At 40.3% G+C, this 139902-nt stretch overlaps 16 protein-coding genes, 1 long non-coding RNA gene and 3 pseudogenes across 32 annotated transcripts in view; 7 read left to right on the top strand and 13 right to left on the bottom strand.

Moving 5' to 3' along the window:
• The first annotated feature begins 2613 nt into the window (after positions 1-2613).
• Positions 2614-4804, top strand: LOC115664706 (uncharacterized). The gene is made up of 2 exons (XM_030586598.2): positions 2614-3007; positions 4295-4804. Exons 1-2 carry the CDS (start codon positions 2758-2760, stop codon positions 4606-4608), a joined length of 564 nt encoding a protein of 187 aa, XP_030442458.1. The 5' UTR covers positions 2614-2757; the 3' UTR covers positions 4609-4804.
• Positions 4805-7424: 2620 nt separating this feature from the next.
• Positions 7425-11033, bottom strand: LOC115669531 (disease resistance protein At4g27190-like). The gene is made up of 2 exons (XM_056311351.1): positions 10955-11033; positions 7425-9972 (listed from the first exon to the last, which is right to left on the bottom strand). The coding sequence occupies exon 2, from the start codon at positions 9962-9964 to the stop codon at positions 7829-7831; it is 2136 nt and encodes a 711-aa protein (XP_056167326.1). The 5' UTR covers positions 9965-9972; positions 10955-11033; the 3' UTR covers positions 7425-7828.
• Positions 11034-14356: 3323 nt separating this feature from the next.
• Positions 14357-18464, bottom strand: LOC115668126 (probable disease resistance protein At4g27220). The gene is made up of 2 exons (XM_056311349.1): positions 18252-18464; positions 14357-17489 (listed from the first exon to the last, which is right to left on the bottom strand). Exon 2 carries the CDS (start codon positions 17478-17480, stop codon positions 14484-14486), a length of 2997 nt encoding a protein of 998 aa, XP_056167324.1. The 5' UTR covers positions 17481-17489; positions 18252-18464; the 3' UTR covers positions 14357-14483.
• A 7797-nt stretch (positions 18465-26261) lies between these two features.
• On the bottom strand, positions 26262-28758 carry LOC130138164 (probable disease resistance protein At5g43740). Its single transcript, XM_056311352.1, has 2 exons — positions 28632-28758; positions 26262-27648 (listed from the first exon to the last, which is right to left on the bottom strand). Exon 2 carries the CDS (start codon positions 27638-27640, stop codon positions 27002-27004), a length of 639 nt encoding a protein of 212 aa, XP_056167327.1. The 5' UTR covers positions 27641-27648; positions 28632-28758; the 3' UTR covers positions 26262-27001.
• A 3277-nt stretch (positions 28759-32035) lies between these two features.
• LOC115667883 (probable disease resistance protein At4g27220) lies at positions 32036-36067 on the bottom strand. Its single transcript, XM_030589416.2, has 2 exons — positions 35896-36067; positions 32036-35316 (listed from the first exon to the last, which is right to left on the bottom strand). The coding sequence occupies exon 2, from the start codon at positions 35305-35307 to the stop codon at positions 32299-32301; it is 3009 nt and encodes a 1002-aa protein (XP_030445276.2). The 5' UTR covers positions 35308-35316; positions 35896-36067; the 3' UTR covers positions 32036-32298.
• Positions 36068-39919: 3852 nt separating this feature from the next.
• LOC130138229 (disease resistance protein At4g27190-like) lies at positions 39920-42145 on the bottom strand. The gene has a single exon (XM_056311669.1). The coding sequence runs from the start codon at positions 42143-42145 to the stop codon at positions 39920-39922; it is 2226 nt and encodes a 741-aa protein (XP_056167644.1).
• A 4306-nt stretch (positions 42146-46451) lies between these two features.
• On the bottom strand, positions 46452-83654 carry LOC115664680 (probable disease resistance protein At4g27220). Of its 6 annotated transcripts, none has more exons than XM_056311345.1 (3): positions 83521-83652; positions 49993-50482; positions 46452-49560 (listed from the first exon to the last, which is right to left on the bottom strand). In XM_056311345.1, exons 2-3 carry the CDS (start codon positions 50445-50447, stop codon positions 46584-46586), a joined length of 3432 nt encoding a protein of 1143 aa, XP_056167320.1. In that variant the 5' UTR covers positions 50448-50482; positions 83521-83652; the 3' UTR covers positions 46452-46583. The 6 variants fall into 6 exon arrangements, with proteins under 6 accessions (XP_056167320.1, XP_056167319.1, XP_030442435.2 ...); XM_056311344.1 differs by having other exon boundaries at positions 49993-50492; XM_030586575.2 differs by lacking the exon at positions 83521-83652 and adding an exon at positions 51363-51489 and having other exon boundaries at positions 49993-50492.
• On the bottom strand, positions 55430-59187 carry LOC115663995 (probable disease resistance protein At4g27220). Its single transcript, XM_056311350.1, has 2 exons — positions 58997-59187; positions 55430-58700 (listed from the first exon to the last, which is right to left on the bottom strand). The coding sequence occupies exon 2, from the start codon at positions 58696-58698 to the stop codon at positions 55744-55746; it is 2955 nt and encodes a 984-aa protein (XP_056167325.1). The 5' UTR covers positions 58699-58700; positions 58997-59187; the 3' UTR covers positions 55430-55743.
• LOC115668737 (pentatricopeptide repeat-containing protein At4g21705, mitochondrial-like) lies at positions 61425-64435 on the top strand (annotated as a pseudogene).
• Positions 69131-71850, bottom strand: LOC130138150 (probable disease resistance protein At1g15890; annotated as a pseudogene).
• Positions 83655-87822: 4168 nt separating the features above from the next.
• Positions 87823-99879, bottom strand: LOC115664693 (probable disease resistance protein At4g27220; annotated as a pseudogene).
• LOC130138165 (uncharacterized) lies at positions 96801-97584 on the bottom strand. Its single transcript, XR_008816576.1, has 2 exons — positions 97214-97584; positions 96801-97064 (listed from the first exon to the last, which is right to left on the bottom strand). It is a non-coding gene; the product is annotated as an uncharacterized LOC130138165 (long non-coding RNA).
• A 2315-nt stretch (positions 99880-102194) lies between the features above and the next one.
• On the top strand, positions 102195-105437 carry LOC130134507 (pentatricopeptide repeat-containing protein At4g21705, mitochondrial-like). Of its 4 annotated transcripts, XR_008816507.1 has the most exons (4): positions 102195-102499; positions 103454-104773; positions 104848-104972; positions 105077-105437. XR_008816507.1 is itself a non-coding variant. In XM_056311123.1 (2 exons), exons 1-2 carry the CDS (start codon positions 102233-102235, stop codon positions 104624-104626), a joined length of 1440 nt encoding a protein of 479 aa, XP_056167098.1. In that variant the 5' UTR covers positions 102195-102232; the 3' UTR covers positions 104627-105437. The 4 variants fall into 4 exon arrangements, 1 of the variants encoding a protein (XP_056167098.1); XR_008816506.1 differs by having other exon boundaries at positions 103454-104972; XR_008816505.1 differs by having other exon boundaries at positions 104848-105437.
• Positions 105438-105905: 468 nt separating this feature from the next.
• LOC115668605 (vicilin-like seed storage protein At2g18540) lies at positions 105906-110357 on the top strand. Its single transcript, XM_030590040.2, has 8 exons — positions 105906-106607; positions 107952-107997; positions 108630-108679; positions 108786-108827; positions 109015-109128; positions 109728-109806; positions 109919-109990; positions 110070-110357. Exons 1-8 carry the CDS (start codon positions 105982-105984, stop codon positions 110115-110117), a joined length of 1077 nt encoding a protein of 358 aa, XP_030445900.2. The 5' UTR covers positions 105906-105981; the 3' UTR covers positions 110118-110357.
• A 3648-nt stretch (positions 110358-114005) lies between these two features.
• LOC115667334 (ethylene-responsive transcription factor ERF069-like) lies at positions 114006-114972 on the bottom strand. Its single transcript, XM_030588931.2, has one exon. It carries the CDS (start codon positions 114892-114894, stop codon positions 114202-114204), a length of 693 nt encoding a protein of 230 aa, XP_030444791.1. The 5' UTR covers positions 114895-114972; the 3' UTR covers positions 114006-114201.
• A 2990-nt stretch (positions 114973-117962) lies between these two features.
• LOC115667343 (diphthamide biosynthesis protein 3-like) lies at positions 117963-120772 on the top strand. Its single transcript, XM_056311913.1, has one exon. It carries the CDS (start codon positions 118116-118118, stop codon positions 118362-118364), a length of 249 nt encoding a protein of 82 aa, XP_056167888.1. The 5' UTR covers positions 117963-118115; the 3' UTR covers positions 118365-120772.
• Positions 120773-121691: 919 nt separating this feature from the next.
• LOC115663253 (uncharacterized) lies at positions 121692-125492 on the bottom strand. Of its 4 annotated transcripts, none has more exons than XR_008816690.1 (5): positions 123438-123643; positions 123238-123346; positions 122977-123038; positions 122330-122622; positions 121692-122227 (listed from the first exon to the last, which is right to left on the bottom strand). XR_008816690.1 is itself a non-coding variant. In XM_030585282.2 (5 exons), the coding sequence occupies exons 2-5, from the start codon at positions 123582-123584 to the stop codon at positions 122515-122517; spliced, it is 426 nt and encodes a 141-aa protein (XP_030441142.2). In that variant the 5' UTR covers positions 123585-123631; positions 125383-125492; the 3' UTR covers positions 121692-122514. The 4 variants fall into 4 exon arrangements, 3 of the variants coding, with proteins under 3 accessions (XP_030441142.2, XP_056167887.1, XP_056167886.1); XM_030585282.2 differs by adding an exon at positions 125383-125492 and having other exon boundaries at positions 121692-122622; positions 123438-123631; XM_056311912.1 differs by lacking the exon at positions 122330-122622.
• A 687-nt stretch (positions 125493-126179) lies between these two features.
• On the top strand, positions 126180-130280 carry LOC115663283 (uncharacterized). Of its 2 annotated transcripts, none has more exons than XM_030585312.2 (3): positions 126180-126329; positions 129654-129735; positions 129924-130280. In XM_030585312.2, exons 2-3 carry the CDS (start codon positions 129660-129662, stop codon positions 130028-130030), a joined length of 183 nt encoding a protein of 60 aa, XP_030441172.1. In that variant the 5' UTR covers positions 126180-126329; positions 129654-129659; the 3' UTR covers positions 130031-130280. The 2 variants fall into 2 exon arrangements, with proteins under 2 accessions (XP_030441172.1, XP_030441166.1); XM_030585306.2 differs by having other exon boundaries at positions 126197-126329; positions 129603-129735.
• A 480-nt stretch (positions 130281-130760) lies between these two features.
• On the top strand, positions 130761-132689 carry LOC130138183 (cell wall protein IFF6-like). Of its 2 annotated transcripts, none has more exons than XM_056311436.1 (2): positions 130761-131586; positions 131798-132689. In XM_056311436.1, the coding sequence occupies exons 1-2, from the start codon at positions 130869-130871 to the stop codon at positions 131824-131826; spliced, it is 747 nt and encodes a 248-aa protein (XP_056167411.1). In that variant the 5' UTR covers positions 130761-130868; the 3' UTR covers positions 131827-132689. The 2 variants fall into 2 exon arrangements, with proteins under 2 accessions (XP_056167411.1, XP_056167412.1); XM_056311437.1 differs by having other exon boundaries at positions 130761-130974; positions 131089-132689.
• Positions 132690-133134: 445 nt separating this feature from the next.
• LOC115663230 (MLO-like protein 11) overlaps positions 133135-139902 on the bottom strand; it is an 8372-nt gene continuing 1604 nt past the window's right edge. For all 3 annotated transcript variants that reach the window (XM_056311435.1, XM_056311434.1, XM_030585251.2), the window contains exons 3-16: positions 139150-139207; positions 138780-139015; positions 138502-138618; positions 137990-138050; positions 137367-137461; positions 136923-136997; positions 135950-136035; positions 135395-135444; positions 135220-135260; positions 134794-134964; positions 134626-134661; positions 134354-134421; positions 134204-134264; positions 133135-133770 (exon numbers count right to left, since the gene is read on the bottom strand). In XM_056311435.1, coding sequence (XP_056167410.1) covers positions 133381-133770; positions 134204-134264; positions 134354-134421; positions 134626-134661; positions 134794-134964; positions 135220-135260; positions 135395-135444; positions 135950-136035; positions 136923-136997; positions 137367-137461; positions 137990-138050; positions 138502-138618; positions 138780-139015; positions 139150-139207 — 1545 coding nt within the window. In that variant the 3' untranslated portion in view covers positions 133135-133380. The remainder of the gene's footprint in view (positions 133771-134203; positions 134265-134353; positions 134422-134625; positions 134662-134793; positions 134965-135219; positions 135261-135394; positions 135445-135949; positions 136036-136922; positions 136998-137366; positions 137462-137989; positions 138051-138501; positions 138619-138779; positions 139016-139149; positions 139208-139902) is intronic.

Below are 139902 nucleotides of genomic sequence, written 5' to 3' on the forward strand. Positions count from 1 at the left end.
AATGAAAAAAAAAACATAAATCTTCTTTACACTAATAAATAAGAAATTTGATCCATGTCAAAATTTAGGAAATTTCCCCGGACCGCCTAAAAGTATATAGGAAAGTCATTAGGATTTAAAATAGGGAAAAAAAAAGTTTTTTCATGTATTTGAAAATGACAAGCTTAGATCGAAAAAAAAACGACTTCTTCTTCTAATAATAAGAAAATGACTTACCCTGAATCACCAAACAAATAAAAGCTAATTTCTTTGAAAATAATTTTCATTGAAAATATTTTTCTTTATCATAAAGTTTTCAGTGAAACAAACGTGCCTTTAAAGTATGTTTGTTTCGCGAAAATGAATAATTTAGAAAATATCTTTCTAAAAAGGATCATTGGTATATTTTATTATAATATTTTTCAAGTTATTCATTTTTCGCTGAAACAAACCTAACCTTAGTATTAGTCATTTTGTGTTTAGTGCTATATTTGGGGAGTGAGAGAATTTGGGTGAGAAAATTAGGTAAAATCTTGAACTTTAAGGTAGAGGAGGGACAAAAGTTAAAATTTTTGGCAATTCTCTTCTCAATTCTGGTCACCCTCTTACTCCCAAACAGTGCCCGAAAGATCAACACTTCAGTTTTACCATTTTTTCCCGACAAAATAAATATATTTGCTAAAAGTTGTTGTATTCCTCAATTCACATAAACAAAAAACTGGTAAGGCTATTTTCGAGGAAAGGAGAAAGATTTTACTAGCAACAATTTCAGCATAGAAATGAAAAAAAAAACATATATCTTCTTTACACTAATAAATAAGAAATTTGATCCATGTCAAAATTTAGGAAATTTCCCCGGACCGCCTAAAAGTATATAGGAAAGTCATTAAGATTTAAAATATTTTACGATTTTATAATTTCAAAACTAGATCTCAATCGTGTGGAAATACTGAATCGATAGAACCATAGAAATTATGAAATCGTTGCCATCTTTTCATTTTTCCAAGACTATGGTGGATTTAGTGCAAAAAGGGAGAATACTCGACCCAAATGGAGTAAGAAAATGATATGGTTGGGAACGGATAACGAAGTGGGTGAAACAATGAAAATAGTAAGTTTTGTGGGCTTTGTTTGTTTCGTGAAAAATTCGATATTTTTGGAAAATATTTTTTGAGAAATCATTTTCCAAGAAAATGACAATATTCTTCGGTATTTGGCTGAGACCTGAAAATGAATTGAAAAATATTTTTCCGTCATTTGGTAAGAAAGATCTCATTTGATCTTCTTAAATAGACATACACTATTCGTATGCTAGTGATTTGTGTATGGGTAACCAAAGAACCCGGCACAGGTATCGGGGTCTCAAGCACAGATTCTCAACTCCCGGACATGAGCACGGGTACTGATCTTGGGCCTGTTGAAACCGAGCCTAAGAACTTGGTGTCTGTGCTTAGCTTCCTTCCTAGCGTTGCGGCCCAAGTCCACGGAGGGTGGGCCTAGGTCCCCAGTGCTCGAGCTTGGGTCCATTGAGGCTGAGCCTTGGACCCAGTGCCCGCAATTGGGATCCTGGCGCTAGGGCCTAGGTCAATTGAGGTCGGGCCACAAACCCAGTGTTCGAGACTTGGTCCCCTACGCCCGGACTTGGGTCCATTGAGGTCGGGGCTAGGACCTTGGTGCCCTTGCTCAAGTCCATCGAGGCTAGGATCCGGTTCTTGGCACCCAAGCTCAAATCCATCGAGGCTGGGCCACAGTCCCCAGCACTCGAGCCCGGATCGGATGAGGCTGCGCCCTGGTTCTCAACGCCTATGCCCATTGAGGTTGGGCCCGGGACCCCGACGCTTGGGATAATGTCTCTAGCACTCGTACCCAGATCCATTAAGGCCCAGCCAGGATTCGTCAAGGCTGGGCTTGGGTCCCTAGTGTTCGAGCCTAGGTCCTCAACAAACAAGTCTAGATACGGATGTTAGAATCCCAAGCCTGGCTACTATGGACTTGGACTTGGGCTTGGGCTTGGGCTTGGGCTTGGGCGCTGTCGAGGTCCCCCAAGCACCGAGGACCCAAGCTTGGCCTCAATGGACATGGAGCCCGGGCATAGGCATCAGGGTCTTAGATCCGGCCTCGATGGACTTGAACGCGGGCATTGGGACCTGGGCATGGTTGTCGAGGTCCCAACCACAGCCTTAATGGACTTAGGTTGGTCGTAGAGGACTTGGACGCGGGCATCGAGGTTCAAGCCCGGCCTCGATGGATCTGGGTGCGGGCACCTAGGTATATGGCCCAACCTTGTTAGATACGAGCCCCGACTCGATGTTACCGACCGGTGTCTCGGGCCCAGGCACTGGGTACTTGGCCCTGCTGCTAAGGGCCTAAAAACGAGCATTGGTTTCTCGTACCAAAGCATAGAGTTTCTGGTCCAAGTGTTTATATCTAGTCATATTTTGTAAAATGATTTCTAATTTTTTAAAGAGCAAAACATTTTCTTAAAATTTAAGGTTTGGTAGTAAAACATTTTCTGTTCATTTTCCGTTAATCGCTGATTTTTCCAATGTCCAAAATGACTTGTCCGAAATGACAAAATTGACCCTCATCCACTGCCGATCTCATCATCCACTCCGACGCTACCCTCCAAACAAACACCAGCCAAACACCTCCGCCCCTCTCTCTCTCTCTCTAGAAAAAAAAATCTCTCCAGCCTCTCCCCTTCTTCTTCTTCGTGTTCTTCGCAGTGACATCTCTTCGCTTCGCTGCTCACGCCCTTCCAGTCCCCCCCGTCTCCCCATGGCCACCGTGCTCGAGTCCCTCGCCGTGCCCCGCTCCTCCGGCGTGCCTTCTCCCGCCTCTTTCTCTCCGGTCGCCTCCGCCTCCTCCCTCGCCCCCGCCGCCGGTCGCCGGAGGTCGGCCCGGTTCCCGCAGGCTAGCGGGTTGAGGATCAGGCCGGTTTCGATCGCTCGGTCGCTGAGATCTCCGAGCCAGGGCCCGAGGCGTGCTCCATCCGTTGTCTGCGAGGCTCAGGATACTGCCGTTCAAGGTTGGATTCCTGAAGCTCACGCCTTTTTTAGTTTTTTAACGCTAACATCAATATTTCTCTGATTTTTCTCTCGTTTGTGGAGTTACCTGAACTTTTTTTTTGTCGGATTCATTCGTCGTCGGTGTATTCGTAGATATAGTTCGATTTGATTGCTTGGCGAGTTAGCGTCTGACGTCCTAGTTCAATGATGCGGAACCGAAGGCCGACGATTGGGTCGCACTGAGTTACTGAAATCGTGGGCGAACTATCTTGTGCTATGAAAGATTACAGGAAATAATTTTGTTGGCGTAAAAGTTGTCGCCAAGTTCTCTGTTGATGTGTAGCGGAGCTCTTTGCTAGACCTGCCTTTAGTAATGTTTACGCCGGAAAAAGGATGCCTTAGCTGTGTACTTGAGGCCGACGAGCCTAATTGTTATTGTTTGCTTATAAGAAGGCTCCAATTCTCAACTTTCTACCAAATGAGTGACGTTATGCAAAAGAAATTGCACAAGAAAAGTTGGTTTATCTTGGATACAGTCCTCTCTTGTTAGAGGAATGGAAATTGTGGCGTCGCAATATAGATATATATCATCATAAAATTGTGTCCTCTCGCTAATCTACGTCATTAATGAGCTTGTGATAGGGTTTTAAGGAAATGAAAATTCTTGAACTGTATGTCAATTTCAATAAAGTTTCGGGACTTGTCATGTTATCATGTTGTGGACTTATCATGTCGTTTGGTTGCTCAAGGTGGTCTAGAAGAGCTTTGCATTAGATTAATGGTAACAAGCTTTATTATAAGCAGTCATTGGCTTTGAGATTAGTTTGTCTACTGATAACGCAGCTTAAAATCTTAGGGCAATCCTTGCCAACAAACTCATTCATAACCAGCATTCACTAAACAAGAACTCATCGAATGGTTTAGCTTGAGCTTGGCATAAACACATTGCAAATCTCTATAGTGCTGGATTATAGGTACAACTTGACTAGAAAGCGCTTCATGGGCACATTCTGAAAATGGAAAAAATTGCAACCATAACTTGGGATCTGTCATACACTGATGCAACCATTATTTGGGTTCTCTTATATACTGTTAATGTGCCAAGTATATGCACATGTTGGCTGTAGAAAACAAGAAATCCTGGTTTTATAGGCAAATTTCGAAAGGTTAAGGCCATATCTTCCTTTCTGGATCGGCATTTTGTTATGGATTAGAGGAATTGAGATGGTCACCACTCTAAAACCGAAAAAGCGATGCAGAAAAAGATATATTCAAGCATTAACAGTCATTTCTTGTTTTTGATGTAGTGGCTGCTGTGACTGATGCGACCTGGCAATCACTTGTCTTGGAGTCTGAATTTCCGGTACTGGTTGAGTTTTGGGCTCCATGGTGTGGTCCCTGCAGAATGATCCACCCTGTCATTGATGAATTGGCAAAGCAGTATGCAGGGAAATTGAAGTGCTACAAAGTTAACACTGATGAGAGCCCTTCAATTGCCACTCGATATGGCATCCGAAGCATACCGACTGTCATGATATTTAAGAGTGGTGAGAAGAAAGATGCTGTTATTGGTGCCGTTCCCAAGTCCACATTGACCACTAGCATTGAGAAATTCTTGTAAAGGTAGTAAGCATGAGGTGCTCCTGCAGCAATAAAGTTAAGCATAACTTTTGTCAAATCTGCCTTTTCTTTGTCTGATGGCTGCTTTGTTCGACTTCTGTATAGTGAAGTGGGACTGTATTATCTACTTGCTTAATGTCAATATCAGCTGTATAACATCATCAGGTGAATTTGGTATCCATCTCTTCCGTTGCTCATACGTGTGCATTACCTTTATGTGTGCAATTTGGTGCCGAATGCACGTCTGAGCTTCAGTGTTAGGAAATCTTACCTGTTTTAAGAGTGGTAGAGTCTTGATTCTTGAGCTGGTAACCACAATCTCCATATTCAGCAGAACAGTCTTTAGGAGTTTAGTACATATTCTGAGGATGGTCTTCCTGTTCGCATCACGGTAGTTCTGGATCTACTGGAGGAAGTTCTGATGTGTCTACACGAGATTATTCCTTTGCCTGTGGGTTTTTGAGAGTTCTAGCAGACTGGTTTTGTGATAATCACCTCGGATGTTAGATTATATATTCTGTATTTTAAACATGGAGGAACCTTGCTGCTTGAGCGGGTTATTCTTTGGATCATAGGTCTCTGGACTTCAGTTGGTTTAATGCCTGAATGGGATGCATGACTCAGCTTTTCTTAATTATCATCATTTCTGCATCTTTTCTAATGGCAGATAACTCCATTTTCGGGGCTAACTTTGCATTCTTCAAGTTTTCAGCCATTTGACGCAAGAATATTTATTTGACATTTTCTTTTGATGAGGAGGGTAGAATTAACAGAAGCTCCGGAATGGGATGTAAACCAATGCAGTTATTTTGAATCTTCAGCCGGAGAAATTGCGAAAGATTTGAGTGCTTAAAATGCATCGTTCTGTAGCATGGTCAAGAGAGGTTTCTTCTTTACGAATTAATAGCAATCTCATTGCTTGCTTCTACTGTGATTTTGAGTGATATCATTTTAGTTTATTCTATGTTTGGCGGATGATATGGTAACGTGGGTTGGAACTTGGAATTAGCTGCACAGAGAGCAAATGTTGTCGATAGGTGTGGTAAAATGCGGTTGTCCTAATGAACATCTCAAAGGACAAGTAGACAAACATCAATGGTACAAAACATGAAAAAGGCGGCACAATTTATAGTCAGGATTAGTGAAACGTTGGATGTACCAGGGTAGGAATTGACAGATGAAGAGTAACTCAGGATTCAGTTTCATCTTACTCATTTGCTTTTCGGCACTACTTGACGGTTTTAGTTGAGAAAATTATCAAAATTACGCTGATGTTGAAGCAGTTTGCGTCAGTCAAAAGTAAACCTCTAAATCTGTCTACACGCTTCACCCTCCGAAACACCACCTGCTACCGAGTACACCAGCTTCAAAGGCACAAATCGCACCTCTAAACCTGTCTACACGCTTCACCCTCCGAAACAACACCCGCTACCGAGTACACCACCTTCAAAGGCACAAATCGCACGTAGGAGTCCCGACAAAGAGAGCTTCCTTTTTCATCTAAAAGAAAGTTCAGTAAACCGTCCTAGCGATGAAGTCTTAAATCACTCTTCGCTCGATGGCAGAGCTTCCATTTTGTAGCTCCTCTGCAGATGGTGAAGACGCTCTTGACCAAAACCTTTCACACCTACTCTCACAAATCCAAAGATATCATTGTCTCACATTGTGACCACGTTAGGAATTCTAATCCAACTTGAAAATTGATTGAGTAGGATTTTTAACAGAGTAGAACTTATCTAACCAGATTCCTTCGATCCCAGATGATATCTTGATTCATCAGTATGAAACATATTTATTCAGAACATGTTCAGGATCTAACGCCGATATTGTGTGATAATATCAACTAAAAAGTTGACAGATATTCCTTTATCTGGCTTTTGTACCGCTGTTGCTTTAGAGTCATCAACTTAAAGCGAAGCATGAAGAAATGCAGCTATTCCGAGCTAATGGAGCTCGAATTCAATACAAATGAACAAGGAAAAAGAGGAAGCTCTAGACGACGTGATGCCATAGCCAAAAGAACACATAGTTGTACAAAGCATGACTGACTCCAACTCCCACTTCTCAATGTCACAGCTGCAAAGCAACAATCTGTAATGTCACTCATTCAATCAAATATTCTTGTTTACTGTGATTTGAATACATCCTGAAAATGATCTATCTATTGAACAAGTGACACAACGTGTACATATACCATGGGGCATAAATGTTGGATGTAATACTTTCTCCCTGCCAACTGACTGCAAACATCCTGGAGTCCTCTAGAAGTGGAAAAGGAAAGCATAAAATATGAATAGCAGAGCCTAGCAAACCGGACTCCAGTATGTGGCTTCGGTAGGTGGTGGAGAAACAATATGGCTGAGCAACCAAGGTCTCATCAGTAAGCCCAGTACTGGACATAAGGCTTAAGGAGGGACTTGTCCCTGATATGGTCCCACTCCACCTGTTTCCACCATCCCATGTCATTGTACTTAATCTCTATCCGTTGGAGAGTATGAGAGCCAGCGGAAGAGTGATAAGAAGAAGGTGGTTCCGCCTCCTGAGGGAGGCATACACGCAGCGGTATCCTTTTCAGCTTGCAACACCCTTTGAGTGTTATGTACTCAAGAGAATCACAAATTATTGTGCTGCTACATATGCTTTCCAGCGCGTGTAAATCCCTTAACACTAAAGTCCTTAACTTTGGGAGAGCTAAAGCAGACGTTGTTTCGTCTCCTGTCACTTTTATGAGCACCTCGACTTCGTTGCAGCATTGGATAGAAAGCACCTCCAAGTTTGCGAGGAGGGGCAGCAGCGTGTGCGTCATCAGCTTCTTCATTTTGCAGCATTTACTGATTTCGAGCTTTTTCAGACCCCAGAAGGTATTACCTTTGGATAGCACCCGCAGGAATGCACTCGCAGCGGCAAAGTTCTCTTCTACCTCCACTAGGACGCGGAGGTCCTTAAGTGAATCTAGTCTTAGAAACTCAAGGCTTCGAAGATGGGTGTATCTGTGTGAGAGGAAATCCATGGACAGCGGAACCACACACTCCATGGATTTAACTTTCCCAATCATGCAGGCCTTCATGTTGGTTACCTGGTGAAATGATGGGATGTTCATTAGGCTTCTCAGGCCATCCTCCACAAACCTTTCAATTATCAGCAATTCAACTTCTCTTGGGAGCAGAAGCCGCTCTTCCCATTGCCATCCTTGAGCGATGCAACTTAATCTCACGATTTTGTTATAATCTTCCATGAGCCTCATCATAATCAACACATCCCAGTCTCAAGTCCCACTTCTTTGGACCTTTTCCATCATTCAGATATGCTGTGTACAGATTAAATTCATTTTCATCAGTGAAATTGCATTTTAAATCTTCCAAGTTCCTCATACTCATTATCTCCCTTCCTTCTGCATATAATTTACTGCCAAGGTTGAGGTATTGCAGATGAGCAAGTTTCGGCAGAACTCCAAGAGGCAGTTTCCTTAGTTCTGAACCATTCAAATCAAAACTTCTTAGATTTACCAATCTCTCTAACCCTTCAGGTGCATCCCGGATTCCACTTTCACACAGATCTAAAGTTCTTAACTCCTCCATCTTTGCCACAGACGGGACTAATTCTAATTCCCTGCACCCCCGGAGCAACAATGCAATGAGGTTCTTCAAGTTGGATGTTGAACATGGCAGAAACTTGATATTTGTCCAAGATAGATCGAGAACTTGGAGAGCAGGCATGTTTTCCAAAAACGCATTGGGTAATGCCTTCAAGGAAGTGTTATTGCTCAAGCAAAGGAACTTGAGTCTAGGACACTTGGGCGCCATCCCTTCTGGGATTCCCTCAATGAGATTTCCCATTAAGGAAACTACCTCAAGATTCTGTGTCCATTTTTCCTCTTCAGGTATCTCTCTCAAATGCAACCCTGCTTTCACCATATATCTAGATCTCATCATGTTGATTGCCATGTCCCTGAGCAAGTCATGCATCTTCAATTCCTCTGTTTCTTGTCCAGAGATGTTCGTGCGTTTAACACTTTCCAACAAGCAGACGTTAAGTAATTTATTCACCAACGTATGTCCCCTATCGTACTCCACTTCCCGACTTCTGCTGCATATCAATCGGATATCCATGAAGTATCGAATGAGCTCACTTCTTTCAATCATGTAATCCTCAGGATATAATGCCATATGCAGGAAACACCGCTGCGCCATCACATCATTCAGTCGAGTATAGCTAATTCTCAAAACACCAAACACCTTCTCTTCCATGCATTCTTCCGTGAAGTTTGCTTCTTTCAATGCTTCTGATGCATTTCTCCACTCATGGATGTCCTCCGTCCCTCTCATGCTTCCAGAAACCACCACAATTGCAAGAGGCAAACCTCCACATTCCTGTGCGACAGACCTTGCTATATTTTCTACTTCAGGTGGGAAGGCTTTTGTGCGCCCCAGATTCTTCATGAACAAGTGCCAAGCTTCATTCTCGAGGAGAGTCTCTACTTTGACAGAAACTTGGCATTCCATCTGGTTACACACATCCAGCTTCCTGGTTGTCAGGATCAGTTTACACCCGTTCTCGTCTACCGGAAGTCCCAGCTCTTTTAGATCATACGTATTCCACGTATCATCCAAGATGAGGACAAATTTTTTTCCCCTCAGGAAGTTTGATAATCTTCCAGCTCGATTAATCCTATCATCCATATTTGACAGATCAAGATTCAGACATTTTGCAATCTTGTATTGCAGCTCGTCAGGGCTACATTTTTGGGATACGACCACCAAACTGACCTTCTGATCAGTGTTATGCGCCTTCAAAAGCTTATTGTAGATATGTGTTATCAGAGTGGTCTTCCCAACACCTCCCATACCAAAAACTCCAATTCTCCACACGTCATCATTCATCAAGTAAGATAATATCTTTCGCAGATTTTGTCTAAAAGTGTCGCCAACTAATTCCTTTGTCAGCAGTTCATATCCCCTGATATAATTTTGTGCGAGTCCGCCACCAAATTCACCTTGCTTTCTGAGTTCCTTCACCTCTTCGATCAATTGATTCATACGATTTGCCAAGTTGATCGATGAAGTGATTCTTGAGAGAAGTCCCGCATTTGCAACTTCTTGATCTAAGCTTGAGAATTCATCCTTTTTTCTTCGTACATTGCTTAGCCAATTCTCAACTTCTTTCTTTCTTTTTCTTCCAAGAGTTGACTCCGCGTGTTCTACTTCCACAATTATGTCTCCTTCTCTACTAATAAGACTCTCGAGCTGGCTTTTTAGGATTTGCATCTTCCCACCGGTATCACCATAATTGTTGATGCAACCCCAGACGATTTGAAAATTACGACCAAATTCTGCTAGTGCATTGATGTAGTATTGCATCTTATTACCTGAAAAGGACAAGTTTAGCAGTCCGACGTGGAAGAGAAATTCTATCTATGTTTGATTTTAATGCCATTCTATTGTTGCAATCAACACTAAACCTTTTACTAAGCCAAAAAACAACTGATATTGATTGGGATAAAATTCCCATTCTCCTGAAGAGTTAACTTGAAGCTGATGTACATGCTAAACCTCCATTTTATCTGTTCTAGATATGCAATGAGATATTATTTTAACCGCCAAGAGAACATAAAACAAGCCATTGTCTACGTCACTAATGGTGCACCTTATTGGGAAGACATCAATTAGAACAACAGATGAATCGAGTCACAATCAAATTTAATGTGCGGTTTGACACTAAGGAGATCATTTTGGACGAGTCTAATTAACTAAGCACTCAGAAGCCTTTTGAGAGTGAAAAATATTAGTTAAAACCACTTAGCTGGATCATACACAGTGAACAGAAGTCTTAAACTCAAACCAGATTCGTAGAATCGGGATTTCTTTCCTTTGAGCATCATAAAAGGTTGGGACTATAAACGCCATTCGATAGCGGCGTTGGATTCAGTTTGGATTCTGACCCAATTTGAAACTATGGAAAAGATACCAACGGAAAGCAGATCATATCCATACAGTTAAACCTTCCACACAGACTGCAGGTTTATGTTTCGGATTTCTACTGATGTTTCTGGGCTGAGGCACATGAAGGATCACCATCCAAACATGCATTAGTCTCGTGTAGACAAATATTGCTATTCAGTAGGTCTATATTTTCAAGATTCTCTATGACTGGATGATCGGCAGAATGAACTTTTTCTTTTTCAATATGTCAGATATAGGGGAGCCAAACTCAGGCAGGCCTGATTGCATCAAACACTATAAGAACTACCCTCTTCTTTAGCTCAAGGAATCATCACGACTGGACATATTACGTCAAGTAATGAACAAATTCGGATGATGAACTTTTGCACATAGATTCAACAAGTGTACCTCGACTCGGGCTTGCTGATTCCAGAGAAGGAAGGGCCTGTACGCTGTGGAGAAGTGGGCAAAAGCGTCTGTGGAAATAAAGAAAAATGGCATTTTCTTTTCTTTTTGTTTTGACCCCCCCAAATATCTACAGATAAGGAAGTTCCGGGAAATTACATAGACCTGTCTCTCCAGAATTTTTTCTTCGGTTCTTCCCATTCTCTGCTTTCCTTTCCTTTCTTGAATTGACCCCGTGACTCATCAGAAGAGCGTATGTCCTCACTGAATTCTTTCCTTCCTAATCTCTTCTACCTGCAGAGTCTCACAGTGCAAATCCAGAGCCGGTTGCTTTAGTTTTCATGGACAGACATCCAGGCACTTTAGACGGAGGGGTCCAACGGAATTCGCCAATTTTCATACGATATATGCACTCAAGTGAAAATTCCAAATAAAGATTTGAAGTAACCTTATTTTCTTAAATAAGGACATGAAGTGAACCTAATTTTTGAAGTGGCCATTTCAATTTCAAAGGAGGGCTGACCTCATCAGCTGATCAAGTGCATTTTCTTCTTTTAATTTTTTTTTGATTTTTTTCTTACTTTTATCCTTTTTCTGTATTTTTCTTTCCATAAAAAAAGAAAAAAAAAGACTGGTTTTCCTGTTTTTTTTCTTCAGGAGTTTGATACATACTCTGAGGATGGTCTTCCTGTTTGCACCACAGTAGTTCTGCATCTAATGGAGGAAGTTCTGATGTGTCTAAACGAGATTATTCCTATGCTTGTAGGCCTTTTGAGAGTTCTAGCAGACTGGTTTTGTGATAATCACCTCGGATGTTAGATTATAATTTCTTACATAAAATATTTTAAAACATGGAGGGAGCTCGCTTCTCGGGCGGGTTTTTATTCTTTGGATCTTAGGTCTCAGGTCTTCAGTTAGTTTAATGCCTGAATGGGATGCATGACTCATCTTTTCTTAATAACTCATCATTTCTGGATCTTTTCTAATGGCAGATAACTCCATTTTCGGGACTACCTTTGCCCTCTTTAAGTTTTCAACCATTTGACGCCTCAGTCGTCGAGAATCTTAATATTTGATATTTCTTTTCGTTGAGGAGGGTACGATAAACCAAAACGCCGAAATGGGATTTAAAATTATGCAGTTATTTTGAATCTTTAGTCAGAGAAATTGCAAAAGATTGAGTGCTTAAAATACATCGTTCTGTAGAATGGTCAATAGAGATTTCTTCTTTACGAAGTAACAGCGATCTCTCATTGCTTGCTTCTACTGTGATTTTGAGTAATTTTATTTTATTTTCATTCTATGTTTGGCAGATGATATTGAGAGGTAGCGTGGGTTGGAACTTGGAATTAGGAGCATAGAGAGCAACTATTGTCGATAGCGTTTTCCGTTAGTAAATTTGACGGTATTAACTTGATAAATTTTAGGACTTGATTATACTTTTTACAAGTTTTAGGACTCAATTACACTTTCGTGATAAGCTTTAAAATTTTTAGTGAAATATATATATATTCTTTTAGGAGTTTAGTACATACATACTTTGAGGATGGTTTTCCTGTTCGCACCACAGTAGTTCTGGATCTACCAGAGGAAGTTCTGATGTGTCTACACGAGATTATTCCAGTGCCTGTGGGCCTTTTGAGAGTTCTAGCAGACTGGTTTTGTGATAATCACCTCGGATGTTAGATTATAATTTCTTACAGAAAATATTTTAAAACATGGAGGGACCTCGCTTCTTGGGCGGGTTTTTATTCTTTGGATCATAGGTCTCATGTCTTCAGTTGGTTTAATGCCTGAATGGGATGCATGACTCAGCTTTTCTTAATAACTCATCATTTCTGCATCTTTTCTAATGGCAGATCACTCCACTTTCGGGGCTAACTTTGCCTTCTTCAAGTTTTCAACCATTTGACGTGTCAGTCGTCAAGAATCTTAATATTTGACATTTTTTTTCGTTGAGGAGGGTACAATAAACCAAAACGCCGCAATGGGATGTAAAATTATGCAGTTATTTTGAATCTTTAGTCAGAGAAATTGGAAAAGATTGAGTGCTTAAAATGCATCCTTTTGTTGCATGATCAAGAGAGATTTCTTCTTTATGAAGTAACAGCAACCTCTCATTGCTTGCTCCTACTGTGATTTTGAGTAATTTTATTTTATTTTCATTCTACGTTTGGCGGATGATATTGAGAGGTAACGTGAGTTGGAACTTGGAATTAGCCGCATAGAGAGCAACTATTGTCGATAGGGGTGGTAAAATGCGGTTGTCCTAATGAACATCTCAAGGTACAAGGAGACGAAGCATTATGGAAGACAAGTCTCTGCATGGGGATGGCTTTAGTCCAGTTTTAAATTGCCGTTCTCATTTATTTTCTCCGAAACCTCTCTCACCAGAATAGAAGCTCTTGCACGAGCTTAACAACTATTGATCACGTATGAGATCCTTTTTGAGTGCGTAACATTCTTGTGGAACCCAAGTCCTGATAGAACCAGTCAGATCGACAGGCCACTTACGTTAGGAAACCCCAGAAACTCGAATTTCAAAGAAAGCTGAGAATTTGGGAGACATTGGCGACAAGCTAATGCCTTCGAATCATGTTACCTCTCAATTTCATGCATGTCGCGGCATTGTACCACGAGGCCCACAGAATTGAGAGGAGGAGATGAGGTTGATAAGAAACTTCAAGATGTTACAATGCGGAGCCGAATTTTCTCAAAGTTTTCTGTCCATTCTTTCTGCTTTGATATCGTCCATTCCAACCTGCTTTAGAGACTGCAACCTAGAATTTACAATCCAAAATGACATGAGAAAGGCAGCTAAGTTTATGGTCAGAATTAGCGAAACATTCGAGGTACTAGGATGGGAATTGACAATTGAACAGTAATTCAGGATTTCAATTTCATTTTACTCATTTGCTTCTTGGCACGACGTCACGACTTTAGCATTGAGATATGGTTCATACTCTCAATTGACAAGAAGGCACGAGGGTCCCGTTCTATTCTTTTGGTAGTTTGGGCTTGTACGTAAGATAACTAGCGTCTACGTCAGTGATTTCCGGTCAAAATTGGCCAGATGAACTCAATTGCCAAAACGTAAAAAAGTTTAAAACTCAATTGGCAAAATTAAAAAATTTATGACTAAATTGGCAATATTACAATAGAAGAGATTTAATAGCTTAAGCGAGGACATAAATTATGGCACGGTAAAGTAATTGGTACATAACCTAGTCCATTAGGTTAGTGACCCATTTTTTTGGCAAAAAAAAAAACGTTATTCGTGAACTTTTGAGAAAGATCAAAGTGAGGAATCACTTTGATTAATATATACAAATACGGACAAGATATATATATATATATATATATATATATATGACTAGCGTATCATATGTGCCATACACAAGTTTGGACATTATCACATCCCTTGGATCATGCGTGTCCTACATGATCCGCACAATTTAACAATCCAACAGTTGCAGTGAAGTGCGTGCATAATGTACCCACATCACCGAAGAAAAACACAATTCTGTCACTACTAGAGGTATTTAACATACGGGTCAAGAAAGGACTTGGAAAGGGAATCGTTCCACACCACCGATTTCCACCATTCGTCCTCATCTCTTCGAATCTCAATCGCTTGTAGACAATCGGAATGAGGTTCCCCATCTCGAGGGAGTTGCACAAGGAGGGATATGCATTCTAGCTTCGGACATGCCCATAGGGATATTCTTCGGAGAGAATGACAGCTTATCGCCGCCCCACATATCCTTTTTAGTGCAGGAAGATTACGTAACTTTAAAGTCTTCAACTTAGGGAGGGATAGAGCGGAAGCGAGATGAACATGATTGGCTTCACTCCTCGTATAGCTCCCTCTGGTGTCCCCCTCTTCCTGACACTCCTTATCTACTTCCGTCATTGCTATGACCTCCTCCATTTGATCACAATAACCGATAGAAAGCCTCTCCAGGTTTGCAAGGAGAGGTAGCAACACAAGCGTCAGGAGCCTCTTCATTTTCTTACAACTAATGATATCGAGTTCCTTGAGACCCCAAAACTTGTCACCTTCATATAGCACTCCTGGGACTGCAGTCGCAACAGCACAGGGTTCTTCCTCAGCTAGCGCACGTAGATCCATAATGGATGTAAGTTTGAGAGACTCTATGCTTGGAAGAGGAGAAGATGAGGATTGTGACACCACATACTTCATGCCGTGTATCCTCCTCAGTGTGCACATCCTCAGCTTTGAGTTTGTTATGATTGGAATGTCCGTCAAGCTCTTAGGCTCATCAACTGCATTTGTGATCACCAAGAGCTGAACATCTTTTGGGAGCAGAGGGGGGGATTTAAGTCCATCTCCTCCGACATGACACCCATGCAGCCTCACTGTTCTAATGGGAACATCCCCAAAGTGGTGATTACTATTCCAAGTACCTTCAATTAACTCAATTTCCCACTCCTTGGGACCGCCAGCCTGTAAATGTTTCACATACAAGTCATAGCTTTGGACATCGCCAAACTTGCAACTCAGCTTCTCCAACTTGCTCAAACTCATTATTTCCTGAGCCTGTACTGTCAAGCTGTCGCACATACCATTAAGATTTAGGGTTTGCATGTTAGAGAGCTTGGGCAGAATTCCAGGAGGCAATTTCTTTAGTCTTGACTCATCAAAATCCAGGCATCTTAAATTCACCAATTCGTGCAGCCCTTCAGGGACTTCTTCAATTCCACTGCCAAAGAAATCCAACGTTCTTAATGCCCTCATATTTGCTAATGAAGGCACGCACCGTAAGCATCCGCAATGACGCAGTAACAAATGCGTGAGGTTCACCAGGTTAGAGATTGATCTGGGCAACATCTCAATCTCCGTCATGGACAGGTCCAGAACTTGAACAGCGGGCATGCAATCAAAGAATGAACCATCTATCCTTGTCAAGATATTATCACTCATATAAAGTTCCAAAAGTCGAGGCAGAGCCCAGCTTTGCTGTCTCACTGCTGGTATTTCTTCTATTGAATTTCCAATCAAGGATACTTTCTCCAAGTCCTTGGCCCATTCTTCCTGCGCTGGAATTGTGCACAAACCTAGCCTGGCTTTCACCATGCATTGAGAGCCCATCATATTGATCGCCATGTCCCTGACTAAATCGTGCATCTTCAAACTCTCATAATAGGAATCCCGTGATTTTTCCAGCAAGCAGACGTTGACTAATTTATTCACAATGGTGTGACCCCTATCATACTGTGCTTCTCGACTTTTCAAGTCACTAAAGAAATCGAGATAAACAAGATTTCGCAGCAAGTTTTTGATCCGGATGACAAAATCCTCAGGGTACAGTGCCAGATGCAGGAAACACTGTTGCACAACCGGATCATTCAAGCGAATAAAACTGAACTTTAATACTCTGAATACCTTATCTTCCATGCCTTTACCTTCAAACCTTGCTTCTTTTAACTCTTTCAGGGCACTTCTCCACTCGTGAATGTCCGCCTCCTTCCCTCGCATACTTCCAGAAACCACCACTATACCAAGAGGCAATCCTGCACATTCCTTTGCAACAGACTTCGCAACACTTTCTACTTCAGGAGCGAAAACAACTCCTCGTCTGAGATTTTTTACAAACAGTTGCCAGGCTTCATTTTCAGGAAGGGACTTTAACTCGATCAGTTCATCGCACTCCATCTGCCGACATATGTCCAGGGACCGAGTTGTTAGAATTAACTTGCATCCATTCCCACCAAGTGGAATTCCAACCTCCTGCAGATCATAAGCATGCCATAGATCATCTAAAATAATGACAGTGCTTTCTCTCTTCAGTAAGCGTGACAATTCAGCAGCCCGTTTGATTCTATCTTCCTCCTCTCTCAGGGCATGGTTAAAACATTTCGATATCCTTCGTTGCAATGTGGGAACATCACATTCTTGGGACACTGTTACCCAGCATACTTTCCTCCAGGTGCTTGCCTTTAGGAGATGGTTATGGACATGGGTGACAAGGGTTGTTTTTCCAACTCCACCCATACCACAAATGCCGACGGTCAACACGTCATCTTCCATCAAACGAGACAGCACTCTATTTTGATTTTGTGTGAAAGCCTCACCAACTAACTCCACAGTCAACAACTCATATGCCCTGGTATCTTCTTCAACGTGCGTGAGCCCTCTAGAAAATTCACCTTGCTGTATGAGTTCCTCCATCTCCGTGGTCAATCGGTTTATTTGATTCACCAAGCTTACCTGTGGACAAACTCCCCTGTCTACAACTTGTGATTCTATTCCCGAGAAGTCACCCTTTACTCTCTGGACATTTCTCAGCCAGTTCTCGACTTCTCTCTTCCGTTTATTTCCGAGCCTTGATTCTGCATATTCAACTTCCGTAAGGATGTCGGATCCCCTGCTAGTCAGTCTCTCCAGCTTTCGACGAAGGCTATCCATCTTCCCACCAGCATCAGTGTAAGAACCGACCATTCGAGCAAGACCAATGCTTGTGCCCACCATTTCTACCGTTTCCTTAACTATGTTCAGCTTGTCCATGTCTGCAGCCTGAAAGGACAAATTTACCCACGACCTTTAAAAGAGATATTCTCGATCAGATTGCTTTGGAACGAAATCTTTCTATTAAGATCATCTCTGCCGCAAGCAACCCGGACATGTCTTTTGTTCACCAAACTACAGTTCGCATACCAAAAATTTCTCTTTTTTTTTTTTTTTTTTATGACCCAGGGGACCCCGCACGGCCGACAGCGGGAGGTAAACCCCGGGCGACACGTCTTGCTAGCCACCACACACGTGCCCGGTTAGTCCCTGCGCACCGGGATTCGAACACTCAACCTTTTGCGAGAGGAAGAGTGCGCGCTCCAGCAGCGCCACCCAGGCGGGTGGTAATTCTCTCTTTTCTTTGTTTTTTGCATTTTCCAATTTTTGTGTTCACCAAACTATAGTAGATGTCCAATACCTTCGTCTCGGCAGAATCGGACTTCTATTGCCGATCTCCCCCGATCATCGGTATCGGACTTCTCTAGTAGAGTTAACTAAGATATACTAATTTCTCCATACCATATCAATTCTTCAACGAGAGACTTCTCTAAGATAACTCCCAAGATAGATCTCAACAATAATGTCATACATCAAAAAACTCGGACGACTCTGGTAGATCAAAGAGTATAAAAATGGATTGACTCTGTCTAAAAGTTTATAACACCACTGGAAGGCAAACGCACCCAACCTTCGCTCCTTGTTTCACAATTCATGCGTGCAAAAGAAAACTGGGCTTTAGATATGTAAGGAAAGAAACGACGAGTGTACCCGGAGCCAACCGCACCGATCCTTGTGGAAGAACTTCCGACGAACAAGATGCAAAGAGAGAAGACCGGACGATGATACTGCTACCCAAATTCAACAGAGAGAGCAACTGGTTTAGGTTTGTAGAGAAGCGACGACTTCTTTGTGGCCTTACAGGACTTTATTACACAGAGCATTGACTTTAAGTCAACTAGTACAGTTGTCCCTGATTTTTTTCTTGTGGTCGAAAGTTATCCCTGATTTAAATAACTCACCAGGAAAACACCAGGAAGGACCGAAGGAGAGACAGTGGGGCCTAAAAAAGTATAAAGTAGCAGTCAGAGACACGACAATTTCTCTTTAATGAAAATGATGTTAACTAAACACAAAATTAGGCGTACAGAAACATTAATTTCAATTAAGAAAAGTTTACATTAATTAGAAATCCCTAAGTTGTCGCTTGAAAAAAATGACACAGATAATATTTGAATTTTGATATAATCTACAGTATTTTTCTTAAAATTTTAAATTATTCAATGTAACCCCTAAACTATTGACAAATGTTCAATGTTGTTCTTCCGTTTACTCAAATGACAAATCATATGTTATTTAATGACATGGATTATTTTATGTCGAGTTAGATTTTTTTAAAATGATGAGTCAACATGTCCATCTTTTTTATCCATCTACTTTAGAAAAAGAAAATAAAACTTAGGGCATTAACGTGTCCATCGTAATGTAACGAGGTGGATCATTTTGTGTTGAGTTAGATTTTTCAAAATGATGAGTTAACATATCCATCTTTTTTATCCATCTACTTTAGAAAAAGAAAACAAAAATTAGGACATTAATATATCCATCGTTATGTAATGACGTGGATTATTATATCATGATTTGATATGGATATCTTACTTGAACAATACATGTGTAGTTTTTGTTTGTTTACTTATCCACCGTTCAAAATTAATAAATTGGAACACATCAGCATATTCCGTTACTTGAATTAACGAAAGGACATTATTGATCTAAGGACTAGATTGAATCTTTATCAATAATTCATGGACCACATTGAATAAATTAAATATCCAAGGACGATATTGCACATTGGATCATAGTTTAGAGATCATTTGTGTCATTTTCCCTTTATAAATAAAAACAAAAACAAAGTAACCAAACTACCTCTAAGCAAATATAATCTCTATAGATATATATCTAGTGTTTCGTGCGTGAAAACACGAACCCCTATTCCGGGCAGATAATTCTCTAATAGCGTTGGTAATTCTTATAATCAGTTGGTAACTAGAAATTGATAAACAACTTATTTAGTCCATGACATACTAGGACGTTACCTACAGTTTAACGGATGTACCAACGATTATTTAGCCTGTAATGTGTGAGTAAGTAACCAATAGTTTTGTGGAAGTACCAATAGTTATCTGAATGTTTTATTTACTAACAGTTTTTATAAATTACGAATATTTACTCGAGTAGTTTATCAAGCTATCGGCATGTTAAAGTTACTAAGCTTTTATAAAAAAAAAATAATATTAACTCTTATTCGAGTCTATTTACCAACTTTTATTTGATTTTTTCAAAATTATCAATTGTTCTAAAAATTTACCAACATTTATTTGTTAAAGTTACTATTGTATTAACAATATTGATTTGAGTGATTTACCAAATCTTCCGGATTAAGGTACCATTTAACTTTAGCTTTACTTGCTCTTATGTTAGCGAGTAACCAATGTTTATTTAAATGTCTCGAGATTACCACCTGTTATGATAATTTATCGACTCCTTGTTTGCGATTGTTATCAACATTTGAAAACTACAAGCTCTTATAACCAATTACCGATTTTTATTTGAGTTCATATATGAATGTTTATTAAGATTGTAACTTTAACACGTTGGAAAGCTCCCCTAATAATGTGGATAAATTATTGAAACAATTGGTATTTTTGAAATAGTCGAATCAAAGTTGATAAATGACTCAAATAAGAGTTGATAATTTTACGTAAGAGATGATAACTTAAGCTCCCAAATAAATGTCCGTAAAAGAGAAGTGACTTTAACTTGTAGGTAACCTCTAAATTAACATTGGTAAATTATTGAAATAGTTGGTACTTTTGAAACAATCAAATAAACATCGATAATTAACTCACTAAGAGTTGATAATTTCGGATGGTAGTTATTAAACTCTTTTCCAGTTGGTAAGTTGCCATAAATGTTGGAAATTATTAGAACACGTGGTAGTTTTAAAACAGTCAATTTGACATTAGTAACTAACTGAAATATCAGTTGGTAGTTTCATTTAAGAGTTGGTAATTCTGGAACAACGTTATGGGCTTTAAGATGTTGGTAACTTTAGAAAGCAAAGGGAAAATGACATAAATGATCTTTGAACTTTGACCCAATGTGCAGTGTGGTCCTTGAACTTTTAACTTATTCAATGTGGTCCATGAATTTGAGCCCAATGTGTAATATAGTCCATAAACTTTTAATTTATTCAATATGATCCCTAAATTTTTTGTACATGTTCAAACTAATCCCTGGACTATATAAAAATGTTCAATATTGTCCTTGAACTTAAATTAATGAAAGGATAGCATTAAATATTTTCATATAGTCTAGAAACTAATTTGAATGTTTATCAAAAGTTCAAGGATTACATTGCACATTGGGCTAAAGTTCATGGACCACATTATACATTAAGCCAAAGTTTGGGTACTATTTGCTTTATTATCCTAAAAGCAAATATACTTATAATTCAGTTGATATTTTTCAAAACAATCTTATAAGATTTGACGAGGGACTTAAATAACAATTGGTAATTTCCAAGAACAGTTAGTAACTCGTACAAGTTGGAAAATTATGCAAATAACTGCCGGTAAATTAATAGAATAGTTGGTAATATCAAAACAATCAAATAAAGTTAGTACTGACTCAAATAAAAAATGATGATTTCCTATGAAAGTTAGTAAATCTAGCATCTTAGTAAATTTAATAAATATATATTGGTAAAGTATTGGACAGCGGTAATTCCAAAAAATCAAATAATATTGGTGAAAATGACACAAACGGTCATTTTTTATATAAGTGTGTTTTAAATTATTCAGTTTTCGTAAAACACGCTCTCTTTATATCAATCTAACTTGTGATTCGTTACGCCATTGCTTTCATTCTTCGTATGTGATCACCGCGGACATATTCTTGGTCTTTGGTTGGGATCCCCTGTTTTCATAGGGTGGGAAACCTTTAGTTTCGAGGTAGTTACCTTGCCACGTCACGTGGTGAAAGAGTAGCATCATCACACGCTTCTGATTCACTCACTCTCGTCGAAAGGGCGGAAATTCAAAACCGACCGTCCACAAAGTTTGACCCGACGAAGCGAGAATGCGATCACAGAAAACAAAACTAGTCGCCCACCAAGTTTGACGCAACGAAAGGGAGAATACTGGTAAAGGGCAACTGCATCCTGTCTTTGGATTTTTTTTTTTTGGGAAATATCCTTCGGATTCATGGGAAATTTCCCATAGATTAGACGATTGTTTTACTTGGCAAAGCCCGCATCATATCTCCAGACTAAAATGCAAACAGACTGGGTGTGGTCGGTTCTTTCCTCTATAATTTGATGACAAACTAAAACATGCAAATGAAATTGGAATTTAGAAATCTTAAAAGGAAATTGCCAGTGCACCTTGAGCCAAGCGCACCGGTACTTGTCGCAGCCCTCGCCGCCATGTGTTTGTTGACCTCGCACGCGGCGGCGAGGGCCGTGGACCATTGTCTCTTTCTATTGTCTTTTAAAATCCTCTCAATAATCTCTTCATTCTTTTATTCGGTTCGTGAGTTCTTCTAATCTATCAATCCCTCTATCTTCACACACACACAGACAGACGTCTCTCTCTCTCTCTCTTTAATAGCTATTTATCAATATCTGCAAAGTAATTTTGTACCATGTTCACACTAAAAAATAATCTGAGTCATAATGGACCGCATGATACGTTGTCGACGTGACAGGAGACCACTATTACAACTCGGCAACTAAGACGGGTAGTCGTAGTCGATGGAAGGGATTCGGTAAAGGCCAAAAATCGACACACAAGAACATATATCTCATTGGACATGCTCGATTATTTGGATAATTTTCCCCTCCAACTCACGCTCTCAAGGTCACAGCTGCAAAGCAACACTACTTACCTTATAATGTCACTCCTTCAATCAAACTTGCTCGATTATTTGTGATTTTCACACACACCATGAAAATGATCTATCTCATTGAACAAGCGACGCAACGTGAACATATATCACGGGGTATTAATGTTTGACGTAGTACTTTCTCGCATGGAACCCCGCTAACTATCTGCAAATATGCTGGAGTCCACCAAGTGTGTAAAAGAAAAGCACAAAACTGAACAATTATGAATAGCAGAGACTAGCAAACCTAACTCCTGTATGTGGCTTCGGTAGGTGGGGGAGAAACAATATGACCGAGCAACCAAAGTTTCATCAGCAAGCCCAATACTGCACATAAGGCTTAAGGAGGGACTTGTTCCTGATATGGTCCCACTCCGCCACCTGTTTCCACCATCCCATTTCATTGTACTTGGTCTCTGTCCATCGGAGATTATGAGAGCCAGCAGAAGAATGATAAGAAAGATGGTGGTTCCCCATCTCGAGGGAGGCAGACACCAAGCGGAATCCTTTCCATTTTGCAACACACTTTTGGGTGTAATACACCCAAGAGAATCGCAGACTATTGTGCTGCTATGGGACAGTTAAACCAGAAGTTGTTTCGTCTCCTGTCACTTCTATGAGCTCCTCAACTTCGCTGCAGCATCGGATAGAAAGCATCTCCAAGTTTGCGAGGAGGGGCAGCAGCATGTGCGTCAGCAGTTTCTTCATTTTGCAGCATTTACTGATTTCGAGCTTTTTCAGACCCCAAAAGGTATAACCTTTGGGTAGCGCCCGCGGGAATGCACTCGCAGCAGCAAAGTTCTCTTCTACCTCCACTAGGACGCGGAGGTCCTCAAGTGAATCTAGTCTTAGAAACTCAAGGCTTCGAAGAGCGGTGTATCTGTGTGAGGGGAAATCCATGGGCAGCGGAACCACACACTCCATGGATTTAACTTTCCCAATCATGCAGGCCTTCATGTTGGTTGCCTGGTGAAATGATGGGATGTTCATTAGGCTTCTCAGGTCATCATCCTCCACCAACCTTTCAATTATCAGCAATTCAACTTCTCTTGGGAGCAGAAGCTGCTCTTCCCATTGCCATCCTTGAGCGATGCAACTTAATCTCAAGATTTTACTGTAATCTTCCATGCCTCCTTTTAGAGCCTCATCATAATCAACACATCCCAGTGTCAAGTCCCACTTCTTTGGACCTTTTTCATCATTCAGATATGCCGTGTACAGATTAAATTCATTTTCGTCAGTGAAATTGCATTTTAAAGCTTCCAAGTTTCTCATACTCACCATCTCCCTTCCTTCCGCATATAATTTACTGCTAAGGTTGAGGTATTGCAGATGTGCAAGTTTTGGCAGAACTCCAAGAGGCAGTTTCCTTAGTTCTAAACCATTTGAATCAGAACTTCTTAGATTTACAGATCTCTTTAACCCTTCAGGTGCATCCCAGATTCCACTTTCACACTGTAATATTCGGGTATTTACAAAAAAAAAAAAAAAAAAAGAGGTTCAAAAAGTCAGAAAGTCAAAAGTTGCTACAGTGATACTCTCTTTTTCTCATTCAAGCCGAGAGCTGGCTCGGCCGAGACAAAGAGAAAGGAGAAGAAAGAAAAAGAGAGAAAGGAAAAGAAAAAGAAGAAGAAGAAAAAGGAAAGGCTCACGTCACCGGAGCCTCGCCAGCTCGGATCAACTTCGTATTGCAACGTTCGGTAAGCACTCGCGTCCCTCGTTCATCTGATCGGAGAAATTTTTCGATTTAGGGCTTGAAATTCGGAATTTTGGGAAATTCGAGCGGCGAAGTCCGATTTTTGAGTCGTAGAGCTGCGTATTTTATAGAATTGATAGTTTGTGATGTTGTGGAGCCGTGAGATTTTACGGATCTTGATTTGGACCTACGGTTTGCCTAATATGAATTTTTGAAGTTGGCCGCGCAAGGTGAACAGTGCGCGACCAGCGGCTTTTAAGCTGATTTTCGTCGGTTTTTGGCTCGATTTTGGGACGGCCAAATTAGGGTTCTTGTAGTGCTCTGAGTGGGCTTTCTATTGATTATAAGTTCGCTTGAAATGGGGTTCGGTAGAGGAATTTATGGTGCGATCAAGTTTCGCGTTCAAACTCCGCGTTGCGAACGGTTTGGATAATCGCTTTGGAGAAGCGATTTATGGGCGCCTTTGAGTTGTCTTGTTAGCGTTTAAGTGTCGTTTAGTTGTTTCGTAGTTTTTTTACTTGGTTTTGATGTCGATTCTCGTTTAATTGTTAGGATTACAAGATAGTCGGTTCGAGTGAGCGTGGTTGTTTGATTTTTTGGGGATTCCAGGTGAGTGGTGCTATCTCTTCTTTGGTTTTATAAAAATCATATCTCGAAGGAATTATGATTCGACATAAATATATATGTTGAACTTAAAAGAGCATTTTGTTGCATAAATCGGAATCGAGCATTTACTACTTTTTAGTATTTGAGTATGATTTGGGAATCGTTTTTGGAAATGTATTATGTAAGGATACATATGTATATCGCGTTACGAACTAGTTTATGAAATGACTTCGGAAATGATTCAAGAAATGCCGAAATGTATTTCTGGAGGTTGAGCTGTGTTGCGAAAAAGTTATTTGTTTGGTTTGTGAAATGTATTCTGGATTGGATTTCTGATATTGGATGATGATTGTTTGATGCTCAATATGACTGTGAACCCATTGAGGGGTTTTGGGGTATGCATACCGGGTTTAGGATATCCTTCTGGGCCGAGCCACTGGCTTTGTAGGTGGAGACCTTGCCAAGGGGGGAATCTTGGTAGCCTTGTAACAAGGTTTTGTGTCGTGACCATGGTTAGATATTGAACAATAGATTGATCGATGGAATGGACCATCAACGTTTGATATGATATGAGATTCATCAATGGAATAAGACCATTGATGTGTGATTTGAGATTAGTCAATGGAATGGACCATTGACGTGGTTTGTATAGAAATTGATCAATGGACTTGACCATTGATAGTTTGAATTGTGATGGTGGATTTAAATGTGTATTTGTGACTTGTACAAAGTTTTGATGAAATGAAATAATTCTTATGTGATTCTATATGTATTTTAAACCTTGGGTTTGGCTTCTAAAGTTCTGGTATTGTTTTGTACACATGCATAGTGATTGCTCGATCTACTTAGAAGAGATGATCTATTCACTAAGCTGTGGTTGCTCATCCCTCTCTTTTCCAATCTTTTCAGGTTCCTCGGCTAGCCGCCGTTAGTACGAGAGCGCTATTGCGGGGACGTTTGGGAGTTAGATTTTTGGGTATGATTTTTTTGGAGTTGTTTGTAAGGTTGTTGATAGTTGGTCGGGTTGGCTGAGTTCTTGATGTACATGTTCTTTTGGTGGATTATAGAAACTCTGATGTTGTAACCAACCTATTGGTTTATCTGATATATATATGTTGATAACATGTTGTTGGTTATTGTTGAGGCTGCGTCCTTCGTGTGGAAGGACGGCCGTGTCATCCCTTTTCTAGTTGTTTTTGGGGTGTGACACACACAGATCTAAAGTTCTTAACTCCTCCATCTTTGCCACAGACCGGACTAATCCTAATTCCCTGCACCCCCGGTGCAACAATGCAATGAGGTTCTTCAAGCTGGATGTTGAACATGGCAGAAACTTGATATTTGTCCAAGATAGATCGAGAACTTGGAGAGCAGGCACGTTTTCCAAAAACGCATTGGGTAATGCCTTCAAGGAAGCGTTATTGCTCAAGCAAAGGAACTTGAGTCTAGGACAATTGGGCGCTATCCCTTCTGGGATTCCCTCAATGAGATTTCCCATTAAGGAAACTCCCTCAACATGCATCTTCAATTCCTCTGTTTCTTGTCCAGAGATGTTCGTGCGTTTAACACTTCCGAACAAGCAGACGTTAAGTAATTTATTCACCAATGTATGTCCCCGATCGTACTCTACTTCCCGACTTCTGCTGCATATCAATCGGATATCCATGAAATATCAAATGAGCTCACTTCTTTCAATCATGTAATCCTCAGGATATAATGCCATATGCCGGAAACACCGTTACGCCATCGCATCATTCAGTCGAGTATAGCTAATTCTCAAAACACCAAATACCTTCTCTTCCATGCATTCTTCCGTGAAGTTTGCTTCTTTCAATGCTTCTAATGCATTTCTCCACTCATGGATGTCCTCCGTCCCCCTCATGCTTCCAGAAACCACCACAATCCCAAGAGGCAAACCTCTGCATTCCTGTGCGACAGACCTTGCTATATTTTCTACTTCAGGTGGGAAGGCTTTTGTGCGCCCCAGATTCTTCATGAACGAGTGCCAAGCTTCATTCTCGAGGAGAGTCTCTACTTTGAAAGAAACTTGGCATTCCATCTGGTTACACACATCCAGCTTCCTGGTTGTCAGGATCAGTTTACACCCGTTCTCGTCTACCGGGAGTCCCAGCTCTTTTAGATCATACGTATTCCATATATCATCCCAGATGAGGACAAATTTTTTTCCCCGCAGGAAGTTTGATAATCTTCCAACTCGATTAATCCTATCATCCATATTTGACAGATGAAGATTCAGACATTTTGCAATCTTGCATTACAGCTCGTCAGGGCTACATTTTTGGGATACGACCACCAAACTGACCTTCTGATTAGTGTTATGCGCCTTCAAAAGCTTATTGTAGATATGTGCTATCAGAGTGGTCTTCCCAACACCTTCCATACCAAAAACTCCAATTCTCCACGCGTCATCATTCATCAAGTAAGATAATATCTTTTGCAGATTTTGTCTAAAAGTGTCGCCGTCTAATTCCTTTGTCAGCAGTTCATATCCCCTGATATAATTTTGTGTGAGTCTGCCACCAAATTCACCTTGCTTTCTGAGTTCCTTCACCTCTTCGATCAATTGATTCGTACGATTGACCAAGTTGATCAATGAAGTGATTCTTGAGAGAAGTCTCGCATTTGCAACTTCTTGTTCTAAGCTTGAGATTTCATCCTTTTTTCTTCGTACATTGCTCAGCCAATTCTCAACTTCTCTCTTTCTTTTTCTTCCAAGAGTTGACTCCGCGTGTTCTACTTCCACAATTATGTCTCCTTCTCTACTAATAAGACTCTCGAGCTCGCTTCTTAGGATGTGCATCTTCCCACCGGTATCACCATAATTGTTGATGCAACCCCAGACGATTTGAAAATTACGACCAAATTCTGCTAGTGCATTGTTGCAGTATTGCATCTTATTACCTGAAAAGGACAAGTTTAGCAGTCCGATGTGGAAGAGAAATTCTATCTAGGTTTGATTTTAATGCCATTCTATTGTTGCAATCAACACTAAACCTTTTACTAAGCCAAAAAACAACTGATATTGATTGGGATAAAATTCCCATTGTCCGGAAGAGTTAACTTGAAGCTGATGTACATGCTAAACCTCCATTTTATCTGTTCTTGATATGCAATGAGATATTATTTTAACCGCCAAGAGAACATAAAACAAGCCATAGTCTACGTCACTAGTAGTGCACCTTATCGGGAAGACATTAGTTAGAACAACAGATGAATCGAGTCACAATCAAATTTAATGTGCTGTTTGACACTAAGGAGATCATTTTGGACGGGTCTAATTAACTAAGCACTCAGAAGCCTTTTGAGAGTGAAAAATATCAGTTAAAACCACTTAGTTGAATCAGACACAGTGAACAGAAGTCTTAAACTCAAACTAGATTCGTAGAATCGGGATTTCTTTCCTTTGAGCATCATAATAGGTTGGGACTATAAACGCCATTTGATAGCGGCATTGGATTCAGTTTGGATTCTGACCCAATTTGAAACTATGGACAAGATACCAACGGAAAACAGATCATATCCATACAGTTAAACCTTCCACACAGACTTCTTTTTTTATGTTTCGGATTTCTACTGATGTTTCTGGGCTGAGGCACATGAAGGATCACCATTCAAACATGCATTAGTCTCGTGTAGACAAATATTGCTATTCAGTAGGTCTATATTTTCAAGATTCTCTATGACTGGATGATCGGCAGAATGAACTTTTTCTTTTTCAATATGTCAGATATAGGGGAGCCAAACTCAGGCAGGCCTGATTGCATCAAATACTATAAAAACTACCCTCTTCTTTAGCTCAAGGAATCATCACGACTGGACATATTACGTCAAGTAATGAACAAATTCGGATGATGCACTTCTGCACATAGATTCAACAAGTGTACCTCGACTCGGGCTTGCTGATTCCAGAGAAGGAAGGGCCTGTACGCTGTGGAGAATCAGGCAAAAGCTTCTGTGGAAATAAAGAAAATGGAATTTTCTTTTGTTTTTGTTTTGACCCCCCAAGACATCTATAGATCAGGAAACCTCATCATGTCGAAAGTGTCAAGTTCTAGGAAAGAGAGAAATGAAGAAAGTCGGTCAATCCCTTTTCTTCAAGAATGTGGTTTGACTTGCCGGCCTTGCAAGACAGAGTCAAATGATCCTTTGGCTCTTCATATATATATCACCTACACTTGATGTGGCTAACTCCGGATTTTTTCTTCAATTCTTCCCGTCCTCTCCCTTCCTTTTTCTTTCTTGAATTGACCCGCGACTCATCAGAGCGTATGACCTCTCTAAATTCTTTCCTTCCTAATCTCTTCTACCTGCAGAGTCTCACTGTGCAAATCCAGAGCCGGTTGCTTTAGTTTTCATGGACAGATATCCAGGCACTTTAGACGGAGGGGTCCAGCGTCGCCCACCCCAGGCAAGGGCCGGTGACCCTCGCTCAGATCTGGGGCGAGGGTCGCGCCCTCCCCCGGACTGGGGCTTGCAGGCCCTCGCCGGGGCCTCGCCCGGGGCCAGCGAGGGTTGCCGAGCTTTGGGAAGGCCCAAGCGACCACCGCAGGCCCTTCCCGGCGGCTGTGGTGGCGGCCACCGGCGACGGCAAAGGCTTGGCCACAGCCGCCACGGGTCTTCTCCTTCTTTTTATTATTTATTTATTTATTATTATTTAGTTTATTTTTTAAATTTAATTTAAATAAAATTTGAAAATTAAAATAAGTCATCTTAAAAAGAGAAAATATTAAAATAAGTCACGTCGGCGCCATGTCAGCGTTTTCCGTTAGTAAGTTTGACGGTGTTAACTTTAGAATTCAATTGGATCAATTTAATAAATTTTAGGATTTAATTGTACTTTTTATAATTTTTAGAACTCAATTGCATTTTCGTGATAAATTTTAAGACTTTTAGTGAACATAACCCTTTACTCTAAGGATGGTCTTCCTGTTCGCACCACAGTAGTTCTCAATCTACTGGAGGATGTTCTGGTGTGTCTACGCGAGATTATTCTTATGCATGTGGGCCTTTTGAGAATTCTAGCATACTGGTTTTGTGATAATAACCTTGGATTTTAGATTATAATTTCTTACAGAAAGTATTTTAAAACATGGAGGGACCTCGCTTCTTGGGCGGGTTTTTATTCTTTGGATCTTAAGTCTCAGGTCTTCAGTTGGTTTAATACCTGAATGGGATGCGTGACTCAGCTTTTCTTAATAACTCATCATTTCTGAATCTTTTCTAATGGCAGATAACTCCCTAACTTTGCCTTCTTCAAGTTTTCAACCATTTGACGTGTCAGTCGTCAAGAATCTTAATATTTGATATTTTTTTTCGTTGAGGAGGGTACAATAAACCAAAAAGCCGCAATGGGATGTAAAATTATGCAATTATTTGGGAGAAAAACAGCATAAGTGTCAAAATTTATGTACAAACTTACTTTAGTGCTAAAAGTTTCGGTAGAATCACTTAAGTGCCAAACTTTTTGAAAAACGATCACTTAAGTGCCAACTCCGGTTAGTTTGACCGGAAATCCGATGCGACATTTTTTTATTAATTTTTGAAGTCGATATGGCTTGCCCAGATCCGGTGAGGGCCGGCCTCAACCATGGTTGGCGAGGGGTGGCCTCGCCTGTTGCCAACAAGGGTGGCCCTCGCCAGATCGGGCGAGGGCGATCCTCGCCCAACCCTTCCCGGGCCTCGACATTGGCCAGGCCAGCCACCAGCGAAACAAAGAGAAGAAGATTAGAAAAGGAAAAAAAGAAAAGAAAGGAAAAAGGAAAAAACAGAAAGGAAAGGAAAAAAGAAAAAAATCAGAAAAAATATTTAAAAAATCGAAATATACACATGGAAATGCTACGTAGACTTATTTTTTTAAAAAAAAAAACCCAACTCAGATTAAAATTTTAATTATAAAAGTCACGTATTAATTTAATTGGAATTTCTTGCTGTTGGCACTTAAGTGATCGTTTTTTCTCCGATTTGGCACTTAAGTGATCCGGCGAAAATTTTGGCACTAAAGTGAATGCCGTACACAATTATTTTGAATCTTTAGTAAGAGAAATTGCAAAAGATTGAGTGCTTAAAATGTATCGTTCTGTAGCATGGTCAAGAGAGGTTTCTTCTTTACAAAATAATAGCAACCTCTCATTGCTTGCATCTACTGTGATTTTGAGTTATTTTATTTTATTTTCATTCTATGTTTGGCGGATGATATTGAGAGGTAACGTGGATTGGAACTTGGAATTAGCTGATAGAGAGCAAATATTGTCGATAGGGGTGGTAAAATGCGGTTGTCCTAATGACATTTCAAAGGACAAGTAGAGGAAGCATTATGGAAGACAAGTCTCTTCATGGGGATGGCTTTAGTCCAGTTTTAAATTGCCGGTCTTCTTTATTTTCTCCGAAATCTCTCTCACCTGAATAGAGGCTCTTGCACTAGCTTAACAACCATTGATCAGGTATGAGATCCTTTTTGAGTGCGCAACATTCTTGTAGAACCCGAGTCCCGATAGAACCAATCAGATCGACCGGCCATTTACGTTAGGAAACCCCAGAGACTCGAATTTCGGAAAAAGCTGAGAATTCGGGAGACATTGGTGATAAGTTGAGGCCTTCAAACCGTGTTACCTCTCAATTTCGTGCATGTCGCAGCATTGTACCACGAGGCCTACGGAATTGAGAGGAGGAGATGAGGTTGATAAGAAACATCAAGATGTTATAGTGCGGAGCCGAATTTTCTCGAAGTTTACTGTCCATTCTTTTTGCTCTGATATCGTCCATTCCAACCTGCTTCAGAGACTGCAACCTAGAATTTACAATCCAAAATGACATGAAAAAGACAGCTCAGTTTATAGTTAGGATTAGCGAAACATTCGAGGTACTAGGATGGGAATTGACAATTGAATAGTAATTCAGGATTTCAGTTTCATTTTACTCATTTGCTTCTTGGCACGACGTCACGATCTTAGCGTTGGGGTGTGGTTCATACTCCCAATTAACAGGAAAGCACGAGGGTCCCGTTCTATTCTATTGGTAGTTTGGGCTTGGGCGTAGGACAACTAGCGTCCATGTCAGCGATTTCCGGTCAAAATTGGCCGGATGGAGTCAATTGCCAAAACGTAAAAAAATTTCAAACTCAATAGAAAAAACTAAAAGATTTAGGACTGAATTGACAAAATTGCAATAGGTCTAAGACTTTTTGCACAATTTTCTTAAATTGAGTTGAAGAGATTTAATAGCTTAAGCGAGAACATAAATCATGGCACGGTAAAGTAATTGGTACATGACCTAATCCATTAGGTTAGTGACCCATTTTTATGGCAAAAAAAAAAATGTTATTCGTGAATTTTTTGAGAGAGATCAAAGTGAGGAATCGCTTTGATTAATATATACAAATACGGACAAGATACATATAGACTAGCGTATGGTCTGCGCCATACACAAGTTGGACATTATCACATCCCTTGGATCATGCGTGTCCTACATGAGCCGCACAATTTAACAATCCAACAGTTGCGGTGAAGTGCGTGCATAATGTTACCCACATCACCGAAGAAAAACACAGTTCTGTCAGAACCAGAAGTATTTAACATACGGGTCAAGAAAGGACTTGGAAAGGGAATCGTTCCACACCACCGATTCCCACCATTCCTCCTCATCTCTTTCAATCTCAATTTCTTGTAGACAATCAGAACGAGGTTCCCCATCTCGAGGGAGCCGCACAAGGAGAGAGATGCATTCTAGCTTCGGACATCCCGTTAGGGAAATTCTTTGGAGAGAATGACAGCTTATCGCCGCCCCACATATGCTTTTTAGTGCACGAAGAACCCGTAACCCTAAAGTCTTCAACTTAGGGAGGGATAGAGCGGAAGCGAGATGAACATGATTGGCCTCACTCCTCGTATAGCTCCCTCCGGTGTCCCCCTCTTCCTTACACCCCATATCTACTTCCGTCATTGCTATGACCACCTCCATTTGATCACAATAACTGATAGAAAGCTTCTCCAGGTTTGCAAGGAGGGGTAGCAACACATGCGTCAGGAGCCTCTTCATTTTATTACAACCAACGATATCGAGTTCCTTGAGACCCCAAAACTTGTCACCTACATATAGCACTCCTGGGACTGCAGTCGCAACAGCACAGGGTTCTTCCTCAGCTAGCGCACGTAGATCCATCATGGATATAAGTACGAGAGACTCTATGCTTGGAAGAGGAGAAGATGAGGATTGTGACACCGCATACTTCATGCCGTGTATCCTCCTCAGTATGCACATCGTCAGCTTTGAGTTTGTTATGCTTGGAATGTCCGTCGAGCTCTTAGGCTCATCAACTGCATCTCTGATGTCCAAGTGCTGAACATCTTTTGGGAGCACACGGGGGGATTTAGGTCCATCTCCTCCAACATGACACCCAAGTAACCTCACTGTTCTACTGTAAATGGAAACATCCACATCGCAGAAATTATCATCCCTAGTACCTTCAATTAACTCAATTTCCCACTCCTTGGGACCGCCAGCCTGTAAATGTTTCACATACAAGTCATAGCTTTGGACATCGCCAAACTTGCAACTCAGCTTCTCCAACTTGCTCAAACTCATTATTTCCTGAGCCTGTACTGTCAAGCTGTTGCATTGACTCATAAGATTTAGGGTTTGCATGTTAGAGAGCTTGGGCAGAATTCCAGGAGGCAATTTCTCTAGATTTGACTGGCCAAAATCCAGGCATCTTAAATTCACCAATTCGTGCAGCCCTTCAGGGACTTCTTCAATTCCACTGCCATAGAAATCCAACGTTCTTAATGCCCTCATATTTGCTAATGAAGGCACGCACCGTAAGCATTCACAATGACGCAGTAACAAATGCTTGAGGTTCACCAGGTTAGAGATTGAACGGGGCAACTTACGAATCTCCGTGAAGGAAAGGTCTAGAACTTGAAGAGCGGGCATGCAACAAAAGAATGAACCATCTATCCCATTCAAGATATTATAACTCATATGAAGTTCCAAAAGTCGAGGCAGAGCCCAGCTTTGCCGTCTCACTGCTGGTATTTCTTCTATTGAATTTCGAATCAAGGATACTTTCTTTAAGACCTTGGCCCATTCTTCCTGCGCTGGAATTGTGTGCAAACCTAGCCCGGCTTTCACCGTGCATTGAGAGCCCATCATATTGATTGCCATGTCCCTGACTAAATCGTGCATCTTCAAATGTTCATTAGAGGGAGGCCCTGATTTTTCCAGCAAGCAGACGTTGACTAATTTATTCACAATGGTGTGACCCCTATCATACTGTGCTTCTCGACTTTTCAAGTCACTAAAGACATCGAGATAAACAAGATTTCGCAGCAAGTCTTCGATCAGGATGACAAAATCCTCAGGGTACAGTGCCAGATGTAGGAAACACTGTTGCACAACCGGATCGTGCAGGCGATCAAAACTGAACTTTAATACTCTGAATACCTTATCTTCCATGCCTTTACCTTCAAACCTTGCTTCTTTTAACTCTTTCAGGGCACTTCTCCACTCGTGAATGTCCTCCACCTTCCCTCGCATACTTCCAGAAACCACCACTATACCCAGAGGCAATCTTGCACATTCCTTTGCAACAGACTTCGCAACACTTTCTACTTCAGGAGCGAAAACGACTCCTCGTCCAAGATTTTTCACAAACAGTTGCCAGGCTTCATTTTCAGGAAGCGGCTTTAACTCGATCAGTTCATCGCATTCCATCTGCCGACATATGTCCAAGGACCGAGTTGTTAGAATTACCTTACATCCATTCACACCTAGTGGAATTCCAACCTCCTGCAGATCATAAGCGTGCCATAGATCATCTAAAATAATGACGGTGCTTTCTCTCTTCAGTAAGTGTGACAATTCGGCAGCCCGTTTGATTCTATCTTCCTCCTCTCTCAGGGCATGGTTAAAACATTTCGATATCCTTTGTTGCAATGTGGGAACATCACATTCTTGGGACACTGTTACCCAGCATACTTTCCTCAAAGGGCTTGCCTTTAGGAGATGGTTATGGATATGGGTGACGAGGGTTGTTTTTCCAACTCCACCCATACCCCATATGCCGACGGTCAACATGTCATCTTCCATCAAACGAGACAGCACTCTATCTTGATTTCGTCCGAAAGCCTCACCAACCAAATCCACAGTCAACAACTCATATGCCCTGGTATCTTCTTCAACGTGTGTAAGCCCTCTAGGAAATTCACCTTGCTCTGTGAGTTCCTCCACCTCCGTGGTCAATCGGTTTATTTGATTCACCAAGCTTCCCTGTGTCCAAACTCGCCCCTCTGCAACTTGTGGTTCTATTCCCGAGATGTCGCCCTTTACTCTTTGGACATTTTTCAGCCAGTTCTCAATTTCTCTCTTCCTTTTATTTCCGAACCTTGATTCTGCATATTCAACTTCCGTGAGGACGTCGGATTCCCTGCTAGTTAGTCTCTCCAGCTTTCGACGAAGTTTATCCATCTTCTCACCAGCATTAGTGTAAGAACCGACCATTCGAGCAAGACCAATGCTTGTGCCCACCATTTCTACCGTTTCCTTAACCATGTTCAGCTTGTCCATGCCTGCAGCCTGAAAGGACAAATTTACCCACAACCATTAAAAAGAGATATTCTCGATCAGATTGCTTTGGAACGAAATCTTTCTATTAAGATCATATCTGTCGCAAACAACCCGGACATGTCTTTTGTTCACCAAACTACAGTTTGCATACCAAAAATTTCTCTTTTTTTTTTTTTTTGCATTTTCCAATTTTTGTGTTCACCAAACTATAGTAGATGTCCGATACCTTCGTCTCGGCAGGATTGGACTTCTATTGCCGATCTCCCCTGATCATCGGTATCGGACTTCTCTCAATAAATGATAATAGAGCCAATTAAGATATATTAATTTCTCCGCGCTATATCAATTTTTCGACGTGAGACTTTTTAACACAACTCACACGTGGATGTCAACAAAAATGTCGTACATGAAAAAAAAACTCGGACGACTCCGGTAGATCAAACAGTATAAGGATGGATCGACTCTGTCTGAAAGTTTATAACACCACTAGAAGGCAAACGCACCCAACCTTCGCTCAATGATTCACAATTCATGCGTGCAAAAGAAAACTGGGCTTTAGATATGTAAAGAAAGGAACGACGAGTGTACCTGGAGCCAACCGCACCGATACTTGCGGAAGAACTTCCGACGAACAAGATGCAAAGAGAGAAGACCGGACGGTGATACTGCTACCCAAATTCAACAGAGAGCAACTGGTTTAGGTTTGCAGAGAAGCGAAGACTTCTTTGTGGCCTTACAGGACTTTATTACACAGAGCATTGAGTTTAAAAAGTCAACTAGTACAATTTCTAGAAAAAAAAAAAAAAAAGTCAACTAGTACAGTTGTCCCTGATTTTTCTTTTTTGGGTCGAAAGTTATCCCTGATTTAAATAACTCACCAGGAAAACACCAGGAAGGACCGAAGGAGAGAGAGTGGGGCGTAAAAAACGTATAAAGTAGCAGTCAGAGACACGACAGATTCTCTTTAATGAAAATGATGTTAACTAAACACAAAATTAGGCGCACAGAAACATTACTTTCAATTAAGAAAAGTTTAAATTAATTAGAAACCCCTAATTTGTCGTTTGAAAAAAATAACACAAATGATACCTGAATTTTAATTCAATATGTAATATTTTCTCTAAATTTTTAAATTGTTCAACGTAACCCCTAAATTATTGGCAAATGTTGAATGTTGTTCTTTCGTTTGCTCAGATGACAAATCATACGTTATTTAATGACGTGGATTATTATATGTCAAGTTAGATTTTTTTAAAATGATGAGTCAACATGTCCATCTTTTTTATTCATATATTTTAGAAAAAGAAAATAAAACTTAGGGCATTAACATGTCCATCGTTATGTAACGACGTGAATCATTTTATGTTGAGTTAGATTTTTCAAAATGATGAGTTGACATATCCATCTTTTTTATCCATCTACTTTAGAAAAAGAAAACAAAAATTAGGACATTAATATATCCATCGTTATGTAATGACGTGGATTATTATATCATGATTTGATATGGATATCTTACTTGAATAATACACGTGTAGTTTTTTTTTTTTACTTATCCACCATTCAAAATTAATAAATTGGAACACATCAGCATATTCCGTTACTTGAATTAACGAAAGGACATTATTGATCTAGGGACTAGATTGAATATTTATCAATAGTTCAGGGACCACATTGAATAAATTAAATGTCCAAGGACGATATTGCACATTGGATCATAGTTTAGAGACCATTTGTGTCATTTTCTCTTTATAAATAAAAATAAAAACAAAGTAACCAAACTACCACTAAGCAAATATAATCTCTGTAGATATCTAGTGTTTCGTGCATGAAAACACGAACCCTATTCCTGGCAGATAATTCTCTAATAGCGTTGGTAATTCTTATAATCGGTTGGTAACTAGAAATTGATAAACAACTTATTTAGTCTATGACATACTAGGACGTTACCTACAGTTTAACGGATGTACCAACGATTATTTAACCTGTAATGTGTGAGTAAGTAACCAATAGTTTTGTGGAAGTACCAATAGTTATTTAATTTTTTTATTTACTAACAGTTTTTATAAATTATGAATATTTACTCAAGTAGTTTATCAGGCTATCGGCATGTTAAAGTTACTAAGCTTTTATAAAAAAAAATAATATTAACTCTTATTCAAGTCTATTTACCAACTTTTATTTGATTTTTTCAAAATTATCAATTGTTCTAAAAACTTACCAACATTTATTTGTTAAAGTTACTATTGTATTAACAATATTGATTTGAGTGATTTACCAAATCTTCAGGGATTAAGGTACCATTTAACTTTAGCTTTACTTGCTCTTATGTTAGCGAGTAACCAATGTTTATTTAAATGTCTCCAGATTACCACCTGTTATGATAATTTATCTACTCCTTGTTTGCGATTGTTATCAACATTTTAAAAGTACAAGCTCTTATAACCAATTACCGATTTTTATTTGAGTTCACATATGAATGTTTATTAAGATTGTAACTTTAACACGTTGGAAAGCTCCCTTAATAATGTGGATAAATTATTGAAACAATTGGTATTTTTGAAATAATCGAATCAAAGTTGATAAATGACTCAAATAAGAGTTGGTAATTTTACGTAAGAGATGATAACTTAAGCTCCGCAAATAAATGTCCGTAAAAGATTGGAATGTATTTCGTAATTTTGAAAAAAGTTAGTGATTTCGTGTAAGAGAAGTGACTTTAACTTGCAGGTAACCTCTAAATTAACATTGGTAAATTATTGAAATAGTTGGCACTTTTGAAACAATCAAATAAACATTGATAATTAACTCACTAAGAGTTGACAATTTCGGATAGTAGTTATTAAACTCTTTTCCAGTTGGTAAGGTGCCATAAATATTGGAAATGATTAGAACACGTGGTAGTATTAAAACAGTCAATTTGACATTAGTAACTAACTGAAATATCAGTGGGTAGTTTCATTTAAGAGTTGGTAAATTATTAGAATTGTAGATAATTTTGAAAATAGTTGGTAATTCTGTAACAACGTTATGGGCTTTAACATGTTGGTAACTTTAAAAAGCAAAGGGAAAATGACACAAATGATCTTTGAACTTTGACCCAATGTGCAGTGTGGTCCCTGAACTTTCAACTTATTCAATATGGTCCATGAATTTTAGCCCAATGTGCAATATAGTCCCTGAACTTTCAACTTGTTCAATATGGTCCCTAAACTTTTGGTACATATTCAAACTAGTCCATGGACTATATGAAAATGTTCAATGTTGTTCCTGAACTTAAATTAATGAAAGGATAGCATTGGATATTTTCATATAGTCTAGGGACTAGTTTGAATATTTATCAAAAGTTCAGGGACTACATTGAACAAATTAAAAGTTCAAGGGTTACATTACACATTGGGCTAAAGTTCATAGACCACATTGTACATTGAGCCAAAGTTTGAGTACTATTTGCGTCATTATCCCAAAAGCAAATATACTTATAGTTCAGTCGATATTTTTCAAAACAATCTTATAAGCTTTGATGAGGGACTCAAATAACAATTGGTAATTTCCAAGAACAGTTAGTAACTTGTACAAGTTGGTAAAATTATGCAAATAAATGTCGGTAAATTAATAGAATAGTTGGTAATATGAAAACAATCAAATAAAGTGAGTAGTGACTCAAATAAAAAATTGATGATTTCCTACGAAAGTTAGTAAATCTAACATCTTAGTAAATTTAATAAATATATGTTGGTAAAGTATTGGACATCGATAATTGCAAAAAATCAAATAATATTGGTGAAAATGACACAAACGATCATTTTTTAGATAAGTGTTTTTTAAATTATTCAGTTTTCGCAAAACACACTCTCTTTATATCAATCTAACTTGTGATTCGTTACGCCATTGTTTTTATTCTTCGTATGTGATCACCGCGGACATATTCTTGGTCTTTGGTTGGGATCCCCTGTTTTCATAGGGTGGGAAACCTTTAGTTTCGAGGTATTTACCTTGCCACGTCACGTGGTGAAAGAGTAGCGTCATCACGCGCTTCCGATTCACGCGCTTTCGTCGAAAGGGCGGAAATTAAAAAACGACCGCCCACAAAGTTTGACCCGACGAAGCGAGAATGCGATCACAGAAAACAAAACTGGTCGCCCACCAAGTTTGACGCAACGAAAGGGAGAATACTGGTAAAAGAACAACTGCATCCTGTCTTACTTGGCAAAGCCCGCATCATATCTCCAATGAAATTGGAATTTAGAAATCTTAAAAGGAAATTGCCAGTGCACCTTGAGCCAAGCGCACTGGTACTTGTCGCAGCCCTCGCCGCCATGTGTTGGTCGACCTCACACACGGCCGCGAGGGCCGTGGACCATTGTCTCTTTCTATTGTCCTTTAAAATCCTCTCAATAATTTTTTCATTCTTTTATTCGGTTCATGAGTTCTTCCAATCTATCAATCCCTCTATCTTCACACATATACAGAGACGGAGGTCTCTCTCTCTTTAATAGCTATTTATCAATATCTGCAAAGTAATTTTGTACCATGTTCACACTCAAAAATAATCTGAGTTATAATGGACCGGTGAGACTTCATGGTACATTGTCGACGTGATAGCAGACCACTATTACAAATCGGCAACTAAGATAGGTAGCCATCGTCGATGGAAGAGATTCGGTAAAGGCCAGAAATCGACACACGAGAACATATATCTCATTGAACATCCCATGTCATTGTACGTAATCTCTATCCGTTGGAGAGTACGAGAGCCAGCAGAAGAAAGATAAGAAGAAGGTGGTTCCGCCTCCTGAGGGAGGCATACACGGAGCGGTATCCTTCTCAGCTTGCAACATCCTTCGAGTGTAATATACTCAAGAGAATTACAGACTATTGTGCTGCTACATATGCTTTCCAGCGCGTGTAAATCCCTTAACACTAAAGTCCTTAACTTTGGGAGAGTTAAAGCAGAAGTTGTTTGGTCTCCTGTCACTTTTATGAGCTCCTCGACTTCGCTGCAGCATTGGATAGAAAGCACCTCCAAGTTTGCGAGGAGGGGCAGCAGCGAGTGGGTCAGCAGCTTCTTCATTTTGCAGCATTTACTGATTTCGAGCTTTTTCAGACCCCAGAAGGTATTATTTTTGGATAGCACCCGCAGGAATGCACTCGCAGCAGCAAAGTTCTCTTCTACCTCCACTAGGACGCGGAGGTCCTCAAGTGTATCTAGTCTTAGAAACTCAAGGCTTCGAAGATGGCTGTATCTGTGTGAGAGGAAATCCATGGACAGCAGAACCACACACTCCATGGATTTAACTTTCCCAATCATGCAGGCCTTCATGTTGGTTACCTGTTGAAATGATGGGATGTTCATTAGGCTTCTCAGGTCATCCTCCACCAACCTTTCAATTATCAGCAATTCAACTTCTCTTGGGAGCAGAAGCCGCTCTTCCCATTGCCATCCTTGAGCGATGCAACTTAATCTCACGATTTTGTTATAATCTTCCATGCTTCCTATTAGAGCCTCATCATAATCGACACATCCCAGTCTCAAGTCCCACTTCTTTGGACCTTTTCCATCATTCAGATATGCCGTGTACAGATTAAATTCATTTTCATCAGCGAAATTGCATTTTAAATCTTCCAAGTTTCTCATACTCATTATCTCCCTTCCTGCCGCATAAAATTTACTGCCAAGGTTGAGGTATTGCAGATGAGCAAGTTTCGGCAGAACTCCAAGAGGCAGTTTCCTTGGGTCTGAACCATTCAAATCAAAACTTCTTAGATTTACCAATCTCTCTAACCCTTCAGGTGCATCCCGGATTCCACTTTCACACAGATCTAAAGTTCTTAACTCCTCCATCTTTTCCACAGATGGGACTAATTCTAATCCCCTGCACCCCCCGAGCAACAATGCAATGAGGTTCTTCAAGTTGGATGTTGAACATGGCAGAAACTTGATATTTGTCCGAGATAGATCGAGAACTTGGAGAGCAGGCATGTTTTCGAAAAACGCATTGGGTAATGCCTTCAAGGAAGTGTTATTGCTCAAGCGAAGGAACTTAAGTCTAGGACACTTGGTCGCTATCCCTTCCGGGATTCCCTCAATGAGATTTCCCATTAAGGAAACTCCCTCAAGATTCTCTGTCCATTTTGCCTCTTCAGGTATCTCTCTCAAATGCAACCCTGCTTTCACCATATATCTAGATCTCATCATGTGGATTGCCATGTCCCTGAGCAAGTCATGCATCTTCAATTCCTCAGTTTCTTGTCCAGAGATGTTCGTGCGTTTAACACTTTCCAACAAGCAGACGTTAAGTAATTTATTCACCAACGTATGTCCCCTATGGTACTCCACTTCCCGACTTCTGCTGCATATCAATCGGATATCCATGAAATATCGAATGAGCTCACTTCTTTCAGTCATGTAATCCTCAGGATATAATGCCATATGCAGGAAACACCGTTGCGCCATCGCATCATTCAGTCGAGTATAGCTAATTCTCAAAACACCAAATACCTTCTCTTTCATGCATTCTTCCGTGAAGTTTGCTTCTTTCAATGCTTCTAATGCATTTCTCCACTCATGGATGTCCTCCGTCCCCCTCATGCTTCCAGAAACCACCACAATCCCAAGAGGCAAACCTCTGCATTCCTGTGCGACAGACCTTGCTATATTTTCTACTTCAGGTGGGAAGGCTTTTGTGCGCCCCAGATTCTTCATGAACGAGTGCCAAGCTTCATTCTCGAGGAGAGTCTCTACTTTGACAGAAACTTGGCATTCCATCTGGTTACACACATCCAGCTTCCTGGTTGTCAGGATCAGTTTACACCCGTTCTCGTCTACCGGGAGTCCCATCTCTTTTAGATCATACGTATTCCATATATCATCCCAGATGAGGACAAATTTTTTTCCCCGCGGGAAGTTTGATAATCTTCCAACTCGATTAATCCTATCATCCATATTTGACAGATCAAGATTCAGACATTTTGCAATCTTGTATTACAGCTCGTCAGGGCTACATTTTTGGGATACGACCACCAAACTGACCTTCTGATTAGTGTTATGCGCCTTCAAAAGCTTATTGTAGATATGTGTTATCAGAGTGGTCTTCCCAACACCTCCCAAACCAAAAACCCCAATTCTCCACGCGTCATCATTCATCAAGTAAGATAATATCTTTTGCAGATTTTGTCTAAAAGTGTCGCTGACTAATTCCTTTGTCAGCAGTTCATATCCCCTGATATAATTTTGTGCGAGTCTGCCACCAAATTCACCTTGCTTTCTAAGTTCCTTCACCTCTTCGATCAATTGATTCGTACGATTTACCAAGTTGATCAATGAAGTGATTCTTGAGAGAAGTCTCGCATTTGCAACTTCTTGTTCTAAGCTTGAGATTCATCCTTTTTTCTTCGTACATTGCTCAGCCAATTCTCAACTTCTCTCTTTCTTTTTCTTCCAAGAGTTGACTCCGCGTGTTCTACTTTCACAATTATGTCTCCTCCGCTACTAATAAGACTCTTGAGCTCGCTTTTTAGGATGTGCATCTTCCCACTGGTATCACCATAATTGTTGATGCAACCCCAGATGATTTGAAAATTACGACCAAATTCTGCTAGTGCATTGATGCAGTATTGCATCTTATTACCTGAAAAGGACAAGTTTGGCAGTCCGATGTGGAAGAGAAATTCTATCTATGTTTGATTTTAATGCCATTCTATTGTTGCAATCAACACTAAACCTTTTACTAGCCAAAAAACAACTGATATTGATTGGGATAAAATTCCCATTGTCCGGAAGAGTTAACTTGAAGCTGATGTACATGCTAAACCTCCATTTTATCTGTTCTTGATATGCAATGAGATATTATTTTAACCGCCAAGAGAACATAAAACAAGCCATAGTCTACGTCACTAATAGTGCACCTTATCGGGAAGACATCAGTTAGAACAACAGATGAATCGAGTCACAATCAAATTTAATGTGCTGTTTGACACTAAGGAGATCATTTTGGACGGGTCTAATTAACTAAGCACTCAGAAGCCTTTTGAGAGTGAAAAATATCAGTTAAAACCACTTAGCTGAATCAGACACAGTGAACAGAAGTCTTAAACTCAAACCAGATTCGTAGAATCGGGATTTCTTTCCTTTGAGCATCATAATAGGTTGGAACTATAAATGCCATTTGATAGCGGCATTGGATTCAGTTTGGATTCTGACCCAATTTGAAACTATGGAAAAGATACCAACGGAAAACAGATCATATCCATACAGTTAAACCTTCCACACAGACTGCAGGTTTATGTTTCGGATTTCTGCTGATGTTTCTGGGCTGAGGCACGTGAAGGATCACCATCCAAACATGCATTAGTCTCGTGTAGACAAATATTGCTATTCAGTAAGTCTATATTTTCAAGATTCTCTATGACTGGATGATCGGTAGAATGAACTTTTTCTTTTTCAATATGTCAGATATAGGGGAGCCAAACTCAGGCCGGCCTGATTGCATCAAACACTATAAAAACTACCCTCTTCTTTAGCTCAACGAATCATCACGACTGGACATATTACGTCAAGTAATGAACAAATTCGGATGATGAACTTCTGCACATAGATTCAACAAGTGTACCTCGACTCGTGCTTGCAGATTCCAGAGAAGGAAGGACCTGTACGCTGTGGAGAAGCAGGCAAAAGCTTCTGTGGAAATTAAAAAAAAATGGCATTTTCTTTTGTTTTTGTTTTGACCCCCCAAAATATCTACAGATAAGGAAGTTCCGGGAAATTACATAGACCTGTCTCTCCAGAATTTTTTCTTCTGTTCTTCCCATTCTCTCCTTTCCTTTCCTTTCTTGAATCGACCCCGTGACTCATCAGAAAAGCGTATGACCTCTCTGAATTCTTTCCTTCCAGGCACTTTAGACGGAGGGGTCCAACGGAATTCGCCAATTTTCATACGATATATGCACTTAAGAAAATTCCAAATAAAAATTTGAAGTGACTTTATTTTATCAAATAAGGACATGAAGTAAACTTGATTTTTGAAGTGGCCATTTCAATTTCAAAGAAGGGGTGATCTCACCAGCTGATCAAGTGCATTTTCTTCTTTTAATTTTTTTTGATTTTTTTCTTACTTTTATCCTTTTTTTGTATTTTTCTTTCCATAAAAAAAGAAAAAAAGAAAAAAAAAGACTGGTTTTCCTGTTTTTTTTCTTCAGGAGTTTGGTACATACTCTGAGGATGGTCTTCCTATTTGCACCACAGTAGTTCTAGATCTAATGGAGGAAGTTCTGTTCGGTAGTTTCGCGACGTCGATCCGAATTTATCCGGATAAAGCCGGAATAGAATGATGGATAACTTATCCGGGTCTTGGAATTGAGGAATTGAGTAATGGGTCCTCCCTACCTAGCGAAATCACCATCGATGCCCATCTCATGCAAGCTTGTGCTTGTGGGCTTTTTGAGAGTTCTAGCAAACTGGTTTTGTGATAATCACCTCGGATGTTAGATTATAATTTCTTACATAAAATATTTTAAAACATGGAGGGACCTCACTTCTCAGGCGGGTTTTTATTCTTTGGATCTTAGGTCTCAGGTCTTCAGTTAGTTTAATGCCTGAATGGGATGCATGGCTCATCTTTTCTTGATAACTCATCATTTCTGAATCTTTTCTAATGGCAGATAACTCCATTTTCGGGACCACCTTTGCCTTCTTCAAGTTTTCAACCATTTGACGTCTCCGTCGTCAAGAATCTTAATATTTGACATTTATTTTCGTTGAGGAGGGTACAATAAACCAAAACGCCGAAATGGGATGTAAAATTATGCATTTATTTTGAATCTTTAGTCACAGAAATTGCAAAAGATTGAGTGCTTAAAATGCATCGTTCTATAGCATGGTCAAGAGAGGTTTCTTCTTTATGAAGTAACAGCAACCTCTCATTGCTTGCTTCCACTGTGATTTTGAGTTATTTTATTTTCATTCTATGTTTGGCGGATGATATTGAGAGGTAACGTGGGTTGGAACTTGGAATTAGCTGTGCATAGAGAGCAACTATTGTCGATAGGGGTGGTAAAATGCGGTTGTCCTAATGAACATCTCAAGGGACAAGGAGACGAAGCATTATAGAAAGACAAGTCTCTTCATGGGGATGGCTTTAGTCCAGTTTTAAATTGCCGGTCTTCTTTATTTTCTCCGAAATCTCTCTCACCTGAGCAGAGGCTCTTGCACAAGCTTAACAACCATTGATCAGGTATGAGATCCTTTCTGAGTGCGCAACATTCTTGTGGAACTCGAGTCTTAGTAGAACCAGTCAAATCGACGGGCCACTTACGTTAGGAAACCCTAGAAACTCGAATTTCAGAGAAAGCTGAGAATTTAGGAGACATTTACGACAAGCTGAGGCCTTCGAATCGTGTTACCTCTCAATTTCGTGCATGTCGTGGCATTGTACCACGAGGCCTACGAAATTGAGAGGAGGAGGTGAGGTTGATAAGAAACTTCAAGATGTTATAGTGCGCAGCCAAATTTTCTCAAAGTTTTCTGTCCATTCTTTATGCTCTGATATCGTCCATTCCAATTTGCTTCAAAGACCGCAACCTAGAATTTACAATCCAAAATGACATGAGAGAGGCAGCTCAGTTTATGGTCAGGATTAGCAAAACATTCGAGGTACTAGGATGGGAATTGACAATCGAATAGTAATTCAGGATTTGCTTCTTGGCACGACGTTACGGTCTTAGCGTTGGGGTGTAGTTCATACTCCCAATCGACAGAAAGGCATGAGAATCCCGTTCTATTCTATTGGTAGTTTGGGCTTGGGCGTAAGACGTCTAGTGTTCACTTCAGCGATTTCCGATTAAAATTAATTGGATGGACTCAATTGGCAAAATTAAAAAATTTAAAACTGAATTGAAAAAATTGCAATATGTCTCAAACTTTTTGCACAATTTTCTCAAATTGAGTAGAAGGGATTTAATAGCTTAAGCGAGCACATAAATTATGGCACAGTAAAGTAATTGGTACATAACCTAATCCATTAGGTTAGTGACCCATTTTTATGGCAAAAAAATAAAACGTTATTCGTGAATTTTTTGAGAGAGATCAAAGTGAGGAATCACTTTGATTAATATATACAAATACGGACAAGATATATATAGACTGCCATACACAAGTTGGACATTGTCACATCCCTTGGATCATGCGTGTCCTACATGACCCGCACAATTTAACAATTCAACAGTTGGGGTGAAGTGCGTGCATAATGTTACCCACATCACCGAAGAAAAACACAATTCCGTCACCAGTATTTAACGTACGGGTCAAGAAAGGACTTGGAAAGGGAATCGTTCCACACCACCGATTTCCACCATTCCTCCTCACCACTTGGAAGCCAAATTCTTTGTAGACAACCAGAAGGAGGTTCCCCATCTCGAGGGAGTTGCACAAGGAGAGAAATGCATTCTAGCTTCGGACATCCCCGTAAGTATATTTTTTGGAGAGAATGACAGCTTATCGTCGCCCCACATATGCTTTTTAGTGCAGGAAGACTCCCTAACTTTAAGGTCTTCAACTTAGGGAGGGATAGAGCGGAAGCGAGATGAACATGATTGGCCTCACTCCTCGTATAGCTCCCTCTGGTGTCTCCCTCTTCCTTACACCCCATATCTACTTCCGTCATTGCTATGACCTCCTCCATTTGATCACACCCATTGATAAAAAGCTCCTCCAGGTTTGAAAGGAGGGGTAGCAACACATGCGTCAGGAGCCTCTTCATTTTTTGACATTCAAAGATAGTGAGTTCCTTGAGACCCCAAAACTTGTCACCTTCATATAGCACTCCTGGGACTGCAGGCGCAACAGCACAGGGTTCTTCCTCAGCTAGCGCACGTAGATCCGTCATGCCTCCAAGTTCGAGAGATTCTAGGCTTGGAAGAGGAGAAGATGAGGATTGTGACACCACATACTTCATGCCGCGTATCCCACTCAGTGTCAACATCGTCAGCTTTGAGTTTGTTATGATTGGAATGTCCGTCAAGCTCTTAGGCTCATCAACTGCACCTGTGATCTCCAAGAGCTGAACATCTTTTGGGAGCAGACGGGGGGTTTTAGGTCCATCTCCTCCGACATGACACCCAAGCAGCCTCACTGTTCTAGTGGGAACATCCCCAACGAAGTAATTATCATCCCAAGGACCTTCAATTAACTCAATTTCCCACTCCTTGGGACCGCCAGCCTGTAAATGTTTCACATACAAGTCATAGTTTTGGACATCGCCAAACTTGCAACTCAGCTTCTCCAACTTGCTCAAACTCATTATTTCCTGAGCCTGTACTCTCAAGCTGTTGCATTGACTCTTAAGATTTAGGGTTTGCATGTTAGAGAGCTTGGGCAGAATTCCAGGAGGCAATTTCTCTAGATTTGACTTGCCAAAATCCAGGCATCTTAAATTCACCAATTTGTGCAGTCCTGCAGGGACTTTTTCAATAGCACTGCCAGAGAAATCCAACGTTCTCAATGCCCTCAGTTTTGCCAATGAAGGCACGCGCCATAAGCATTTACAACGACGCAGTAACAAATGCGTGAGGTTCACCAGGTTAGAGATTGAACTGGGCAACATCTCAATACTCGTCATAGACAGGTCCAGAACTTGAAGAGCGGGCATGCAACAAAAGAATGAACCATCTATCCTTTTCAAGATATTATAACTCATATAAAGCTCCAAAAGTTGAGGCAGATCCCAGCTTCGCCGTCTCACTGCTGGTATTTCGATTAATGAATTTTTAATCAAGGATACTTTCTCTAAGTCCTTAAACCATTCTTCCTGCGCTGGAATTGTGCACAAACCTAGCCCGGCTTTCACCATGCATTGAGAGCCCATCATATTGATTGCCATGTCCCTGACTAAATCGTGCATCTTTAAACGTTCATAAGAGGGAAGCCCTGATTTTTCCAGCAAGCAGACGTTGACTAATTTATTCACAATGGTGTGACCCCTATCGTACTGTGCTTCTCGACTTTTCAAGTCACTAAAGAAATCGAGATAATCAAGATTTCGCAGCAAGTCTTTGATCTGGATGACAAAATCCTCAGGGTACAGTGCCAGATGCAGGAAACACTGTTGCACAACCTGATCATTCAGGCGAATAAAACTGAACTTTAGTACTCTGAATACCTTATCTTCCATGCCTTTACCTTCAAACCTTGCTTCTTTTAACTCATTCAGGGCACTTCTCCACTCGTGAATGTCCTCCTCCTTCCCTCGCATACTTCCAGAAACCACCACTATACCAAGAGGCAATCCCGCACATTCCTTTGCAACAGACTTCGCAACACTTTCTACTTCAGGAGCGAAAACAACTCCTCGTCCAAGATTTTTTACAAACAGTTGCCAGGCTTCATTTTCAGGAAGCGACTTTAGCTCAACCAGTTCATCGCAATTCATCTGCCGACATATGTCCAAGGACCGAGTTGTTAGAATTAACTTGCATCCATTCACACCAAGTGGAATTCCAACCTCCTGCAGATCATAAGCGTGCCATAGATCATCTAAAATAATGATGGTGCTTTCTCTCTTCAGTAAGTGTGATAATTCGGCAGCCTGTTTGATTTTATCTTCCTTCTTTATCAGGTCATGTTTAAAACATTCCCATATCCTTTGTTGCAATGTAGGAACATCACATTCTTGGGACACTGTTACCCAGCATACTTTCCTCAAAGGGCTTGCCTTTAGGAGATGGTTATGGACATGGGTGACGAGGGTTGTTTTTCCAACTCCACCCATACCATAAATGCCGACGGTCAACACGTCATCTTCCATCAAACGAGACAGCACTCTATCTTGATTTCGTCTGAAAGCCTCACCAACCAATTCCACAGTCAACAACTCGTATGTCCTGGTATCTTCTTCAACGTGCGTGAGCCCTCTAGAAAATTCACCTTGCTCTATGAGCTCCTCCACCTCCGTGGTCAATCGGTTTATTTGATTCACCAAGCTTACCTGTGGACGAACTCCCCTGTCTGCAACTTGTGGATCTATTCCCAAGATGTCGTCCTTTACTCTCTGGACATTTCTCAGCCAGTTCTCGACTTCTCTCTTCCTTCTATTTCCGAGCCTTGATTCTGCATATCCAACTTCCGTGAGGACGTCAGATTCCCTGCCACTTAGTCTCTCCAGCTTTCGACGAAGGCTATCCATCTTCCCATCAGCATTAGTGTTAAGAACTGACCCTTTCAGCACATCGTCAACGATTTTCCTGATAAACTCCCCTTCATGCCTGTAATGTTAAAACTTATTATAGGATTGACGCACAAACTGCATAGGAATGTAATAGATCATTGAGAAATTTATCAAAATCTCTCCAGCCATTACTTTTGACAACAAAAGCATAAAAATGCCTAAAGTGAGTTTCTAAGGAATTCGGAAAATCTAGATTTCATGTACCGTGCTTTCTTTGATCTTGGTCTGAAGATATCAAAGCTAATTATGCCAAATCAAGGACTGCCATATTCCCAAGTTCAACATTATGCCTTTGAAAGTTTTGTCAAATTCACATTAATTGATGATTACAAAAATGTATTGGATTGTACTTTCTTGATGTCATATAAGAATCAATTCTAATCTTAAAATGTAGTCGAATTCTTAGATGATTGATAGACTAGGATATAATATTCTTGAACCCCAATTTACAAAGGTCAAATAGAATTACCCATCTGCAACATTTCTGAGAACCCAGCCTGATAAATTTCCCACTTGTGTGAGAGCCGCCTTCCACTGAACAACTTTGTCCTTCTCTCCCTTGAATCGTTCTTCGAGATTAGCAAATGCCTCTGCAAAACTGCCCGTCTGTTTCCGCACATCCGAAGGATCGATGTCATAGAACACGGGAAGAACCAATTGCCCCAGGTCTTGCCTGCACTCCATTATTTTCACGAGCTCCTCGAGACACCATCTTGAATGAGCATAGTTCCTCGAGAAAACAATCACTGATATCCTTGACCCTTGTATGGCTTTTCCAAGTTCAGATGAAATTACTTTTCCTCGGGGAAGCGCATCATTGTCTCTGAAAGTGTTGACTCCGGCATCTTTAAGGGCGTGATAAAGGTGGTCGGTGAAGTTTCTCCTGGTGTCTTCGCCTCTAAAGCTCAAGAACACATCGTACATCCATGGACGACAAGTGGAGAGACCGGAAGATGAACCTTCCATCGACTAAAAGATGAAATTACAGATTGCTCTTTAGTCGAGAAAGAAGACACTGGAGATGTAGAATGCGTGCATCGGAGAAGATGATCACTAGGCAAAGAGATGAAACTCCTATTCAAACCCGGCCGGCTCTCAGTGTTTTGTTTTAATGGAACCTTCTCCACCTGTTTCTTACTCGAGGAGACTTTGTTGCACTTTGTGTCCTCTTGTTTAGAATATAATATTGTGATCTGTGACCTGTTTTCGTAGTTCTAATCCAATTTAACATAGGGTAAATTTATCATAAGTATATTAATTTGGTATTTTTTGTGATCAAAAACTTAGTTCGGAGTAAATTTATCACAGGTGTATCAGTTTGGGATTTTTGGTGAGCAAAAAATTAATTCGGGGTAAATTTATCACAAGTGTACTGGTTTGAGGTTTTTTATGATAAAAAATTAATTTAGAGTAAAATTATCACAGATATACCAGTTTGAGGTTTTTGTAGTATTAACCATTTTTTATTTTCCTATTCTTTTGTCCCTTTCTTTTTTCTCGCCTCTTAGTCAGCTCTCCATATAATAGGTATCGGAGTTCTACTACGCGCTTGCAACAAATGGTATTAGAGCCAATTAAAATATATTAATTACTTCACACCACATTAATTTTTCGATCTCTAACATAACTCGCATGTGCATCTCAATATTAACCTCATACATCAAAAAACTCGGACCACTCCGGTAGATCAAGAGTGTAAGGATGGATCGACTCTGTCTAAAAGTTTATAACACTACTAGAAGGCAAACGCACCTGACCTTTGCTCATTGATTCACACAATTCATGCGTGCAAAAGAAAACGGGGCTTTAGATATGTAAAGAAAGGAACGACGAGTGTACCTGGAGCTAACCGCACCGATACTTGTGGAAGAACTTCCGACGAACAAGATGCAAAGAGAGAAGACCGACGGTGATACTGCTGCTCAAATTCGACAGAGAGAGAGAGAGAGAGAGAGCAACTGGTGTGGGTTTGTGACGGCCCAAGCCAAGTGGAGGAGTGCGGGGAGGAGAGATGGCGGTGTGTCCGCGCCACTACTCCGGACGTGCGCAAGGAAGTGGGGTACCTCTCTTATCCCACATCGCCTAGGGGGAAAGTTCTGGGCTAGCTTTTAAGGCTTGGGGTTCTATATCTGTGTAACGCGTTTTACACAAGTTTCTGCTGCTTTGAGAACAAAGCCTTGAGGGAAGCCCGTAGCTGGGATGGCGATGCGTTCGCGCCAGTGCAGGAGGCCCAAAGAGGATAATATTGGGCCGGGATGAGGGATGGTAGTGCCGTTGCGTCTTAGTTTTAAAATCGTGAGGGTTAGTGGGCCCAAAGCGGATGATATTATGCAGCGGGAAACTTCTTTATGGACTTACAGGACTTGAGCATTGAATTTAAGTCAATTGGTACAGTTGTCCCGATCTATTTTTTTGTGGTCGAAAGTTATCCCTGATTTAAATTACTCACCAGGAAGGAATAAAAACACTAGAGAGGACTGAAGGAAAGACAATGGGACCTAAAAAAATATAGGGTTAATACCACAAAAAATTTTAAATTGATATATTTGTAATAAATTTATTTTAAATTAATTTTTTGACCACGAAAAATACTAAATTGATACACCTGTGACAAATTTACCCTCTATTAGTTTCCGTTAAATTTTACCATCAAATTATTGAGTTTGATGACATGTAACAGTTGAAGGGTGTTTCTTTACCAAAAAAAAAAAACAGTTGAAGGGTGTACCAATTTGGGATTTTACCCCTCCGTATGTCACAGGTTTATCAATTTGTGGTTGTTCGTGGTATTAATCCAATTAATAGACGGTAAATTAGTCACAAGTGTACCGGTTTGGGATTTTTTATGATCAAAAAATTAGTTCGGAGGTAAATTTGTCATAAGTGTACAAGTTTGGGATTTTTCGTGGTATTAACCCAAAAGTATAAAGTAGCAGTCAGACACGACAAATTCTCTTTAATGAAAATGATGTTAAATAAACACATTATTGGGAGCAACTTAACATTACTTTCAATTAAGAAATGTTTGAATTAATTAGAAACCCCTAATTTGTCGTTTGAAAAAATGACACGGATAGTCTATGAATTTTGGTCCAATGTGTAATGTCATTATTAAACTTTTAACTTGTTCAATGTAGTCCCTAAACTATTGACAAATGTTCAATGTTGTCCTTCCGTTTGCTCAGATGACAAATCATATGTTATTTGACGACGTGAATTATTATACGTTGAGTTAGATTTTTAAAATGACGAGTCAACATACTCATCTTTTTTATCCATCTACTTTAGAAAAGAAAAAAAAAACTTAGAGCATTAACATGTCCATCGTTATGTAATGACGTAGATTATTATATCCTAATTTGAAATGAATATCTTACTTAAATAATACACGCGTAACTTTTTTTTTTAACTTATCCACCGTTCAAACTTAACAAATTGAAAATCACATCAGCAGATTCCATTACTTGAGTTAACGAAAGGATAACATTGAACATTTTCATATGATTCAGGGACTAAATTGAACATTTACCAATAATTTAGAGACCACATTGAATAAATTAAAAATCCAAGGATGACATTGTACATTGGATCAAAGTTTAGAGATCATTTTTGTCATTTTCACTTTATAAATGAAAACAAAAGCAAAGTAACCAAACTACCTCTAAGCAAACATAATCTCTGTAGATATCTAATGTTTCGTGCGTGAAAACACGAAATATTGTTCCGTGTAGATAATTCTCTAATAGCGTTGGTAATTTTTATAATCTGTTTTACCAACAGTTTTGTGGAAGTGCCAATAGTTATTTGATTGTTTTATTTACTCACTGTTTCTATAATTTACCAATATTTACTTGGTAGTTTATTAGCATGTTAAAGTTACTGAGATTTGATATAAAAAAAAATATTAACTCCTATTTGAGTCTATCTACCAACCTTTAATTGATTGTTTCCAAATTACCAATTGTTAAAAGAGCTTACCTATATTTTTTTGTTAAAGTTACTACTGTATTAAAGTTACCAAGTCTTACAGTAAATTAGCAGTATCGAATTGAGTGATTTAGCAAATCTTCAAGATTAAGTTAACGTTTAACTTTAGCTTTACTTGCTCTTATTTTAGTGAGTAACCAATGTTTATTTAATTGTCTCGAGATTAACACCTGTTATAATAATTTACCATATGTTGTTTGCGATTGTTATCAACATTTTAAAAGTACGAGCTCTTATACATAGTATGTATACCAAACTAGAATTTCTTTAAACTCCGTCCAATAAGCTTTATTCGAATAGCAAAATAAATCCTAAGCCACCCCCATCACACTCGTTGTGAACACATAGAGTGAGCCAAAACCAACCTGTCGAAATCACACTTAGGCTAGCATGCAATACCACTTCTCACTAGTCATTTTAATATTGTAAATGATTAGATATATCCAACCCATCGCTTACGGTAGAACATTAGAGTCACGCTTCGCCAAGTGACAAGGCCTCGAAACTACATCAGCTGTAGCCTATAGTTAAGCCCCAATATTAACATCGATCGTAATCAAGCCCCAAAACAGAACCGGTCCCTAAGCGTATGCCATTTCTCGATACGCAGGTCGATCATGAACATCAATCCAATGTCCATATGTCATGATATATATGGTTTTCCTTTCGGTGCATTTCTTAACTCTGTCACTGCATTTCTCCATGCGCGAATGTCCTCCTTTCCTCGCGTGCTTCCCGAATTCACCACGATCCCAAGAGGCAGAACCGCGCACGCCTTAGCAACTGACCTTGCAACCCGTTCTCTACTTCAGCAGAGGACAGACCATCACGTCCCACATTCCCCGCGAATAAGAATTAGTAACTTGAACGTTGAGCTAAATCACACAAATAAGAATTAATAACCGGGAAAAATGCAGTAAAACGCGCAAATAATTTTCTACATGAATTAGTAACTTTGGTGAACTACCAAACTTAACACCGATACTCTGACCAAAACAAAAAAAAATTAACACTGATTCATTATTGAAATAGTTAATATTTTAAAACTATCCAATAATCGTGGGTATTTTTTCTGAAAGTGTTGTCGATTTAACAAGTTGTTCGTCAAAATTTCGTTAGCAATGGGTCTTGACAATTGCAAGCTCTTTCCATACTCTACGGTGTTTCGATTTTTGTCCTGTTCAACGGTAGAACTGTCCAATAATCTTTGTATTGCTTTGACTTTGTGTCTCGTTAAACCATTGCTTTTATTCTCCATCTGTGATCGTTACGCGCATGTTTGAGGGACTCTTGATAACAAATAGTCATCTTTTTTATGGAGAAGGGAAACGTTGGTTTTGTGGGTATTAATAGTCGCTACGCCATCATGTGGTGAAAGAGTTAGCCTCATCACACGCTATGGCTTCTGATTCGCTTTCGTTGAAAGGTCGGTCAAACTTGGTGGGCGTTTAAATTTTTGTTCTTTATCCTCCACAGAAGCTTTCTCCACCATTCATTCAGTCATGACTAAAATGACTACACCAAACAAACAGAATTGCTGGTTTCTTTGGAGGTTTCTGTACGTGAAGAGGTGCTTCACCAGTCGACGTCCCTAACAGCGACATCATAACCCGTGACCAACTTTCCATGGCATCACCTGGATCTCTCCAGCTGCTAGTCTTACTCTTTTCATTCTTTTAGTTGTTTTTCTGTACTTTCTTTGTATAAAAACATTTCTGCAACTTAAGGATACGATATGGTTTGCTCAGCGAATTTGCGTATCGAGTAGAAATTTGAGCCGATAATCCTCAGTGACCTCCAAAGCTTAGCTGTGATGGATATCCAAATGTGATATGAGTTCGCACAACGAATGCGGTGAAACAGTTGAACAAATGTGCTCGCCACTTGGTGAAGGAAAGTGTAGACAAGCACGAAATGGGTAAGCTGTAGATGATTCTAGCTGTGATGGATCAGGAAGTAGAGCTCAAAAGACAGACGAAGAGTCAAAGGTGAACAGATCATCCTCCTCTACCATGAACCATACATCTTACATTAGATACAAAACTGGAGAACCTACAGGGAAACAATCATGTGTCTATATATATAAATTCACATCTGAGCAGCACCACCCTTTGAGAGTTGAGAACAGCAAGCAGAGGAACCGATAGCTTGCAGCAACGGAGAACACACGACACACAGCATCACGTCCTCCGGAGCCAAGTTACTGCGGTAGCACGCTTCCAATTCACAAATGTCATCTGTATCGCACATAAGGCCGAAGGAAGGACTTGTCCAGGGGACTGTCCCACCTCACCGACTCCCACCATTCCTTCTCATCTTTCCCAACATGAATTGCCTGAAGAGAATTAACCTTGCCACCAGGTAGTTCACCGTGATGAGGGAGGCGCACATGAAGCGCTATCCTTTCTAGCTTCTTGCATTGTTTCAGTGTTACATTTTGGAGAGACTTACACATTATCGTCCTCCTACATATGCTTTTCAGTGCCTGAAGATCCCTTAAACATAAGGTCCTTAACTTAGGGAGGCTTAAAGTGGAAGTAAGATCATCTACTTCCGTCACTGCTATGACCTCCTCCATCACTTCACATTCTTGAATGTGAAGATTTTCTAGGTTTGAAAGGAGGAGCAACAGTGTGTGGGTCAGGAGGTTCTTCATTTTGCAGCACTTGTAGATGTAGACTGTTTTGAGACCCCAAAAGGCGTAACCTTCAGAGATCCACCCTGGCAAAGGCCTTGCAGCAGCAGCAACTGTCTCGACCAGAGCATGCAGGTCATCTAACGCATCCAATTTCAGATACTCAAGGCTTCGCAGTGGAGCGTAATAATCTGAAGGAGAACTCGAGGACAATAGCACCAGATGCTCCATCCCGCGGATTCTCTTTAGCCCGCATACCCTCAACTTAAAGTCTCTGATACTCGGAATGTCCATCAAGCTTCTCATGCCATCCAGAGGATCTTTGATGCTTAAACACTCGATGCCTTTCGGGAACAGAGGAAGCTCTTCACCTCCTCCTTCCTTGACACAACAAGCGCCCAGCCTCACAGTTTTACTGCAGATAGGAGGACCAAAGACCCTGGAGGCATTCTCCTCTTTGTATATAATTGGCAGTATTAGTTCCCACTGCTTGGGACCGCCATCCCCGTCCCGTAGCTTTAGATATTCCACATATGCATTATATTCTCTGATATCCTTAAACCTGCACCTCACTTTCTCCAACCTTTTCAGACTGATTAATTCCCTCGCATTCTTCACTGTCAAGCTCCTGTCCGCACTCTTAAGGTCGAGCTGTTTCAGATGAGAGAGTTTGGGCAGAATTCCATCAGGCATTTCTTTTAGTTTTGAATAGCCAGCATCCAGGGTTCTGAGATTCACCAGTCCCTCTAGTCCCGCAGGAGCTTTCGTAATACCACTCCAAGATAGGTCCAATGTTCTTAACGCCCTCAGTTTCACCAATGAAGGCGCGTACCTTAGTTTCTCGCATTTATGCAGCAATAGTGCGCTGAGGTTATGCAAGTCAGAGATCGACTCAGGCAACATCTCAATCCCCGTATAAGACAGGTTCAGAACCTTTAGAGCAGGCATGCGGCTAAAGAACGAATGATGGATCTTTTTCAAGAAGTAATTATTATTCATGAGGACTGCCAACAGCCGAGGACAACTTGGTGATACCCCTGCCGGTATCTCCTTTATGAAATTATGCATTAGAGATACTCTCTCTAAGTCCTCTGTCCATTCTTCCTCACTCGGCAGTTCCCGCAAACCCAACCCAGATTTTATCATTGATTGGGAGCGCACCATACTTATAGCCATGTCCCTAACTAAATCATGAATCTTCAAATAGTCGCATTTATAATAAGCATTCGATATTTTAATTCTTTCTAGCAGGCACACGTTGACTAACTTATTGATGATGGTGTAGGCCCTATCGTACTCCGCTTCCCAACTTTTGGAGTCGCTTAGCAATCCGACCATGAAAAAATCTCGTATCAAGTTCTCTCTCGATATTCGGTGATCCTCAGGGTATAGTGCAAGATGTAGGAAACACCGCCGCAGCATCAGATCACTCAGACGTGTATAACTGAACTTTAAAACTCTAAATACCTTCTCCTCCATACAGTCTTCATTAAATCTCGCTTCTCTTAACTCATTTAGCGCATTTCTCCACTCCTGGATGTCTGTCGTTCCTCTCATGCTTCCTGAAACCACCACGATCCCCAGAGGCAATCCCCCGCATTCCTCTATGACAGATCGTGCGACACTTTCCACTCCCGGAGAGAAGACAATTGGGTGTCCAAGATTCCTCATGAACAAGTTCCAGGCTTCATCCTCAGGAAGAGGCTCCAATTTGATCACGTCACTGCATGCCATTTGCTTACACAAGTTTAAGGATCGACTTGTCAGAATTAACTTGCATCCATTGAAGCCAAGCTGAATTCCCACCTCTTCTAGACTATACGAGCACCATACGTCATCCAGAATAAGGACATGTCTCTCTCTCTTCAGAAAGTGTGACAATTCTGCTGCCCGTTGAATATGGTCATCGACGTTCAACAGGGTATGGTCTAGACATTTGGCTATCTTATCCTGCAACATATGAACACTGCACTCTTGGGAAACCGTAACCCAAAGGACCTTCCCATTGGTGCTTTCCTTTAGTAGATGATTGTGGATGTGGGTGACAAGGGCCGTTTTCCCAACACCGCCCATTCCACAAATGCCGATCTTCAACACTTTGTCATCTCTCAGGCGAGATAATACCTTATTCAGATTCTTCTGAAAAGCGTCCCCTGATAATTCCACTGTCGGAAGCTCATATCCAATGTTCTCCTCCGCAATTAATGTGAGTCCACAAGTGAATTCACCTTGCTTTTGAAGTTCATCCACCTGTTTGATCAACTCCTTCACACTATTTACTAAGTTCACGTGTGAATACCATCTTCTATCTGCGACTTCTCGCTCTAAGCATGATACTTTGGCTTTTGTCCTTTTCACGTCTCGTAGCCAGTCATCAACTTCTCTCTTCCTCTTCCTTCCGAGCTTAGATTCTTCGTTTTTTACTTGTGAAACTACATCATCTTCCTTACCGGTTAACTTGTCCCGTTCGCAGAGAAGTGTTTGCATCTTCTGGTCAAGACCAGTGTAATTCTTTATGAGCTCAAAAATGCCAAGTATCGTCGACGGTTCCATTCCTAAGACAGGGAAAGAACAGCTTGTAAGTCAACCTCTTCCATTTTCCTTCCACCCCCCACCCACAATCACTTTGGCCTATATGATATTGCTAAACAAAGATCTGAAGATCATATATACAAAATAATACGTGCCCACACACACAAACACATATTCCACACACACAAACTTATCGTTTCTGCTAAATTTTAAGGGCAAAGGCACCTCAATGATCATCATCTCTGCGGACAAGTTTATTACTAAACATGCAACGAAATTGGACACTTTCAGAAAAACTGGAGAGTACGAACAAGAGTACCTTGAGCCAAGTCAAAGTGGGCTAAACAAGTTGCTGCACTGCAAGAAAATTTCTAGAGAGAGAAGCTTTGAGCTATGGCGGAGAAAACACCCCCATTCTGTGGTGACATCATATGATTCAAACGAAGCAGATGCAAGAGTTTCAGTGCACGAGGGTAGGAAAAAAGGATGGAGGAAGACCGAGGACTACTTAAGTCAGTCCACTCGACAGTAACACTAGAACTCAAGTCGACCCATCGCTTGAGGACTTAAGTCATTCCAGTCGCTCCATTGAGCAACAAAGTCTTCAATGGAAAATGCTTGGGTAACCGTCCTCCGTCATCAAACCAAATAACGGGCTACTATTCACCGTTCATTAACCTCCTTTGCCGGTTTGTTTCACATGATTTCCTCCTCGGATAAATGTACTGCGCTTTCCACCACTTGATGGTCTTACTCATACAGGAAATTAGTTATGTAATAGTGATAAACATAAACACAGTGTATTGAGTTACTTTTAAATAAATGACATATACTAATATTTCGAAACGATAATACCGGAAACGTATCATCTAGTTTACTTGATTTAAATATTATATATAAAGAAGTTAGGATATGTAAATTGATGTCGCGTAAAAATAATAAATTTAAATCATTTGGCGTCAGATGTCTCATTGATTTTACACCAACTAGTATGATGCGTTTTAAAGTCGTGTAGGTACAAATATCGTGCTGGCAGAGGTCGATTGGGGCTGCCTACTTTGTTAAATAAGGGCACTAATATTGGAAGATGTCGCAATATTGCAATGATAGGTGACTCTTTTACCATCTCAAACTAGCATGGTCCATTTCAATGCCACACATGCACGCATGAATCGATTATAAATATATATATATTAGTGTAATATCTTCAAGGTCGTAATTTTAACATAAAACCCACAAGTAAATTGACTAGTCAGCATTAAACGAATAAATTGAAGAACTTATCCCGTATATTTCTTTCATTTTACAAAGTAGTCTTTAACTTACATTAGAATAATTGTCTAACGTAAATAATAGTTATGTAACATGATTTGAGAACTGATTGTCTAACGTAAATAATAGTTATGTAACATGATTTGAGAACTGATTATGTAAAGAATAAATAACACCGATAATGTTTTTTTTTTTGATCGAAGTATTGGTGCTTTTTAAATAAGTCCAATTTTGTAAGTTCATAGACTTTAATTTTTTGTCAATTCCTATCGCGAAAATATATATCTATTGGTGGAACTATTAGACAAAAAGGTCGGTTTAATGGTCATGGTTATTTTTAGGTTAATGGTATTTTTGAGGATATGAAATGACAGAAACGGATGAGAAGAAAACTATTTTAAAAAAAAAGGTATGAAATGAAGAGCGACTGATTTGCTTGGTTTCCGGTCTTACAGTTGGAAAACTTGTGGTCACTATTGCTCCGTCATTCCTAAAACTGACGGAGCGGTCATTGTAGCAGGATCCTTATTCAATTGCTGTGCTTTGTTTCGGTTCGGAAATTGCATGCATCATTCCTTGGACCAAGTAAAGCCATTTTCTCCTTGTAACATTAAAATGCGGATCCGTGCATGACTTGAAAATTTGAGACTTGAATCCGATACGGAAAATGACAAACAGTTTTTAAACTTTGACCCAATATGTAATTTGATTCATGAATTTTTAATTTATTTAATATAGTCCATAAACTTTAGCCTAATATTCAATTTGGTCACTGAACTTTTAATTTGTTCAATAAGGTCCATGAACTTTTAGCACATGTTCAATTTAATCTCTAAACTATTTGAAAATGTTCAATGTAGTTCTTCCATTAATTCAAGTTCAAGGACTACATTGAACATTTTCATATTGTTTAGGGACTAAATTGAACATGTACTAAAAGTCCAGAAACCACATTGAACAGATTAAAAATTCATGGACCAAATTGAACATTAGGTTAAAGTTCAGGGACTACATTGAACAAATTAAAAGTTCATGGATCAAATTGCACATTAGATCAAAATTCATGGACTGTTTGTGTCATTATCACCGATAAAATTGGTCCGAAAAATGACGATGTTTCGCCCATGTTGTGCCGGATCAATCCTCTCTTAGTTCACCCGGCATGCCATCTACTAAATTTTAGTGGGGGGAAATACATCTTGTTCTTTTGGATGTTTTCATTTTGGTCCCCATGCTTTCATTTGTTTCCGATTTGGACTCTACAAAATTTACAAAAAAGACCTACCAAAATGGTTTGTGGAATCTGGGGGACGAATCGGAAGCAAAATACCTGGATCAAGGACTAAAATGAAGAAAGCGGAAGTAAATATGGATGGGAATGAAGAACTGCCCACAGTACAAGGTCAAAAGCATAATTTTTGTCCCTTCTTGTCGAACCTCTTCTGGTCAAAGCTTAAACCCTTCACCACAGCGAAGCTCCGGTCTCGTGAAAGCCCCTACCAGTCCGGCGGTCCCCCAGCTCTCGCAGCGATGGCCCTAAGATACTTCATCAATGTCCTGAAAAGTCGTCGGAACCCCTCGAGGATCAACACGTTCTTGATGAGATCCTACTCCGCCTACGGAAGGTTCGTCAAGAAGGACCTCTTCTCAAGAATCAGCCCCATCGGCGACCCGAACCAGAGCGTCGCGCCGGTTCTTGATAAGTGGGTCGAGGAGGGCAACAAAGTCAAGGGCTTTGACCTCAAGAGCATCATTCGCGACCTCCGATCTCGTAGACGATATACCCATGCCCTTCAGGTGACTTCTCTCTCTCTCTCTCTTCTTGTTTGTAGTTTTTCCCTTGTGTCATTTTCCATTGATAAAGCGATGGGTAGCTCTTGCTCGCGAGAAGGTGCAGGAAAGTAATGGTTGATACTTGCTGATCAAGGGACTGTCTGGGCTTTGATTCTTTTGTTCGAAAAGCTTAAAACTTTCTGTAACATGTAAATTTTGACAGGGAAATGCACACACTTTTTTTGTTTTATAATTCTTTTAAGATTTATGTAATGGAGTACTAAAGAGTTCATTCTCATGCTCTGCTTTCTAGCGGGCACCTGTTTTGATATTTCCATGATTGTCGAGAAATGTTTAGATGCTGGCGGAGCGACGATCGTTCCGTGTTCGCCCAAGCCCATCTTACTTGCGAAATGTTGTCACTTTGAAAGGGAAAAACGAAATCCGTAAATTGTAATGTGTGCCGTGTGGTGATTGGCTTGATTGGACGGGAATGCCATGTTTCAAGAGTACATCGAACTTGTCTCATGTCCAAGGATAACAGAATTTAGATAAGAGGCTAGAGCTTATGAACTGCCTCTCACTTTCTAGTAAGACCAACGTTTGGACTCTAGGACAAATGAGCAGATGAAGCTAGTAATGACGTTTGTTGTTGCTTCCTAGAATAGATTGAGCACTAATCAGCTATCCGAATTAGCATCGTTTTCTGAGGACACCACTGTGATTTACAGAGAATTATTTTCATGTCCTCTTTGTTTCGTTTTTTGTAAAAATATTGTCTACTTAACGTCATCCACGGTGGACTTTGCTCTCCCTATGAGTAGACCCACAAAGTGAAGCAAACTCAAGATTCATACATTCGCCTTGCATATGCAGAAGTTTTTGGAATATTGCAGCTTTTATGAGTCTTAGATGCTGAGTTTTGGTTCGGCCATAAAAAATTTCTTCTGTACATGATTTTTCTTTCTCCCCACACAGGTTCCTGAGTGGATGAGCAGCAAGACAGAAGGGTTCTTAACGCCAGCGGACCATGCTCTGAAGCTAGATCTAATTGGTAAAGTTCAAGGGGTGGATGTTTCAGAAAATTATTTTAATAGCTTAAGGGATCAAGACAAAGTTGAGAAAACATATGGTGCTCTTCTGAATTGTTATGTCAGGGATTGCGCTGCTGATAAATCTCTTTCCCTTCTGCAAAAAATGAAGGAGACGGGTTATGCTTTGACTGCTCTGACGTACAATTGTGAAATGTGTCTCTACACAAACATTGGCCAGCTCAAAAAGGTTCCCGACGTGCTTTCAGAAATGAAGGAAGCCAATATTTCTCCCGATAACTTCAGCTACAGAATTTGCTTGAGTTCTTACGGTGCGAGATCTGATCTGGACAATATGGAGGATCTTCTGAAAGAAATGGAGCACCTACAGCATGTGTCCGTGGACTGGTCCACTTATGCAGTTGTGGCTAATCATTTCATAAAAGCTGGCATCAAAGAAAAAGCTCTGATTTATCTGAGAAAATGTGAAGAGAATGTGTAAAGAGACTCACCTGGATATAACCATTTAATTTCACTCTACGCAAGTCTTGGGAACTGCAAGGAAGTGAAGAGGTTGTGGGCCCTTAGAAAAGCCAATCGCAAGAGGCAGTCTAACAAAGATTACATTACAATGCTAGGTTCCTTAGTGAAGCTTGGGGAGATCGAAGATGCTGAGAAATTGCTTCGCGAATGGGAAGCGTCTTGTGAATTCTACGATTTCCGCGTGCCAAATACTCTCCTTATTGGATACTGTCGGAAGGGATGGCCTGAAAAGGCCGAGCAAATGCTACGTGGCATTGTCAAGCAAAGGAAAACTGCCATACCAAATAGTTGGTCCATTGTTGTGGCAGGTTACGTAGACAAGGATAACATGGAGAAGGCATTTGAGTGCATGAAAGAAGCCCCGGCTTTACAGTCCCAAAGCAAAGCATGGCAACCAAAAACCCAGGTGGTCTCAATCATACTGAATTGGGTTAAAGTGAACAGAGCCAGTGAAGCAGAATCGTTCCTAAGTTCATTGAACACTGTACCGAGCTTCGATCAAAAGACCATCAATCTGTGGGAGATGGTCAGTGCTGATGGCTCCAGCCTCCAATGAGGATATTATGCAAGAGGAGAACCTTTAAAAGGAAAAAGGTTGGATTTAACAAACAAAATGGTTGCGTTCAGGATTGAGAAAACCGGTCGGTATATCTTTCAATCTGCTTGTTGACGTTCCACATTTCGGTGTCCCGTTGTGAACCGAGAAGAAGAGTGCCTACTCCTGGAAAATATCCGGGCTTTCTCTTTCTCTCTAGTATATTTTTTAATGTTCCACAATAGCACTTTCATTTTTGCTTTTGCCAGGGATGTTGTTGCCGTGTCTCCTCCCGTACAAAGCATTGCTGCCATTTCCTTTGCTGCCGCTTCGTCACTGACCTCACAACACTCGCAGTTACTTTACATTCACCGCCTTTTAGGAGTTGTAATTGGTGAGTTACAATGCAGGAAAGCATTCCTTCCCCATTCTCGGATGGAAGTGTGGAAGTGAAGTGACAATCGGTATTTCCTTTCGATTTTATGTATCCGATGCAGCAGTCTGTGACACGACTTTGTAAACATGCGCCATGAAATGCCAAGACAAAGGGTGGACAATGGCCAGGGTTTCGACGCACGGAAGGAAAAGGAGAACGCATCGGCGAACGCACTGGCCATCGAAGAAGAGAATGCAAGACCCAGGATTCATGGAAGAACAATGGGGAAAACACTGTTGTGTCGATCACTTTCCTATTTTCCTTGTTTTTCTCTTTGTTGTAAGTGAATAGGGCGGTGGTTTATAGAATGAACAATATAGTCTGGGTGCATTTGTTTTGCAGTAAATGAATAATTTAGAAAATAATTTTTAAAAAATATTCGCTTGTATCACTTACAAAAAAGAATGAACCAAAAGTATATTCATTGTCCACAAAAATGTTTAGGCATAAATTGTTGTCGATAGTGAATATATTTTTTATCAATTAATTATTTCAAACGATACAAGCGATTATTTTTAGAAAAATATTTTTTAAATTATTTTTTTTTTCCGTAAAACAAAATCACTCTTTGTATCAATGACTAATATTCCGTTACGCCACTGCTTTCATTCTTCATATGTGATCACTATGCACATATTCCTGGTCTTTGGTAGGAATACCCTTTTCATAGAGTGGGAAACCTTTAGTTTAGAGGTATTTACCTTGCCACGTCACGTGGTGAAAGAGTAGCATCGGCTTCTCATTCTCGCTTCATTGGGTGGTGATCCCAATTCTCGCTTCGTTGGGTCAAACTTTGTGGGCGATTAATTTTGTTTTATGCGAGAATAGTGATCACCACCTCCAGAAAATAGAAAACAAAACTAATCGCTTTTGTTTACCAAGTTATACTTTGCATACCATATTTGATCAAGAGATACAACTTAGTCCATTTTTGGCTCTTTTTTTTCTTTTTGCGAGACTAGAGGAGAATACGGATCGTCCAGGTCTAGAATTTTCTAGTACTGGTAAAGAGCAACTGCATCCTATTTTTGAATTTTTTTTTGGGAAACATCCTTCGGATTCATGGGAAATTTCCCATAGATTAGACGATTTTTTTACTTCTTATTATTCGCAAAGGCCACATGCAAAACCATATCTCCACACTAAAATGCAAACAAACTTGGTGCGGTTCTTTCCTCTACAATTCGATGACAAACTAATTGAGAATAATAATGAGGAAAAGAGAAATGTGGAATTTGTATATATTTCGATGTATACAATGGAGAGTACATCAGCTTATTTATAGGTTTTATGAGATGACTATTGAATATAACATATATCAATTAAGATATGCACAAGCAAAGGGAGATATAGGGAAAATTTCAATTAAGGACCCTAAGTGGGGTCAAATTCTCAAAAGAGGGCCCAAAGTGAATATAGTGTCAAATAAGGGCCTGAAGTGCCCAATCAGTCTCAAATAAGGACCCGAAGTGCCCAAAAAGTCTCAAATAAGGGCCTGGGTCGCCTGCCGGTCAAAATGCCCGCCGGCCGGAGAGAATGTTACTATTCCGGCACCGGAATAGTAATTTTTTAATTATTTTTTCTTTTCTGTTTTTCCTTTTCTGTTTTTTTTCTTTTCCTTTTCCTTTTCGTTTTTTTTTCTTCTCTTCCTCTGCCGGCCATAGCCGGAGCCGGCGGAGGTTGCCGGCCTAAGGTGAGGCCGCCCTCGCCGGCGTCGGGCGAAGGCCGCCCTCACCTGGGCTGGGCAAGGTCGGCCTCGCCAGATCTGGCGAGGGCTTGGCCCCTCCGGCCGCTGGCAAGGCTCGACCTCGCCGGCCTCGAGCGAGGCCGGTCTCGCCTACAACGGCAAGGCTGGCCTCGCCCGACGCCGGCGAGGTCAAGCCCTCGCCAGATTTGGCGAGGCTCGACCTCGCCCAGCAATGGCGAGGTCAGTCTCGCCTGCAACAGCAAGGCCGGCCTCGCCAGCGGCCGGCGGGGCCGAGCCCTCGCCAGAACTAGCGAGGCTCGACCTCGCTGTTGCTGGGCGAGGTCGAGCCTCGCCAGCGATCGGCGGGGCCGAGCCCTCACCAGATCTGGCGAGGCTCGACCTCGCCGTCAACTGGCGAGGCCGACCTTGCCTAGCCCAGGCGAGGGTGGCCCTCGCCCGACGCCGGCAACCTCCACCAGCCCCGGCTTTGGCCGGCGGAGGAAGAGAAGAAACAAAAAAGAAAAAGAAAAGGAAAAGAAAAAAAACAGAAAAGGAATAAATAAAAAATTTACTGTTCCGATGCCGGAATAGTAACATTCTCGCCGGCCGGCGGGTATTTTGGCCGGCCGGCGACCCAGGCCCTTATTTGAGACTTTTTGAGCATTTCGAGTCCTTATTTGAGACTGATTGGGCACTTCATGCCCTTATTTGACACTATGTTCACTTTGGACCCTCTTTTGAGAATTTGATCCCACTTGAGGTCCTTAATTGAAATTTTCCCGGAGATATACATGCAATCTTGATAGATTCATAGAATCGATAGAATTATTAAATTAAATCCTTAATTTTCACTAACAAAACTAAAACATGTAAAAAAAATTGGACTTTAGAAATCTAAAAAGGAAATTACCAGTGCACCTTGAGCCAAGCGCATCGCTACCTGTCGTAGGCTTGCAGCCCTCCTTGCCGTGCGTGAGTCGGCCTTGCACGCGGCGGCCGTGGACCATTTTCTCTTTCTATTTCCCTTTGAAATCCTCTCAACATTCTCTTCATTCTTTTATTAACTTCATGAGTTCTTCCAATCTATCAATCCCTCTATCTTCACACACGGCTGCAAAGCAACAGTCGACTTACCTTATAATATCACTCGTTCAATCAAACATGCTCGATTATTTGTGATTTTCACACACCCTGAAAATGATCTATCTCATTGAACAAGTGACGCAACGCAAACATAAATCACGAGGTGTTAATGTTTGACGTAGTACTTTCTCGCATGGAACCCCGCCAACTATCTGCAAATACGCTGGAGTCCACTAAATGTGTAAAAGAAAAGCACAAAACTGAACAATTATGAATGGCAGAGGCTAGCAAACCTAACTCCTGTATATGGCTTCGGTAGGTAGTGGAGAAACAAGATGACCGAGCAACCAAAGTCTCATCAGCAAGCCCAATACTGCACAAGTGCACATAAGGCTTAAGGAGGGACTTCTCCCTGATATGGTCCCACTCCTCCTGTTTCCACCATCCCATGTCATTGTAATTGATCTCTATCCGTCGGAGATTATGAGACCAGCGGAAGAATGATAAGAAGATGGTGGTTCCCCATCTCGAGGGAGGCATACACCGAGTGGAATCCTTTCCATTTTGAAACGCCCTTTTGAGTGTTGTATACCCAAGAGGAGCACAGACTATTGTGCTGCTACATATGCTTTCCAGCGCGTGTAAATCCCTTGACACTAAAGTCCTTAACTATGGGAGAGTTAAACCAGAAGCTGTTTCGTCTCCTGTCACTTCTATGAGCTCCTCAACTTCGCTGCAGCATTGGATAGAAAGCAAAGCACCTCCAAGTTTGCGAGGAGGGGCAGCAGCATGTGCGTCAGCAGCTTCTTCATTTTGCAGCATTTACTGATTTCCAGCTTTTTCAGACCCCAGAAGGTATTACCTTTGGATAGCGCCTGCAGGAATGCACCCGCAGCAGCAAAGTTCTCTTCTACCTCCACTAGGACGCAGAGGTCCTCAAGTGAATGTAGTCTTAGAAACTCAAGGCTTCGAAGAGCGGTGTATCTGTGTGAGGGGAAATCCATGGGCAGCGGAACCACACACTCCATGGATTTAACTCTCCCAATCATGCAGGCCTTCATGTTGGTTCCCTGGTGAAATGATGGGATGTCCATTAGGCTTCTCAGGCCATCCTCCACAAACCTTTCAATTATCAGCAATTCAACGTTTCTTTGGAGCAGAAGCTGCTCTTCCCATTGCCATCCTTGAGCAATGCAGCTTAATCTCATGATTTTACTCTAATCTTCCATGCCTCCTTTTAGAGCCTCATCATAATCAACACATCCCAGTCTCAAGTCCCACTTCTTTGGACCTTTTTCATCATTCAGATATGCTGTGTACAGATTAAATTCATTTTCATCAGCGAAATTGCATTTTAAAGCTTCCAAGTTTCTCATACTCACGATCTCCCTTCATTCCACATATAATTTACTGCTAAGGTTGAGGTATTGCAGATGTGCAAGTTTCAGCAGAACTCCAAGAGGCAGTTTCCTTAGTTCTGATCCATTTGAATCAAAACTTCTTAGATTTACAGATCTCTTTAACCCTTCAGGTGCATCCCAGATTCCACTTTCACACAGATCTAAAGTTCTTAACTCCTCCATCTTTTCCGCAGACGGGACTAATCCTAATTCCCCGCGCCCCCGGAGCAACAATGCAATGAGGTTCTTCAAGTTGGATGTTGAACATGGCAGAAACTTGATATTTGTCCAAGATAGATCGAGAACTTGGAGAGCAGGCATGTTTTTGAAAAACGCATTGGGTAATGCCTTCAAGGAAGTGTTATTGCTCAAGCAAAGGAACTTGAGTCTAGGACACTTGGGCGCTATCCCTTCTGGGATTTCCTCAACGAGATTTCTCATTAAGGAAACTCCCTCAAGATTCTCTGTCCATTTTGCCTCTTCAGGTATCTCTCTCAAATGCAACCCTGCTTTCGCCATATATCTAGATCTCATCATGTTGATTGCCATGTCCCTGAGCAAGTCATGCATCTTCAATTCCTCTGTTTCTTGTCCTGAGATGTTGGTGCGTTTAACACTTTCCAACAAGCAGACTTTAAGTAATTTATTCACCAACGTATGTCCCCTATCGTACTCCACTTCCCGACTTCTGCTTCATATCAATCGGATATCCATGAAATATCGAATGAGCTCACTTCTTTCAATCATGTAATCCTCAGGATATAATGCCATATGCAGGAAACACCGTTGCGCCATCACATCATTCAGTCGAGTATAGATAAATCTCAAAACACCAAACACCTTCTCTTCCATGCATTCTTCCGTGAAGTGTGCTTCTTTCAATGCTTCTAATGCATTTCTCGACTCATGGATGTCCTCCATCCATCATGCTTCCAGAAACCACCACAATCCCAAGAGCCAAACCTCCACATTCCTGTGCGACAGACCTTGCTATATTTTCTACTTCAGGTGGGAAGACTTTTGTGCGCCCCAGATTCTTCATGAACAAGTGCCAAGCTTCATTCTCGAGGAGAGTCTCTACTCCGACAGAAACTTGGCATTCCATCTGGTTACACACATCCAGCTTCCTGGTTGTCAGGATCAGTTTACACCCGTTCTCGTCTACCGGAAGCCCCAGCTCTTTTAGATCATAAGTATTCCATATATCATCCAAGACAGGACAAATTTTTTTCCCCTCAGGAAGTTTGATAATCTTCCAGTTCGATTAATCCTATCATCCACATTTGACAGATCAAGATTCAGACATTTTGCAATCTTGTATTGCAGCTCGTCAGGGCTACATTTTTGGGATACAACCACTAAACTGACCTTCTGGTTAGTGTTACCCGCCTTCAAAAGCTTATTGTAGATATGTGTTATCAGAGCGGTCTTCCCAACACCTCCCATACCAAAAACTCCAATTCTCCACACGTCATCATTCATCAGGTAAGATAATATCTTTTGCAGATTCTGTCTAAAAGAATCGCCAACTAATTCCTTTGTCAGCAGTTCATATCCCCTGATATAATTTTGTGCGAGTCCGCCACCAAATTCACCTTACTTTCTGAGTTCCTTCACCTCTTCGATCAATTGATTCATACGATTTACCAAGTTGATCGATGAAGTGATTCTTGAGAGAAGTCTCGCATTTGCAACTTCTTGTTCTAAGCTTGAGATTTCATCCTTTTTTCTTCGTACATTGCTCAGCCAATTCTCAACTTCTCTCTTTCTTTTTCTTCCAAGAGTTGACTCCGCGTGTTCTACTTCCACAATTATGTCTCCTTCTCTACTAATAAGACTCTCGAGCTCGCTTTTTAGGATGTGCATCTTCCCACCGGTATCACCATAATTGTTGATGCAACCCCAGACGATTTGAAAATTACGACCAAATTCTGCTAGTGCATTGATTTAGTATTGCATCTTATTACCTGAAAAGGACAAGTTTAGCAGTCCGACGTGGAAGAGAAATTCTATCTATTTTTTATTTTAATGCCATTCTATTGTTGCAATCAACACTAAACCTTTTACTAAGCCAAAAAACAACTGATATTGATTGGGATAAAATTCCCATTCTCCTGAAGAGTTAAACTTGAAGCTGATGTACATACTAATCCTCCATTTTATCTGTTCTCGATATGCAACGAGATATTATTTTAACCGCCAAGAAAACATAAAACAAGTGATAGTCTACGTCACTAATAGTGCACGTCATTGGGAAGATATCAGTTAGAACAACAGCTGAATCGAGTCACAATCAAATTTAATGTGCTGTTTGGCACTAAGGAGATCATTTTGGACGAGTCTAATTAACTAAGCACTTGGAAGCCTTTTGAGAGTGAAAAATATCAGTTAAAACCACTTAGCTGAATCAGACACAATGAACAGAAGTCTTAAACTCAAACCAGATTTGTAGAATCGGGATTTCTTTCCTATGAGCATTATAAAAGGTCGGGACTTTAAACGCCATTCGATAGCAGCGTTGGATTCAGTTTGGATTTCTGACCCAATTTGAAACTATGGAAAAGATACCAACGGAAAACAGGTCATATCCATACAGTTAAAACTTCCACACAGACTGCAAGTTTATGTTTCGGATTTCTACTGAAGTTTCTGGGCTGAGGCACATGAAGGATCACCATCCAAACATGCATTAGTCTCGTGTAGACAAATATTGCTATTCAGCAGGTCTATATTTTCAAGATTCTTCATGACTGGATGATCGGGAGAATGAACTTTTTTCCTTTTTAATATGTCAGATATAGGGGAGCCAAACTCAGGCAGGCCTGATTGCATCAAACACTATAAAAGCTACCCTCTTCTTTAGCTCAAGGAATCATCACGACCGGACATATTACGTCAAGTAATGAACAAATTCGGATGACGAACTTCTGCACATAGATTTAACAAGTGTACCTCGACTCGGGCTTGCTGATTCCAGAGAAGGAAGGGCCAGTACGCTATGGAGAAGCAGGCAAAAGCTTCTGTCGAAATAAAGAAAATGGAATTTTCTTTTGTTTTTGTTTTGACCCCCCAAAATATCTATAGATCAGGAAAACTCATCATGTCCAACGGTTCAAGTTCCAGGAAAGAGAGAAATGAAGAAAGTCGGTCAATCCCTTTCAATCCCTTTGCTTCTAGATGTGGTTTGACTTGCCGGCCTTGCAAGACAGAGTCGATGATCCTTTGGCTCTTTATATATATCACCTACACTTGATGTGGCTAACTCCGGATTTTTTCTTCAATTCTTCCCGTCCTCTCCCTTCCTTTTTCTTTCTTGAATTGACCCGCGACTCATCAGAGCGCATAACCTCTTTAAATTCTTTCCTTCCTAATCTCTTCTACCTGCAGAGTCTCACTGTGCAAATCCAGAGCCGGTTGCTTTAGTTTTCATGGATAGATATCTAGGCACTTTAGACGGAGGGGTCCAACGTCGCCCACCCCAGGCGAGGGCCTCGCCGGGGCCGGCGAGGGTCGCCGGGCTTCGGGAAGGCCCAGGCGACCTCCACCGGCCCTTCCCGGCGGTTGTGGCGGAGGCCACCGGTGACGGCGAGGGCTTGGCCACAGCCGCCGTGGGTCTTCTCCTTCTTTTTATTACTATTATTATTATTATTTAGTTTATTTTTTAAATTTAATTTAAATAAAAATTAAAAATTAAAAATAAGCCGAAAGAGAAAATATTAAAATAAGCCACGTCAGCACTACTGTCGCGACCTAAATTTATCAGGCTAATGGATTATTAAGTCTAAGCTTAACTCGGGTCCTCCTAAGCCCTACCAATTCGCAACTTAGGTTTAAGTTTTTTAACATACAAAAATTTTCATACTTGGAGTCGCCACTAATCTATTTGTGGTAGGTCGATTAGAAACCTAAATAAAATATAGAGAAATATGTTTTATTCCTACGAACCAGAGATTTTAAGCTCGGGGACTTGGTTACGCTAATCTAGTCTAACGCCCTTTCGGTACCTTTTCTTTTCAAAAAATGTCTATGCAGGGAGTCTGAATCCATTTTATTACCTAATCACTAACATGTGAGGTGTTCATGCGGGCGCGCAAACCACCAATTTAACACCCAAGAAAGCAATAAATAGATTGCAAGATTAGGAGAATGACATACCTTAATGCAACGCAAGCATCTGCATTGTTAATAGAAAATCATACAGACAATCCTAATATGATTTCTAATTAACAAAACAAGGCACTCGAGGTGTTCTTTAGGGTTTGCGCTTTATTAAAATGCAAACTAACTTATATGTAATGACGTGCAAAAATGACATGCGATTAATACAACCTAGCATGCGAATTGTATGTCATGCGACGACGTGACCTAATTCTAATGACGGACAAATGATTTATTTTTGGTATTTTCCAATGAAATTCGAAATTAAAAGATGCCTAAAACAACATGCAATTTAACAACTTCTTTTTTTTGATATTTTTATTATTAAAATTCGAAATTATTGAATATCCTAAATAATCCATTAAGATTAAAATAATCTCTAATTTAAACTAGGAAATATGCTACCCTAGATCCCAATTTAAATCAAACAATTATCTTATTCTTTTAGATATATTAAGGATTCCTTAAGCATGCAAAATTTCTAATTTAAATCCTAACTAACATATTTTTGGATTTTCTTTATTTAAAAGGAAAGCAAACAAACAAAGATAACAAACGCACTCAAACAATCCACGCAATCCGCAAGATTCTTCTTATCAAATTTGAATTAGGAAAGGAAATCAAACTAACGGTCATATCTATAGAGCTATTGATATCAACGGAAAGCCGATTGTTCGAATTTGGAAAGCAGATAAAATCTGTTATCCCATCCAAGTGATTATGAATAAGATAACTATTTTTCCGCATCGCCGCATATTGTACCTCAGGGATAAGGTCGGATAGTCGGCCAGATACGTTGCCAAATTAGGAATAATTCCTAATTTTGGGTATTTTCGAATGTTGCGGATATCACAAAATTATCCTAAAATATCTAGCTATCCACAGAATATTCACCAAAATATTTGAAATATCAAAAAAACTAGGAAAACAAATATTCAGAAAAATATCGGATAACGTTCTTACCTAATTTCGGGATATTTCCAAATTTGACCTCGCGGATCGGGATTGCGGATCGGGATGACCGACGGCGGGTGGACCGGCGGCGATGGTGGTGACGACGATGTTGCTCGCGGTGGTGCTCGCGGTGGGCTTTACAATGGTGTGGCTCTCCGTCAAGGACTGGCTCGCGGGCGGTAGTGAGGAGCTGGTCGTCGGGAATACTTTGAAAGGGCCCAAAAACCTGCAAAAGAGACGATGAAAGCTTGCTGGTTGCTGCTCGGCCACGGTGCAGACTCACGGCTGAGAGGTGGCTGGACGATGCAGGGACTTGATGAAATCGCTTGGGGTTGCTGTGGCTTCAGAATTGCTGGTGTTCGCGAGACCAGCTGGACGCGTCGTGGACGACCAGCAAAGATGGCAGGAGGAAACCTCTAGCGGAGGGACTGATTCCTGTGCGACGTTGGAGCTGTTCTTCGCGTGGATCTCTCCGTTTTTCTTTCTTTTTTCGCTCCTGTTGTGGCAGTGAAGGATCTGGCTTTTGCCGAACTTGTCTGCAAGTGGATGTTTGACCAAATTGTCAAACTGCACTCACCAGGATGAGTACAAGCATCACCACTTCATCCATCTTCGATCTCCAAGGGTGCTGCCATATTCCTCTCTAGGCTTCCGGTCACGATTTCTCTCTTGAAGCCGTCTCTCTCTCTCTCTCTCACTTTGCTCCCGCTCTTGCTCACGTGTTTCGCTCTTGCTCTCAGGAATTGTCTTCTGTAAATTATCAGAGCCCTCCACTTGATTGAGGGGTATAATCACATATTTATATCGCAACCCTAAGTTAATTGGCTTGGCTTCCTAGTCCTAATGGGCTTAGGCTTAGGCTTTTATCCTTTAATTTTTATTTAATTCCAAATGGGCCGAATTAATTTGAACTTTTCTCTAATTAAGCTTGATGGTCTGATTTAGGCTCACATTAAGACAACCAAGGCCTTTTAGACTTGTGAATTTTGGCCTCCAATCCCTTGAGTGAGCCGAGTGCTCGAGCTCGGTTTACGCGATGAATTTTCAGCTTTCTCGCCACCGCCGGTCCGATACAGAATGCAACTAACCTATATGAACTTAAACTATATGCTATGCAATTTTAATATTTTTGTGTAGGGGTTAAAATTTAATCTCTAATTTTCTATTAAATGGTCGATCGAAATTTAGGTGTCAACAACCACGTCAGCGTTTTCCGTTAACAAATTTGACGGTGTTAACTTTAGGATTCAATTGGATCAATTTGACAAGTTTTAGGACTTGATTGCACTTTTTGCAAGTTTTAGGATTCAATTGCACTTTCGTGACGAATTTTAGGACTTTTAGTGAACATATCCTTGTTTTTTTTCTTTTAGGAGTTTAGGACATACATACTATGAGGATGGTCTTCCTGTTCGCACCACAGTAGTTCTGGATCTACTGGATGAAGTTATGATGTGTCTACACGAGATTATTCCTATGCCTATGGGCCTTTTGAGAGTTCTAGCATACTGGTTTTATGATAATCACCTCGGATGTTAGATTATAATTTCTTACAGAAAATATTTTAAAACATGGAGGGACCTCGCTTCTTGGGCGGGTTTTTATTCTTTGGATCATAGGTCTCAGGCCTTCAGTTGGTTTAATGCCTGAATGGGAGGGATGCATGACTCAGCTTTTCTTAATAACTCTTCATTTCTGCATCTTTTATAGTGGCAGATAACTCCATTTTCGGGGCTAACTTTGCCTTCTTCAAGTTTTCAACCATTTGACGTGTCGGTCGTAAAAAATCTTAATATTTGACATTTTTTTTCGTTGAGGGTACAATAAACCAAAACGCCACAATGGGATGTAAAATTATGCAATTATTTTGAATCTTTCGTTAGAGAAATTGCAAAAGATTGAGTACTTAAAATGCATCTTTCTGTAGCATGGTCAAGAGAGGTTTCTTCCTTATGAAGTAACAGCAACCTCTCCTTGCTTGCTTCTACTGTGATTTTGAGTTATTTTATTTTATTTTCATTCTATGTTTGGCGGATGATATTGAGAGGTAACGTGGGTTGGAACTTGGAATTAGCCGCATAGAGAGCAACTATTGTCAATTGGGGTGGTAAAATGCAGTTGTCCGAATGAACATCTCAAGGGACAAGGAGACGAAGCATTATGGAAGACAAGTCTCTGCATGGGGATGGCTTTAGTCCAGCCATAACCGCCGTTCTTCTCCATTTTCTCCGAAATCTCGCTCACCTGAACAGAAGCTCTTGCACAAGCTTAACAACCATTGCTCAGGTATGAGATCCTTTCTGAGTGCGCAACATTTTTGTGGAACCCGAGTCTTGATAGAACCACTCAGATCGACAAGCCACTTATGTTAGGAAACCCTAGAAACTCGAATTTCGGAGAAAGTTGAGGATTTGGGAGACATTGGCGACAAGCTGAGGCCTTCGAACCATGTTACCTCTCAATTTCATGCATGTCGTGGCATTGTACCACAAGGCCTATGGAATTGAGAGGAGGAGATAAGGTTGATAAGAAACTTCAAGATGTTATAGTGCGGAGCCTAATTTTTTCAAAGTTTTCCGTCTATTCTTTTTGCTCTGATATCGTCCATTCCAACCTGCTTCAGAGACGGCAACCTAGAAATTACAATCCAAAATGACATGAGAAAGGCAGCTCAGTTTATAGTCAGGATTAGCGAAACATTCGAGGTACTAGGATGGGAATTGACAATTGAATAGTAATTTAGGATTTTAGTTTCATTTTACTCATTTGCTTCTTGGCGGGAAAAGTTCCAAAAAAGTCCTAAACATTTTACATTTGTGCCAATTTAGTCCCAAACCTTTTTATGGTGCCAATTTAGTCCTAAAATTTTTATATTTGTGCCAATTCAGTCCTAAACATTTTGTTTTTGTGCCAATTCAGTCCTTCCAGCTAATTTTAGCCGGATTTTGCTGACGTGAACGCCAGCCGGTCACCGGCGCTGACTTGGACAACTTTAATAATATTTTAATTTTTTTTTGAATTTCTATTAATTTTTTTCTTTTTTTCTTTTCTTTTTTTCCCCTCCCCTCCCTCCTTCCTCCAGCCGACCGCCGGACCGGCGATCGACCAGAGGCCAGAGGCCGGCGAGGCTTGCCCTCGCGCTGGGCGAGGCTCGCCCTCGCCAGCGACGGCGAAGGCGAGCCTCGCCCAGCCATGGTGAGGCTCGAGCCCTCGCCGGAGGCCGCTGGCGAGGGTGAGCCTTGCTGGCACCGGCCTCTGGCCTCTGGCTGGTCGCCGGTCCGGCGACCGGCTGGAGGAAGGAGGGAGGGGGGGGGAACAAAAAAAGAACAGAAAAAAAGAAAAAATTCAAAAAAATTTTAAAAAATTATAATATTATTAAAGTTATCCACATCAGTGCCGGTGACCAGCCGTCGGCCGGCCAACATCCACGTCACCAAAATCCGGCCAAAATTGGCCGGAAGGACTAAATTGGCACAAAAACAAAAGATTTAGGATTGAATTGTCACAAATATAAAAGTTTAGGACCGAATTGGCACCATAAAAAGGTTTAGGGCTAAATTAGCACAAATGCAAAAGGTTTATGACTGAATTGACACCAAAAAAAGGTTTATGACTAAATTGGCACCAATGCAAAATGTTTATGACTTTTTTGGCACTTTTCCCTCTTCTTGGCACTTTTCCCGCTTCTTGGCACGACGTCACAGTCTTAGGTGCTGCATGAAAACCATTCTGGTTCTGTCCAGAACTGGTTTTTTGTTCCCAGAATCAGTTTTGGACCAGAAACCCGTTTGGTAAAGCAATTTCATTTTTCTATTTCCGGGACAAATTTACTGCCAAAACTGATTCTGAAACCAGAAATGAGAACCAAAAAAAAGTTGGTTTTTCATTTCTGGAACAAAAGTGAGAACCATTTATGAGGAATTCATTTTCTTCAACACACATATTCATATGGAAGTCACGATCTTTGAGGTGAGAAAAAAAAGAAAAAAATCAAAAATTTCAAAACTTAACAGAATGGTTTAAAATCTGTGGCTACCCACTTTCGTTGAAATTTAAATTTTTTTAGGTACCGAAAAAAATAAATAAAAATAAATAAAAATAAAAAATTTCAAAATTTCACAAAATGGCTTAGAAAACCTATGGCCACCCACTTTGAGCAAAATTTAATTTTTTTAGTTGCCAAAAAAAAATAAAAAATTCTAAAATTTAAAAACTTCACAGAATATCTTAGAATACCTGTGGCCACCCAATTTGAGTGAAATTTTATTTTTTTAGGTGCCGAAAAAAATAAAAAAAAAGCAAAAAATCAAAAATTTCAAAACTTCACAGAATGGCTTAGAATACTTGTGGCCATCCACTTTGAGTGAAATTTAAATTTTTTTAGGTGCCGAAAAAAATAAAAAAAATAAAAAATTTCAAAACTTCACAGAATAGCTTAAAATACCTGTGACCACCCACTTTAAGTGAAATTTAAATTTTTTTATATGCCAAAAAAAATAAAAATAAGCAAAAAAGTAAAAATTTCAAAACTTTACAGAATGGCTTAAAATACCTGTGGCCACCCACTTTGAGCGAAATTTTATTTTTTTAGGTGGTGAAAAAAATAAAAAAAAAAAAAAAAAGAAAAAATTTCAAAACTTCATAAAATGGTTTAGAATACCTGTGGCCATCCACTTTAAGCGAAATTTAAATTTTTTTAGGTGCCGAAAAAAATAAAAAATAAAAAACTTCACATAATTGCTTAGAATACCTGTGGCCACCTACTTTGAGTGAAATTTAATTTTTTTTAGGTGTAAAAAAAAAATAAGCAAAAAAGAAAAATTTTCAAAACTTCACAGAGTGGCTTAGAATACATGTGGCCATCCACTTTGAGTGAAATTTAATTTTCTTTAGGAACCAAAAAACATAAAAAAAAAAATCAAAAATACCATTTGGGCATCTAAAAAAAATTAAATTTTACTCAAAGTGGGTGGCTAGAGGTATTGTAAGTCATTCCGTGAAGTTTTGAAATTTTTGATTTTTATGTTTTTTTCACCTAAAAAATTTAAATTTCACTCAAAGTGGATGCCACGTGTATTCTAAGTCATTCGTGAAGTTTTGAAATTTTTGATTTTTTGCTTTTTTTTCACCTCCAAAAATTAAAATTTCACTCAAAGTGGGTGGCCACAGGTATTCTAAGCCATTCTGTAAAGTTTTGAAATTTTTGAGTTTTTGAATTTTTTTTGGGCACCTTAAAAATTTAAAGTTCACTCAAAGTGGGTGGCCACATGTATTCTAAACTATTATGTGAAGTTTTGAAATTTTTGATTTTTTTATTTTTTTTGGGCACTTAAAAAAATTTAAATTTCACTAAAAGTGGGTGGCCACAGGTATTCTAAGTAATTCTGTGAAGTTTTGAAATTTTTGAATTCTTGATTTTTTTTTAAAAAATTCAACAAATTTCCTATTTTCCCGAAATCTAAATTTTTTTTATTTTCTCGACATTTTGATGATTTTTTCTGGAATTTTTCAATTTTTTGGGATTTTCTGAATTTTTTTAAAGATTTTTATGAATTTTTCGGATTTTTTATTATTTTTATTCCATTTCTAAAAAAATGGATTTTTGTTCCTGGAAATAGAATTTTTTTATCAAACGGGTTTTTATTTCAGGAAATAGAAATTTTGTGCTGTTATCAAACGGGTTTCTGTTCTAGAAATAGAAATTTTTTGTCATTATCAAACGGGTTTTTTTTCTCAGAAACTCATCCAGGAACCAGAAATAGAAAAATCTATTTCTGGTTCAGGAACTCATTCCGGAACAGAATGGTTATCATTCGCTACCTTAGCGTTGGAGTGTGGTTCATACTCCCAATCAACAGGAAGGCACAAAGGTTCCATTCTATTCTATTGGTAGTTTGGGCTTGGGCGTAGAATGGCCAGCGTCCATGTCAGCGATTTCCGGTCAAAATTGGCCGAATGAACTCAATTGCCAAAACATAAAAAGGTTTCAAACTCAATTGGCAAAATTAAAATATTTAGAACTAAATTGATAAAATTGCAATAGGTCTAAAGACTTTTTGCACAATTTTCTCAAATTGAGTAGAAGAGATTTAATAGCTTAAGCGAGCACATAAATTATGGCACGGTAAAGTAATTGGTAAATTTCGATCCAAAAAAAAGAAGTAATTGGTACATAACCCAGTCCATTAGGTTAGTGACCCATTTTCATGGCAAAAAAAAAAAGGTTATTCGTGAATTTTTTGAGAGAGATCAAAGTGAGGAATCGCTTTGATTAATATATACAAATACGGACAAGATATATATAGACTAGCGTATGGTATGCGCCGTACACAAGTTGGACATTATCACATCCCTTGGATCATGCGTGTCCTACATGACTCGCACAATTTAACAATCCAACAGTTGCGGTGAAGTGCGTGCATAATGTTACCCACATCACCGAAGAAAAACACAATTCTGTCACTACCAGCGGTATTTAATATACGGGACAAGAAAGGACTTGGTAACGGAATCGTTCCACACCACCGATTTCCACCATTCCTCCTCATCTCTTCGAATCTCAATCGCTTGTAGACAACCAGAAGGTGGTTCCCCATCTCGAGGGAGTTGCTCATGGAGAGATATGCATTCTAGCTTCGGACATCGCCTTAGGGATATTCTTTGGAGAGAATGACAGCTTATCGCCGCCCCACATATCCTTTTTAGTGCAGGAAGATTCCATAACTCTAAGGTCTTCATCTTAGGGAGGGATAGAGCGGAAGCGAGATGAGCATGATTGGCCTCACTCCTCGTATAGCTCCCTCTGGTGTCCCCCTCTTCCTGACACTCCATATCTACTTCCGTCATTGCTATGACCTCCTCCATTTGATTACAATAACTGATAGAAAGCTTCTCCAGGTCTACAAGGAGGGGTAGCAACACATGCGTCAGGAGCCTCTTCATTTTATTACAACCAACGATATCGAGTTCCTTGAGACCCCAAAACTTGTCACCTTCATATAGCACTCCTGGGACTGCAGTCGCAACAGCACAGGGTTCTTCCTCAGCTAGCGCACGTAGATCCATAATGGATATAAGTTTGAGAGACTCTATGCTTGGAAGAGGAGAAGATGAGGATTGTGACACTGCATACTTCATGCCGTGTATCCTCTTCAGTGTGCACATCTTCAGCTTTGAGTTTGTTATGCTTGGAATGTCCGTCAAGCTCTTAGGCTCATCAACTGCATCTCTGATCTCCAAGTGCTGAACATCTTTTGGGTGCACAGGGGGGGATTTAGGTCCATCTCCTCCAACATGACACCCAAGTAGCCTCACTGTTCTACTGTAAATGGAAACATCCACATCGCGGATGCAGATATTATCATCCCTAGCACCTTCAATTAACTCAATTTCCCACTCCTTGGGACCGCCAGCCTGTAAATGTTTCACATACAAGTCATAGCTTTGGACATCGCCAAACTTGCAACTCAGCTTCTCCAACTTTGTCAAACTCATTATTTCCTGAGCCTGTACTGTCATGCTGTCGCACCAACCCTTAAGATTTAGGGTTTGCATGTTAGAGAGCTTGGGCAGAATTCCAGGAGGCAATTTCTTTAGTCTTGACTCGCCAAAATCCAGGCATCTTAAATTCACCAATTCGTGCAGCCCTTCAGGGACTTCTTCAATTCCACTGTCATAGAAATCCAACGTTCTTAATGCCCTCATATTTGCTAATGAAGGCACGCACCGTAAGCATTTACAACGACGCAGTAACAAATGCGTGAGGTTCACCAGGTTAGAGATTGAACTGGGCAACATCTCAATATTCGTCATGGACAGGTCCAGAACTTGAAGAGCGGGCATGCAACCAAAGAATGAACCATCTATCCTTGTCAAGACGTTAGAACTCATATAAAGCTCCAAAAGTTGAGGCAGATCCCAGCTTTGCCGTCTCACTGCTGGTATTTCTTTTAATGAATTTTTAATCAAGGATACTTTCTCTAAGTCCTTAAGCCATTCTTCCTGCGCTGGAATTGTGCACAATCCTAGCCCAGCTTTCACCATGCATTGAGAGCCCATCATATTGATCGCCATGTCCCTGACTAAATCGTGCATCTTCAATCTTTCATAAGAGGGAGGCCCTGATTTTTCCAGCAAGCAGACGTTGACTAATTTATTCACAATGGTGTGACCCCTATCGTACTGTGCTTCTCGAGTTTTCAAGTCACTAAAGAAATCGAGATAAACAGGATTTCGCAACAAGTCTGCGGTCCAGATGACAAAATCCTCAGGGTACAGTGCCAGATGCAGGAAACACTGTTGCACAACCTGATCATTCAGGCGAATAAAACTGAACTTTAATACTCTGAATACCTTATCTTCCATGCATTTACCTTCAAACCTTGCTTCTTTTAACTCATTCAGGGCACTTCTCCACTCGTGAATGTCCTCCTCCTTCCCTCGCATACTTCCAGAAACCACCACTATACCAAGAGGCAATCCCGCACATTCCTTTGCAACAGACTTCGCAACACTTTCTACTTCAGGAGCGAAAACAACTCCTCGTCTGAGATTTTTTACAAACAGTTGCCAGGCTTCATTTTCAGGAAGCGGCTTTAACTCGATCAGTTCATCGCAATTCATCTGCCGACATATGTCCAAGGACCGAGTTGTTAGAATTAACTTACATCCATTCACACCAAGTGGAATTCCAACCTCCTGCAGATCATAAGCGTGCCATAGATCATCTAAAATAATGACGGTGCTTTCTCTCTTCAGTAAGTATGACAATTCGGCAGCCCGTTTGATTTTATCTTCCTCCTCTCTCAGGGCAGCGTTAAAACATTTCGATATCCTTTGTTGCAATGTGGGAACATCACATTCTTGGGACACTGTTACCCAGCATACTTTCCTCCAAGTGCTTGCCTTTAGGAGATGGTTGTGGACATGGGTGACGAGGGTTGTTTTTCCAACTCCACCCATACCAAAAATGCCGACGGTCAACACGTCATCTTCCATCAAACGAGACAGCACTCTATCTTGATTTCGTCCGAAAGCCTCACCAACTAACTCCACAGTCAACAACGCCCTGGTATCTTCAACGTGTGAAAGCCCTCTAGGAAATTCACCTTGGTCTGTGAGTTCCTCCACCTGCGTGGTCAATCGGTTTATTTGATTCACCAAGCTTACCCGTGTACAAACTCCCCCGTCTGCAACTTGTGGTTCTATTGCCGAGATTGCGTCCTTTACGCTCCGGACATTTCTCAGCCAGTTCTCGACTTCTCTCTTCCTTTTATTTCCGAGCCTTGATTCTGCATATTTAACTTCCATAAGGACGTCAGATTCCCTGCTATTTAGTCTCTCCAGCTTTCGACGAAGGCTATCCATCTTCCCACCAGCATTAGTGTAAGGACGGAGCCTTTTAACAAGATCAATAATTGCGCTCAGACTGTCCATGCCTGCAGCCTGAAAGGACAAATTTATCCTTAACCTTTAAAAGAGATATTCTCGATCAGATTGCTTTTGAACGAAATCTTACTATTAAGATCATATATGCCGCAATCAACCTGAACACGTCTTTTGTTCACCAAACTACAGTTCGCATGCCAAAAATCTCACTTTCTTTGAGCTCAAGTCCGAGCCCGTTTCCACAAGATCGGACCTCTACTACTGGTCTCCCCCGATGAAGGTATCGGACTTCTCCCAACAAATAGTAATAGAGTCAATTATGATATATTAATTGCTCCACGCCATATCAATTCTCTTACGTGCGATTTCTCTAATACAACTCATACGTGCATCTAAAAAATAATCTCATACATAAAAAAACTCGGACGACTCCAGTAGATCAAGAGTACAAGGATGGATCAACTTTGTCTAAAAGTTTATAACACTACTTGAAGGCAAACGCACCAAAGCTCATTGTTTCACAATTCATGCGTGCAAAAGAAAACTAGGCTTTAGATATCTAAAGAAAGGAGCGACGAGTGTACCTGGAGCCAACCGCACCGATACTTGTGGAAGAACTTCCGACGAACAAGATGCACAGAGAGAAGACGGACGGTGATACTGCTGCTCAAATTCAACAGAGCGCGCAACTGGTGTAGGTTTGTAGAGAAGCGGAAACTTCTTTATGGCCTCACAGGACTTGATTGAACAGAGCATTGACTTTGAGTCAACTAGTGCAGTTGTCCCGATCTTTTTTTTGTGGTCGAAAGTTATCCCTGATTTAAATTACTCACCAGGAAGGAATAAAAACACTAGGGAGGACTGAAGGAGATACAATGGGACCTATAAAAGTATAGGGTTAATATCACAAAAAATTTAAATTGATACATTTATGATAAATTTATATTAAATTAATTTTTTATCACGAAAAATCCTAAATTGATATACCTGTAATAAATTTACCCTCCGTTAGTTTCCATTAAATTTTACCATCAAATTACTGAGTTTGATGACACGTGACAGTTGAAAAATGTACCAGTTTAGAGTTTTACCCCTCCGTTTGTCACGGGTTTATCAATTTGTGATTGTTCGTGGTATTAATCCAATTTAATAGAGCATAAATTTATCACAAATATACCAGTTTGGATTTTTGGTGGTCAAAAAATTAGTTCAGGGGTAAATTTGTCACAGGTGTACCAGTTTGGGGTTTTTCGTGGTATTAACCCAAAAGTATAAAGTAGCAGTCAAGCCCGACAAATTCTCTTTAATGAAAATGACGTTAAATAAACACATTATTGGTAGCAACTAAACATTACTTTCAATTAAGAAATGTGTGAATTAATTAGAAACCCCTAATTTGTCATTTGACAAATGACACGGATGATACATGAATTTGGTCCAATGTGCAATATCATCACTGAACTTTTAATTTGTTCATTGTAGTCCCCAAACTATTGGCAAATGTTCTTGTCCTTACGTTTGCTCAGATGACAAATCATATGTTATTTGATGATGTAGATTATTATACGTTGAGTTAGATTTTTAAAAATGACAAGTTAACATATTCATCTTTTTTATCCATCTACTTTAGAAAAAGAAAATAAAACTTAGGGCATTAACATGTCCATTGTTATATAATGACGTGAATCATTTTATGCCGAGTTATATTTTTCAAAATGATGAGTCAACTTGTCCATCTTTTTTATCCATCTACTTTAGAAAAAGAAAACAAAAATTAGGGCATTGTCGTGTCCATCATTATATAATGACGTAGATTATTACAACCTGATTTGAGATGGATATCTTACTTGGATAATACACGTGTATTTTTTTTTACTTATCCAATATTCAAACTTAACAAATTGGAAGTCACATCAGCATATTTCGTTAGTTGAATTAACGAAAAGATAACATTGAATATTTTCATATGATCTAGGGACTAGATTAAACATTTACAAATATGTCAGGAACCACATTGAACAAATGAAAAGTCTAAGGACAGCATTGCATTTTGGATCAAAATTTAGAGACTATTTGTGTCATTTTTCCTTTATAAATGAAAACTAAAACAAAGTAACCAAACTACCTCTAAGCAAGCATAGTATCTGAAGATATCTAATGTTTCGTGAGTGAAAACACGAAATATTGTTCCATGCAGATAATTCTCTAATAGCGTTGGTAATTTCTATAATCTGTCAGTAACTAGAAATTAACCAACAACTTATTTAGTCTATGACATACTTGGACGTTACCTACAGTTTGTTGGATGTACCAAAGATTATTTAGCTTGTGATAGTTACCAACAGTTTTGTGGAAGTACCAATATTTATTTGATTGTTTTATTTACTCACTGTTTCTGTAATTTACCAATATTTTCTTGGGTAGTTTATTAGAATGTTAAAGTTACTGAGCTTTGATAAAAAAAAAATATTAACCCTTATTTGAGTCTATTTACCAACTTTTATTTGATTGTTTCAAAATTACAAATTGTTCTAAATACTTATTAATATTTATTTGTTAAAGTCACTACGTCTTATTGTATAGTAGCAGTATTGATTTGAGTGATCTATCAAATCTTCAAGGATTAAGTTACCATTTAACTTTAGCTTTACTAGCTCTTATTTTAGTGAGTAACCAATGTTTATTTAATTGTCTCGAGATTAACACCTGTTATAATAATTTACCAATATGTTTTTTGCGATTGTTATCAACATTTTAGAAGTACAAGCTCTTATACATAGAATGGATACCAAACTAAAATTGCTTTAAACTCGGTCCAATAAGCTTTATTCAAATGGCAAAAGAAATCCTAAGCCACCCCGTCACGCCCTCGTTGTAAACACGTAGAGCGAGCAAAACCACGGCTCAGTGAGTAACAATCACCACTTCTATGAGATCAAGCAATGAATAATGCAATTTTACAATAGTTATGCAATAGTTATGCAGCGTGTTGAAATCACACTTAGGCTAGTATGTAATACCATTCGTCACAAGTCATTTCAATATCATAAATGAATAGACATATCCAACCCATTATTTACGGTAGAACATTACGGTCACGCTTTGCCAAGTGACAAGGCCCAGAAACTACATCAATATCTCGATACGTAGGTCGATTATAAACGTCAATCCAATGTCCATATGTCATGATGTATGGTTTTCCTTTCGGTGCATTTCTTAACTGTCGCTGCATTTCTCCATTGATGAATGTCCTTCTCTCCTCGCATGCTTTCCGAAGTCACCACAATCCCAAGAGGCAGAACCGCGCTTTCGGCGACTGACCTTGCAACCGTTCTCTATTTCAGCAGAGGACAGAACATCACGTCCCTCATTCCTCACGAATAAGAATTAGTAACTTGAACGTTGAGCTAAATCACACAAATAAGAATTAATAATCTGGAAAAATGCAGTAAATGGCGCAGATAATTTTCTATATGAATTAGTAACTCAAACGCATTGGTTGCTTTAACAAATAAATAGTGTTAAATTTCCGAAATAATTGATAATTTTGAAACAATCAAATAAACCTTGCTAAGCTAGTTCGAATGAAGTTGGTAATTTTCTATAAAAGTTAGTAACTTTGGCGAGCTACTAAACTCAACACTGATACATTATCGAATTAGTTAATAATTTAAAGCGATCCAATAGTCGTGGGTATTTTGCTGAAAGTGTTGCCGATTTAACAAGTCGTGCGTCAAAATTTCGTTAACAACGGGTCTTGAGAATTGCAAGCTCTTTCCACATTTTACCAGCACGGAACGGCGTTTCGATTTTTTCCCTGTTCAACGGTAGAACTGTCCAATAATCTATATATTGATTTGACTTGTGTCTCGTTACGCCATTGCTTTTATTCTCCGAGAGTGATGGTTACGCGCATGTTTCAGGAATCTTGATAACAAAAAGTCTTCATTTTATGGAGAAGGGAAACGTCAGTTTTGTGGGTATTAAGTCGCCTCGCCATGTGGGGAAAGAGTTAGCAGCATCATCACACGCTATGGCTCCTGATTCACTTTCGTTGAAAGGTCTGTCAAACTTGGTGGGCGTTTGAATTTTTGTTCTTTATCCTCCACAGAAGCTTCCTCCACCATTCAGTGATGACTAAAATGACTACACCAGACAAGCAGAATTGCTGGTTTGTCAAACAGAATTTAATTCTTTGGAGGTTTCTGTACCAGAAGGGTCCATGAAGAGGTGCCTCACCACGTCCCTAACAGCGACATCATAACCCGTGACTGACTTTCCATGGCATCACTTGGATCTCTCCGGCTGCTGGTCTTACTCTTTTCATTCTTTTAGTTGTTTTTCTGTACTTTCTCTGCGTAAAAACATTTTCGCAACTTAAGGATACGACGTGGTTTGTTCAGCGAATTTGCATGTCGAGTAGAAATTTAAGCCGATAATCCTCAGTGACCTCGAAAGCTTAGCTGTGATGGTTATCCAAATGTGATATGAGTTCGCGCAATGAATGCGGTGAAACGGTTGAATGAATGTGCTTGCCACTTGGTGAAGGAAAGTATTGACAAGCGCGAAATGGGTAAGCTGTAGATGATTCTAGCCGCGATGGATCAGGAAGTGGAGGTCAAAAGAGAGACGAGGAGTCATAGGTGAACAGATCATCCTCTACCATGAACCGTACATCTTACATTAGACACAAAACTGAAGAACCTACAGGGAAACAATCATGTGTCCAGATATATAAATTCAATACTGAGCACCGCCCTCTCTGAGTTGAGAACGGCAAGCAGAGGAACGGATAGCTTGCAGCAACGGAGAAACAACACACGACACCCAGCACCACGTCCTCCGGAGCCAAGTTACTGCGGTAGCACACTTCCAATTCACAAATGTCATCTGTATCGGACATAAGGGCGAAGGAGGGACTTGTCCAGGGGACTGTCCCACCTCACCGACTCCCACCATTCCTTCTCATCTTTCCCAACATGAATTGCCTGAAGAGAATTAACCTTGCCACCAGGTAGTTCACAGTCATGAGGGAGGCGCACATGAAGCGCTATCCTTTCTAGCTTCTTGCAATGTTTCAGTGTTACAAATTTAAAGAGACTTGCACATTATCGTCCTCCTACATATGCTTTTCAGTGCCTGAAGATCTCTTAAACATAAGGTCCTTAACTTAGGGAGGCTTAGAGTAGAAGTAAGATCATCTGCTTCACTGCTATGACCTCTTCCATTACTTCACATTCTTGAATGTGAAGATTTTCTAGGTTTGCAAGGAGTGACATGAGCGTGTCCGTCCGGAGGTTCTTCATTTTGCAGCACTTGTAGATGTAGACTGTTTTAAGACCCCAAAAGCGTTTACCTTCGGAAATCCACCCCGGCAAAGGCCTGGCAGCAACAGCAACTGCCTCAACTGGAGCACACAGGTCATCTAATGCATCCAATTTCAGATACTCGAGGCTTTGCAGAGGAGCGTAATAATCTGCAGGAGAACTAGAGGACAGTAGCACCAGATGCTCCATCCCAGGAATTCTCTTTAGTCCGCATACCCTCAACTTAAAAGTCTCTGATGCTTGGAATGTCCATCAAGCTTCTCATGCCATCAAGAGGATCTTTGATGCTCAAACACTCTATGCCTTTCGGGAGCAGAGGAAGCTCCTCACCTCCTCCTTCCTTGACACGACATGCGCCCAGCCTCACAGTTTTACTGCAGATTGGAGGACCAAAGACCCTGGAGGCATTCTCCTCATTGTATATAATTGGCAATATTAGTTCCCACTGCTTGGGACCGCCATCCCCATCCCATAGCTTTAGATATTCCACATATGCATTTTATCCTCTGATATTCTTAAACCTGCACCTCACTTTCTCCAACCTTTTCAGACTGATTAATTCCCTCGCATTCTTCACTGTCAAGCTCCTGTCCGCACTCTTAAAGATCAAGCTGTGTCAGATGAGAGAGTTTGGGCAGAATTCCATCAGGCATCTCTTTTAGTTTCGAATAGCCAGCATCCAGGGTTCTGAGATTCACCAGTCCCTCAAGTCCCGCAGGAGCTTTTGTAATACCACTCCAAGATAGGTCCAATGTTCTTAATGCCCTCAGTTTCACCAATGAAGGCACGTACCTTAGTTTCTCGCATTTATGCAGCAATAGTGCGCTGAGGTTATGCAAGTCAGAGACTCAGGCAACATCTCAATCCCCGTGTAAGACAGGTTCAGAACCTTTAGAGCAGGCATGCGGCTAAAGAACGAATGATGGATCTCTTTCAAGAAATAATTATTATTCATGAGGAGTGCCAACAGCCGAGGACAACTTGGTGATACCCCTGCCGGTATCTCCTTCACGAAATTATGCATTAAAGATACTCTCTCTAAGTCCTCTGTCCATTCTTCCTCACCTGGCAGTTCTCGCAAACCCAACCCAGATTTTATCATTGATTGGGAGCGCACCATACTTATAGCCATGTCCCTAACTAAATCATGAATCTTCAAATAGTCGCATTCATAATAAGCATTCGATATTTTTATTCTTTCTAGCAGGCACACGTTGACTAACTTGTTGATGATGGTGTAAGCCGTATTGTACTCTGCTTCCCAACTTTTGGAGTCGCTTAGGTACCGCATGATAACCATTCTGGTTCAGTCCAGAACTGATTTTTTGTTCCCAGAATCAGTTTTGGACAAGAAACCCATTTGTTAACGCAATTTCATTTTTTTATTTCCAGAATAAATTTTTGTTCCAAAACCGATTCTGAACCAGAAATCAGAACAAAAAAAAAAGTTGTTTTTCATTTCTTGAACAAAACTCAGAACCATTTCTGAGGAACAAAGGTCAGAATCATTTCTTAAACAAACATGTCTGTCTCTCGTCTCCTCTCATCTCTCTGATCTGAAGCCCGTCTCTCTCTGTACTCTCTCTCTGTCGCCGTCGAGAGGAAGCCAGAGCCGCTCGCTCGCTCGCTCCGGCCGAGAGGAAGCCAGGGCCGCTCGCTCGCTCGCTCCTGCTCCACGTAAGCTCCGATCCTGCCCTGCATCTCCTCTCATCTCTCTCTTTTCTGGATTTGGAAGTCGCCGTGATCGGGGGGGTCAGCTTCGGCCTCGCCATGGCCGCCGGTCGACCTCGCTGTCGCCCAGATCCGGGGGAGGCCGAGCGGCCCCGCCATGGCCGCTCGGCCTGGGCGACGGCGAGGTCGACGAGCGGCCATGGCGAGGCCGCTCGGCCTCCCCCAGATCTGGCCTCCCCCGCTCTATTAGAGAGCGGTGATGATGTTTGCAGCACTAGTTTTTCTGCTTTGTTGTCTTTATAATTAGCTGACTAAAGGAATAAACTATCATGTAATTACTGGTTTTGATCTTTGAGCCGAGTGAGTCAATGCGCTTTGCTTCTCTTGATGCTTAAATCTGAATGCGTGCTTTGTGTTTTTCCTAGGTGTGGTTTAATTTTCTTATATTGTCAATGCTTGAACTTGAACTATATATCTTTGTCAAATGCAGGCAGTAAAGAGGATGTTTTCTTCGATTCGAAGCCCTGGTTAGAGTCCGACTGTGAAGATGATTTTTTCAGTGTCAATGGTGGTAAGAAACATGTGTGGTGGTTCGTGGTTTGTTTAATGTTTCTTTAGTTGCCTGCTTCATTTATCAATTTAAGTTGCTCTTGGTTAAGGAGGACGCTTTTAAGCTACCGCCACTCCTTTGATTTCCCCTCTAAAAAATGGCAGGTTTTAGACAACAATCTTAGCACTCTCACTTAATTAGTATGCACCACTCACAAATTCCTCTCTCTCTCTCTCTCTCTCTCTCTCTCTCTCTCTCTCTCTCTCTCTCTCTCTCTCTCTCTCTCTCTCTCTCTCTCTCTAGCACTCTCACTTAATTAGTATGCACCACTCACAAATTCCTCTCTCTCTCTCTCTCTCTCTCTCTCTCTCTCTCTCTCTCTCTCTCTCTCTCTCTCTCTCTCTGTGTGGGTAGGGGGCGATGAATTGGGTGTTCAGTCTTCTATTGAGCGAATTGATGGAAATCAATTGAAGTCTCTTAAAAAATGTACCTAAGACCATCTTGACATTAAGAACAGGGGCTGCAACTAGCACTGATCTCTAATCGATTGATAATTGTCCAGCCAAAGTGCAGTTGTCCAACTCCATACCTGATATAGCATCATGAACTTACCTGAAGTCTCTCATCATCTTTAAGAGTTTGCTTTTAATCATCATATGCCTTAAAGTTAACAACTGCATGGCAAATTCTGTCATTGAGGTCGTGGCACTTATTTTAGCCATGCAGATTTTCCTGACTCTTATATTTGTTCAATCCTAAGGAAGAAAAATAACAAGAGAAGGAGCAAGATTTTGCTTTACTCACGAGATATGTTGTTTATTGTGTCATCATTTTCTTTCCTGGCTTATATCATTCTATAATACTTCTTTTTATTATTTGTGTGCTCATTCTTGTTTCTACTGCAGATTTCACTCCTTCTCGTGGGAGTACTCCTTCCCGTGGAAACACTCCTATCCACCCATCCTTATTCAGGGGAACACAATTGGTTAAGAATGCCCGTCAGGACAAAGCACCTGTCCTTGTTCTCGAGCCTTCCCCAACAAGTAAGAAAAAGAAACTCGCTGAACTTTTCCGAGATAGCCTCAGGGAGCAAGAAGATGTTGCCGATCATGATGCTTCGGCTCACAAAGCTATGGCAGAAGAAAAGGCTGAAGCCAAGCCAACTATACTCGATGTTCTTCCGATCTCTGATCAAGGAACGCCTTCCATCTCTAAGCCCACTTTCATGTGTAGCGGCGAAAGGACTCCTAATGGAGGACCATGTGACTTGTTGCCTCCCCAGATTGTCTTCATATGGCGGTTTTACTGAGAGGAATAAGAAGATGAGCTCTACAATAACCGTGCATGATTAAAATGTTCATCAGTTTGAGCTTTATATGGCGGAAGTTGGGATCTCTTGTGCTGAGAGACTGTGTATAGCCTATAGAGGTCTTAAATCTTGTGTGCATGCTGCTATCTTATGCGAAAGCATGTATATTGCAAACTGAGGCAACTGACTCGAGTATTTGACTCATACCAAATTTTCTTTTCGCTTGTTCATGTCTACCTTGATCTGTTCCTGGATTATATTTCTGAAACTTCTGTCGTATTCTACATGTAATGAGCAAAAAAGTGCTCCTTCCATAGTCGATTATCAGGAACAGAGAAAATTGAATCAGGAAGTAACTTGTCTCTGACCTTGGTGAAGACCAAAAACTCCTCGAAAGTGAGATCCACTCGGATAGTAGCAGAAAAGCCATAGTCCTATTTATAGATTGTGGAATCTTCTTCACAAATTGCCACAAAATAAAACGGAAAAAGAAAAGGCAAGCTTCGACGTAATGCAGAAGTGTGGGAGTGAGAACTACAGATGGATAAATCACAGTTGATAGCTTTGTTTCAAAGACAAGCTTTAGACCTTTGTAACCAACATATCCTTTGCTTTGCGGGAAATGCAAACACTGAACACCCTCAATTGCCATCTGAGTAAATTAAGCATGCCTTGATACGTTATCATTAGCCAGTGACCCCTTCTTTTCTTTTCAGTGATTACCACCACGTACGGATGTGATTAAAGTTCTTGAACATTAATTTCTTCACCAAACATCAAGTGACGAGGGGCTGTCTTAGATTTTTTATTTTTTTTGGGGAATCTCAAAAAAAATTAAATTTCTCTTGAAATGGTTACTAGGTATTCTGATTCTGTGAAGTTTTGAAATTTTTAATTTTTTAAATTTTTTTGGGCATCTCAAAAAATTAAAATTTACTCAAAAAGTGGGTGGCCACAGGTGTTCTAAGCCATTTTGTGAAATTTTGAAATTATTTTTTATTTTTTATTTTTTATTTTTTTGGGCACCTCAAAAAATATAAATTTTACTCAAAGTGGGTGGCTACATGTATTCAAAGCAATTCTGTAAAGTTTTGAAATTTTTGATTTCTTAATTTTTTTTGAAAAAATTAAACAAATTTATTATTTTCCCGAAATCTGAATTTTTTTTTATTTTCTCGACATTTTGATGATTTTTTCTGGAATTTTTCAATTTTTTGGGATTTTCTGAATTTTTTTTTTGAAATTTTTATGAATTTTTCGGATTTTTTAATTATTTTTATTCCATTTCTAAAAAAATGGATTTCTGTTCCTGGAAATAGAATTTTCTGTTGTTTATCAAACGGGTTTTTGTTTCAGGAAATAGAAATTTTGTGCTGTTATCAAACGGGTTTCTGTTCTAAAAATAGAAATTTTTTGTCGTTATCAAACGGGTTTTTTTTCTCAGAAACTCATCTAGGAACCGGAAATAGAAAAATCTATTTCTGGTTCAGGAACTCATTCCGGAACAGAATGATTATTATTCGCTACCTTAGCAATCCGACCATGAAAAAATCTCGTATCAAGTTCTCTCTCGATATTCGGTGATCCTCAGGGTATAGTGCAAGATGTAGGAAACACCGCCGCAGCATCAGATCATTCAGACGTGTATAACTGAACTTTAAAACTCTAAATATCTTCTCCTCCATACAGTCTTCATTAAATCTCGCTTCTCTCAACTCATTTAGCGCATTTCTCCACTCCTGGATGTTCGTCATTCCTCTCATGCTTCCTGAAACCACCATGATCCCCAGAGGCAATCCCCTGCATTCCTCTGCGACAGATTGTGCGACACTTTCCACTCCTGGAGAGAAAACAATCAGGTGTCCGAGATTCCTCATGAACAAGTTCCAGGCTTCATCCTCAGGAAGAGGCTCCAATTTGATCACTTCATTGCATGCCATTTGCTTACACAAGTTTGAGGATCAACTTGTCAGAATTAACTTGCATCCGTTGAAGCCAAGCTGAATTCCGACCTCTTCTAGACCATACGAGCACCATATGTCATCCAGAATAAGATATGTCTCTCTCTTTAGAAAGTGCGACAGTTCCGCTGCCCGTTGAATTTGGTCATTGACATTCGACAGGGTACGGTCTAGACATTTGGCTCTCTTATCCTGCAACATATGAACACTGCACTCTTGGGAAACCGTAACCCAAAGGACCTTCCCATTTGTGCTTTCCTATAGTAGATTGTCGCGACCTATCTCACGAGGGCCAAACTTGATAAGGCGGATTTAGAGGTAAATGTTCATGAAACGGTCCATACGGCACATCATAAAAGACAGCTTACCGAAGCGTCAATCTTTTAGTCATCCGTATGGTCCATTAATCATGAGCGCGGATCTTTCCTAATTCATATCTCGCGTGACAGCAGATCAATTTTATCTTTTTTAAGAGTCGCCACTAGCCTATGTCGAGGATCGACTAGAATACCCAACCAATACGCAGGAATTTCGTATTGATTTCTGCGAGAACCAGAGATCATAGGTTCGGGAACTAGCTTACGTTAATATTTCTATTAACGCCCTTTCGGTACCGTTAAACTTATCAAGGTTGTTATCTAAATTATCATGCATTTATTTTTTCACCATTTTCATGCCAAAGTCTTAGTTCACTAAGTGATCATGCATTTTGTTTTTGTGTTTTCATTTAAGATTCTAAGCTAATCCTATCTTAGTCTAGAAAAGAAAGAAAGAAACAATTGTATTGAAAGACATTGTGTAAAGTAAACAACCAAGGTATTGAAAAAGCAAAGCTAATTCTAAATGCAAGAAAATAAAACCCGCAACTCGTTAGGTGTTTATTACAACACGAATTGAAAGCCCGAGACATATGTCGAGTAATGAATGAATTTTTACAATTGAAATGGTCGGAGAGGACATCGACCATCACCGTTTACAAGGAATAGGGTCGGAACGGACATCGACCTTCATCATCTTCAAGACCGCCGTCTTCTTGGACCTATTCTAATTCTAAAGCTAAACTAGACTAGGTACATACAAGGGAAATGAACATCATAATGTTCACAAAACACACAATAATTGTCCATACAAGAGAACGCAATATGCAAGAAGATGCAAAAATGCAAATGTAATCACAACAATGGCCTCGAGATCGGCCTTTGGTTTAAACATGCGTCGTCCTCATCTAACGACCTGCCCACTCCATTTTAATGATGACTTATGTACATTAGCCACCAAGCACGTTCGTTTATAGTGACTAACGTGACATAGTCCCTAATTGGGATTCTATGTGAAGTCATAGATATCCCCTCGAGCATGCATCGGTTCCTATCATACATCTAGAAAGCACATGCATCAAGCTTAAAATAAGCATGCAAGCAGGTCACAAAGACCTTCATTCTCATCCAATCACTCAAATTAGTGAACCGACGTCGGGTCACTTCATTCCATTCATCACGCACCAATTTATTAAGAGAAAGACAAAGAACAGCAGAACAAGGGATACAAGATGTATTCAATTGGAAAAGGACCCATGATTAAAAAAGTTCTGGAAAATTTATGGTAGCTTAAGCATACAATGAGGAACAACTTTCGTAGAGAAAATTTTCCTGAAAAATGTTCACATGATTTTATAAAAATTCGGGAACACAATTAAATGTGTCAGAAAAAAAGGATTACTGCAGTTTTTGTTGTAAAGATGAGGCCATTTGCCCTATCATTTGTTGTTCAAAACTTCTGGAATTTTGACACAAGATAGTTCAAAGAGTGTCCTACATCTTTCATTAAGATTCTGACCTCTGATTCCTTATAGAAAAATTGATAAAAAAAATCAACAAGAGGTCTAACTCACTTTGGACAGAACAGGGGTTCCGAATTTACAAGTTGCGGATTCTAATGCAAACTTGTAGAAAAAATGAAAAATGTCATAAATGGCAAGCAAATGACATGTTCCTGGTGTCTATGGAAGTTACATAACATGTATGATGACTTACCAAGAGGGCATGAATCTGATTAAGTCCAACTTTAGGTTTAATTTTCATGAAAGTATGTCAATGCACTAACTAGTATCAATGACATTTTATGGATGACAAAGATGAACTAAAATGATGCATGAAATGTATGAAAATTTAACATGGATTAGGACTAGATGCAATAACAAAGAGGATATAATCATCTAATCCTAATTACATGAGCAAATGATCATACAAGTCCATGAACTATTAAGCGTGAATCAATGTTCATGATGCATAAAATGCAATATAACAAAACGTGGTAATATATTTGTGCATGATTTTAATCTACCAAATGACATGCAAAAAATACATGTAATACGTCAATGCGAAGCTTGAATAGCCCTTTACAAAAGTCTAGAAGACTCCATGTTCTGATTGTGAACAGAAAAATTCCTATAAAATTGGCAAGAGTGCTACATGAATAGCTTAATCTCTAATTGACAGATTTAGGGGTTAAGGAATTTCAATTGATTAAACACACTAATGACGAGCAATTGATGCATGGAGAGTGTCACTAGTGAATTAGCATGACGCTCTATGATGTTCATGAAGGTCACTTGAACAATTAAGTCCAATTTTACAATGAATTTTGCAGGAATGCAATTCGGATCAGTACAGTGCAGAATAAACAACCTGAGAATATGAGATGATTTCAGGTACCAAATATTGCCTACAAATTCTAAAAAAAATATATGACATGCATGAGACCTGAATTTACAAGTTCACAAAATGATGTAACTCGAAAATCGATTTTCCCTGCTCTGTACAAAAATAGTAAAATGTGCAGTTTCAGTTCGGTTACAGCCAAAAACTAACTTATCCTTGCTGCAACTTTGAAAATCGATTTCAGGTGCCAAATGAACTCCGATCAGGGATTTCTTTAGCATTTTAAAGACTGATTTGAGTGCTTTACATACTTCGTTAAGGACTCTAAGCCAGAAAATGTCGATTTCAAACTCAAACGAAGATGTTTCCAAAACTGCTCATCAGTAAACCGAACATGCAACCATCATTCAATCAGCTCACTCCGAGCCTCCGATCACACAATCAACTCATCATCCTCCATATATACATCAGCAGCATCCCTTAGCATCTATCCATGGCAAGCCTAAGGCGAGTTCTAGCCCCGGACGCCTAACGCATCCTCGTTTCATCGAACTCAGGTTAGAGGAGTATACCTTTGTGCGTTTAAGCCTTGATTTCGTCAAAACCGAACTCCACAGCCTACAATGGATGATTATAGAATGCTTAAAGATCTGAAATCACTAAAAAATTGCCAAAACAAACCTAAAAAGGTCCGGTTAAGCTACAAGAACAGAATCGGGTCCGGTTTGAACCCGATCTATACACCGGTGGAAAAAGAAACGCCGAAACTCCTCCGATGGTTGTCCGGCCACGTCCCGACCTCCTAGTGGTTGGGGACACGTCGAGGAAAGGCTTGAGAGTGATCGGACCACTTGGAACAGCCGTAATCAGCAGCGGCAAGCAGAATCGGTTTGATTCGCCGGTCTTGAGCTCGATCGGTGAGGGGGCTGGACGGGATGACAGAAGTGACAACCAGAACTGCTGCTGCTTCGATGACGACAAGGAGAGGTTGAGGAACGCCGAGGAGTATGGCGCCGCCCGGGAACTCGCCGGCGAGAGACCGGCACCGGCGAGAAATCGCCGAACTGTACGCGCGAGAAAGGGAGAGGCGAGGGAGAAGAGAACGCCGGAGAGAGGAGGAGAGAGCACCAGAGAGAGAAAAACCCAGAGAGTTCTAGATTTTTTTTCTAAAAAATGAGACCTCTCCTTTGAGTTGAGGAGGGAAAATGGGTTATACACCCCCTCAAGATTCAATCTCGACCGTCAATTTGATCCGACGGTTGAGATTTGTGCTTATCTTTCATTTGGAGATTAAGTAAAGACCTCATTTAATATGTGCTAATTTGAATGATCATGATTTAATCTCATCAACGGTTTTGATTAATTTTGTAATTAATTATCTAATTAGGGTCATTTTTATAATTTCACAAAATCCGGAGATTTTTTCGACAAAATTTGCAAACTAATCGAAATTGAATTCAATTAAACTTGTGAAATGCTTATTGAACCAATTGTCCATGCTTATAGTGACATATATTGCATTTAAATTTACACTAAAATGGACGCGTGACCTCCATGTCAAAATTAAATTGAAAGCCCATGTTGAAATTGAACCTCAATTCATCAAATTAAACTTTAGTCTTGAATGGGTCAACTTGAATTTCGTCAATTGGACCTTAATAACCCCTAATCCCTAAATTCAAGTGAGCTAAATGTGTAAAATTGGAGAGTTCTCAAGTGAATTTTGCAAAGTTGACCCCGGATTCGCGTTTATCTCACAAAAATTAGTCAAACGATACCAATCATTCGATAATCGTGAACAATTGATCCAAACCCCTAATTAGGGCTAAAATTAGGGATTTTCATTTCAAAGTGCCGATTCACAAAATTGGTCGAACGAGTGATCTTATGATGACCTCTGGATCAAATGTCGTAATAGGAACTAAGCTAAAATATGAACAAAATGAAAGTAATTTTGGTTTTCGCCGATTCCGAACCTATTTCCGCACACTGGGGAAAAGTAGGTTCTTAATCGGTTTTTGAAAAATTTCAAATGCCAAAGTCAAATTGAATGTAAAATAAGATGATTTTGGAATTTTTGTATTTTTTTAATTTTTTTGGTCAAAGATTTGATCAAAAGTCAAACCCCAGTTGACATTTTACTAGAAGCTTGATTTTATGATCAAATCTTTGAATTTTTCTGAAATTTCCACTTCTAAAGTGAAATTGGATTTAAAAGGAATCTTTTTATGCGAAAGTCCCAATTTGACTCGAGGTTAATTTTGGTGAAAGGGTTGACCAAAAAGCCAACGCTAAAGTTAACCGTTTGACTTTCGGGTTTTTGCATGAAATGAATAGAAAATTGTTTACAGAAGCTAGGCCAATAAACAGAATTAAAAAACGACACTTTTTATTCAAGAAACGGGTTCCTTTTAATGACGTGTCGGATAAAAATTAGGTGTCAGCATAGATGATTGTGGATGTGGGTGACAAGGGCCGTTTTCCCAACACCGCCCATTCCACAAATGCCGATCTTCAACACTTTGTCATCTCTCAGGCGAGACAATATCTTATTCAGATTCTTCCGAAAAGCGTCCCCTGATAATTCCACGGTTGGAAGCTCATGGCCAATGGTCTCCTCCGCAATTAATGTGAGTCCACAAGTGAATTCACCTTGCTTTTGAAGTTCATCCACCTGCTTGATCAACTCCTTCGCTCTATTTACTAAGTTCACGTGTGAATACCATCTTCTATCTGCGACTTCTCGCTCTAAGCATGATACTTTGGCTTTTGTCTTCTTCACGTCTCGTAGCCAGTCATCAACTTCTCTCTTCCTCTTCCTTCCGAGCTTAGATTCTTCGTTTTTTACTTGTGAAACTACATCATCTTCCTTACCAGTTAACTTGTCCCGTTCGCAGAGAAGCGTTTGCATCTTCTGGTCAAGACCAGTGTAATTCTTTATGAGCTCAAAAATGCCAAGTATCGTCGACGGTTCCATTCCTAAGACAGGGAAAGAACAGCTTGTAAATCGACCTCTTCCATTTTCCTTCCACCCCCCACCCGCAGTCACTTTGGCCTATATGATATTGCTAAATAAAGATCTGAAGATCATATATACAAAATAGTACGTGCCCACACACACAAACACCTATTCCTGACACAAACACGTATTCCACACACACAAACTCATCGTTTCTGCTAAATTTTAAGGGCAAAGGCACCTCAAGGATCATCATCTCTGCAGACAAGTTTATTACTAAACATGCAACGAAATTGGACACTTCAGAAAAACTGGAGAGTACGAACAAGAGTACCTTGAGCCAAGTCAAAGTGGGCTAAACAAGTTGCTGCACTGCAAGAAAATTTCTAGAGAGAGAAGCTTTGAGCTATGGCGGAGAAAACACCCCCATTCTGTGGTGACATCATATGATTCAAACGAAGCAGATGCAAGAGTTTCAGTGCACGAGGGTAGGAAAAAAGGATGGAGGAAGACCGAGGACTACTTAAGTCAGTCCACTCGACAGTAGTAACATTAGAACTCAAGTCGACCCATCGCTTGAGGACTTAAGTCATTCCAGTCGCTCCATAGAGCAACAAAGTCTTCAATGGAAAATGCTTGGGTAACCGTCCTCCGTCATCAAACCAAATAACGGGCTACTATTCACCGTTCATTTTGTAGCATGTTACTCGATAACCTTCTTTGCCGGTTTGTTTCACATGATTTCCTCCTCGGATAAATGTACTGCGCTTTCCACCACTTGATGGTCTTACTCATACAGGAAATTAGTTATGTAACAGTGACAAATATAAACACAGTGTATTGAGTTACTTTTAAACAAATGACATATACTAATATTTCGAAACGATAATCCCGGAAACGTATCATCTAATTTACTTGATTTAAATATTATATATAAAGAAGTTAGGATATGTAAATTGATGTCGCGTAAAAATAATAAATTTAAATCATTTGGCGTCAGATGTCTCATTGATTTTACACCAACTAGTATGATGCGTTTTAAAGTCGTGTAGGTACAAATATCGTGCTGGCAGAGGTCGATTGGGGCTGCCTACTTTGTTAAATAAGGGCACTAATATTGGAAGATGTCGCAATATTGCAATGATAGGTGACTCTTTTACCATCTCAAACTAGCATGGTCCATTTCAATGCCACACATGCACGCATGAATCGATTATAAATATATATATTAGTGTAATATCTTCAAGGTCGTAATTTTAACATAAAACCCACAAGTAAATTGACTAGTCAGCATTGGACGAATAAATTGAAGAACTTATCCCGTACACAGGAAATAGAGTATATTTTTTTCTTTTTACAAAAGCCATAAATTTTTCTTTCATTTTACAAAGTAGTCTTTAACTTACATTAGAATAATTGTCTAACGTAAATAATAGTTATGTAACATGATTTGAGAACCGATTATGTAAAGAATAAATAACACCGATAATGTATTGGTGCTTTTTTTTTTTGATCGAAGTATTGGTGCTTTTTAAATAAGTCCAATTTTGTAAGTTCATAGACTTTAATTTTTTGTCAATTCCTATCGCGAAAATATATATCTACTGGTGGAACTATTAGACAAAAAGGTCGGTTTAATGGTCATGGTTATTTTTGAGGATATGAAATGACAGAAACGGATGAGAAGAAAACTATTTTTAAAAAAAAGGTATGAAATGAAGAGTGACTGATTTGCTTGGTTTCCGGTCTTTCAGTTGGAAAACTTGTGGTCACTATTGCTCCGTCATTCCTAAAACTGACGGAGCGGTCATTGTAGCAGGATCCTTATTCAATTGCTGTGCTTTGTTTCGGTTCGGAAATTGCATGCATCATTCCTTTTGGACCAAGTAAAGCCATTTTCTCCTTGTAACATTAAAATGCGGATCCGTGCATGACTTGAAAATTTGAGACTTGAATCCGATACGGAAAATGACAAACAGTTTTTAAACTTTGACCCAATATGTAATTTGATTCATGAATTTTTAATTTATTTAATATAGTCCATAAACTTTAGCCTAATGTTCAATTTGGTCACTGAACTTTTAGTTTGTTCAATGTGGTCCATGAACTTTTAGTACATGTTCAATTTAATCTCTGAACTATTTGAAAATGTTCAATGTAGTCCTTCCATTAATTCAAGTTCAGGGACTACATTGAACATTTTCATATTGTTTAGGGACTAAATTGAACATGTATCCTTACCAAAAATTATTTCCTTACCAAAAAAAAATTGAACATGTACTAAAAGTCCAGGAACCACATTGAACATTAGGTTAAAGTTCAGGGACTACATTGGACTATATTGAACAAATTAAAAGTTCATGGATCAAATTGCACATTGGACCAAAATTCATGGACTGTTTGTGTCATTATCACCGATAAAATTGGTCCGAAAAATGACGATGTTTCGCCCATGTTGTGCCGGATCGATCCTCTCTTAGTTCACCCGGCATGCCATCTACTAAATTTTAGTGGGGGGAAATACATCTTGTTCTTTTGGATGTTTTCATTTTGGTCCCCATGCTTTCATTTGTTTCCGATTTGGACTCTACAAAATTTACAAAAAAGACCTGCCAAAATGGTTTGTGGAATCTGGGGGACGAATTCGGAAGCAAAATACCTGGATCAAGGACTAAAATGAAGAAAGCGGAAGTAAATATGGATGGAAATGAAGAACTGCCCACAGTACAAGGTCAAAAGCATAATTTTTGTCCCTTCTTGTCGAACCTCTTCTGGTCAAAGCTTAAACCCTTCACCACAGCGAAGCTCCGGTATCGTGAAAGCCCCTGCCAGTCCGGCAGTCCCCCAGCTCTCGCAGCGATGGCCCTAAGATACTTCATCAATGTCCTGAAAAGTCGTCGGAACCCCTCGAGGATCAACACGTTCTTGATGAGATCCTACTCCGCCTACGGAAGGTTCGTCAAGAAGGACCTCTTCTCAAGAATCAGCCCCATCGGCGACCCGAACCAGAGCGTCGCGCCGGTTCTTGATAAGTGGGTCGAGGAGGGCAACAAAGTCAAGGGCTTTGACCTCAAGAGCATCATTCGCGACCTCCGATCTCGTAGACGATATACCCATGCCCTTCAGGTGACTTCTCTCTCTCTCTCTCTTCTTGTGTGTAGTTTTTCCCTTGTGTCATTTTCCATTGATAAAGCGATGGGTAGCTCTTGCTCGCGAGAAGGTGCAGGAAAGTAATGGTTGATACTTGCTGATCAAGGGACTGTCTGGGCTTGATTCTTTTGTTCGAAAAGCTTAAAACTTTCTGTAACATGTAAATTTTGACAGGGAAATGCACATACTTTTTTTGTTTTATAATTCTTTTAAGATTTATGTAATGGAGTACTAAAGAGTTCATTCTCATGCTCTGCTTTCTAGCGGGCACCTGTTTTGATATTTCCATGATTGTCGAGAAATGTTTAGATGGTCGCGGAGTGACGATCGTTCCGTGTTCGCCCAAGCCCATCTTACTTGCGAAATGTTGTCACTTTGAAAGGGAAAAAGGAAATCCGTAAATTGTAACGTCTGCCGTGTGGTGATTGGCTTGATTGGACGGGAATGCCATGTTTCAAGAGTACATCGAACTTGTCTTATGTCCAAGGATAACAGAATTTAGATAAGAGGCTAGAGCTTATGAACTGCCTCTCACTTTCTAGTAAGACCAACGTTTGGACTCTAGGACAAATGAGCAGATGAAGCTAGTAATGACGTTTGTTGTTGCTTCCTAGAATAGATTGAGCACTAATCAGCTATCCGAATTAGCATTGTTTTCTGAGGACACCACTGTGATTTACAGAGAATTATTTTCATGTCCTCTTTGTTTCTTTTTTTTGTAAAAATATTATCCACTTAACGTCATCCACAGTGGACTTTGCTCTCCCTATGAGTAGACCCACAAAGTGAAGCAAACTCAAGATTCATACATTCTCCTTGCATATGCAGAAGTTTTTGGAATATTGCAGCTTTTATGAGTCTTAGATGCTCAGTTTTGGTTCGGCCATAAAAAATTTCTTCTGTACATGATTTTTCTTTCTCCCCACACAGGTTTCTGAGTGGATGAGCAGCAAGACAGAAGGGTTCTTAACGCCAGCGGACCATGCTCTGAAGCTAGATCTAATTGGTAAAGTGCAAGGGGTGGATGTTGCAGAAAATTATTTTAATAGCTTAAGGGATCAAGACAGAGTCGAGAAAACATATGGTGCTCTTCTGAATTGTTATGTCAGGGATTGCGCTGCTGATAAATCTCTTTCCCTTCTGCAAAAAATGAAGGAGATGGGTTATGCTTCGACTGCTCTGACGTACAATTGTGAAATGTGCCTCTACACAAACATTGGCCAGCTCGAAAAGGTTCCCAACGTGCTTTCAGAAATGAAGGAAGCCAATATTTCTCCCGATAACTTCAGCTACAGAATTTGCTTGAGTTCTTACGGTGCAAGATCTGATCTGGACAATATGGAGGATCTTCTGAAAGAAATGGAGCACCTACAGCATGTGTCCGTGGACTGGTCCACTTATGCAGTTGTGGCTAATCATTTCATAAAAGCTGGCATCAAAGAAAAAGCTCTGATTTATCTGAGAAAATGTGAAGAGAATGTGCAAAGAGACTCACCTGGATATAACCATTTAATTTCACTCTACGCAAGTCTTGGGAACTGCAAGGAAGCGAAGAGGTTGTGGGCCCTTAGAAAAGCCAATCGCAAGAGGCAGTCGAACAAAGATTACATTACAGTGCTAGGTTCCTTAGTGAAGCTTGGGGAGATAGAAGAGGCTGAGAAATTGCTTCGCGAATGGGAAGGGTCTTGTGAATTCTACGATTTCCGCGTGCCAAATACTCTCCTTATTGGATACTGTCAGAAGGGATGGCCTGAAAAGGCCGAGCAAATGCTACGTGGCATTGTCAAGCAAGGGAAAACTGCCATACCAAACAGTTGGTCCATTGTTGCGGCAGGTTACGTAGACAAGGATAACATGGAGAAGGCATTTGAGTGCATGAAAGAAGCCCTGGCTTTACAGTCCCAAAGCAAAGCATGGCAACCAAAAACCCAGGTGGTCTCAATCATACTGAATTGGGTTAAAGTGAACAGAGCCAATGAAGTAGAATCGTTCCTAAGTTCATTGAACACTGTACCGAGCTTCGATCAAAAGACAATCGATCTGTGGGAGATGGTCAGTGCTGATGGCTCCAATGAGGATATTATGCAAGAGAAGAACCTTTAAACGGAAAAAAGGTTGGATATAATAAACAAAACGGTTATGTTCAGGATTCAGAAAACCGGTCGGTATATCTTTCAATCTGCTTGTTGATGTTCCACATTTCGGTGTCCCGTTGTGAGCTGAGAAGAAGAGTGCCTATTCCTGGAAAATGTCTGCGCTTTCTCTTTCTCTCTAGTATAGTTTTTAATGTTCTGCGATAGCACTTTCACTTTTGCTTTTGCCAGGGACATTGTTGCCGCGTCTCCTCCCGTATAAAGCATTGCTGCCATTTCCTTTGCTACCGCTTCGTCACTGACGTCACAACACTCGCGGTTACTTTGCAATCACCGACTTTTAGGATTTATAATTGGTGAGCTACAACGCAGGAAAGCATTCCTTCACTATTCTTGGATGGAAGTGTGGAAGAGAAGCGACGGTCGGTATTTGCTTTCACTTTATATGTATCCGATGCAGTAGTCTGTGACACGACACTGTAAACAATGCGCCCCGAAATGCCGAGACAAAAGGCGAACCGTGGCTAGGGTTTCGATGCATGGAAGGAAGAGGAGAACATATTGCCGAATGCAGCAGCCATCAAAGAAGAGAATGCAGGACCCAGGATTCATGGAAGAACAATGGGGAAAAAACACTGTTGTGTCAATCACTTTCCTATTGTCCTAGTTTTCCTCCTTGTTGTAAGTGAATGATATGAGTATTGTGTGGTTTCTTGTTCCCTGAATAGATTCAATGGACTTCAAAGAAATCACCGTTTTTTCTCAATATCTACTCATTGCCATGACATGGTTTGATGCAAATACTGCTGATTTCTTTTTTCTTCTTTTCTTTTTTAATTTTGAGCTGGATAGCTGAATTAGTGAATTGTGCATTGTGTGAGCCAATATTTACTACTTGAACAAATAAAATAAATCCTGGCAAAAATAATAATAAAAAAAAAACATGGAAATTTACAAAATTACCGTACCAATTTCCCCCTTGTACCCTTGAGTCCAACGCCATGGGAAAACGTTTATGCAAAGTAAAATACTATTGACAGTTCTTTTGAAGTTCTTACCTTCTTGTCCCTCTGTACAATTTTTCTCCAACTAAACTTCAGTTTAGCATCGAAGAAGCTAATGATTAGCAAATTGTGGTTATCACTAACCTTGATTAAGATTGACTATCAACAAAACTATAAACCTAACCAGTGGCACGTGATGTAATTAGGGGAAAATGTATGGGTTAATATTCGGAGTTTTGAAAGAAACGAGTCACTTCTATGGCCCGGTAATTGTATGGGCTTTTTTAGAAATAAACCCTCCGATTGAAGGGCGCCCCGAATTTATTTCCTTTCTCGGAAAATCGGCAGGAAGCCGGAGAAAATGCGAGAAAAATCGGAAGAAGAACGAAAATCCAAGGGAAAATCCGGCGAAGCTCCTGATACGGACAGGAGGATGCGCGAAAGCTCCGAGACCAGCAAGAAATCGCGAGGGAGCTCCGACTTGGGGAGCGGAGAAGGTAAATCTGGCAGGAGGAGCGAGAAAACCAGGGGGAGCTCCGATTCCGAGGAGACTGAGGAGAGGAAGCGGAGGAAGAGCGACAAGACGAAGCGGAGGAGGTCGCGGCGGCGACGGCACAGTAGTGAGTCGGGTTCGGGCGATTCGAGCTCGGAGGAGGATGCGGAATCGGGATCGGAATCGGAGGGTTCTGATTCGGTGAGCGAGAGCGAAGAGGAGAGGAGGAGGAGGAAGAGGAGGGAGAGGAGGAGGAGGGAGGAGGATAGGGAGAGGGAGAGGGAGAGGAAGAGGAGGAAGAGAGACAAGGAGAAGAGGAGGAGGAGGAAGAGAGACGATGAAGAAGAAGACGGGGAAGAGAGAAGAAGGAAGAAGAAGCAGCAGAAGAAAGAGAGGAAGAAGAGTAAAGAGAAGGAGAGAGCAGAGAAGGGTAAAACCGGTGCAGTGACCAACTCCTGGGGGAAATACGGGATCATCAGAGAAACTGATATGTGGTAATGATTTCATCTTTCATTTCTCGTGCTATTTCATGCCTCTTTGTTGATGCTAGAGGGGGGGAAAAGTTGTTCTCTTGTGGAGCATATCTGCTATGCTTTTGCCGATCGAGTGTGAACTTTCTCATATTGTATCTCATAGATGATGAATGGTTACCGTGTGAATGAAAGAACCTCATAAAAAAGTCTTTTTTCTTTTGTCTAGTGCTTACAATTATTTGGTGTTGGTACTGGGTGAATTATGTCTGCACGAGTGGTCAAGAAGAAGATGAACACAAATTAAATTATTGTAATCTGTTTTTGAGATGGCCGAATCAGGAACGCTGGACTGTAGGCTGTTATTGTTTGCCACCCTCGCTGTTTGTTCGCCATTATGCTTTGATCTTGCAATGGGTTTTGTGTCCTGTTGCTTGAAAAACTGAAAGAATTGTTGGAGATGGAGAGACTTGTTTATGCCATCAACAGTAAGATTTAGTTAGTTTCTCTTTGTAGCGAATGGCAGGATGACAAAATAATGCTTCTAGGCCTGCTTTATATAAGATCAAGTTTAAAATGTCGTTGCATATTTCATCTTTATATGGAACGATGATAGGGCTTGATATAATAATTTGGTTGCTTTAGTTTGACTTAGGGATCACAACACAAGTCGGAAGGATACTCACTCTTTCCACTTTTTTCTCTTCTATAAATCACGTTATGCAACCCAGATGCCCTTACCCAGCGCTTTGCAGTGTGCTCTTCTCTGTTCGTTCTTATCAGGTGTTATGATTCGGTGGACTTGATAAATATATGTTGCAGACAGCAGAATTTGCAGTTGACAATTTCTGTTGGACTGCAAATTCTGCTGGAGATGCATTGGAGGATTTTCTCAGACTCCTAGCAACAAAAGCACACGGAATGAGACAATATTGGAATGGATATCTTTTAAAACCTGTTTAGGATTAGAATGCCATTGATAAATGGAAGTTTAGGTCTGGTTAAATGTAATGAAAATTTTATCTTTTCGTTATATACCTTTGCTGAGATTGGACGGGAAATTATTCGCTTCGGTGAGGCACCCCTACCACAATGTAACAAGTTCTGGTGGAACCCTCTGATTCCCATGAAAGTTGCAACTTGTGATTATTTCATAACTCACTATAAACTTCTCTTTCACAATTGTTACAAATTTTTACATGTTTAAACTGGAAGGGCCAATTGTCAGAAAATGCTTTCTAGGACCATGAATTTACATGGTTTATCAATTTTGTCACCCTTATCTTGTATTTTCCTGGTTCTGTATTTTGCTTAGCTTCTATGCGTTTATTGATCTTGTTCTAATGCATGGACATTAAATTGCTGCAGGAATAAACGTCCTGAGTTCACTGCTTGGTTAGCAGAAGTAAAACAGGTACTTCCTTCTGGTTCATTTCGCTTCCATATTTTATGATTATATCAAGATAGATGCACGTGTCTGTAGACTGCCCATGACATATGTATCTCCTGAATAAGACACTGGTCGTGCTTTTTTAGGTGGGTACAACATCTTGAACCTCCCCCCCCTTCTCTCTCTTTTCCCAAGGAAAAAACCCGACTGATACACCAATCCCAAATCATTCTTTTCCTTAAAGAGCTTTGTTGTATTTAAGCTTTACATAGTGCCGAAGCTCTTGATGTGACTTTTGTTGCTTCTTGGAGCGAGGAACTCCTTATATGGAGCAAAACTATTGAACTCGAGGACAGAGACTTATTTACTGGCTACATTTTCCCATTAATTGAGGTAAATAATACCCTCGGCCCCCCCAAAAATAAAAAATTAATAAAAAATGAAGGTTATGATATGTTTGCTGTTGGCTTCCCTAGAACTTTTCCTTCTATCTCTAATGTTCACAGCAACCAAGTCATCTAACACAGGCAGCTTTTTGGGACATTAAGTTTTCTCAATCACGTATTATTTTGGTTCTGAAATTAAGTATTATTTTATCATTAAAGTGCAGTGACATTTTTTATGCACATTTTAATTGCTTGTGCATTGCATTGCAGGTGAACCTGGAAAGCCTGGCTAACTGGGAAGAGAAACAGATGTTTAAAGAGTGCGTAGATACTTTATTTATTGATGACATGAGTCTTATATTGTGCAAACATTTTTTTCTCCCAACTATGTTGCCATTATCTAAGATACATGGACTTATTTTGCAGGTTTATGGAAGACCATAACACAGCTACCTTCCCTTCTAAAAAGTAAGATTTCTTTGGTTTTTCTTGTGTTATAATACCTTTTGCTTTCATTATAATTCCAGGTTTGTTTAACCTAAGCATATTATTCCTGATGTTTTGACTTATTATCATGGAGATTCTTTTCTGATTATACAGTGTCTATACTTCACTCGATGAGTTTAAGTCATAATCCACTTGTGTTTGATTGCAGGTATTATGACCTTGATGCTTATCACCGACACCAAATGGAAAAGGAGATGAAAAAGGGTCTCAAGAAGGTTGTTTCCAAAGAACGCACAGTTTTCAATGATGAAGAACAGCGTCGGTATGTCCTTCCTCTGCAAGCTAGATTGTATGAATATATCCGTTGCTGCTCTTTAGGAAAGATGGAGATATCATTTATTAATTATGGCCTCAACGTTTTCTGTGATTGATGGGATTATCCGTGCATTTGTTTATGTTATCTTCCAAAAAAAAAAACAGAAAAGACGAATCCTGAGATCTAGTGGAATACGTGGCAACTTCATGTGATCAATTGGCTTGGAAGTGGGAAAAAAGATTACCAAGAGCTTTAATTGTCATGAAATCTGCTTTGGTACATGTCCTAGTAGCGACTTGAAGTTGACGATCATCCTTGTCGTTGGAGTTGATAAGATGGTTGTGTCACAGTAGCACCTATGCTCAAACAGCAAGAGCATGAGCAACTTGCTATGTGGCTTGGGGCATATCGGTACTTTTTGCTAGAGTAATTATAGGTTTAATTACTATGTGAATGGTTTGTTGAATAATGTTGGTGGGTATTTGAAGTAGGCCATATTCGAACACCGAAAAGTCTCTGTGACACCACTTTGATCTTTCCACCTAGATGTAACATTTCTCACTTCAATCAATCACCTTTCTGTCCATTTCCCCCCTCCTTTTCAGGCAAGAAATGATGCTAGTACGTGAAAGGCAGAAAGAGCAGGAGGTTGAAACTTTGAAGCGGTCAATGCAGGGTGGAATGGTGAGTTCGTAGCTTCGTATCTAGCTCCAGTTAGTTTGATTATGTCTCTGTGACTCTTTATCATTTGCAACTTTCAACCTTATCAATTGTGTGATTTGAATCCGAATACCAGGCACAAGCAATGAAAGAACAGGCTCTGTTGAGGGAAGAGATGGCTTATCAATATAAGCTTGGGAACTTTGAGGTGAATGTACATATTTTTCAGTCCGTGACTGGTTATGATTAGTGCCTAACTTTCGAAATGTTGATGACTGGCATTGTAGGCCGCGGCTGCCATTCAGAGAAGATTGGATCCAAATATCGCCATGTGATGCATCATGGCCATGCGTCGCCCTTGTTAAATTATGGAAATAGCGATGAGACTATCCATTTGAAACTCGTTTCTGATGTTCCCGCTTGATGCACCGTCATCACCTCAAATTTTTGGACATGAGAGGTTATCTCTTGGATGTACAAAGTTTGTGTAATTGCAGGGTCTTACTTCGTTGTTATTTGCCCTCTCCAACTGTTTTATTCTTATTTAATCTGAAAAAGTCTACTTTGGGGTCTTCTTCTGTGGGCTCTAAGTAAATTAAGTTTGCAAGAAAAGAAAAACTCCGTTCTTAATATATGATATAATAATCAGCATTATGGTCGGCCAGCCTGGTGCACAACAGATGCGGGTGGCTCTGTTTCTTATTCTGACGATTTGCACGTGACTGCATCTGAGAGATGAGATGTGACATCCGGAAATTTCGTAATTATATGTTTGTGACGTTAGAAATTTCTATGTTTGAAAATGATACTTAGATTTAAAGCTAAGTATTATTTTCGAGTTAGTATTCGTGTGGACGCGTAGGAATTTTCGTTGGATCGTATTTCGCGAAGCGCGGATTCGGATACGTAATCGTACCGAGTCCGACGTGTTTCATATTTAGACGTTGTCGTGTGCGTTAATCGTAGTGCGGTATTAATTAGATTACCGTCGTCTTGGTAATTAGTGGGCATTATTATTATTATTATTGTTTTATCTTAGTTAAGTAAGGTTATTGCCGTAAGAAAAAGAGGGAAGAAATCTGCTCAAAAATATCCTCTGGACTCTTATTTCCCTCACGTGGCTGTTGAAGAAGAGTTGACCGAATGCCATTTGTCCCCTTGGGCTAGACACCTAAGCCTTGGGTAATCATTTCCCTTGGCCAATACTCCTACGATTAAGCTGCTGATTTCTTCCACCTGGCCTTGATGAAGAGATAAGATGCCACCTGTGAATACAATGAATTTACCCACCCCTTCGAATACCTCTCCGTTTTCACTTTCGCCTGGGTAATTACCGAAGATCATTTTCACCCAAACCCATACTCTCTCCTTCACTTTCTACTCTCGCCATCACCGATCCAAAATTTCCGGAAGAGTTTTAACCTTTGGGGTGTTCAGATTCTGTTCAAGGTAAGTGAAAATTCTAGGTTTAAGCTAAGTAAATCTACTTGGCACTTGCAACTTGGTTGCTTGAGAAAGGTTATTTTGAGGTGCAATAGTGAGGTTGTGATGACGGTTGAATCTGTTTTGCTGGTTCTGTGCAAGTTCAAATGGATGTGATTTGTTTCCTTAAAGTATGGCGATAATATCGGCAAGCGGAACGATTAAATCGGAATAAGTAAGTGTAAATTTTGAGGTGATTGTTGGATTCTTACTATTGGTTTATGTATGTTTAAAAAGGGTAGAAAATCGTTTTACTCAAAGTGATGATTATGTTTATTGTGATACTCAAAGTGCTGATGATGTTTATTTGATTCTCCAAGGGATGTTTTTTTGTTTATTTTTGAAACTGGGCAGATTTTTAATCCTCAAAATTTGGTTTTGTGTACCTTGAAACTGCTAAGACTTTGTTATTCTGACGATTTGCACGTGACTGCATCTGAGAGATGAGAAGGATACTACCCTGGACCAGCATCACACCTTTGGCATGGCAAAGAAAGATATCCTGGTTCGGCGTGCAGAAAGTAATGGGACAGCCATGTCTCGGAATTCGAAGTTTCGCTCTAGGGTGACGGAGAACGAGCGGAGAGAGTTCAATCCGCCGCAAGTTCCACTTGCTGGAGGGGTATTACAAGTTGCAAACGAAAGAAAAGAGAGATACAGTCATCATAACTCGTGTGCACTTGGGATTTAGACGCACCAGGTCCGATCAACCTTGAACAGGATTGATGCGGTCTTGACTCGCGAGGGTATTGTAGATACGCACGCAACCACATGGGGAGAGAATGGACGACAGGAGGCGCGTTCTCCCCCTTTGGTATGCGTTTCAAAGATCGATATCTGCTACTCGTTGACGTGACTCAATTTGTTATCTAGATCTCAATCGTTCGGAGGGTTAATTGACTCCGATCGATTAGAAAATTCTAAAAGCATACTCGATCCTTATTTTTTTTTTCTGAAAAGAATTTAAAGTACAAACTTATTCCAGATAATACCCTCGTGTTTGGATGGTGATCAAGAGTCGAGTACAAAGAGAGCGAATAAAGAAACAAGAGTTGACTCCAGGAACAGATTGTCTCAGTTGAAAGTTTCTTAAACTTTGCTTGGTGATCGGGAAACGAAGAGAAAAGAAAGAGAAGGAAAGTCAAATTACCGTGTTTGGATGCGTGTTGAGCGAAAATGAGGAGCCGTGAAATTAATTCTGCGAATAGACTTCATTATCTTTCATCTTTATTCACTATTAAAAAGAAAGTAGGGGCAATCTTGAAAGAAAATGGCAGCATTTGCATTTCCTTCCATATCTAATGGCTGTTCATCCCCTTCCTTTGTAACTTTCCCCTAGGAAGGAGAGAGAAAGAGAGAGAGAGAGAGAGAGAGTTGTTAATTTCATCTTCTCTAATCCACCTTCCTACTTAATGTCCCTATCAACCCTAACATAAGATAAGTGCAGTTGACAAAGCCACATCCTCACAGGCATTAGGCCCGGTTTGCATCACCTTTCCATGTATCATGTTGCCGCAAGACAGCCTCGGCCTCCGCAAAGCAAAACAAGAAACCTAAATGCCAAGTTCAAACGTGTCTGCATAAAACTAAAGAAACGATAGAGATCATTTCAGGGGGTAAGATGAGGGGCTTACAGGAGCCAAGTCTCCGCCAAACAAAATACAAACTCAAATTGACAATCCGTTCTAAATGTCATAAGCAACTAATCCTAAGTTGCTTGCAGGTAGCACCAGGATTGCAAATCTGGTCCCGAGTTCATCACCTCAGACCGATGTGGATTTTCTACCGTGCAAGGTGTTCTACACCCTCGTGTACCATGTACCAGAGTGGGACAATGACCTAAAATGTAGAAAACTTGTTCTTCCTATTTGCAAATCACTGTGAATATTAAAGAATATGTCACATTGATCAAACATCGCAAAGAAGAAGTTTACCCCATTTTAAGTGCATCGACCACCCCGGCGATGCGTGCTCCAGGCAGGGAAAATCTTCTTCAGGCACCACAAGCGACAACTATGGTTCACGGAAAACCTGCAAGAATATGCAAGAACAAGCTCTTTCCATTGGATTAATAAATTCCTTAACTTCTACTATAAGAGGAAAATAATGCTTTCCTGACCAATCAGAAACTGCAAACTCCCAATTTGTGTTGCCATCGTAACAAACAACCTGACGACGTACCATCAATGCGCTGACACGCCTCATAGACTCAGAAACCCAAACCATTTATTGACTTATAGAACCAATGAAAGAATCCTGCCGTCTCCAGGCATTTCCTAAGAGAGCAGAGGAATGTAGCTCACATACGGCTCGACTCCTTTAAGAAATGCGGTAAACACCTTTCCGAAAGTAAAACCTCTAAATTAACATAACTTTTCAAATTCTGCGGCATAGGTGCCACGCGCAAACTCAACGTAGCCAAAAAGCAAATTACCATACGCGGTCATCTGCACGTACGTTCACAGCAAATCCTAGTCAATTCAGCTATTTAAAATTGTCGCTCATCAAGTTCATGTAATACCTTAACAAACACAAACGAGTCTACAAGGGAACAAGAAGAACCAGAAAACAAGTTTCTTCACAACCACTATCCCTTATCTCAAATCTTATTCACCTAAGCATGTCTGGCAGAAGCTTGATTAACAAAGCAAATTGTGTAAAAGAGAGCATCAGAAACATCATGATCAATCAGACCATCGAGAGAGAGCAAGAGATTCCCACAGAAATTCGCAAAGAGCACATGAGACCAAGATAAAAGGATGCACAGAATAAAGGAGAACTCACGACACCATCCATATACAACAATCCATGTGTACATCAACACACGGGAGACACCATGTACATGAAACAAGTAGTAGTGCATAACCAAATCGATCTACCTAATCCCCGGTCAGCATAATTACAAATCCGAAAAGGGAAAGAAAGGATCGAATCAAATCAAGCACAACATCTGTACAGCTTGTTCTTCTTAAAAGGCAGAACAGCATGCTGCGAGAGCCCGCATTCCTGCTTGGAGAAGTTAGTCGGGGCGTCGGGCCCGCGGAGGCGTAGCGCAGCCCTGTCGTAGACCATGGCGGCCTCCTCGGCGGTGTCGTACGTCCCCAGCCACTGCCTCAGCCTCCCGTCCCTTATCTCCGCCACCCACCTCCCCCACGGCCTCCTCCTCACGCCCCGGTACTTCCTCGACCCCGCGGTCTCCGCCGTGCTCCTCGCCGCCGCCGCCGCCGCAATTGGTTGGAATTCCGGCCGCGGAGGCTCGATCCTGATCTCGTTGACGTAGCGCTTCACCCTGCGGCCGGGCTGGTGCTGCGACGACTTCTTCGACCGCTCCTCGACCTCCTCGTCGCTGGAGGAGTCGGTGGCGTCGCTGTCGGTGACGGAGATCCGCACCACCCGGACGCCGCTCTTCCTGTCGGCGATCGCGGCCGAGTTGGAGCTGTCGTCGGTGGAGATCGTGGAGTCGGACTCGACCTGGCACAAAGGGGAGGCCTTGTGGCGCTTGGCAAGGGAGGCGTCGATCGCGGCGGCGGGGGAGAGGGAGGAGAGGGTCGTCACGGTGGTCTTCGTGGTGGCGGCGGTGGCGGCGGCGGCGGTTGCGGCGGCGGTGGTCGATTGGGGTGAAGTTGCCATCAAAAGTTGGTGACTTGGGAGAGAGAGAGGATTGCGATCGGTGGAGGAGGTTAGGGTTAGGGCTCGGACCTTTCGAATTGGGGGGATTTGAATTTTAGGGCGATTATAATACAGCTCGTGAATTTTTATTTATTTTTTATTTATTTTTAAGAAGCTCGCAATTTGGTGCGACGTCGGTTTTAGGAATTTCTCTCGGCATCGCGGGTGCGAATATTCACCTGCTAAAAGGCGAAACGACGTCGCTTGCATGCGCATGCTAAATCTGGCTAAAGGTGCCAGCGTTGATGCGTTTTGGATTAGCCGCATCCGGAAAGGGAATATTCGCCTCCCGCCCCTGTATATTTACGTCCGTGCCACCGTAGTAGTATTCCTCTCTTATTGTTACCGTTTGTTGAGAGCATCGTGCCGGTTTGATTTTTCGAATTTCCCGAGTCGAATTCGAGTGGGTTATTAGGGATTTTTTTTTGCGTGCGAGGTTGTGCGCGCATTCGACCGATCGATCTCTCTTTCTCGATTGTTATGTTTTGGGCTCATTCAGGCGATCCATTTCAATAGTGGGTTTTTAAGGTCGAGTTCGAATAAAAAAAATTTCCTTGTGCAAAAAGATGCTTTCGCATGTGCGTGCGATGATGTGAATGTTAGGTGGCTTTTGTTTGGAATTTCCGATCGGGGTGAATTGATGAAAGAAACAAAGCGAACACCTTTTTTAACGTGGGAATTTTCTTGTGTCCGGATACTATAAATAGAAGGGCGAGTCGATGGAAGAAACAAAGCAAATTTGCGAGTTGTCCGAAAATTTGTTCTTCTCTTGTAATAAAGCGTGTCGGTTTGCATAGATGGAGACTGCATTTAGTATTTAGTGCCCAAGAAGAATGAGAAGGGCTTGGCAATTGTGCAAAGCGTCCCAATGGATCGACCAAATGGCCCAGAGCTACGAGTTGAGCCTTAAAGCTTCTAAGGGCCTCGCACTTTTTGAATGCACTAGAATATTCTTGAAAGCCATATCGGAATGCACTAGAATATTATTGGCAAATATACATGAATTCCACGGACTTCCTGTCAATTTCCGACTTTAGATTCGATTGTAGATGTACGGTGGTCATCTAGTAATACAGGTATTGTCGAGAGTCTCTCTCTCTCTACACTTTCTCTCTCAAGAATTCACTTGATTAGGGCTTCAATGCATTCACGCTAATGGCAGGCCGACGCTGGCAACTATCTCTCGTGCCAAATTATCCAAAGAAATTATTATATATATATCCCTGACATAAACCGCATTATTTGCATATAAACATGAGGCTAGATAGACACGTGATAGGTCCATAAAAGTATAAACACATCCCAAAATTTCCATTTTGGTTAAGGAAAATGGAAATTTCCATCCTCACACAAATAACCATTTTTACGAAATCATTTTTCATATTATTCATTTTTCACGAAACAAACGGAACTTAAATTATGAATTTTGACAGCCACCCTAATTACCTAAAACCAATTAAAAATCGAATCACAAACCAGTTTGGAATGAGGAAAATTGGGTGTGGTTTCAATGAGGAGTGCGAAGCTATTTGTAAAAATGTATATTAAAAAAATTTCAAATAAGAGTCTGAAACGAAGTTATTTTCTTCGAAAATAATTTAAAATGAATATTATTTCCAATAATGGCCCGAAATGGCCAACCTAGTCTTAAATAAGTGCCCGAGCTTGCCGGCTGAGGAGTACTTGATATTTTCGGCAGCCGAAACAGGGCATTTTTGTCCAAAACAAATTTGGATAAAGATTAAAATGAAAAAAGAAAAGCCAAAAAAGCCAAAAAAAAAATCAAACTAAAATAAATGAAACCAAATTCTAAGAAGAAAAGCATCAATCTTTGGTCTTTGAATATGAAGAATGCAAGCCAATCTCAACAATGTAAACCAAATAGAATCGGAATTTTAAGAGAGCAAAAGCTTGCGACTTTCCCTCAATTTCTTAGATGGTCGGGTTCCCCACCGCAGTTTCAACTCTGCCGGGGAAGTGCCGTCGACCGCGCCTGGGGTCGATTGACGCTACACCGCAAATCTACGGTGGTGGAGGTCGATGCCGGGCCTCTCTGCACTCTTCGAGGTCGACGCCATGGCGGAGGTCGAGATCCGTGAAGACCACGATGAGGCGCAATAGAAGGCTTGGCGCTTCTTGAACATACAGATCTCGAAGACCCCACATTGGTTTTCCCCGATTCTCCACAAATCTCTCGGAAGAAATTGTGAAGAAGGAGAGGGGCTACCGCATTCGTTCTTTTTCTTCTTTTTGGCCAAGAAAACCAAAAGACGAAAGGACGAGTATGGATCTTGGGTCTCTGAATACGAAGACCGATCCTTACATAGGGCACGACATTTGCTAGCTTTTGCCATTGCTTTAGCTCCAAATCTCTTTCTTCATACCCAAAAATAGGTCCAAGCTCCCAAGTTTTGCAATTTGCTCGTTGGGAGACCCAAGTTCTAGATCATGATGGACAAGAACTCGTTCGTTTTCTTGATTTTCATGGTTTTAGCTATCCATGGGGAAGCATATGTGCTTAGGTGCTGAGAAAATGAGAGAAAAGTTACAAGCTTTTGCTCGCTTTAACATATGGGTTTTTAGTTGGTTCAAATTGCTGAGATTGGTTTGCATAGACCAACGATCCATGCTTTCTTTCTTAGAATATGGGTTTCATTTTTGCCCTCGTTCGAATTTCTCTTCTTTTCTTTTTGGCCTTTTTGGTTTTTCTTTATTCTTTTTAATCTTTATCCAAATTTTGTTATGGAAAAAAGATGCCTTATTCCGAACTTCAGAAAATCAAGTGTTGGCCAGCCGGTTGGTTTAGACCCTTATTTAGAACTTACTTGACCATTTCAGATATTCATTTGAAATAAAAATTATTTTACTTTATTTTCTTATTAGGAATTTTCCTATAAGTATAGGTAAGAGGTTATTCTTAAAAAAATGAAATACGTATTTAGTAATTTTTTCAAAACAAAAAGGAAAAAAGAAATTGAATGAATGGTCGAAGAGGAAGGAACCGACCTTTTGCCCCTTCTTCTTCTCAAGAGCCCCCCATCAACCTCGCATCTCCCGTGCACCGACTCTCTTCCCTCCACGCGCCGTCTCCGTCGCCGATTCCCGAAGGAAAAAAAGCCGGCGGCGGCGGCGGCCAGAGAAACCCTAGCCTCCGAAGCAGAAGGAGGAGGATCGAGAGAACCATGTCGTACGACGACGTGGAGATAGAGGACATGGAGTGGAACGAGGAGCTCCGGTCGTACACCTACCCCTGCCCCTGCGGCGACCTCTTCCAGATCACCAAGGACGACCTCCGCCTCGGCGAGGACATCGCTCGCTGCCCCAGCTGCTCCCTCTACATCACCGTCATCTACAACGCCGAGGACTTCGCCGGCACCCCGAGCAAGAGGAACCCGGATCCCTCCCAGCAACAGCCCGTCGCCGTCGCTTGAATTTCAGGTCGATCTTCGGAGTTGTTTGTGATTGTAACGTCGGTTGGTTTTGAGGACGATTGGTTTGGGTTAGTTGAGGTTGAAAGTGTATAGCTATGGTGCCTATGGTGCCGTGATTCTGCGGAAATGATGCTATTAACCGATTGATTGATATACGAAAGGTTCCTGGAATGCCCTTGTGTTCTCCATTCGATGGTTTTTTGGATGCTTTTCTTGTTTAAGTTTGGATCATGTGGATGCGATAGATAAATATGTGCTGCTCTTGATTTACCTGGTGTTTGCACACCATTCGAAATAGAACAAGTTTTGAGGTTGCTTGCTCCTTGATCTTTACGACGACGTGGGAAGATCAGTTATTGATATTACAGCAGTGCTGCATCCGCTTCTCTTGTTGAGGTTTCCCTTAATAGTGGGTTTGGAATGTGATTATGTGGAAATTTGTGATCTTTATGTCCAGTTGGGGTCGACGCAAGGAAACTCGGAACCATAAAGATAGCTTCTGTTGCGTGAAACCTGCTACTGTTAAGGATTTATCTCTCATTCGGTCTTTTTCGTATGGCCATAATATAGAATATGTCGAAGATGCTCTGTTTACGGATATGACTGGGGTGATTGATCTTGCCTTGTTTCTGCTTTATCAATCTTGCCCTAGAAGATAGTCTGTGAGATGCATCTTGATTTTGATGGGACTTTTCATCTACGTAATAACAAATCGATCGTTTAACAGGCCACTCTTTATTCTTTGGACCTTCACAATCTCTGTGCCTTTTCCTTCTACGTACCCTGCACCTGCTAGTGCTAATTTACATTTGTCACTTCCTATTCGATGTTTCATGGGTTCGTTTCTTTACATGTTAGTGAGGTCTAGGCATTAGAGTAACGTGATTTACAGCAATTTATGAACTCTTGGTTGAGTCAATCAGGGCGCCGCTCCCCCCATTAGCCAATAGCCATTGTATCGTTGATGTTTCATTCTTGCTGAGACATCTTGCATCATGAGTATGTGGTAATCTTCAGTATAATGTTCGGTAGTGATTTGATTTTGTTGTAATAGATGTTGCAAGAATTATGGCTCCTCTTTAAGTTATCAAGATGATTTAGAATCTTGGGTTGCTTCTATATTGTATTCTTTTATCAGGTTTGGATTTCTTGCTCTAACTTCTCATAGTCTTGTGATGTTTTTCTTTCCTTCCTTCTTTCCTTGTTCATTTACGATGTACTAGAACATACTTTTTTTTTTAATAGAATTTTTTATTATCTGTCAAAACGAAGTTATGGTACTGCTTTGTTCTGATGTACAACAATAGGGAATTTCGTAATGTAGATCGAAATCCTGTATTAGGCCGAAGGTATGCTGATGGTGATCTTCGTGGTTTCATTGACTCTAGGTCTGTAGTCGAGTTCATCTTTTCTGTCCATATTGCATTATTGTGAGATTTATCATGGTATTTTTGGGAATGTCTCTTTTAAATTATGTTTATTGTGTCGGCTTCTTTTTCCTCAGATATTTTAGAACCTTAACGTCTACTAATTGTATGACCAGAAAGGAAAACACTTAGAAATTCGCTTGATGGCTAGCAGCCCGTTATTTTGATTGGGTGAACAAAAAGTTCAATCGTGCTTTGAAGTTCTCTAGAAGGAAGCCAGCTTTGTCAACTATTGTAAGCTGCAATGTGATTATGCTAATAGGGTGCCCAAATGCATTATAAGTTGTTGAAGAAATGTGTAGATACTTCTGTACGTGGTTACCTGTGTTTATGTGAAGGGATGAGAAAATAAGAAATGTGAAGTATGTGAGTGAGCAGTCGTGGTTTATGATCTACTTGCGATTCTTTGAGTAAGCAATTTACATGTATCTCTTACTTGAGAAGTGTCATTTACGTATATCGGCTATTTACGTTGAATAGGCCAGAATAATCACCTCATGGATTCTGGAAGTATCATTAATTTGCCATACATAAACCGGTAATATTTTTAGTACTTCAAGAATGTTGATTTTCAATCCGTATGAAGTTGTATGGTTGGAATTAATCATGATAAATCCAACTTGGAGGCCGCAAAGTATAGGTATAATGCGAATCAAACCTAGTAGACATGAGATGATTTGGCATCATTTATAGAGAAAAGCTTGCTTGTGGGGTTCCCCATGGTTTAGTCGAAGCTTGTTCCGAGTGTCTAGAGGCTTTCTAGATGGACACTGAAAACACTAGCCGAAATTGATTTTTCAGAGTGCTTGCAATATACATTAACTACAAGGCCATTTTCTTTCTGGACTTCTTGGGTTAATTTAACTGCAAGTGGTCTGCTGTCTTTGTTTCGTGAGTGTTGTTGGCTACTGGTTGGGGTCAAGAAACTTTGTATTCAGTTTCTATGTATGCCGTACTCATGAGGTTCTTACTGTATTCATTTGCGTAGTTAACTGTAGTTACCGGAATAGCTGAGGAAGTTTGTTTTACATGCTGTGAGGTTAGGCATAATTCGTAAGATCAGAACAGAATATCCTGCGAACGTGCATGGCGGAAACAACGTACGAAACATATCATTTAGTCTATTCACAGAGCGGAGATAATCAGGTTCAGTGAGTATGTGGATCTCGTGTGTTCTACTGACGTACCAGAGTGATCTAATTGCCAAAATTATGTGCACTGCCTCTTGAAGCGAAGACGGGGTCATATGCGGTGAACCTGCAAACTTCATCCCAATTAAAGAACACTTCGTGGTATTGTTCTCTTGAACAAGTGGGAACATCACATTTGCCACCCCTTTGCAATTTAATGGAGCCAACGGTCACTCCACTATCCTGAAATGCTGAAATCACTCAGCCTGAGCATTCTTAACCCATTTTCCTCAACTCTGCTTTTAAAGTGTACAAATATTTGGACGTATTTTTCTGCAATCTTTATTTTGTGGAAACACATGCAACAAGCACCCACCGAGGCAACATGACAAATCACCAGATTGAACAACTGTCCCTTTTGAACATTCTCTGCAACTTGCCTTTAATCCGAATCCAACTCAAAAAGCAAAATTTATATAATGAAAGCAAATTATCAAAGAACTTCCTATCTCATGATTCAACACACGCACGCATTGTCAAATTACCAACAAGACTCATAGAATTAACAAACAAGAAAAATCCAGCACGAACCAATAACGTGATGGATAATTCTTCCATATAAATTCACGGAGATAATAATCTTGCAGTGCAGGTGATTTACAACTAAGTATACGAGTAACATCCTTAGATTAAAGGTGGTACGAACGACAGCAGCAAATACCCATATCAACCAAGATGAAGACAGGCTATGCACAAGACCAAATGAAAAATAATTAGAAAAGACGATGTAACCATTGTTGAAGGATAGGATGTTTACATAGATAATCTTGTGAAAATGCTCACCCGAAATGACACAAACCAGAAAAATAAGAAAAAATCGAATCAAAAGAGGCGTAAATTATTACCACATTGTCATAATCAGCTCCATAACAAACCGCGCAAGCACCTCCTTGTTTTCTCTTTTATCCAATTACATTGTTGCAGAGGGTTGAAAACAAAACATTCAAACTCCTGAATCGTTCTTCGCCTCCAGAATATTCCACTCAACAAGTCAGCAAAACGTTTCATGTACCTTCAGTGTTTCTTCTTTCCACTTTGTTGTTTCGTCCACGAGATAGTGGAAGTTCACTGCCGTTCTCTGCAAGACTTTACAGTTCTCCAACAAGTACGCCACCAGCTTCATCTCATCCCACGAGCAATTAAAGCCATTGAAAACAATGTCCCTGAGGTGCGGCAAGAAAGAACTAGGAACCTCCTCACATTCCCAAGCTTCCTAGTCGAATTCCTCATAGGACCTTAAAATGCTCTATCGGAGGCCACATAAATAAAACCGGAAAGAAGAAGAAATCGATAAGAGAATTCAAGCATAGGTATTCTAATTTCGTTGTGTTGGTGAAGAACCACTTACAAGTTACAGTGATAAATAGATGCAGCTGTGAGCAATCGAATGAACCTTGAATTCATTTCTTAAGGCAAAGTACAAGGCAATTGCATTGTGCAGGGATAGGCGATAAACTTAAGATGCATTGCACATATTTTTGGTACTCGAAGGAGTAAGGGAATTTCAAAGCAATGGTAAAAGCCAATCCAGTTTTACTCCTCAATCAATGGTTTGTAGAACAATCTGTAGGCCTCAAGAACTTCAAGATACCACATGGCCTCTCGATCTGGAAATGCAGAGAGATCAACCATCTTGTGAACCTGATGATTCGGTCAAAGCATGCATAGATCAATTTCTTCCCCCAAGAAGCAATGAAACTCCAAGTTCTCAAAATATCCCTAACAAAAGGATTGTCAACAGATGAACACAGATGATAGAGGAGAGTCTTTTTCCCCGAAAATTGGTCTATCATATCCATATCAGACAACTCTATAAAGTTTGTGATTTATTCTTAATTTACCAATACAATTAGATAATTTACTAGCGAGATAATGGAGTCCACACATGAAATGACTGAAACATTTGAAAAATTACCATTACCTATTAAATTATTAATCACGCATTAAATATCCAAGACTTCAGATCACGGTTTTTTAGAACTTTTATTAACATACCTTAATCATAGGGACCTCTCCTGCGTGCATACAATATGCTCCAACAACCATTACATACATTCCTGCACATTACGCCCGCATTAAGTGATAAAACCAAAGTCAAAAAATCAAAAATCAAAATCAAAACCGTGCTTCCTGGTATGTATAATTTTGCCAAGAAAAAAATAGAAAAACACAGGAGTCAAGCGTAGTTTAGCAGTTAACAGAAGCAGACTGCTAAAAGGCACCAGAGGCGAAGAGACAGGTGATCGATTGCCTGACCTGCTTTCCAAGGGCGGAGGCGAAACTCGCCAGGAAGAGAGAGCTGAACGACTCCAGTGCCGTCATCAATCAGCAACCGCTCTTCGTCACGCACCAAGACCAGAACGCCCTGCGTTGGAGTTGGTGTTTAAATTTAACAATCGTGCGTAATTGGAGCAAATGGGAACGGCGAGGTGAAAAGGAGAGATATGCAGGCGTACCTGTAACCAGGCTCGCTGAAAGAGGAGGCCACCAAGAGTGAAGGCATAGGGAGAAGAAGACGAGGAGGAGGAGCAGGATGATGTGGCTTCGATGGCCTCCTTCAACTGGAAACTCAGCAATTTCAGCGCCGCTAAGCTGTAATCCATATTTCTTCCCTCTCCAGAGCCTCTTTCTTTCCTTCTCTCACCAAAGTATATTGATTTTAAATACAATAAGGGGCGACAAAAACCTTCTTCTGAAAAGCCACAGGCCAACGGTATGCTGAAAAATCAAAGCATATTGCAAACAACGGTTAACATGTATCTATTTAAAAGAACAATTTGTGCATCATAAAATATGAAGAGACAACTCGATTTGGCACCGTGGGAGTACCAAAAACTTCTTGCAACATGGCAACTTTCAAGAAGCAATGCCTCTTTAAGTTCTATAGTCAAATACAGAAACGAATTGAGAATGGTAGACTAGTTGAAATATAACGACTGCAAGTTTTCTATCATATGTGCTCGCATGGGGTCCAGTGAAAACAGGCAGTTGAGGTTCACTAAGCAGATGCAAAAGTTACCATTTTAGACATTGAGGAAGAGCCTTTCCAGAATATAAGCCACTAGTTCAAATTGTATGATGGCAAGTGATATGGATGTAAATTTAAATCTGGCATCCAAGAACAACAAGCTTGAACAAAAAAAGAGCAAGCACAGATTATCTTTTATTCTGAAACGTCGCAAAAAAAAGTCTACGATGATGTATTGAGGCAATAAGTGGCAGACTAATATGTGCAGTTATCTTCACCCATCAAGCCACAGCACTTGTCTTGCAAAAGAAAAAATTGGTAAACCCTGCAACCACGTGAACCATGTTCGTGGATCTCCTCAAGGAAAGATGACAACAATAATGAAGCAGAGTCAACAGCCTAGTTTGCGAATGTAAGATTGCATAAATGGAAGATGTCCAAGAGTACTCAGATCTAATATGCCAGCTATCACAAATTACATATTGAAAACCTAATTTATGGCCAGGTCCCCAAAAGAACAGCGAAAAGAAGTTACGCATGTCAATGAGCACTTCATGCAAGCATTTGGAAGGGACGTAAGAAATGACCTTTTTGAAGGATCCGAATCTTCCCTCCAATTTATTCTGGTTACATTTAATCGATTAGGTCCACATGTACCAATCTCTTATAATGCACTTCCTCTACATTAGACTCTTTTTCCGCTCTTGTATGTTCCTAATGTACTGGAACAGGTTCTCTCATTACAATTAAATGCCTTATCATCATAAAATACCTAAGCATTTGAAGTTAGACCGTCTCGATTGAATAGACCTCCTAATTACGAAAATTCCATCTGAGATCGCCAGTCCATCAAATTTGCACAGCCATTTCAAGCCTTGATTTACTACCTAGCACAGCAACAGAGACGCGGCGGCTTGGAGACAGATATCTGTAAAAGCAAGCCTAACACATCACTCAGGCTCCCCACCCAACGCAATCCTAGACTCTCGAAACCCGGATCGAATCACACAAAACGAAGCAGAGACTTGGAAGTCCACACGGAGTAAGCGATTGACTCCGAAGTCAACTCAACTTGGCTGTACCGAAAATCCAAATGCAGAAGACCATCGCATCGCATCGCAGGATAGCGGCAAGATAACAAATACTCAGACAGAAATGTCGGCGTCGGAAGCCATTACTGTCGCGCGGCCGATTCCAACCGAAGAAGCAATCAAATCAACGTCCAAGCAAAACCGAGCCCCGGGAATCAACAGATGGAGTCAGAGGCCAAGCAGAAATCAGCGAATCCGCGAAGCTATCTATCGTTCGAATCTTAGAGTAAAAAGAAACCCAAAAAAAAAAAAAAATACAAGAGAAATGGCGCGCAGAAGCGAAAATGGACGGATTCAGATAGGCGGCGAAAGATGCTGACTACGGCGGGGGAGATGGCGTACCAGATACCGGCGGAGATGGTGGCGGCCGATGAGGCGGAGGAGGGTAGGGCCTTCACCACCCTTCAGCACCGCCGCGAGCTCCGCCTCTTCGGGAAAGGCTAAAGAAACCAGTAACTTTTATTGATGGAGGATTCTCAAAGCGATCGGTAACTTATATCTACATGACTGGTAACAAATTGCGCGGAATTCAATAATAAATCAAAACAACAAAATAAATGTTAGAGTAATTAAAAATTAAATTACGCTTTTATTTAATAATTTAAATTTTAAAAATAATAAATAGTGGTACCATAAAATCTCACGTGATATAAAAACATGACATTTTAAATTCAAATCTTTCTTTTGACCAAAAAAAATTTAAATTTTCGAGTTCTTATTTGCCTTTTTTATTACATATTACAAATATATTAAAGTAAGTCAAATATCGTTCGATATTTTTCACCTTTCAATTACACCGAAGAACTTCATAATATTAAGTCTTACAATTCCGTGCGATATTATAAACGAACATACAAAATCTTACCGCAAGAATTCCATTGGCTTCAAACACTAATCAAGTCGAAAAAGGCTCTCCCTCGAATTAGGCACCACCCATCCAAAATAGTACAAATACCTTAACCTAAATTAAAGATTTGAGTATCCAATACAATTTTGTTTCGATAAAAAAAATAATCTGGATTCGGGATTCGCAATTTCCCTTTTTTCTCCTCTGAAATTATGTTACGAAAACAATCTCTCGGCCAAAACGCAGCGTTCAATTTGATTCACAGTTTAGAAAAAAGCAAAAGGGAAGGGTGCTAATGAAATTTCCCCTGAAAACTGACGATTTCTTTCTCCGTCGCCGTCCACCGATCCCCACTACTCTGCAGTTTTGAAGCTTCGGTTCTGAGCTCTGTACAACACCACCGGAGCCTTTCAACTCTTGCTCCCTTTCCGTTCCTCGCCAGGTACTTTCGAGCTTCTCCTTCTTTTTCGATCCGCTCAACTTCATGAATTCCGCTTCTCAAACGGTTTCTTCGTCCATTTTCCGCTTGCGAAGAGCGCAATCGATTAGCTGTTTCGAGTCGGCTCTTTTCCCTTTGGGCTCCCCTCTTTCTTGAAATTTGGTGGTCGACTGATGATTACAGAAATCCCAGAAAAGTTGGGTTCTTTGTCTTGCCCTCCATTGCGATAGCTTTGCCCTTAATATACCCACGAAAGACGTGCTTAGTTAGGGGCAGGATTAGTTGGGGCGAAGTGAAAGCGCCAAGATTTCGCTGAGCCTGCATTCCCTGATTTGCAATGAGAAATTCCGTGACTTGCAATGAGAATCCCAGAAATTTGGGTTCTTTGTCTTGCCCTCCAGTGCGATGGCTTTGCCCGTAATATACCCACGAAAGATGTGCCTAGTTATGGGCAGGATTTGTTGGGGCGAAGTGAAAGTGCCGACATTTCATTGAACCTGCATTCCCTGATTTGCAATGAGAAATTCCATGGCTTTGTTGAATTTTCTTTGGCTAGATCGCTGGGAGCATGGGTTGTTGTTTTGTATATTTGCTAATGTGATAGGAAAATACCAGTATTCCACGAGATAGATACCACTGCATGCGGAGACTCTGTTTTGGCCTGCTAAATCTTCATACTTTTAGCTTGCCATCGCCCTCATCAAGAGTCTTCAACTGATTTATCTGAAGTTTGTCCACTCCTATTTGTACGCTTTTGTTCCCATCAGGTTCGTTAGTTTTCGCAATTGTCCTTTTCTTTACGTGGAAGAAGCATGACAGGTTGACTCTCCTCTTGCAAATTTTGACAATCTTTGGTCTTGTGGGCAGTATCATTATGCCCTTTGATTTCATAATCTGTGTCTTGTCTTTCTTCCCCACTTTTCTTTTGGTGTGTGGTTCATAAGAAGCATTATCGGGGTGGAAGTTCCATCCATCATGCAGCTAAATATCACTTACACTCATGTTAGGTGAATGAAGATAGACTGTTGCAATCTATCGCTTCTAGTGATTAAGTTTCTTTGTTATTCATGTTTGCTTAGCGGGGTAGTGTTACATATTTTCTGGTGGATATAAATATGCACCACATCTATGTTGTTATGCCTAGGAATATACATATACTTCCTTTTGTGCCAATGTGCACGTTGCAGTGAGAATTTACTTTTCTTCACAATCTCCATTTAGCAAAGATAAATTAGTGGATGTATGTTGAAATTATATTTGCCTAAGCAATTCAGTGAATACATGTTGAAAATTAATCTTGCCAGAAGTTGGGACGTTGAAACCATTGGGAAGCCCGAGTAGCTTCCAGGGCCTTTTTTTTCCAAGCCTACTAATCCACACTCAATTTGTCTCAATTTCTTAATTAAATAATAGTTTTCTGTTAAATCATTTCCACGTTAAGTAGTATCTCTGCGCTCTTTTTTCTCCCTTAACGTTGCATTTGTTTCGCAGAAAATGAATGATATGGAAAACATATTTTTAAAATGATCGCTTGCATCGCTCATGAAAAGAATGAACGAAAAATATTTTCATCGTCCAAGAAAATAATTAGAAATGAATTGTTGTCGATAATAAAAAAAATTCCATCGACTAAGTAATTCTAGCGATACAAGCGATTATTTTTTGGAAAATGTTTTCCAAATCATTCATTTTCTGCGGAACAAACGGAACCCAAGAAAGTAAACATTTTCGGAACCCCAAAGCTTTTCCTTTCTTATCAGCACAAATTTGTGGAGTTGGTATGTCATAAGAGCAACTTGCTTGATGCCTTTACTCCCCATCCCAGTTCAGAGTTTATGTACGAGCATACCACAGTTCACCATTATTACTAGTTGAGGAAAGAGATGGTTGTGTGATGAGAGAACTCTAGGATTTGGAAATTATAATCATATTGTATGAGACATCGTACTTGTATTCTCAGCATTGTGATTTTACCATTTTCTTTTTTATTGCTATAGATTATTTATGCAGATCTGTGCTAGGTTTAGGTAGATCTATAAATTGATCGTTCACTTAGTCTGCTTCGTGTTCCAATAATTGTCATCTGTCAATATCTCAAGTTGACAATTTTGGTCCCAAGAGAACAATTGCAAATCATTCTGTCGCGCAATGTAGAATTGTATTATGGGAGTTCTTCTTTTACATAGTTGTTTGCATCTGTGCAATAAGGTCTGAGATAATTTCCGTGCTAAAAAATCGGGACAATTACGGTAACAATTCATGTCTCAAGAACCAGATTCGTTAAGTTGCCTGCTGGTTCTGTTGGAAAATGAGGCAATTGACAGCTGACTGCGATGCAGAAACGACTTTGGCAAATGATGCAGAGACTCATGTACATGAGAATCCTATGCAGATGGCTTAAATGGGACTCCATTGATAGTTTGCTTCACAAATGCTCTTTTGATGAATGAAGCATATTGGCAATGTATGTGCCAACACCCACAAAAATCTATATGTAACATGAGCCTGGCGAACTGTGTAAAATAAAATGAAATTCAAAATTAGGCGTTGGCAAAGTGGTCATTGCCATTGACTGGGTAGCTATTGGTGTGGAGGAGGAAATCACTCAGGTCAAAAAGGCGATGGACATCGTAGATAAAGTTGCACTTGTGCTATCAGATCAGTCTGTTAATCTAAGGGCTTCAGTCGATGAGAGCAATTTGTAATCAACTTTGGATGGTGTCGATAGGGCGTAGTCATTGAAAAGGCAGCTTTACACGTGTTCTTAAAATTGTGCTGAACCGCTTTAGAATCCTTGGTGGTTAATAGTTCGTGTCCTTATCTTCTAGATGTCCTAATATGATGTAACCACTTCCCTTTTGAAGTAAACTATAAAGAGGAGAAGATTAGGATGTAAAAGCTCTCTCCCAATAATTCAAACACTCTTATCTTTATCCTTACTTTCCTGCAACATCTGGTACTTTTTCTGCACTTTAGGATTCTTCCATGCCCATTACTTTTCTGTAGGTGTTAATTCTTCCTTCAAGAACCCACAGCCAAATTCGGTTCCTTTCTTGGCCATGGATAGTCTACTGCAAGGAAGACGATGTGCTCTCCTTTGGCCTACGGAGAGAATTTTGAGTGAACAGTGTGACTAGCAAGGAATTAATAATTTAATTAGTCATCAAATTATATGTTAATATGATATGGGCTGCCATTCGAGCAGTCATGCCACTAATTGTTAAGCAGTTGTTTTCAAATAATAAGTTGTCTTCTTTTCCTTTTTTGCTACCATAGTTGACTGTCTTCAGGTGCTGCTTTTTAAGCCCTTCCATTGACATCCTGCAGCAAGTTATGGGAGGCAGAGGAGTAATTGGGGATAAATGGTCCATGAGGATACTCTGGTTATGCGCATTTGGAAGTGCAATAAGTATGTTTTTATTGACATTGTTTTCCCGATTCTCCGAAGAAATTGTCCTTGTAATGCACTCTAAAAACAATTAATATTGTGTTTGTGTGTGTGTGTTTGAGAGAATCCATGAGAGATTATATCTTTCAGTTATGTGCTCTTTACTTTCCTCTTCTTATTTTGATCCTTTCTTTGTTTCTTTCACTTAGGTCTGTATATGGTTGTTGTGGAGAGGCAAATGCAGAACAGGGATCGGATGTTGGCTGAAAGTCTAAACTCCACAGATTCTGGCTCAGGCAGCGGAGAGGAAGTTTAAGTGATAAACATGATATTGAAACCACCCCCCCAAAAAAATAAAAATAAATAAAAGGGAATATTTTCTTGATATTGTTTCCTGTTAAAACATTGGCAAGCTTTTTGGTACTTACATCTGATCGAGGTGATGTTCCTTTTTCTCTTTCCTCTTCGCCCTTTTTGGGCAGTTGGTAGGTTGTGACTCTGACCATAAAATGTAGTGACTGATATTCAGGATATAGTGTTCTCAATCGAGAGATCTTTTAATTTCAGGATTAGCTATGTACTGAACATAAGATTTGGCTGACATGCACCAGTTCATTCAACTCTCTACGCTCATATCAATAGAAAAGATCCCAAGGGTTTACTAAATTCCTATGCATGTACATATACAATTTCTACTATTTTTTAGCCCGCTTAGCTCAGAGGTTAGAGCATCACGTTTGTAATGTGATGGTCGTCAGTCTGATTACGATAGCCAGCCTTTTCCCGCCAAGGACGCGTGTGGAGCCATTAAAGCACTGTTCGATCAGATTCTGAGTAGATGTAACCGCGATACTTGTTGCAGCACCATACGAAACTAAATTCTCTTCCCAGTTTTCACATGATTAATTGCTCCTGTAAAAGGAGCGAACCGAGGCTCGCAAATCTGTAACGTTCACTTAAAAATTTAGATCAATTGGCTCGTTACTGACATTCCGCGTCCCACACTCTCGGTGCATGATGCATGATGTGCTTTCAATTGCGAGTAGCAGCAAGCAGTCTCACGAGATGTGGATTTGCACTTGACTCCACGAAAATTTCTTGGTTGGGTTACAACTACCCAATAGAAATTTCTCCTCTATGATCATGCACTCTTGATGACCCCAATTTCCGGGGGCATGCAACAGCAACTATATTTCATTAACTCGGGCACTAAAGATCTGCAAGGCGAGAAATTTCTCCTTCATTCGCTGTTAGATACAAGTTCATCTATAAATATACAAGCCTTTCATTTTAGCATGCAAGGCAAAAAAGTTCTGACAAAAATGGGATCAATAAAATTTGCTTTGATAAGTCTTCTCCTTCTTTCTTGCATAGGTTTCAGCTCTGCTCACAGAGTCATCCGGGATGCCAAAGCTGGTCAGAACCATCAAGATCCTCCCACCCAAAATGAAAATGGAAGAACATGGTTTTGGGGTGCTGGTGCCAGTTCAGTGTCTGCCTCTGGTAGTGGCTTTCGCATGGGTGGTGGCTTTGGTGGAGATGGAACTGGTTTTGGTGACTCTAGCAGTGATTTCGAGGCAGGTGAGGTTGAAAGTGCCAGTGGAAGTGGAATCTTTGGCAGCTCGGATGGACTAGGTGCAGCTAGCGCGCATGGTTTTGGAATGGATTCTGAGGATGTCTCCGGCGACCATAGTAGCAGCGATGCTGGAAGGGGAAGTGATATTCCTGCCATGAAAGCTAGTTATGGATATGGAAGTGGTAGTGGGACTGGTGGTAATGGGTTTGAGTATGGGCCTCAAAGTGGTAGTGGCTTTGGCTCTGGTTCTGGCGTAGGAATTGGGTATGGCTCAAGAGGCGGTAGTGGTGGATCAGGTTACCTGCCAAGATGTCTCCGGCGACCATAGTAGCAGCGATGCTGGAAGGGGAAGTGATATTCCTGCCATGAAAGCTAGTTATGGATATGGAAGCGGTAGTGGGACTGGTGGTAATGGGTTTGTGTATGGGTCTCAAAGTGGTAGTGGCTTTGACCCAGGTTCTGGCGTAGGAATTGGGTATGGCACAAGAGGCGGTAGTGGGGGATCAGGTTACCCGCCAAGGTGGGAAGTGGTGTGACCCGGTCTTGTACCTGTAGGTGGAGGTGTGCAAGGACAAGGACCACCGGTTCCTAGAACAGGTGTCGGGTCTGGCTCGAGAGGAAGAAATGTTGGAGAATCTGGGTCTGGCTCCAGGGTCGGTGAAGGTGGTGGCCATGTTCCAGGTGTACATGGACAGGTTCCGAGTTATGGAGCAGGAGGTGGAAAGGGATCTGGCAATGGTGGAGGTAATGGTCACGGTTGGGGAGGTGGCTATGGCTCTGGCTCTGGCTCTGGGTCAGGCTCAAGTGGTGGTGTCCATAATGGTTTTCCTCTCGGAATGCCGCTACCAGTGATGGGAGGTCCATTGCCACCATTTTGCGATTCACTTCCCATCAAAATGCAGAAGCAGAAGCAGAAGAAGCACATCATCGGATGGGTCACACTGAAGGATCAGAAGGCGATGCTGCTATGGAGGGAGCTCTCTCGAGTATTGGACGTTATGAACACAAGACAGATGGTTCCAATGGACTCTTTGATAGTGCTAGTGGGCCTGTGGCTTCCCAAGGTGTTGAGATTGATGATGAAGACCTTCGTGATCAGACGGAGCTTATTCACACCATTAATTAATAGCGTGCAAAGGAAGATCCGTCCATGTAGCTACTAATGTACCTCTCCAAAATAAGACCCTTCATCGGATGGTCATAAGAATGTTTTGGTTTCATCAAGTTCCACCAAAATGAATTCAAGGCCAATTTGCTTGCCATAAAAGAGCTAGAGATAATAAGATGAGCCTAGGGTTATTTTTTCCCGATCTTTTGTGTATGCTTGAAAGCATACGCTGCGAAAGACGGCAAACACTCGCAAAAATTTGCCAGTAGTTCTTTGATGTGGTCATTGCTGCTCTCAGAAAATGTTCTATCCTTCCTTATGACAAAAGGAGAACATCTTTAAGAAGCCATGTCAATTGAAACAAACTGATTCGTCATAAAATCGAGAGCCAGTAGGTCAATATGATATTGTACCAGACCCAAGTGGTAGATGGGTTTCAGGAGATTCCCTGAAACATTCAACTATCACCGAGTTTGTTGGAACTGAGAAGCCAACTACTCAGCAGGCTATGCCAGCTTGTAACATATGAGCATAACATCATCTCTCTAAACAAATGAGCTCAGAAGAACTACTATTTTCAGAAATTCTAAAGGACCCATGGCCATTTTGATCAGGTTGCACCACAACCGAAAGAAGGCAGGTTCTTGTTCCGTGAACTACTTTTTAAGACTCGTTATGCATACATAATTTATTTTATTTTATTCACATATAGACATGGAAAGACAACTTCGGGAACTTTTTAACAAAGCCGTTCGAAACTGTAAGGCCTGTATTATATCCGTGTCAGTATCTACTAGTTACACCAATTCTATTACATTTTAACTTTCTAACCTATCCCTCGTGGAAATTTTACAACCTACATTTCGCAACATATGCTGTTAAGATTGAACTCTGACATGGCATCCTCAAACGAGACATTACAAACAAAACTAGTCAAGCTCTTTGCTGCCCACCCCCATCACAGTCATGAAAACCTAAGTTATCATTCTCTTCTAGCTGGCATGGATGCGCATCTTGAAAAAGCACCTGTATTGAAGTTCGCAGTGGATGATGAAGACACAGACGCAGAAGGGCGAAGGAGAGGCGTGCCAACTCTACTCGAAGTCTCGTTAGCAACTGGAGGACTTATGATGATTGTAGGAGCTGCTTGTAACTCAATTTCCGTGCATGCATCAACTGGATTTGTGGGCTCATCAAACAACTGACGATCATCGTCTTCCTCCAGTGACATAACTGTGCTCGTGTCTGTATGTATTGTCGAATCATCTGCCAATATGCCAAGCCTTCTCTTCCTCCTAGCAGACTTCTTCCACCCGTGGATCGTTTCTCGTATTCTCTGCGGAATCAGGGCTGCCTTGTAGTTTGTTCCCATCTGTAAGGAAGAATCAATATCGGTAAAGGGCAAAACTATTTTTCACTAGTCATACATATCTCTAGATGATTAACTGTTCTTTTGGCAAGACTTTGTCGCTAAGTCAACATTTTAACATAGGATGTGGCAACAAAAGGCTTTGAACAGCTTAACATGTGAATAGATAAGAGAAAGGGCAACCATCTAGTTTTGTCAATTTTAAATGCTAACACAAGATGTGGTCGAAAACATTCTTGAAAACTTAAATTGCCATTTCAGTTATTTGGAGGGTGAACTGTCAACATTGTCACTGGATGATTACTTGATAGTTTAGCTAAAAGAATGAATTTTGCACTTCCCTCCATAAGTTGAGTTTACACTGAAAAGCGATTCTGCTACGCCTCAGTAACTTATTACATTTTGTACTCCAGAGCTCAGGAGAACAGCACTATACCTGAGTAACCAGAGCATACAGAGGCAATGTGCTATAGCTGCAGAGGAATTGCCCAGCAAACCTGTGATAATGCAACAGTCATGCAACAACTGAACAATATCTCCTCTTTAATGAATTGAATGTGTTTGATTTCGGGGAATCCATCCTTACCCCAGAATCAATCGTAAGTAGACAAGCAAATGGTTTTTAATGAAGCACGAGTCATATCCAAACTGCCACTGTAAAATTGAATAAAGAAATTCAGGAAACACAGATCATAGTGAGACCTAGCTCACATGAATGTAATAGTAATTGTTTATTTATAACTTGGTCGAAATGAAGTCCAATTGAACTCTGAACTGATGTGAAAAAGTGGTGAGAATTTCAAAATGAATGAACGAACTTCGCCACAATATTTTAAAGAACAGTGGAAGAGCAATTACCCAAAACCAGAAGAATGAAGCTAGTTCGAATGCATTCTGCAAAAAAGTCACGCAAGCAGAAAATGGAGGCACATCAGCTTCAATTAATCATATCAAGAATTTAAAGCTTTTCTGAAAATAAATAAATAAATGAAAGCTGCTCTCCCATATCCTAGAAATGATTCTAACCTGAAAAAGAACGAAATGGATCAAGGACAAAAGTAGCTCAGGCTTCTTAAACCAGAAAAGGTCATCACGAGGCCTCAGTTTAGTTCCCGAGAAGAATTTAGAAATTCCAGCATTTTCCAATGATAAGGTTGCGATGACATGCTGTAGTTTTGTGCCCACCAGAAGAACAAGCTACGCAAAAAAATGCACCACATGGCAATGACTTGAAGTTAGAGAATGGAGACAAAGGGTTTTCTCACAAGTTCAACTGATTATAACGGACAGCACTAGCTACAATCCATGAATCTACTTATCGACTAAAAAGTTCAAAGGATGAACCTATAATCAATCCAGTACACAATATTAGTAAATGAACTAACCAATTTCCACCTAAATTTATGTCCACCTAATTGATCAAAGATGAAGCAGGTAACCTAGAAAACTTACCGTAATAGGAATAATGGCTATCCAAAAATAGAGATTGGACCCTGCGGAGTTGTAAGATGCAACTGTGAGTGAATCCATCAGGAAAGACAAGTCTATGCATTGATGAGCAACCAATTTCAAACTGAGATCCCAAAAGTAACTGAAGCTCTCCCTTCATTCAGGAAACATGGATTACCTTTAATGTTAAACAGCATGAAAGCAACTACAAATCCCCATAGAGGACCACTGCAAGAGATATAAGAGATATTAGTTTCCCAAGTTCCTATAAAATTAATGGTATTACATGTCGATATATAATAGTTCCAAGGGCCAGGCAATCTTGCAAACAGGTACTCTCCAGAAATTCAGTTCTAAAGTCTATAATTTTCCATCTGCAAACAAGGACATAAAGTCTTTCCACTTAGAAAGTAAGATATATAAGCTCTAATCATTCATAAAATGTTTGCGATGGTACTTATTGATCATCCTAAACATGTTGGGTACCTATTCAGGAGAAGAGGAATTATATTACTGAGGAAGGATTGGATTAGATAAATAGACGATGAATTAGAAATTTGGTATTGCCAAAGTCAACTCCACGGAAATTTGGTATTGCCAGAGTTATCTCCAGGCACTTCCTTAGTCGATATAGCCACAAGGTTAATGAAGAAAGCTGATTTCACTAAGAAGATTGCAAATTCAGTAAAAATTGGCGATGGAATTAACAGGAATATCCCAGAGAACATCTCACCTCACACCAACTATCCGTTGGAATTCTTCCTCCATAGAGCGAATCATATAGCTGTGGAAATCGTACTTTGGTGTAAGGTGGTGATTCTGCCAAAAATTAAGATAGAATGAGGAGTAAAAATCTAAAAGGGACATCGACTCTTTCTAACACATCAAGAATTCTATAGCATTATATTACTCTACTTAGACAATAACTTGATCTGGGGATCATCATAATTATAGAAATACTATATTAGAAAATGGAGGAAGATAATGAAAGCGGAAAAATGATTTGAAGGAATAAAAAAGGGCAAGACAAACAGTATGAAAATTATTGTTTCTTTTAAAGAAGCTAGTATGCTCGTTTTGTCGTGATCTTATAGGAAATGATCTTACAATCTCTAATCTAAGGTACTCTTTCAGCCAAGTATCACTGTTTTTTCCTTTTCTTTTTCCAATTAGCTATTACCAATTGCAATGTATGTATAAACTCTTTGTGAAGTTAACAACTGTCAGAACATAATTTGGTATGGTGACAAAGAGTCATTTACAACTTCCCCTTCTACATGAAGTTCCATTCTTGTAAACAGGCCTTGTTATTGAAATCATCCTACAACACAGCTAAGCAGATGATTTAGAAAGTTGTTCGCAACAAAAATAGTGTTAGAATAAGCTTCATGAAGACGGTACGACCAACCCTTTATGCTACCAACAGGTAAACAGGGAAATCAGCTTGAACTGAAAGAAAGCCAGAGGCTCTCAAGGAAATATCAAAATGCTATGACTTAAATGGATCATACATATACTTTTCCACTTCTCATATTTCTCCTATTGCCTAAACTAATTCCTGTTGTACAGCATATACATCTTCTCATCATAAGGTAAAATCTTCCCTTCACATTGTACAGAGATAAGCAATTCTAAGCCAGTCAAAATATTGATTTAATTAAAAAAATCTGAAATTTTATTCAGGATAATATTTCAGAGTTCCATACCATGATGAAGCCTTTACGTAAAGTTAAGTAGTCATCACGAACCACTGAATGCCCAAACTGACGGAAAAAACAAGTCTGCAAATTCAAATGAATACAGAAGTAAGTGAAAGAATTCCCACTTCCATAAGCTGTCTCAAGATTAAACTGGCACATAAAACAAGTCTACAACAACACGTGTGCATGCGTGTGTGCGCGAGGTACAGAGAGAGAGAGAGATTAAATCAGCAGAATGAGTATGTTTCACAAAAACAGTGCACCAAATGCAACAAGTTCCAGCCCAATGCTGTTCTTGGTGCTTCATATCTTTTCTTATTCGATCTGACAGAATTTTATTTCTTGTGAATGATCCCCTATATAGGTTGTTTCCCCCTTACTTTGAAATTTTTTGCGCGATGATGAGGAGGAGGAGGAAGATGATGCAAGAACATGAAGTAGTATACATACCACCCAGATCAAAAAGCTGTTCTTGGCCAAAGGATTTGCTGTATGAATCTTGACAAAAGTAGATTGTCTCCGTAATATCGACTCTCTTGTGATTTCTGCTAGGAGAAGAGGTGGTCAATTTGCATGGATCTCATAAAGTAATAATGATCAAAACAGCTAACTTAAAAGAAAATTGTAGACATTAGAGCTCTATGAAATGCGTTGAATCAAAATCTTTCATCAGCTAAGTAACGACATGACTGACTATGGTAGCATTACAACTACATGAGATCCAGGATGAGACCTTTATAGGCTTAAGTGTATCCTTTCTTTCTTCTCTATGTGATTTCAAAGCTTACAAACATGCTATTCTCCATCATCAGAATACCAAAGTTCGTCTTGTTCATCACAAATATTATAGCACAATCCCAAGTGCACATTCTCCAATGCTAATTCGAGGGTTCTTTAAAGCCTAAAGCCCTCTATCTATAAGCCCCTTCTCATCATCAAAACTAGTTTCAAACACGAAAACATTTGCAGCTCACCATCACTGAGAATAAAGAAGAAGCTAGATGCTTGTGAGAGATAAGCCGACAAAGATGAGAAAGTTGATTGTACAGTGTAATAATCAGTTCAGAACTAACCAGTTAACACGTCATGCCGATCCACATGAGCTTCATCTTCCCATATCCTCCAACTGTGAATCTGCCCAAGTCAACATGTGGAAAAAGCATAACAGCTACTTCAAAATACATTCTTTCATATGGCCAAAAGAAAAACTTCCATGTTCATGCCTCATATTCCGCATTTTTAATTAATAACAATGCTCCGGCCGAAAGACGGATGGAGCGACATGCAGTATAAGAAATATGAAGTGTCAATACTAGATCTCTTTAGCATCCAAGCTTTATATTTTTTGGATCGATCTTAAAAGAGCTGAGCGTTTATGGCTGATTTTTCCTCCAACATGATCAGAGTTTACAAAATCCTGTTATCTTATACCAAGTGTGGGTCAAAGTTCATTGAGTGTATCCACTGGTAGGTGGTGTTGCGGTCTAAAATCTCTTTACAGCAGCAGTCTAGCCTGAAGAACATGGCTTTCGTGTGTAACAGAGAATTAGTAGTGAATTCGCTGCTGTTCTGAACGGTTTCTCACCTTCACTATTGCTAGCAACATTGTCAAGCAGCTGTAAGATATATGTGTTACTGCCATGACAAATATGAAGCGGTGCAACTGCTCAAGACCTTCATATGACACAAATGGCTCACGACCCTAAAAAAACAGATCAAACCAAAGCAAGAGATCAGTTACTTCCATTGCCAAAATAATTCAATTGGAAAAGTTGAAGTTTCCTTAGTTTATGTGAGATTATCACATGTTCAAAAGCAATGACTGATGAGATTTAAACTAGAAATTCTTGATAAACCACATGCCTCTTTGCAGGAATTCTGACTCAAGGTATTCAACGTTCTCCTGAATGAGTGATTCAGGAAATGTTCCGCTAACATCTTACGTTCCTTGGAACCATTGTTCTCTTTATCTTCATCAATCTGAGACCTGGTGCATGGAGCAAAAGCACGATCATAAAACTTCGACGGGATGCAAATATTAGCTATCATGCTTGAGGTGGCCGTCAGAAGGAGAGAGATAAATCCAAGCAGCATCAGCTCTGTCACGAAATTTGAGAAGCGAAGATCGGAGATCACAGTAATCAATCATCAGTAATGCAGAAAGAAGCTTATTATCAAGATCTTTTTTTGCTGAATTTAATATCAAGACCAAGTAAGAATAACGGATGAATACCTTCTTTCATTTTCTCAACAGCTTCAAGCAACGGTTTCCGATTAGTTTTACGCAACCACTGTAACAGCATACAGAAAAAATTTCATCAGCTACTTTGGGCTAATAAATTAATTTTAAGAATGAAATGGAAACATCAGAAGATAGACTTGTCAGCTGAAACGGTCTTCCTGATAATGAATATCCCAATGTAGCCTTTGTGTTTCATAAACTTGCGTTGTACAATCTATCCCAGAAGAAAAAGGAAAAATACAGAAACTTGCATTGTAGGTAAAAATAACATGACCGTGAGACCAAAGTCAAATTCAAAATGCAAATGATACTTGCATATTTTTTACTTGCTAATGGACAAGCTTCTATGATTTTGACACGAGCCTTAGTTCAATCTAGCTTCAATCTAATAAATACCTAAACTATGTTTGCAGTCAAATCACTAAGAAACCTTCATTAACTAGAACCTCGCAGCAAGAACAGGGAAACTCACACCCCAGGAAGTTTTACCAACCTGCAGACATCTGGCTGAATATGGGTTTCTCTAGATTAGCCCAAAAAAAGAAAGAAAGAAAAGTTGCACATCCATCCCAAGTGATCTCTTAAAAGAGTGAGGTTATATACATTTTATTCACATATTCAGACAGGGCGAATGTAGAGGAATGTTGATCATAATATTTTAAGGGCCCATGGCAATCCCAGGGCTAAAGTAGATCCTCGCAGTCATATCACTAAGGGACTTTAATCATAACTCTTTACCAATGG

Source organism: Syzygium oleosum, unplaced genomic scaffold, assembly GCF_021117445.2.
Source record: "Syzygium oleosum isolate NSW1041296 unplaced genomic scaffold, Sole_v2.1 Sole_v2.05, whole genome shotgun sequence".
In the NCBI taxonomy this organism is placed as follows: Eukaryota; Viridiplantae; Streptophyta; class Magnoliopsida; order Myrtales; family Myrtaceae; genus Syzygium; species Syzygium oleosum.

What these genes read in the sequence shown, in the direction of transcription:
- LOC115664706 (XM_030586598.2), top strand. Translation starts at nt 2,758, where the DNA reads ATGGCCACCGTGCTCGAGTCCCTCGCCGTGCCCCGCTCCTCCGGCGTG. An exon ending in TCAGGATACTGCCGTTCAAG is followed by an intron (nt 3,008 to 4,294) that starts GTTGGATTCCTG and finishes TTTTTGATGTAG; the next exon opens with TGGCTGCTGTGACTGATGCG.
- LOC115669531 (XM_056311351.1), bottom strand. Translation starts at nt 9,964, where the DNA reads ATGCAATACTACATCAATGCACTAGCAGAATTTGGTCGTAATTTTCAA.
- LOC115668126 (XM_056311349.1), bottom strand. Translation starts at nt 17,480, where the DNA reads ATGGACAAGCTGAACATAGTTAAGGAAACGGTAGAAATGGTGGGCACA.
- LOC130138164 (XM_056311352.1), bottom strand. Translation starts at nt 27,640, where the DNA reads ATGCAATACTGCAACAATGCACTAGCAGAATTTGGTCGTAATTTTCAA.
- LOC115667883 (XM_030589416.2), bottom strand. Translation starts at nt 35,307, where the DNA reads ATGGACAAGCTGAACATGGTTAAGGAAACGGTAGAAATGGTGGGCACA.
- LOC130138229 (XM_056311669.1), bottom strand. Translation starts at nt 42,145, where the DNA reads ATGGGACTCCCGGTAGACGAGAACGGGTGTAAACTGATCCTGACAACC.
- LOC115664680 (XM_056311344.1), bottom strand. Translation starts at nt 50,489, where the DNA reads ATGGAAGGTTCATCTTCCGGTCTCTCCACTTGTCGTCCATGGATGTAC. An exon ending in CTCAGAAATGTTGCAGATGG is followed by an intron (nt 49,561 to 49,992) that starts GTAATTCTATTT and finishes TTAACATTACAG; the next exon opens with GCATGAAGGGGAGTTTATCA.
- LOC115663995 (XM_056311350.1), bottom strand. Translation starts at nt 58,698, where the DNA reads ATGGAACCGTCGACGATACTTGGCATTTTTGAGCTCATAAAGAATTAC.
- LOC130134507 (XM_056311123.1), top strand. Translation starts at nt 102,233, where the DNA reads ATGGCCCTAAGATACTTCATCAATGTCCTGAAAAGTCGTCGGAACCCC. An exon ending in GATATACCCATGCCCTTCAG is followed by an intron (nt 102,500 to 103,453) that starts GTGACTTCTCTC and finishes CTCCCCACACAG; the next exon opens with GTTTCTGAGTGGATGAGCAG.
- LOC115668605 (XM_030590040.2), top strand. Translation starts at nt 105,982, where the DNA reads ATGCGAGAAAAATCGGAAGAAGAACGAAAATCCAAGGGAAAATCCGGC. An exon ending in GAGAAACAGATGTTTAAAGA is followed by an intron (nt 108,680 to 108,785) that starts GTGCGTAGATAC and finishes CTTATTTTGCAG; the next exon opens with GTTTATGGAAGACCATAACA. An exon ending in AATGATGAAGAACAGCGTCG is followed by an intron (nt 109,129 to 109,727) that starts GTATGTCCTTCC and finishes CCTCCTTTTCAG; the next exon opens with GCAAGAAATGATGCTAGTAC.
- LOC115667334 (XM_030588931.2), bottom strand. Translation starts at nt 114,894, where the DNA reads ATGGCAACTTCACCCCAATCGACCACCGCCGCCGCAACCGCCGCCGCC.
- LOC115667343 (XM_056311913.1), top strand. Translation starts at nt 118,116, where the DNA reads ATGTCGTACGACGACGTGGAGATAGAGGACATGGAGTGGAACGAGGAG.
- LOC115663253 (XM_030585282.2), bottom strand. Translation starts at nt 123,584, where the DNA reads ATGGATTACAGCTTAGCGGCGCTGAAATTGCTGAGTTTCCAGTTGAAG. An exon ending in CCTCCGCCCTTGGAAAGCAG is followed by an intron (nt 123,039 to 123,237) that starts GTCAGGCAATCG and finishes CGTAATGTGCAG; the next exon opens with GAATGTATGTAATGGTTGTT. An exon ending in GAGAGGTCCCTATGATTAAG is followed by an intron (nt 122,623 to 122,976) that starts GTATGTTAATAA and finishes CCGAATCATCAG; the next exon opens with GTTCACAAGATGGTTGATCT.
- LOC115663283 (XM_030585312.2), top strand. Translation starts at nt 129,660, where the DNA reads ATGGGAGGCAGAGGAGTAATTGGGGATAAATGGTCCATGAGGATACTC. An exon ending in CGCATTTGGAAGTGCAATAA is followed by an intron (nt 129,736 to 129,923) that starts GTATGTTTTTAT and finishes TCTTTCACTTAG; the next exon opens with GTCTGTATATGGTTGTTGTG.
- LOC130138183 (XM_056311436.1), top strand. Translation starts at nt 130,869, where the DNA reads ATGACCCCAATTTCCGGGGGCATGCAACAGCAACTATATTTCATTAAC. An exon ending in AGGCGGTAGTGGTGGATCAG is followed by an intron (nt 131,587 to 131,797) that starts GTTACCTGCCAA and finishes GTGGGGGATCAG; the next exon opens with GTTACCCGCCAAGGTGGGAA.